This window comes from Mustela nivalis, assembly GCF_964662115.1.
Source record: "Mustela nivalis genome assembly, chromosome: 2".
Classification (NCBI taxonomy): Eukaryota; Metazoa; Chordata; class Mammalia; order Carnivora; family Mustelidae; genus Mustela; species Mustela nivalis.
Window position 1 is genome coordinate 28242226 of NC_139021.1, and position 144179 is coordinate 28386404.

Here is a 144179-nt window from a genome sequence, read left to right on the forward strand (position 1 = left end):
CATTTTGGCATTTCTTACTAGGTACACTGTTGTTCTACCATTACAATGTTTCAATGTACCAGTTACTTACAAGCTCTTAAGGAACAGGTATCATATATTCTTTCTGTCTTGTATTTCATATACTAAATAGAAGCTCATTAAATGTTTTAAGACACATAATTACATATACTTAATAAATAAAACTCCACGTTTGTCCCTAGTGTACAAAACAATTCTAGTTGCCATTTAAACCCATTTCAGATGCACAATGATAAAAAGAAAAAGATGATAAATGTAATAAGATACTGAACAAGAAATCACCAGGGTTTTATATCCCCTGGTCTTGATTCAACAAATCCAAACAAGAAGGACATGTACATGTTTTCTTAAGTTTCTTAGCAAAGAGGGAGTGTAATTTCTTCTGCTCTAGACCAAGACAAAGAGAGAAGAAAAAATTCCCCTGAAAATGTTATAAAAATCATATGATAAAGGAATAAGTTATCTTCCATGGATGCAGAGTGCACAACTTCATGGGATAACTTCATGGGAAGCAGCTTCATAAGCAGTGGTGACATTTATGTAGGGCATTCATTTACAGAGCTTTCACATGATTTCATTTCATTTGCTTAATAGTATGGAGCAGATATTATTTGAGGAAACCAAATGCAGAGCAATGAACTAGCTATCACTAGTAAGTGATAAAGCAAAAAATTGAACTCAGATCTTCACAACTTAAGCACAACCCCAACCTGTTAGGCAAGAAACAATACCAAATTATCTGGAATGATTCTAAACAGTATTGGGCTTTATCTTTGATGTCCACATTTACTTGGAGAAATACTGAGGCACTAGTTTAGAAAAATGTGCAATTTTTGGTTAACAAATATATATTAGATATTTAACATGTTCCAGGTTTGATGCAAGCTGTAAGAGAGAGGATGATGCAAAATGAGTAATACAGGTCTTGTCACTATGAAACCCAGAGTTTAGTAAGAGAGAGATACAATTCAAATATGAGTTGTAACAGTGTATGAGCTTTTTGTAAAATAAAAGTACAAAGGAAAGAGCAACTAACTGCACCCAGAAATGAAGAATCCCTCCCAGAAGAGGAGATATTTATGTTGAGTCTGGAAGAATAAATAAAATCTTGCTAGATAGGGAGCATTTCCGACAAAGGGAATTGTGTGTGAAATATTTGGATGTGGGGAAAAAAGAAGAAAAAGAAATGTAGGTTCAGAGAATGTCAGCTGCTTGTTGTGGCTGTAGAATGGAGTATATGACTGAGAGACAGGAAATGCTGAATAAATCTGGAAAGAATAGATTGTGGCTATCTAGTCCTAAACCGTTTACACTATGCTAAGGAATTTGGACTTAGATGCAATAAGGAGCTGCTGCATTTTAACCAAGAAAGAGACCTAATCAGGTATGTAAGAGCGCAGTAATTCTGGTGGCAAGCTGGAGGCAGGAGTGGCTGAAAGAGTGGCGGGGGGAGCTAGAGGGGGATATGGTAGGAGGATGTGGTCATGTTCCAGCTCGTGCTGAAGAAGGCTTGAGGTACAGTGGTGACAATGGATCTAAACAGTAGATTTAGAAATGTTTGACTGGAGGTATCTCTTTTGTAAACTCCCTAGATGGCACCGTCACTATCTCCTCTCCAGTGTCCTGCCCCTTTGTTCACTACTGATTATAATGTATTTGATTAGATGTCAGTTTCTGTCTCAGCTCTTTCTTCAAGGACAGGAAATACATCTTACTTTTCATGTATCCACAGCAGCAAATATCTGGAACTAATAAGTTAACTAATAATTTAGGAAGTTGTTGGTGTTTATGGATACACTCAGAAAATTGTTGAGAAATTGCTTGTGTACAATGCTTACTTTTATGCATCAATTTGTTTAGACTAACAGTATCCAGTACTAGTTACTGAACAGAACTCCCCTAGCCCTGCTGTACAGGTGTTCTGTAGATGCCGCAAACTTCTACAGTCAGTTGACGTAAAGTAAAGGAGATTATCTCAATAATGAGCACATGAAATGGGCTTCACCCAATCAATTAAAAGATCATAAAGGCCTTAAGAACAAAACTCTAATTTCCCTGAGGAAAAAGAAATTCTGCCTCAAGACTGCAAGCATCAGGCTGTGCCTAAGAGCTTCGCACCTGTCAGCCTGCTCTACAAATTTCTGACTTGCCAACACTCCCCTCCCAACCACATAAGTCAATGTGTGGGTGTGTGTGTGGGGATGTATGCTAATGATTAAATATTTTGGTTGAGGGAGAGGATGGGCAGTTAGAAGAGAACAGAACCAGTATTTCAAATCTACCTAAATGCCACCTATTAAGATAATTTGTACAAGGAAAAGGCCAGTTCAGGTAGAAGTAATAACTTCCCTGCAAGACTTGTTGAACGTCAGATATATGGAAAGTTCCGGCAGCCTATGTAGAGGAGGCAGATGGAAATATGAGTCTTAGGCTCATAAGAGAAATTATTACTGTCAAAATATATTATTCAACCAGAATAAATATAGTTCCTAGCTGCTTGAAAAGCACATATAACAAACATTAATAGCGAGGTTGAAATTTATACACTGTAACTCAGGACATAGAAAAGAAATACCTAACTCTAGTTGTTGTCTGAATATATATCTTGCCTTTTAACCTATTCTATTCAAAATGTAAAGCTTACCTAGTAAAATAACTCAGTGTCTTCCCATTTGAAGAAGTTTCTTCCTGGGTAAATACCCTCTCAAGTCAGATTTGAAACTCCCTGTCAGGGCAGTTTCTCCCCTCCACTAGCATGTCCTTGCCTAGGGGCATCTAGATAAAAGCAGAAGTTTGCTTATCACATGGGCAGTCAGGTGGGGTTAGAGTAAGGGTTTCTGGATCCCACAAGCTGCCTTATAGTTTGTCACTGACCTTCACTAAGAGTCCTTTTCCTGCTAGTTACTGGATACTCCATGCTTTTGTGTACTTATAGTAAGTGAGCCAAATCTTCCTGGGACAAACTTGAAGCTAAGTACATCTGGAACCAAATCTCCAATAAGTCACTTAGTAGCTTCATGTCTTTGAGAAAGAGGCTTAACTTGACTGATTTTACCTTATTCATCTGTAAAATAGAGTTCTTTCCTACATTACAAAGTAAAAGGAGTTAGAAAGCAATTGCTCATAGAAGGTCCCCTTCCCACTACGGCCATTTAAGCAATAGCCACAGCCAGTTATAAGTTTATGTGCATTGCACAGTGCTTTAATTTTCAGAATCCCAGGTAACAATGAAGTTTCTAATCGTTATTTTCCTCAGCTGAGTTTCATACAAATATTAAGGTTTAGGCACTTATTCTTTTTTTTTTTTAATTTTTTATTTCTTTTCAGCATAACAGTAGTCATTGTTTTTGCACCACACCCAGGGCTCCATGCAATCCGTGTCCTCTCTAATACCCACCACCTGGTTCCCCCAACCTCCTACCCCCCACCATTTCAAAACCCTCAGATTGTTTTTCAGAGTCCATAGTCTCTCATGGTTCACCTCCCCTTCCAACTTCCCTCAACTCCCTTCTCCTCTCCATCTCCCCTTGTCCTCCATGCTATTTGTTATGCTCCACAAATAAGTGAAACCATATGATAATTGACTCTCTCTGCTTGACTTATTTCACTCAGATTAATCTCTTCCAGACACTTATTTTACCTGTTGTTTTATTTATGATTCCTGTAATGCCTTGATGAAGAGAAGAAAAAACTATACAAAGAGAAAATTAAGTCTCCTAGGATACAAAATTTTGTCCACAGTCCCATAGGCCTAAGCCAAAAGACCATACTTTAAGAGGACAAACACTTTAAGAGTGAGAAGAAACAGTAAGTAATATAAGATGTTTCATCGAGGGGCTTCACCTGAGTGATCCTATCGGCAGAGGATGACCTCAATGGTGCTTATCCTCCAAGTAAACCCAGTGAAGTTCAACCGTTTAATGACAAAACTCTCTTGGTCTTTGTCTCATTGCTTGTCCACAGATTCAGCAAGATTCTTTGTATGGCATCCAGGAACCAGCAAGCCGTGCAAGAGTCATCCGTGACACGTCATGAATTCACAGCAATAACATCTTCAGGGCAGCCCATTGGTGCTCTCAGTGTGTTTGTAAGTCCAGAGCAGGGTATCTATCTGCTGATGGTAGCTGAACACCTGAAGTTCCAAAGCTCCTACAAGGGAAAGCAAGGAAACACCCCAGAACACAACAGGAGACTTTCTTAGGGAGCATGATTCCTGCATATAAAAAAATAAACAAATAACAGAAAAATTGGCAGAACTCTGGTGATTGGATGGTACCCCCATTTGTGTCTTGCTCAGCACATGCCGTAGCACCAGTGTCCATAGCTGAAAAAGCATGCTAACGTCATCTTTTTCTAGCAGAAGTTTAAGAATGGGACCGGGTGCTGCGCTTAAAAGAACCAAAACCCACCGTGAGACACAATTCCAGTTTCTACTGTGTTGACAGGAAGCACTGCTTGAGTTTTTCTTGCTCTTACTCTATTCATATTATCTAGCCTAGAACCTCCTAAATGCAATTTGGGACCTCCCACCCAAGCTTCTTGAAGGGAGAATCTTCCATAGCAATGAATAAATTTTTTTCCATATGTGAAAATGACCAAGTATCTCCCACCAGAAAAACAATTCTGGTTGTGTTTTCAAAAATAGTTTAGGGGAATCTGGGTGGCTCAGTCTGTTAGGTCTCCAACTCTTGGTTTTGGATCTGTTCATGAGCTCGTAGGTTGTGGGATTGAGCCCCATGTTGGATTCTGTGCTTAGCGGAGAGTCTGTTCCAGATTCTTGGTCTATCTCTCTCTCTCCTCATTCCTCTGCCCTTCCCCCCAACTCAGTCTCTCTCTCAAATAAATAAAATCTTAAAAAAAAAAAAAAAGTTTATTCTTTTTCTCTTATTCTCTTCTGCTCTACTGCATGCTCTGAGTCACCTTATCTCCCCTCAAGCCACCAGAATTATCAGTTCTTTACGGCTGTACCCGGCAGGTTGCCGCAAACAAGGCAAAGAGCAGAGAGTCAGCTCTCTGATTTAGGTAATTGTTAAATTTGAATGCTTATATGATTTTCATTGGTTGCAGGTTATAACAATAAGAAATAAGAAAAACAAAAAAAAATCCTATTTTAACGTAAAAAGAGACATGAACAAAACATTAAAATTAATAATATAACCACTAAGTTATTAATTTCAATCTTCTGTAGCCAATAATACAATGATAATTTTGCTTTTCTACTTGGCAGGGAAGTAATTAAAATTCTCTGAATTGAATGCAGTGAAATATGTACACTCATATTCTTGGGAGTAAGAACTGTTACAACCCTTTTGGAGGTTAATTTAGTATCATCACCATTATTATTTAGCATCATTTTTAGTATCATTAAGAGCCTAATGTAGTCTAGTTCTTTAGTATCATTAAAGATCTCAGTAATTTTACTTTCAGAAATTTATTCTAACAACCAAAGATACATACAAAAATTTATTTACATTATTTATAAGAGAAAAAAATGTAGAAACAAATACCCCCAAATAGGACTATGGTTAAGTAAATTATAATATATTCATATGATGGTCACTACTAAAATAATCAGGCTCAGTTGTTTGAGTGGCTGCCTTCGGTTCGGGTCATGGTCCTGGAGACCTGGGATCAAGTCCCACGTTGGGCTGTCTGCTAGCGGGAGTCTGCTTCTCTCTCTGACCTCTCTCCTCTCATTCTCTTTCTCTCTCTCAAATAAATAAACAAAATCTTTAAAAAAGATAAATAAATACATAAGAAAATGATCATAATACACTCAATAAAATATAGGCTATAAAACTATATAAAGTGTTTATTCTCTTTTGGGAAATAAATTCCTTCTTGGAAAGCCATTTGGCAACATCTTGTGAAAAGTTATATTTATATGCATATGTATAATCTCTATATATGCACATATAAATGTAATGAAATATAAAATATATGTACCTATGCATATATATCTTTTAACTCAGTAAATCAATTTCTGCTCAACTATTCTAAGGAATTAATCCTAATGGATCAAAGATCTTTATCATATAATTATTAATGACTTAATGCTAAAAATATTAGAAAAGCAAGATGAATACTTAAGCAAATGATGCTAGGAAGCAGCTACTAAAGGGTCAAAATTGAATATGCAATAATGTAAGAAACATTTGTAATTTGAAAAAAATAGGCTGAAAAAATGTTTAAAGATTATAATTACAACTGAAAGAAAAACATGTATGCAGAGGAAGCATGGCAGGTTATAAATAATCAAAACAACAAAAGTGGCAATGTTTGGGTTAAACCACCATTGGGTTTTCTCTTCTATTTTTCTTTAGTTTGTCAAAATGTTTCTAATAAATATAATAATATGCTTTTTAATAGCATGGAGAAAGGGAAATAACAGGAAGTTTAACTGAAACACAAAAGCTTGGCTTAGGACAACTAAGAAATGAGAACCCAGGAGTAAAGGAAAGCTGGGAATGGAATCTCTTGCTTCTGGGGGGAGGAAATGAATCTGAGACTGAGCTGGTAAGGAGTGGACTGGACAGAGGAAGACTCTGATGCCTCCAGAACTTGGGATCCTGAAAGAGTATTGCAGTTGGCCTTGAGATGTGGTGGTTTCTCAGAGAAGACTGTTGGGAATGGGTAGTGGGGAGGGGACTAATGTTACTAATTTCAACACATGCCAATCTGATTGCAGCTGGGAAATTTAACTAATGTCCAGTCTTTACAGAGTGCACATCCGAGGTCTACTAACAGCAGGAAAAGAGCTATCCCCTAGAGTATATGCCAGATAAGAGATTGACAAGAGGTCCCAAAAGACATCTGTGAGCCAGAAAAGATAAAGAAGAAGAAGGAGGAGGAGGAGGAGGAGAAAAAGAAAAAGAAGAAGAAGAAGAAGGCAAGAGACAATGTCATAGAAGCCAAAATTGGAAAATTTGAGCAGCAGATGCTAGATAAAATACCAATATTATACCATAAAACACCTATTCTCAGATTATCAGGAGAACTGAATCTGCTAATCCTTGGGCTATTGTGATCATGCTTAGTTTAGATGGAGCAAATGAAATCATAGCATGGCAGTCTGGCCACCAACCCAGACACAGTCAAGAGTGAAAACCTGAACAAGGCATAAAAAAAGGTGAAGACATTACCAAGGAGTTTCAGGAACCAGGGAAGATCTCTCCCTTACAGCTCTGCAGCAGGTCATGGAGATGGTGGGACAGCACCAGGCCTGATTTCTGAAGGGCTCCCTGAAGGCAGCAGGTTCAGCAGCAGAGTGGTGATCTCACAGATCCAACAGACCCTGCCAACCCGTGGTGAGGAAGTTGTGCTTGATGCAGAGCCAGCCCAGGAGCACCCTGATGGTGGGCAGCAGCTCTTCTGCAGAAAGGACCTCCAATTTTTTTGAGTGGCCTGTAAATTGTTGCAAGACTTGCCAATGGAAACATTCTGCCCCACATAGGAGCCCGCAAGAAACTGTCTTTCAGGAAAGCTGCTCATCTTGTTCTCTGTGCCAAATGCTTTGCTGGAGGTAGAGCTCAGCTCAGATGAAAGCATCAGAATACTGTGACTGGACACAGGAACCAAGTGCAAGCCATGTTTTGGGGACTTCTGGCCCAATGGAGTTGGCAGCGTAGCAGAAATAGTTGTTTGTAAGAGATCTGAGGCTACTGGGTGGTCTACATGTATCCAACTTATCTTTGGGATGGGTAACTCTATTTGGATCGAACCCACTTTCCTGCATTGCCCCTGGATTCAGGGAGCTACTCTTCTTCATCAGTTATATCTAGGGGGTGTAGCTCAGTGGTAGAGCATTTGACAGCATCAATTGTATCTAAAGAAGATTCATTAGTTGTTTCTGAGCAGACCCGTGAGTTCAAGGATGTATGTTCACCTTCTTCAGTCTCACCTGAATCACAGCAAGAAAGAAAACTGGCTTCCAAGTTGTACCCTTTACTGGTAACGTAAGAGCACATGGCTTACATGCTGTGGTGAGGTCCAACAGAGGGAGCTGAAACATCTTGTTGCTCCTCCCTAGTCCTTGGCACATGGCTTCTGTCACTATGGATGACCATGTCTGGAGTCAGGTTCTCTTTCTAGAGCTCAGCCTGGATTCAGGTATTTACATGTTGAAAAGGGTCAAGGTGAAGGTGCCTGCTGGCCTGTGCTGCCTTGAGCCTGTTTTTCTCAGGCTGTGCTGTACATAGAACAGTCTCTGTACAGTTCTCTGTCTCTGTACAGAGAACCACATGTGGAAAATGAGGAGGTCTGGAAGACACAAAGAACTTCTCTCAGGCGCTCTCCCTCTGTGGAGGATCGGCTTGGGTCAGATGGGCACGAGAAAAGAGACAGAGGTTCCCCAGAACTAACTGGCCCAGGTCTATTACCTTGGCCCCTTTGAATTTCCTCTGAGGCTTCACAGGCTCTGAAGGTAGAGGAAGCTATCCAGCAGCCTTCTATTTTCCTGACACAGTCTCTGGCTGGGAGACAGGTTCTTTCCCTGGCACCTTTTCAGATAGCTGTACCTTTTCTCTGCATGATCGTGGAGTCTTTTGAGGTTCCAAGATGACCCCTTAAACAGCACTTCTGATGGGAGGTTGCACTGGTAGAATTCTGTGAGTGGCTTTGACATCCTTGTACTTACTCCCTGTGAGAGTTCCCAACTGGTTAAAGCACATTCTCATGTGTGAGTCCACTGACGGAGCTCAGTTATAACTCCTTGGTGACCAGAGCTAGGAACTCATTGGGAGAGCAGAACAAGTCTCCCAGGTAACAGCAATGGCAGGGCATTCGTGCCAGGCCATCTCTTCCTCTCACGTGGAGTCTACTTTCTTGCAACCAATCAAGTGGATTGCATTGTAAGGCCAATCCGTAGAACTCTGTAACCTCAGCTCATTGTGCTTCTGAAGGAACATGGAAAGAAAAAAGAAAAGCAAATTAAAGCAAGCTAGAGGTAACAATTTAATCATCTCAAAGCAATAAAACATGTTTTAAATGATGCTCTATGATGCTGAAGACCATGCTGAAACGTATAGACTGACACAGCTAGAAGCATTAAAAATGTAAAAATTATTTTTGTTTGTAAAATCATTGACATTCGTATGCTTTTATCCAGCAACCCTTTTCATGGGAATTTTTCCACAGGAAATACATTTAACAAAAGTAAACACCTACATTAATAAGAGATCCATTCCAAATAGAGCTCTAATAGAAGAAAGGAAGAAAGAAGGCCAGAAAGAAGAAAGAAGGATGGAAATTAAAATCGACCTAAAAAGTTTCTGGTCAATGAACCGCTCATATATATCTAAATGATAGATAAGATTAAGTCCATTAAAATTAATAATTAGGTAGACTGATAGAAATAATAGTTACTTGGGAAAGTGGAATACAAACAATATTTACACTGAAAAATTACATCTTCAAAAACTAAAATATAATATTGTGAGAATTAAAAGAGATTGGCATGATAATGTCTGAGGATTTTTCCCCCCAAAATCCTTGACACTGCTATTATCAATCATTCTAATATAAATTCCTAGTTACTATAATTTATAAATCTCCATTTTTTGTAGGACTAGCATAAAATAAGGGAAACATAATAAGCACATCCTATAAAACTTTGATTCATCACCTAGAATAAATAGCCCTGAAAAGTCAAGTACTTAAAACTCATTAAATGCATATGGTATCCATATAGTATCTGTATGGAGAGCTAGACTAGCACACAAAGTACTTACGGTCTGTTGCTACCATGTGAAAAGTTGAGAGAAAGAGGGATGGGGACACAGTAAGAGAGGGGACTTGGGCAGGAGGGAGAGGAAGCAGTCAGAACATCGAAGTGGAAGGCGGCAGTTACCAGAGCCTTCAAAATTTCCAAGGCAGCCTTGAGATCAACGTAAGGCCTTTCCTGGAAAGGTAAACAGCTGGTTCCCCTGGCTTTTCTTAGCCAGAGCATGCTGACTTCAGGGAGGGAGAACCTACTAAACAAACATCTGGGCACCTGGGTGGCTCAGTTGGTTAAGTGTCTACCTTTGGCTCTTATCATGATCCTGGGGTCTTCGAATCAAGCCGTAATTGGGCTCCTTTCTGAACAGAGAGACTGCTTCTTCCTCTGCCTCTGCCTGCCTTTCTACCTGCTTGTACTTGCTCTCGCTCTCTCTTTCTCTCTCTCTCTCTGTCAAATAAATAAATAAAATCTTTATTAAAAAATTTTTTAAAAAACCATCAGAAGAAGAGGGATCTAGGTCAGATGACATGCCACACTCATATATACATATGATTTTTCTAAAGGGAATTTAACTCCCTATCAAGACAGAGAGTCAGAACCCAGAACATCCAAGCTATGAGGAGAAAAAAATTTAAGCTTCCAAATTTGTTAAAAATTTTGGAAGATGCAGATTCCATTTGAAAGCCAGATAAGAAGAGGAACTGGCTGAAGTCATTTTCACCAGCCTCTTCTCCCTTCTCCTAACTTCTAACCACACCTGTTGACTTGAAACGACAATATCTCCTGCAACCCTTCCTGGAAAGCTATATATTTCCAAGAGGACAGGCCTAGAGTCATTCAGGTTTTGACTAAACTTACAAATAGGCATAAGACATCTCCCAAATCCCCAAGTTTGACATCTCTAATACAAGAACAGGCATAAATCTATGAAGTTAAATGCAATGATTTCCTCATAGTTAAACATTTCCAGACTGCACAATTCCTAGGAATGGTCCATTCTCTCTGAATGAACATAAATGAGCTAGCTCCTAGTCCTACTTCACTCCAATATGAATGATTAGGCCCACGTAATCACTGGCTTCCAAGACCTCTTTCTTCCTTTGAGGACATTTCAACACATTTCCCAGCTGACTTCCTGACCTCAATACAGCTATGGCTGATGAAACCCTGGACCAGCCACAAATAATTCTTCAAAGCTTGATGTCCCCCAGACTCAAGTCCCAAAAGCCCAGAAGCTATGTATAAAAGGAATAACATTAAATTTCTTCCTTGAGATGGATCCAAAGGAGACTTCTTCTGCACTCTGCATCTGAACTCCCAAGTGAACTCTAAGTCCTTGAGTTTACTGCTGCTCAGCCTGTTGAGTCCCCATACTTGAATGCCACATGCAAGGCTCTTAAAGCCTTTGGAATCTCTCCCTTTGTTGAGGCACGGGAGTTGACTGCATAATTGGCATCAGGGGGATACACTGCGGCCCCAAGGCTGACTCAGACTGCTTCCTCAGGCAGGTAACCTAGGACTAGATATGACTCTGACAGATCTAGAAACTCCATAGCCTGAAGCTATGCAGGGAGATAGTCCTGAGTAAAATGCCCTTTTATGACCTAAGAGTTACGCGTTCATTCCACATGAAAAGGATGTTCAAAAAGAGGCCTTCTTTGGGGGCCCCTGGGTGGCTCAGTCAGTTAAACACCTGACTCTTGATTTCAGCTCAGGTCATGATCTCATAATCATAAGATGAAGTCCCATATAGGGTTCAGTGCTCAGCCTGGAGTCGGCTTGAGATTTTCTCTCTCCCTCTCCCTCTGCCCCCAACTCACTCTCTCTATACAAATAAATAAATCTTTTTTAAAAAAATAGAAAGAGGGCGCCTGGGTGGCTCAGTGGGTTAAGCCGCTGCCTTCGGCTCAGGTCATGATCTCAGGGTCCTGGGATCGAGTCCCGCATGGGGCTCTCTGCTCAGCAGGGAGCCTGCTTCCTCCTCTCTCTCTCTGCCCGCTTCTCTGCCTACTTGTGATCTCTGTCTGTCAAATAAAAAAAAAAAAAAGGTTTTAAAAAAATAGAAAGAGGCTTTCCTTCATAAAAACAGCACCATAGCTGTTTGTTATCTTTTCCCAGCCCAATCTACTCATTAAAAAACTGGTACCATAGAGCCCTGTACAGTCATAGGAATCAGGAAATCCTTGAAACAGAAGTCTCAGGAAAAAAAAGAAAATCCTGATAGAAGAGATTGAATCTAAGCATTTCTTCTCCCCACTTGGTTTTTCCCTCTACAACCTGAAGTAATAGAGATTTCACCTTCCAAAGAAAAAGTGTGATCCATAGCCTTTATGGAATTATACCAGATTAGTTACTGACTGTGGATTGGATTTTGTGTTTTTTACTTAAACTCCATCCTAAACATTAAGTAAACTGTTGGGAACCTTCATTTAATTGCAAAATACCATGAACAAAGACTTAATCCACTGACAAATTAAGTAACTTGGATGAGATGGAAAAATTCTTACTAAAGCACAAACTATCAAAATTGACTCAAGAAAAAATTTTAAAAATCTGCATAAATCTATGACAGGCAAAGATACTGAGTTAATAATTTTAAAATTTGCCAGATAATATAACCCTTGCTGATGTGGCTTCATTGGTTCATTCTATCAAACATTCAAAGAGAATAAATTCTTCACAAAGTCCTCTAAAATAAGAAGAGAATACTTCCCAACTCACTCTTTGAAGTCAATATTACCCTGACACCAAAACCAAAGACATTACAAGAAAACTACAGACCAGTATTTCTTATACAGACATAAATCTCCTCAACAAAATATTAACAAACTGAACCTAAAACATTAAAAAAAAATTCTATCCAATAACTCAGTGGGATTGATCCCAAGAATGTAAGGTTGCTTTAACATTTGAAAATAAACTAATGTAATACAGCCCATCAATATAATGAAGTAAAAGAAAATATATAATCAACTCTGTAATGCAGAAAAAGCATTTGACAAATGCAATATCCTTTCATGATAAAAACACTCAGCAAGTTAGGAAGAAAAAGAAACTTCTTCAACCTCATAAAGGACATCAATAATACAGAAAACACATTTGACAGGATGCAATATCCTTTCATGATAAAAACACTCAGCAAATTAGGGATAGAAGGAAACTTCCTCAATCTGATAAAGGGCATCTACAAAAATCCACAGCTAACATCATACTTAATAGTGAGAGACTGAATATTTTCCCTTTAAGAACAGCAATAAGACAAGAATGTTCATTTTTGCTACTTCTATTCAAAACTGTACTAGAGGTTCTAGCCAGGGCAGTTGGACAAGAAAAAAAAAAAAAAAAAAAAAAAGGCACCCAGATTGAAAAGGCAACTTAAAACTATCTCTATTTATAGATGACATGATCATGTATATAGAAAACTCTAAGGTACCTACAAGAATTTTTAGAATGAATAAATAAATCTAAAAAGATTGCAAGATATAAGATAATACACAAAAATCAATTGTTACTTCTATATGCCATCAATAAACAATCAAAAATTGAAGTTAAGAAAACAATTCCGTTTACATTGGTGTCACAAAGAATAATATACTTGGGAACAAATTTGTTAAAAGAAGTGTAAAATGCATACTCAAAAACTATAAAACATTACTGAGGAAAACTGAAGACCTAAATAAATAGAAAGAAATGCATATTTATGAATCAGAAGGCTTAATATTGTAAGATGACAATACTCCCCAAATTTATCTATAGGCTCAATGTAATTCCTGTCAAAATCCCAGCTAACTTTCTTATGAAAATTCACAAGGCTATCCTAAAATAAATGTGAAAATACAAGTTACTTAAAATAAGTAAAACAATCTAGAAAAATAAGAACAAAGTTAAAGCACACTTCCCTATTTCAAACTTACATCGAAGCTATAGTAATTGAGACAATGTGGTAACAAAGACAGACATATGGATCAATGAAACATCAGAGTTCAAAAATAAATCTTAAATCCACGGTCAGGTGATCTTCAACAGATGTACTAGGACAATTCAATAGGTAAGAACAGTCTTTTCAACAAGTAGTGCTAGAACACTGGATAGCCACATATGCAAAAGAATGAAGCTGGACCCCTTCCTTACATCAGACATAAAGATGAACTGAAAAATGGATCACAGACTGACTCTAAGATCTAAAACTATACAACTCTACAAAGAAAACAGAAATATTTTTGACCTTGGATTAAGCAAAATCTCAGACATAACCAAAAAGCAAGACAACATCCTCGACCACAGTTCACCTCTTTTGAGGAATGCTTTCATGAACTTAAAGGTTAATTTTACTTTTTCTAGGCTAAAAGGGATTGTTTATCATCACCTAAAAACAAAGGTTAAAACAATGAGAAATTCCCCTGCAATAGCTACACTCCATTCTCAGATGGCTGTCAATGTGACTTTAGAAAGTATTAGCCTACATGTGGCTAAGTGATGGCTTCCAGAATCTTCAGAGAAACAAGTGTTCTACACACTTTGGTTTTACCATTTCCTAGCACTTTCCAGAAATTACTTGCTACTGTGAAATAGAACAATAGGTTCTAGAAGAATCAGAGTTCTGTTTTAGTTTGTTTCTAAGCAGTTAAATACATGGGGGAAAAAAACAACTCAGAACAGGTTATTTATACAGTTGGTTTTTAAGCACTAAATAGAACAGTAAGCCTCTTCCATAAATACAAGTGTCCTGTGTTTAAAACAAAGAAATGGAAACCGTTCTTTGTTTTTAATTTGTCCATATGTAACATAGATAGATGTTTCCTGACACTCAAAACAAAATAATTGAAAGCAAAGCAATAAAGCTTTTCACAAAAATTATTTTCATGCTCTCAACAAAGAGAAGAAAATATGGAACTTACAATTTCTGACCAAAAAGGAAAAGACAATACATTAAACCACACGAAAATCAAGCACATCAATTCGAAAAATATATAAATATTAAATGCAGTAAAAATTCTATTAGTTAAGGATATTTGCAACATTCATAACACTTAATGACCAATATCAAGAATATTATTTTGAAACCTATGAATCAGAAAGGAAAAAGACAACCTTATCAGTCACTTCAAAATTAAGGTTACTCAAATGTACAATAAACATTTGCAAAGAAGCTCAGTTTCAACAGTAATCACAGATTTGCAAATTACAGTCACAATGAAGTACATAATATATCCTCCAGATTGGCAAAAGTTTTTAAGTCTGACAACATCAAGTATTTACAAGGATATGGGATAAGGGACTTTCATATATGGCTGATATAAGTACTTTGAAAATAGTTTGGTCCAATGTAATAAAGTTAAACATTCATATAGTTTACAACCAAACACCTCCATTTTTAGATGTAAATAATGGGAAATCTTTTGCACCTGTGTACCAGCTGACATAAAAAAATTATTACTAGCAGTAGTACCCTTGATAGATAAAAACAAACAGCAAAAACTAGACATAACCTAATGGTATAATGACAGTAAATTGGATAAATTATAATGTACCCATACAGCATTAAAATAAATGAAATGCACTTCACATATTCATGTGGACATATCATATAAACAAAGCATTGAACAAAAGCAGGAAGCCATAGAAAAAGATCCAAAAAATAATGGTACTTCTACTAAGGCCCCAAATAGGCAAAACTAACCAATATATTGCCTCTGGATACATACTCAGATAATAAAACCATTTTTTTTTAAAAGGAAGTAATTATCATAAAAGCTAAGATTGTTTTTGAACAGGATGGCTGTTGGAAGGAGGTCTGAAGTGCACATGGTGGGGGAAGAGAGAGCTTGTAAAGGTATTTCCGGCATTAATAATGTTGTCTATTTCTTCAACTGAGTTACGTGAGATATATACATATATTTGTGTGTATATATATTTATTACATATTATATACATATTTGTATACAAATTTCACAATTGAAAAAGTCTTTAACGCATTACATAAAAAAGATAGACCGCTAAATATAACACATATTTTTTATTTTTATATCTTTAAGGGATAGCTAGATTGACACTTGTGGCTAACTTGAATAATAAATGTCATTAAACATTAACTGACTTTGTTTTCTATTAAATAGACAGACTGAATTCAATCAAGATGTTCAAAATGATCAAATTATCCGTGTGGAGTACAAACTAGGAAAAAAAAAGAAAAAGAAAATGAAAGGATGCCTGGGTGGCTCAGTTGGTTAAGCCTCTGCCTTCAGCTCAGGTCATGATCCCGGGGTCCTGGGATCAAGACCCACATCAGGTTCCTTGCTCTGCAGGAAGCCTGCTTCTCCCTGGGCCTGACACTCCCCCTGCTTGTGCTCTCTGCCTCTCTCTCTCTCTCTCTCTCTCTCTGTCTCTCCGACAAATAAATAAAATCCTAAAGAAGAAAAAAAAGAAAACAAAAAAGTAACAAACTGAAATCAACTCTCAAATACTCTTTCAAAATACAAATGATTCCTAGGTTGTTGCGATGAATATGGAGTGGTCAATGACCTGAGCAGTTAGGAGGGTATGAAGTGAAAGACCCCTTTTCATTTAAATCTGATATGCCCTACAAATAATTAGACCACAAATCCTCTTGGAATACAAAACTGCCTAGTACTAGTTGAGGTGTGTTAAAACAAATTCTTTTTTATTTTCTCCCATGTTGGGCCATGAAATTCAAACTGCAATTATAGATTAGCTCTTAGGTATAAACGATAATTTTTTGTCTATTATGAACCATACTTCCTATCAAAAGCACCATGGCTTTATGACAGAGCCCTTACAAAAGAGTTTAATAATTACCAATTTTATACCTAACTCTATGAGTGAGGTGCCATCTCTTAACATCTATGTTCTAGGAGAAGACTGTTGGAAATAACAAGTACCTATAGCTATATTACAGGGAAACCATATATGATAACAAACTGCAGAAATTCTCAAAAATATTTGTAAAACCAAATATCTCAAGACAAGATTTCAGGAATGCAAAGTGGTTCCATTACTTCTGTGAGCCAATGTTTTCTGCTCTACAGCCCTTATTCTAAGAACATGGACAGATTGGAAAATATACAGGAAAGTCTTTAAGATGATTAGAAATCTAGATAGCATCATCTTGTCAAACAGAAAACCTGCATGGCCTATGGATACTTATCCCAAAGAATAAAGACTACAAGGAAACTACCTAGATGTCTTCAAATATTTAAAGGATTATGATAAGGAGACATACCCCATTTTCTATATGGCTCCAAAAGGAAGTCAATATATTATTAAGTGGATGTTAAAAAGACAAGTTTCATTTCACCCCAGAAGTTGTCTGGGGTTTTACTCTCTGGAGAGGTGTCTGCACTTCAGGTTGCCAGGCACATACCCTTGCATTCACCCTAGCCCTTATCCTAACCCTAACCCTAACCAGAAATCTGAGAAAGGGGGTTCCTGAACATACAATAAGAAGAACTGATTAGCAGCCTAGTTGTTCTAGAGAAGACCAAACATTTAAGAATGGGTAATATTTTTGGAAAAGGGTATAAAGATAGCGATAAAAACAGAAGGGACAACTGAATATCTTAAAAAAAAAAAAAAAAGGACAGGTTTCAATTCAAGAAAAAAATGAAAAGAAGAACTTTTTAAATTATAGCCCTCCAAGAATAAATGGGCTTTCTGATGAGATGGTAATCCAGCCATGGAAGGGGTTCAGTCAAAAACTGATAGACTGGGACGCCTGGGTGGCTCAGTTGGTTGGACGACTGCCTTCGGCTCAGGTCATGATCTTGGAGTCCCGGGATCGAGTCCACATCGGGCTCCCAGCTCCATGAGGAGTCTGCTTCTCTCTCTGACGTTCTCCTCACTCATGCTCTCTCTCACTGTCTCTCTCTCAAATAAATAAATAAATAATCTTAAAAAAAAAAAAACTGATAGACCATCAGGCACACTGTAGATGAGTTTTGCTTTTCGTGGTAAGTTGACGTACATGATTGCAAACATCCTTTTGAAAATCAAAGATTCTCTAGTTTCCTCCCATGATGATTCACTAACCTATTCTCAAACGTTGCTTACCAAAATGCTATGTTTATATAAAAACGAAAGTCATGCCATCTGAACATTGATTTTGGAAATACATGCTTTCCTTCATTTGCTTGTTTTGGTTGCACTCAATGGTATAACCATTATTACTATATTTGAACAGGATAAACCTGGAACACAAGTTGTGCCTTTCAAACGAGCTGCCAAGGTTTAAAAATAGCCCAGATGAACAAAGGAAATTGCAATTTCAATTCAAAGAAGAACTGACACTAGCAAGAACCAGAGTGATGATGGAAAAGTGTGTATAATCTCATCTGAAGGCAAATACTTCAGTCAAAGAGAGCTGTAAGGACAGACTTCTTCTTTCTTTACAGTGTGAAATCTGAACTTTCCTGTCAGTGACAAGGTTAGAGCCATACACCACCCACTCAGAAAATGAATCAGACACAAAGAGCCAGATTCTCCCAGAACTTTAAAGCTCTTCTGAAAGCTGCCTTAACTCTTTCAGAATACTGGAAAACAATAAAAAAAGGAAAGTGTCTAAAAATACCTGTGTAGCTGCTAAAAGATAATATATTTAATGCTATTACTAATGTTGAGGTAGTAGAAAACATCCCAACGATCCACAAATAAGGAATAATTAAATAAAATATAGTTTGCTGGGGCACCTGGGCGGCTCAGTGGGTTAGGGGTCTAACTTCGGCTCAGGTCATGATCTCAGATTCCTGGGATCAAGCTCTACGTCTGGATCCCCGCTCAGCAGGGAGTCTGCTTGGCACTCTCCCTCTCCCCCTCCCCTGCATGTGCTCTCTCTCTTAAATAAATAAATAAATCCTTTAAAAATAAAACAAAATGGTTTATCCAAGTAATGCGTTACTACAGTATTCCATAATCATTATTATGCGTCATAATTATAAACTTTAAAATATCAATTATAGGTTCTAGATAGACAATAAAACATTGAAAAACTATACATGACAAACTAATATAAGATGTTGGCTCTGCCCCCACATTTGACCCTAGAGAAGCTGCACAAATAAGAGGGAGATCAGTGTATCTCAGAACATAAAACTATGCAGATGACATGATCTTATGTAGTATATCTTTTTTTTTAAGATTTTATTTATTTATTTATTTATATGACAAAGAGAAACAGCAAAGGAGGGAGAGAGAACACCAGTAGAGGGAGGGAGAAGCAGAGGAAGAGGGAGAAGCAGGCTCTCCACTAAGCAGGGAGCCCAATGTGGGCCTTGATCCCAGGACCATGACCTGAGCCAAAGGCAGATGCTTAATGACTGAAACACCCAGGTGCCCCTTATGTAGTAAATCTTACAAGAATACTAAAATACTGTTACAACTAATAAATGAATTCAGTATAGTTCAAGATACAAAATCAACATACAAAATTCAGTTGCATGTCTACATACTACCAGAAAGCTGTTCAAAAGAGACACTAAGAAAACAATCCATTTAGAAGAAAAAAAAAAAAAGAATAAAATACTTAGGAATATTTAACTAAGGAGGTAAAAGATTTGTACATTGAAAAAAAAATAGATGAAAGACACTGAAGATACATATAAGTGGAAAGATACTTCATGACCCTGGATTGGAAGATTTAACATTTTTAAAATGCCAATTCTCTCCAAAGCAATCTACAGATTCAGTGCAATCTCTATCAAAATTCTAATGGAATCTTTCGAGCAATAGAAAGAAAATCCTAGAATTCATATAGGCTCACAAAAGACCTCAAATAGCAAAAGGAATCTTGAGCAAAAAGAACAAAACATCACACTTTCTGCCTTTAAACTATACCGCAAAGCTATATAGAATCAAAACAGTATGGTACTGGCATAAAAACAGACCTATAGGCTAATGGAACAGAATAGAGATCCCAGAAATAAACTCAGACATACATGGTTAACTAATTTTTGACAAAGGAACCAAGAATATACAATGGGTAAAAGATAGTTTCTTCAATAAATAGTGCTGATAAATGGACATTCACATGCAAAAGAATAAAATTGAATTCTTATCTTACACCATATACAAAAATCAACTCAAAAAGGGTTAAAGACTTAAATGCAAGACAGGAAGCCATAAAACTCCTAGAGAAAAACATAGAGAATAAGCTCCTTGATATGAGTGTTGGCAATGATTTTCTGTACTCGGCACCAAAAGCGCAGGCAACAAAAGCAAAAATGAACCGGTGGGACTATATCGAACTAAACAGTTTCTGTGCAGTAAAAGAAACAACCAATAAAATGAAAGGAAAACCTATGAAATGGGGGAAAATATTTATAAACCATGTATCTGTAGATGGACTAATATCCAAAATATGTAAGAAACTCATAGAACTCAATATCAAAAAAAAAAGCCCAATTTAAAAATGTACAAAGGACCCCAAATCAACATTTTTCCAAAGAAGACATCAATTGACTAACAACTACATGAAAAGCTCAATATCACTAACTATCAAGGGTGCAGATCAAAACCACAATGAGATATCACTTCACACCTGTTAGGATAGTTATTACCAAAAAGACAAGAAACAAGTGTTGGCAAGGATGTGGAGAAAAGAGAATGCTTATTGGTGAGAATGTAAACTGGTACAGCCATTATAGATATTAGTACAGAGGTTCCTTGAAAAGAGAACTACCATATGATCCAGCAATCTTGTCCTGGCTATCTGAAAGATACAGGTCTCAAAGAGACATCTGCACACCCATGTTCACTGTAGCATTATTCCCAATAATTAAGATATGATACAACCTCAGGGCCCATCAACAAATGGATAAAGAAAATATGGTGTATATATATATATATATATGTATATATATATATATACATATATATATACACACACACACATACATACAGTGGGATATTGTTCAACTTTAAATAGAAGGAAATTCTGCCATTTGTGACAGCATGGATGAAACTGGAGGACATTATGCAAAGTGAAATAATCCAGACACAGAAAGACAAATATTGTATGACCTCACTTACATATGGTATCTCAAAAAAGAAAAGTCAAATTCATAATAATATAGAGCAGAAGAGTGGTAACTAGAAGCTGGGGGAGAGGGACAGTGGAAAAAAGGAGATACTGACTGAAACATACAAACTTCCAGTCATAAAACTAATAAGTCCAGAGACCTACTATGCAATGTGGTAATTAAATAATAATTGATTGTATAATTGAAATTTACTAAGAGTAAATCTCAAGTATTCTAAACACACACACACAAAAGTAACTATAAAAGATAATGGATATGTTAATTAGCTTGATTGCAGATATTTCACAATGTATATGTATATCAAAATACTATACTGTATACCTTAAATACACACAATTTATATTAGCCAAAAGTAAATAAATAAATAAGAGTGTTTAAAGAACACAAAACTGGGGTACCTGCGTGGCTCAGATGGTTACGTGTCTACCTTCGGTTCAGGTCGTGATTCCAGGATCTTGATCAAGCCCTGCCTCTGGCTCCCTGCTCAGCAGGGAGCCTGCTTCTCCCTCTCCCTTTGCCTCTCCCCCTGGCTCATGTTTTCTCTCCCTCTCTCTTTCTCTGTCTCAAATAAATAACTATTTTAAAAAGAGAGAGAGAAAGCTCTAATGAAACAGACTTTGATAGGTCCCCATCAGGTGGGAGTAATGAGGGAACTGAATTAGGACAGACTAGAGTAGTTGGGCCCCAAACTATGATCAAGAGAATAGACTAAGAAGAACTTCCTTCCGTGGCCTTTGATCTTGCCTCAAGGGGGCCCTGGATCACTTTCTACCTAATTAGTCCAGACAGTAAAACAACAGGAGGACCAGCCAGAGCCAGTCAGAGCTAAACAGAGGTTTCCACACTCAGGAATGGAGTTAGGAAGGAGGACCAGAAAAAAATAGCTGGAGGTAGATGAGCCAATACCTAATTATTGGTTTACTTCTCCTCTTTCTATGCCAGTATTCAAGACAGTAGATCTCAAAATGTAATTTCTGATCAGTGGCATCAGCATCAACTGGTAGCTTGTGAGAAATGCAAACACTCCTCTCTGCTCCAGATCACTGTATCAAAAAGTCTGGGTCGCCCAGTATCCTGTGCTTTAACAAGCATGCCTGACTACTCTGATGCATGCTAACATTCTAGAACCAGTGCTGCTCTTGGGGATTTAACTCAAGAGAAGCAACTATCAGAGGAGGGTATTGCCCTGGAAGAGAGGGAGAATGGATCACTCAGAGGCATGGCCATGGAAAGAGGTCCCTCTCTTACTCCCTCTCCCCAGACTCTACTCCCTAAATCAAGCACAAGTTCTACAGAAGGAAGACACCAAGCTCAACACTCTTGTAGCAGAAGTAGCAAATTAATGGAATGGTCAAAATAAAAATTGTAAGCAAAAGTTTAAAAATAAAATGTATTTTATTTTAAGTATAAAGAAAGAAAGGAAGGGAAGCCTCGAAGAAACAAGTGAAATATTATAAACATCAACCATCAACAGAGTCATGAGGAGGCAGAATCAGGAGATTCTGAATATGAAAAATGTAATAGCTGAGATACAAACCTCTAAAAAGGAGTTGAAGAGCAGAAATAATAGTATTATAAAGAAATCACCTTAAAAATATAGGATAAGGTGAATGAGGTTTATATGAGACCATTTATATAAAATAACAGCATAGATAAACAAAACAGCACAATGGATCTTTCCAGAATGTGTATATGAATACATCACAATGGACACAGATTAAAGAACAAATGACTAATGGAACAAATGAAATTGGAATGTGGATGAAAATGAAGGAGAAAAATAAAATGAGAATGGCCTTGCGCAGACCATGATGTACTCAGCTATGACAGAGTATAATAAACTCAAATCTCTGCCCCTGAGGACCAAGATTAAGATTCTTTTTTTTTTAAGAATTCCATTTAAAATAACTAAGAGGATACACAAAATAATAATAGTTGTAATAGTACAGAACAAATTTATGGGTATGTTTTTCATAATTTAAAAACACTGTAATTTTTTTATAATAATAAGTTAAGAAAAAGGATGAATGCTTTCCTCCAGGAAGTAGTTTATACACTGAGATAACTGGACATTAATCAACTCATACATTTGTAATATTGAACTGATTTTTTTCCAGTTATGAGTCACATGAAAAACAGTGCTTTTAACAATGCAATACCATTTTACATCAATCCTCCAGATAACAATACAGACTTTCCAGTCAGTAAATGTCATCAGAAAAAAACAGAAAGTTCATCTTCATTTAAATTATCTAAGCTTCTGAAACTTGGGTGTCAGTAGCTTTATTTTATTCATCAAAATTTCCTTTTCTGGTGTTCAACCAGGTTAATGATGAATAACCTTTATATTGTAAGATCAAATTGGCTGACATTTCTCTCTGGATACGCATGAAAATTAGAACTGCCTCAATCTGTACCTAGATATTTAGCAACCACAGTTGTCCACTTTTCATGTAACAGTAGCTCAGTTCAAATGAATGTTAATCGTTAGCATTCTCTAACTCGTGAAAATGACACTCGGGTGAATTAGAAAACATCTGGTTTTGTCCCAGATCTTAACTCCTTTGGACCTCATTTTTCTCATCTGTCAAGAGAACGGAACTAGAAGTCCTGATAAGGCTCTTACATCTTGATGATGCTGTGTGGTGAAGACAGAAAGAAATAATAAATTCAACTAAGTCCCCACTCCCGCCCTGACCCTAACTCTGAATCCATCAGGAATAGTCTGCTTCCTCCATGGAGGGAGGATGCAGAGGATAGAGTTAGGCACAGGTGTAACTCGGGATTTTTTGAAATTATAGACCACATCAACAGAATTTCAAGCAGATGGTGTCTATGGTCTTAAGTCCTATGTGAACTGAACAGAGAGATGAAGTTTAGCTCTCCTTTTTTTATTGTTTCCAATTTTTTCTTTTATCTTACTTCCTGGGTAAATTCCCATATGTTTTTCAATTTATAGAAGCTGCAGACTGAGAGACCACTACTTCTCAGGCTTGCCTTCATTACCACTTTGAACTCTTCTTTTCAGAAATGTACACAAGTAAAAAACAAAAAAAAACAAAACTGCATTTTGAAATAAAGGAGACCACTACTTCTTATGTCCCTCAATACTTCTGTTAAATTTCTCAGAACAGGGGTGCCTGGGTGGCTCTTTGGGTTAAAGCCTCACCTTCAGGTCAGGTCATGGTCTCAGGGTCCTGGGATCAAGCGCCGCATCGGGCTCTCTGTTCAGCAGAGAGTCTGCCTTCCCCCTCTCTCTGCCTGGCTCTGTCTACTTGTGATCTCTCCGGTCAAATAAATAAATAAAATCTTAAAAATAAAATACAAGTTACTCATTTAAAAAAAAAAAATTTCTTAGAACATTTGGCCCAGAGACCTGTTGGATGAATGATAAGGCCAATATGGTCATCTGTGATTAAAGTAAAATCTAACTTTAAGAGATGGAACTCTGCCTGTCTGAAAAATGATATTAATTTCTGATTTTCCATACTGATTTAGGATTTCTTTGAATTTAATCAACTACTGTATATCTTCCAAGAATGGAAAAATACAGTCAAGAGCAGAGATGCTTTTAAAAGCAAAGATACATTTAAGAGCTTATTATTTCTTTACAAATCAAACTATAACAGTTTCCCACTTTTTGCACAACTAGTTCACTTCAAATCAGTATTAAGTAAGATGGCACAATCAAGCAGACACTTCTTATGCTTGAATGGTTACCCAGCTAAGCAATCTAGCAAAAAGAAAACACACCTTGGATACACCTTTGCATACAGGCCCGATGAAGTGAAAGGTTAATAATTATAGAGGCTTGCATGTAGCAAATGCTCCGTGAACTCTGCATATCTAGAGAACATGAGAAAGAACAACTATCAAGGAACTTAGGATCTAAAGAATTAAGACATGTTTACTTCCAAAAATGTTTCTGGAGTGCCCATTAAATACCAAGAGCTCCCATAGTACAGGAAACTGGATTTTTTTTTTTCTTTTAATCAATACAACAGGGACCCTATACTCAAGTCAATAAGCGAAATGGAGAGTTTTGTGAAATGCAGTGGAAGTTGAGAACAGTGGTAGCTCACCCTGACTTTAAAGATCACATGGACCATGTCTTAGAAGTCAATGAGAATTAGAATGGGCATAAAAGGACGAGATACAGAGATTCTAAGAAAGTGGAATCTCTGCAACAAAGCAAGGAAAAACAAGAGTTGTCAAAAACAGGAGATAAGAAATAATAGAAACACCAAAGTCCAAAGCTTTAAAAACTGTAACACATTATTCTAATATTGTTTGTTTGTTTCCTTAATGTAGAATGGATAAAATGTTTGTATCCTTTAAGGAAAAAACAAATTAAAGGGGCCCTGGGTGGTTCAGCGGGTTAAGCCTCTGCCTTTGGGCTCAGCTCATGATCTCAGGGTCCTGGGATCCAGCCCTGCATAGGCTCTTTGCTCAGCGGGGTGCCTGCTTCTCTGCCTACTTGTGATCTCTGTCTGTCCAATAAATTAATTAAATCTTTAAAAAATTTTTTGAAGAAGCTTTAGGTAATGTGCCAACCTGACTAAACCATTAAGTTTAGTGTTTGGGATATTATCTTGCTGGGCTGCCCCAACAAAGTCCCACAGACTGGACGGCTTGAATAACAGACATTTGTTCTCTCACAGTTTTGGAGGCCAGAGGTCCAAGATAAAGATGTCTGCAGAGCCACTTTTGTCCGAGGGTCCACTTGGTCATAGATGGACATCACCCTGTGTCTTTGCATGGTCTTCCCTCTGTGTGTATCTGTGTTCTAATGCCCTCTTCTTATGAGGACACCAGCCATATCCAATTAGGGCTCACCCTAATGACTGCATTCTAATTTAGTTACCTTCTTAAAGACCCTATGTCCAGATATGATCACATTCTGAGGTTCTGGGGGTTAGGATCCTAACACATTCATGGGGAAAGGGGCACCTGACTCAGCACATATGTCTGTATGTTTACACTGAGTTTGAAAGTAGAATATTTGAAAAGAAATAGCCTTAAATCACTGTAACTGTAGGATAAGAGTATGGGTAAGTGGACACATGCAGAGGTTTAGAGTTGAGACGGTAACTGAAATTATGAAAGTGAAAAAGGCCACAGAAAGAAAAATCGATAGAGAAAACAACAGCCAGCCAAGAAAAATGTACTCTGGATTTCTTTGTGTTCTTCATTAAGTTTCTAGAAGCAATTTAAATGCAAATTGTAAAGTGTTGAAGTTAGAAAAACTTTTTTGGGCCACGTTCCTCTTTATTCCACTGAGGAAGATAAAAGCCTAAAAGTTGAGTGACTTTTCCTTGAATGGTTAATTTAAGAGTCACTATTCTAGTTATCATGCTTTAAAGAAACATGAATTTTCCTTAAGGACTTTGAATTTTGTTTGGGCTTGACATATGCAAGTTCTATATATATGGCTATAGATGAATTCTGAATATACTATTTAGACCTGTGCTGTCCAATTTGGTAGCCACTAGCTACATGTACCTATTTTAATTTAAGTTAGTAAAATTCAATGAGATTAAAAAATTGAAAATTCAGCCTATATTACATTAGCCACATTTCAAATATACATGTGATTAGTGGCTACCCTATTGAACAGTACAGATATGAACGAATTTCATCACTGTACAATGTTCAATTGGACAATGTCCATCCAGAATATTCTAGAAATAAGGTAGATACTTTTATAAAATACAACACATTCTAACTCACTTCAATTACAAACACCTCATATATTGTTTGGCAAAACAAAGAAACAAAAACTCCTTTCAAAATTTCCCTTGCCATTTTTCAACTTCATTCAAGTGAGGCTAAACTTGACTTATGAAAGACCAAAACAAAATAATAAAGACACATTAAAATAAATGAGTAACACCTGAGAACAACCTAAAATGGCCCGGCATAAATTCTAATTTATTCCAAAAACTCTCCTTTCCCGAAAACAACACTGTAGATTCTTCCTCCGTTTCTGACACACTGCGGTCAAGTCTATGAATGTCAGGTAATGCTGCATTTCATCTCAATGTTGAATTATCCATGAGTAATTCCTTCACTCATATGCAAATCTTAAACCAAGATGTTAAAGTTATTAAGGCTGTTCCTAAATTCACAAAGAATTACCTCACAATATGAAAACCACAAAAACACACCACCTTATTTTTGAGCAAGAGAATGTTTTGATGAAGTTTATATTTGCACTGCGGAGAATGAATATTATGACACGCAGGAGGGTGACAGTGAGCATTTGACTGAAATTTGCCTTTGTAGCAATTTCAAAAGCCTCAAAGGGTGAATATCCCGAGAAATAACAGAGAAAAATGCAGACTTCAGAATCCCACCTCAAAGCTACAAAACGAGAATCTGTGTGGATGGAGTACCGAATTTGCCTTTTCTTAAAGTATTGTTGGGTAATGCTTCTGTCTACCAAAATTTGAAGGGAATCTGAATGCTAAAATCTATTTGAAGGCTCATATGTTTGGTGAAATATCTGCAGAAATAATTAAATGTTCTGGCCATGGAAGTTTCATATGAGGTATGAAAGGGCCCCTTAGAAAGCAGGTATCATTAAATGTCCTTGTTCTTCATTTTGGAAAAAATAATAATGATTTTAGTTTTAATTATAAGTAGAAAGTCAGAATACCCTACATTCTGCTTCAGAGCTGTATAATCTGCACATCCAATTATGTGATCATTTGGGGTAAAAAAAAAATCTGAAGATCATTTTTAGTCTTATTATCTTATATCCTCTCTTTTACTAATGTGCAATTCTTTAAAGGTCAAACTGGAAGAAGTCTGAGCTAAAAGATATGTCTAAGAAATTAAAGCCATAGGTAAATATTAACCATTAGAAAGGGGATCTAGGGGCGCTTGGGTGGCACAGTTGGTTAAGCCTCCAACTCTTGGTTTTAGCTCAGGTCATGGTCTCAGGGTCGTGAGACGGAGCTCTGTGTTGGACTCTGTGCTCAACCAGGTATCTGCTTAAGACTCTCTCTCCCTCTCTCTGCCCCTTCCCCTCAAATAAAATATTTTTTTAAAGGGCATCTAATTTTTTAAAATATTTATTTATTTATTTGAGAGAGAGAGAGGGAAAGGGAGAGCACAGAGGGGGAGGGAGAAGCAGACTCTGCGCTGAGCTAGGAGCCAGAATGGGGCTCTATCCCAGGAGGCTGAGATCATGACCTGAGCTGAAGGCAGCCAACTGCCTTCTGAGACATCCAACTGAGACAACTTAACCAACTTAGACATCCAGGGGCCCCAGGGCATCTGATTTTGAAACAGTAGTCTATTATTTAAAAAGAAGAAATAGTAAGATTTTTACTTGAGTTAACATGTATAACCCTAAAATTAATCCACTAATTTGCTCTAGTGTTGGATCAAATATCAAACAGAAAGAAAAAGAAGGTGCATCTATTTATGCAATCAATCTTGTCCAGTGACTATTATGCAGATATGCAGAAAATGCACTTGAATTTGGAGAGAGCTGACTCTTGGTTTTTGTTTTGTTTTGTTTTCAGTCTAAAATGTTTTCACAGAAGGGACAATTTTATATACAAAATACATACTACACAACATATATATACACACATACAACTATATACAACTATATGTGTGTGTATATATATATATATATATATATATATATGTAGTTAAAATATAAACTGAAGCATATTAAACATTTTAAGAGTTAGAGAGGCCTGGGTGGCTCAGTCTGTCAAGCCGCTGCCTTCAGTTCAGGTCATGATCCCAAGGTCCTGGGATCAAGTCCCACATTGGGCTCCTTGCTCAGCAGGGAGCCTGCTTCTCTCTCCATCTCTGCCTGCCACTCTGCCTGCTTGTGCTCTCTCTCTCTCTCCCCCTGATAAATAAATAAATAAAATCTTTTTCTTTAATGTAAGAGTTAAGTTGAGCAAGAATGTATTGGAATGTGGCAACACCAAACCAGCAGTGGTTAGGAGAACCCCACCACAGGAGTCTAGCGAAGGACTTACACAGAAAAGATTTGGAGATCCCTGCTCCACGGGAAGCCTGCTTCTCCCTCTCCCACTCCTTCTGCTTGGCACCTGTGTGACTCAGTTGGTTGTGTCTGCCTTTGGCTCTGGTCATGATCCTGGGGTCTTGGGATCAAGTCGTGATTGGGCTCCTTCCTTAGTGGGGAGACTCCTTCTCCCTCTGTCTCTGTCCCTCTGCTGCTGCTCCACCTGCTTGTGCTAGCTCTCGCTCTCTCTCTTTGTCAAACAAACAAAAAAAAAAAATTAAAATCTTTAAAAAAGAGAGAGAGAAGAAAAGATTGGAAGGCAAAGAAAGGAAATTATTTGATTGTTCAGAGTTTAAAGGCTAGTTGGCTATTTGTGATTGGTGGTCATAGCTCTTTGATTTCATAACCCTAAGGCATAGGTCTGGGTTTGCTTACATAGGCTGTCACAGCATTAGAGATGCCACAGCCCGTCTCCTTGTTTAATTTATATATTTAAATACACACACACACACACACACACACACATCATGGCTTATTTTTTCAAAATCACATTCATAACCCCTGAAAGTCGCACATGATCAGTTTTGCTTCATTTTCAATACAATGTCTTTTTTGTTCCAAATGTTGCCTTTTGTATGTCTGCAACCTACAGTGGTTGAGAAGAGAACCCAAAGGGATGTGAAAGATGAAAAGACACTGCAACCTTTCAGAAGTGCTAACTGAGCACTACTAGGTGCCTGGCACTCACCCACGCCCTCCTTATGCACTTCAGCCCATCCCCAAAACTCAGGCAATGCAACAGTCTGTTCTTTCTTGGGTCAGGGAGCAAGCCAGCAAGAAATACCGGGAGAATTTCATGCACACTCTGCCATCGTGCTGGTGTCTAAGTTGTCATCTACTTTCAGGGAGAAAGGGATGGAAATTGCACTTACAAACTACTTTCCCCTGCTAAATCATTTTACTTGGCAAGTGCTCTCAGTACTGCTGACAGAGCCCCAAGACTAGTAAGTAATAAAGAAGCATTCCCCCCCCCTTCTTTTTACAAGTCTGAGCCCTCTTCATCAGTTGATTGCTGTTCAAATAAAGTAAAATGATGTTGTAGTAGTAGACTAAGAGGGCTCATTCTCTTCTTTTTTTGACTCCTGGCAAGAGGATCTATCACCCATTTGAAAGACATTCAGTCCATGAAAACAAGATCTTAACACTTCATCAAAGCCGAGGAAACCTGAGGATGTTTTTGGAAGTCAGCCCATTAGCTTGTGTCTGCAGAGTTTGATGCTTTTCCCCCTTTCTCTTCTGCTTCTTTTGTCCTCAGCTGTCTGAGTTCTTTTATCCTTAGCTAAACAGCAGCCCAGGAGCCTGAGGCGGTGAATGGGATCTGAAACACACCCTTAAATCAACCAGAGGCTGACTCCCTTTCATAGATGGCATATCACAGACTTTGCCTTAATCCTGGTCAGTCTAACTAAACACTATTAAGCACAAACCCAAAGGGCAAATGAGGATTATAGAGAAAACTTATGTTACTATTAGGAGAAAAGCAATCCTCTAATATATGCAACTCTTGGGTTAGATTTTGGTCTCCCTTCTTAGAGCATGAGCTCCTTGGAGGCAAAAATACCATCTCATTCATCTCTCAAACCTTGGTAGACACAGGGTGTGGCACATGGTCACTGTTCAAAAATGGCTCGAGGAATAAATGAGAATTAATTAACGGATGCAAGCTTTTCTCTTCTTTTACCTTAAGAATTCCTTTCTTATTTTGTTTGGTTGTGACCTGAGAGTCATAAATGTCAACCTTCATTCTAGTCTATCCTTCAGCACCTCTCAATTAGACTATTGCAACTGTCCTCTAATTAAGAGCCCAGAGTTTTTCTATCCTCAATACCACACACTGGCACTGAATTTATCTTCTCCGATATTGCTTTAATCAGGTTAATTCTCTGCAGAGAAATCTAGCATAGTTCCTTATCCTCTGGCAAATGAAGTCCAAAACTCCATAACCGGCATTCAAGACACACTACGCATCCAGCCAAGTATCTTGTCTTCCTTCCTGAATTTAACCAATGTTCTTCCAGACAACCTGCAAACATGCCCTGAGATGCCTATGTCACCATATTTGTTCTGCCACAAGAATTTACTCAATGTCTATTACTAACAAAGAATTGTACCAGATGTTAGGGTTCCTGAAAACTCATATTAACTCTAAGTTTTCAACAGTAAAATCATTAGTTAGTACTAAATTAGTTATGAAGGGTCCGTGGACAAAAGGATGAGACCGATACAAAGCGAAGGTAAAGCAAAGCTTTATTTCGCATCAAGCATCAAGAATCAAACCAACCGGCGGCTGTCTCTTACAAAGAGGCGACCCCCTCCCTGTCTTACAGACTAACTTTTAATGGGCAAGGGTCATGTGGTTGAGCCTGGCCACACACAGGTGGCCAATGAGATTGTGACACACAGAGAAAGCTGCACAGTCATGCTAGGTCACACACGGGTGGCCAATTGAATTACAATTCAGCCTATAGTAGTTAATTGAACTAGCCTATCACCTTGGTAAGATTTGGCACCCAAAAGACGGGGCCCACATTCTTTGGGAGTCAGGGAGATAGTATGTGCGCTTTACTGATTGGTTGTCTCCACCTGGCCTGACTCCTCCTTGCATCTGGGCTCTGTTATCTCTCCCTGACTTGACAAGTCCTGGTATATGGGCTCTGTTATCAGGGGCTGGTCGGCCATATTTTACTGGTTTCCCAGACTTGTTTCTAAGTAAGTTCCTCTGGGGAGGGGGCAGGGTCAATCTAAGCTTTCTGCATAAACAACAAAATGGCTGTTCGACTGAGGTGAAATCACTCTGGCTAAATAGGGCCTTACAGTTATATTCACTAATTTGATTTAAAGGGGATCTATTGTGGATCCTGTTACAGACAGAAAATTCCTTACATATTCATTCCCTTATTTCTTTATGTGCATGTCTCTCTTTTTTAACTTAATTTTTTACCTAACATTTGCTATAAGAAATCATTATGAAGTCGATTTTATTTATCGACTAGGAAATTGGAATTGTTTTTATGCTAGAAACTGACTGTGGATCAATACAAATGCAAATCTATAAATCAAAGAAAGTGAAGGCAGGGATAGAGGTGAAATTTCCCCCAAAATTCTGCATAAGGTTATACTATATCTAATTTCGTGACATGGAAATTTTGGGATCTTTTAAACCAAATGTAAAATTACTATCAGGTCAGAAATAAATACCTTTAGAACTCACTCAACAATCAAGAGAATGTTCAATGTTGAATCACTTAGAATTCTAAAATAGAAATATATCAAACAACAAAGAAAAATTTAGTATCTTTGCATATAACAATTATTGTTTCCTGTTTTCTTTGTGAAATAAAATGAGTATATACCTCAGGAATAATTAAAAGCCCTATATCGCAATTGTAATCATGAGCAGTAGTAGGGTAGTTATAATAAGGAAGTACTAGTGATACCAATTATTTTCCTGCCAACCAACTTTATTGTCAAATCTGTGGTTTTCACAGCTTTTTGTAGAGTATAGGAAAACTCTGGCTATAAGAATTCATTTTCAAACTGTAAACACTGCTGAACAAAACACTTCTGGAAATTAAAAATATTCTTTATTTGTAAGTTTTAAAAATGTAAGGGATGTTCACCTATGCAATTCTTTTATTTAATATTTATTTGATATCTACTATACCCAGGCATTAGGCTACAGTATGGTTTCCAGTTTCAAATATCTCACTACCTAGTGTGATAATTAAAACTGATGAGGGGCACCTGGGTGGCTCAGTGGGTTAAGCCTCTGCCTTCGGCCCAGGTCATGATCTCAGGGTCTTGGGATTGAGTCCCGCATCAGGCTCTCTGCTCAGCAGGGAGCCTACTTCCTCCTCTCTCTCTCTCTGCCTGCCTCTCTGCCTACTCGTGATCTCTGTTTGTCAAATAAATAAATAAAATCTTTAAAAAAAAAAAAACTGATGAGACAGTATCTATAGTCATATTTGAACAATGTCTATGCATCAGAGAACTATGATTAAAACCACCAACTTTAGGGGCGCCTGGGTGGCTCAGTGGGTTAAGCTGCTGTCTTCGGCTCAGGTCATTATCTCAGGGTCCTGAGATCAAGTCCCACGTCGGGCTCTCTCCTCGGCAGGGAAATATGTAGGGAGGGAGCCTGCTTCCCTCTCTCTCTCTCTCTCTCTCTCTGCCTGGCTCTCTGCCTGCTTGTGATCTCTGTTAAATAAATAAATAAAATCTTAAAAAAAAAAAAAACCGAGTTTATACTCAGCTGGATAGGGTTTAAATATAGATTTTTGGTCTTACTCTCTGTGTGACCTAGCAGGTCACTTAACCTCTCTGGTCAATGAAGTTTCTTCATGTGAAAAATAAGAAATTTAGAACAACTATCTTGTAAGGTTGATTTGATCACGAAACATTCCCCGGCACAAGGTAACTGTAAAATAATTGTTGTTTTTGTTGCTACTGTTAGTAGTGGAAGTGGTATTGTTTCCGTTGTGCTGGGCTCTGAAGAATGTATGGAATTTTACCTAACCAACAAGAGAGGGACGTGTGTGTTAGGTAAAGGAAACAGCAAGTAAAAAGAGATTTGAAAAACGTATATATTAAAAAATGAGAAAGTAATTCTGTATTCTCATACTGAGTACCTGTTAGGACACTGGATGAAGAAGAAATGAAAAGCAAGTTAAGACAAGGCTGTGAAGATTACAATAGTCATATTCTCCATCCAATACAGATTGGGATTATCAGTTGTTAGACTAAGGAGACACTGGTGCCTAGAAAAGATGGTAAACACAAATACAAGCAGCAGAAACTTTATGGGGGGGGAGCATGTATCAATTCTACTCAACAAGGCGTGAGTTGGCATCTCATATATTTTGAAAACTCACTCTCTGTCTCTCTCTCTCTCTCTCACACACACACACACACACACACACAGAGATAGAGAGAGAATGAGAGAGAATATCTATTCTCTTACCAAATGGGAGCCTCTAAACTAAGGAGTATTTTTACTGAATGTGTGGGGTTTGTTTCCTTTTTTGAAATAATAAAAATCTGTACCAGTCTCATCATTTTTTTTTTTAAGAATTGTCATTACTGTTGACAAGAGGCAAAAAATGAAAACAAAATCATTTCTGTCTGGTTGATGGAGCTCTGTAGACAGAAGCACCAGTACATATTCATGTGAATAATTAACATCTCAAATAAAAAACATTGTGCCAATAAACGTCATTTTCAAAACAAAGCTATTCTATATCAATGTTCTAAAAAATGCAAAAGTCAAAAGGGAGATGTTGAAATCCTTAAGTGATTCTGTTTTCTTTTCTTCCTCCAACTTTATTGAGATATAATTGATATATAACACTGTGTAAGTTTAAAGTATACGAAGTATTAATTTGATACACTCATATATCACAAAATGATTACCACCACAGCATTAGCTAACACCTCCATCACATCACATAATTACCATTTCTTTTGTGTAATGAAAACATTTAAGATTTATCTCTTAGTGACTTGTAAGTATATAATACAGTATTATTAACAATAATCACCATGCCATACATCAGACCCTGAGAACCTTATTCATCTTTTAACTAGAAGTCTGTACCCTTGGACTAGCATCTCCCCATTTCTCCTATCCCTAGCTCCTTTTAACCACCATTTTATTCTACTCTCTGTTTCTATGAGTTCAGCTTTCTTAGATTCCACATATGAGATCATAAAAGTGCTTGTCTTTCTCTGTCTGACTTATTTCACTTAGCATAATCCCCTCAAGATCCATCCATGCTGTCACAAATGACAAATTTCCTTCTTTTGCATGGCTGAATAATATTCCATTAAACACACACACACACACACACACACACACACACACACCCCACACCTTTCTTTATCTATTTATCCATTGATGGACACTCAGGTTGTTCCCACATCTTGGCTATTGTGAATAATGCTGCAGTGAACATAGGAGTGCTATTACCTTTTGAGGTATTGATTTCATTTCCTTCAGATATATTACAAGAAGTTTGATCACTAGATTTTATGATAGTTCTATTTTTAACTTTTCAAGGAACCTCTAGAGTATTTTCCATGGTATCTGTACCAATTTACATCCCTACTAACAGTGCATAAGGGTTTGTCTATTTTCAAAACTGACATATCACCTGAAATGGCCAAACAAGTTCTACTCAAAGAGCCAAATGAATTGACGATATGAGGTCTCTTAGTTAAGATTCGAGTAACCAGAAAAAAAACAGAAAACCTCCCAGGTGTGCGAAGTTCCAATAGAAAGAAGAAGAATATCCACCTAGTCAGAACCATTACTTACTGATAGTTCAACCAGATCTCCCTAATATACAAATAAAGTCAGATTTGAGCTTAACTTCTAAGTGGGTTTGATGAGTTTAGGCAAATCATCTCATATTTTAGGGTTTTGTTTCTCAATTTCAGACCACCTACAACTCAACTACCTAGAATGCTTATTAAAAATGAAGATGTATGGGATCCACCCCAGACCTACTGAATATCTGCAGAGTAGCCCCATAAATCTTTTTTTAATAAACTTTTCCTGGATAATTCTTATGAACAGCAAATTTGAGAACCAGCATATTTAGTTTTCCATTCAGTTTTCTAAAAGATAAAGGATTTTATGTTTGAAGTAGTTATTGAGCATCTAATAAGCACCTTATTCTGTGTCAAGTGATTAAAAGGATATCAGGTCCAATTCTTGCCCTTTAGAAACTTATAGAAGTGAGAGAGTGAAAATGTCAGAGAGAGATCAGCAATATCACACCAAGTGCCTACTATGGACCAGGGACCTCGTGCAATATTCACAATGACCCTGAAAAAATGAGGTTTTTAAGGGGAGCCCAACCCATGCATACTCTTTGTACTAGAGGTGAGAAGGTAAATCCATAAGGCAGAATGAGATCTGAGAAACATGAGCAATGTCAACAGTCCCGTAAGAGTCACTCACACAAACTCCCATCATCGGCACAAATGGCTATATGTGAGAAATGTACCTTCCCAGGACTCTTACCTCCCCAAGAAGCACCAAGAAAGTGGGAATTACTGCAGGCTTCATCACACCAAACTTCTAAGATACAACTGGGACTTCATTCAGATGGAAGAAACTTGCAAATAACTTATACAAGAACATGACACTGGAAAACTACAAGAATTTGGTCTCAACGTTTTCTGATTTTAATAAATCTAAGCTCCAAAATAGAGAAGAAGAGCCCTAGGAACCCACTTTTCTCCTACTCTAAGAAATCTCTGGCTCTGGGGCGCCTGGGTGGCTCAGTGGGTTAAAGCCTCTGCCTTCGGCTCAGGTCATGATCCCAGAGTCCTGGGATCGAGCCCCGCATCAGGCTCTCTGCTCGGCAGGGGCCTGCTTCCTTCCCTTCCCCTCTCTCTACCTGCCTCTCTGCCTACGTGTGATCTCTGTCTGTCAAATAAATAAATAAAATCTTTAAAAAAAAAAAAAAAAGAAAGAAAGAAAGAAATCTCAGGCTCTCCTGACTTCTACCTGGGCCAGGTGAAGGATCCTTCCAATGTACTCCCATATTTCAATTAATTACATGTGCCTATGGGTATAAGTGTATATATTGATAGATAGATAGGTAATATCTAACATCATCAATGTAGATATACCCTAACACATAGTAGATACAGGCTTGCTGAATTTACATGTAAACATCACAAATGTATGGTTTATCTATTACATAGTTATATATATTTATTTGATTGAGACAGACAGAAAAAGTAACCTATAGATAATAACTGGAAATGGACTTTGATGTATGGGTAGGATTTTAAAAGGCTGAGATGGAAAAGGAGAGAATTCCATACATTCAGAAAAATATAAGAAATTAAGAATTGGCCTAGAAGCAAAAAAAGCAAGAGACACTCAATCTGGCAGGTGCAGAGGACTATATATCCACAGGAAAATAAGGTTTGACTGTGTGCTATGTTTTTCCAGAATTCATACTCACACAGGCAATGGTAGCTGTTGAGGTGAGCTTTTATGAAAATAAATCTGATAGCCAGGTGTAGGATAGACTGCAGAACCAGCCATAGTCATCCCATATGACTATCACAACAGCCCAGCTGAGAAGTAATGTTCTGGTGGCGAGAGGATTGGAGAAAGAGAGCATGGGCAAGAAAAACACGGCAGCAGTAGATTCTACATGATTTGGTAGTTGTTGGATAGAGGAAACAAAGGGCCAAAGTTGACTGAAGTGTAAACCTTGCACCCTGGAAGAACAGTAGCCAAAAGAGTGAGGGTCCACAGATTCAAGAAAGATAAAATTTCAAACTTAATTGACAGCATTGAAAGAAAGGTCGAGACTAGAGAAGAATTGGAAGACATACTAACAGGGATAATTAAGTTGTTGGCATGGATGAGATCTCAAAAGGAGAAAGAAAAGAAAGGTTGAAGGACAGAACTTCAGTGAATACTTACATTTAAGGGAACAGGGGGAAAAAATCTCAATGATGGAGATTTCTTTAATATGCAGACAAGTGCTATGCATCATCTTGTGAGATCTCTCTAATATAGTTCCTGTCAGACTGTTTCTCTTCTTTTTTGCTTACTGGCTATTCCCATTACTAGACTATAAGCATTTTAAGGGTTAGGTTATGAGCTATATCATCTGTCAATCATCAGCATCAGTTCTTAAAATTAGCACATCATAGGTTCCTAAAGGATAGAGATATTAATGGACGGACGGATGGATGGATGGATGGTTGGTTGGAAAGATGAGGGATGGATGTATAGTGAAGGAGACAGAGTGGAGGGTGAAAGAGAGAGGATCAAATCAGAACAGTGTTGTAAAAGGAAAGGAAAGAAACTTTTAAAACCTACAATGGCCCTCCTCATCTCTAAACTGTAATAAATCTAAATCAAAGGGCTCAAAGGTTAACTATCTCCAAAGTACCTCATGAGATCATTGTTTTTGTGTGATTCTTCCAGTTACTTCAAAACATATCCAGAATTTCAGAATCCAATCACTTGTCACATCTGATATTTCAGTTTAAGATATCATCATCTCTCACCCGTATTATTGAAAATTTCTCCTAAGCGATTTCCCTGCTTCCATCCTAGGCTCCCTGTAGCCTATTTCTCAAAACAGCAGGCAGACAATCCTTTGTAAGTAGAAGTCAGATTTTGCCATTTCTCTGCTTGAATACTCTGGCGATTTTCCATCTCACTCCAAGTGAAGCCCAACTCTTTAAAAGTGGCACACGGGGACACCTGGGTGGCTCAGCTGGTTAAGTGGCTGCCTTCGGCTCAGGTCATGATCCCAGCGTCCTGGGATCAAGTCCCACATCGGGCTCCCTGCTCAGCGGGGAGCCTGCTTCTCCCTCTGCCTCTGCCTACCTCTCTGTCTGCTTGTGCTCAATCTCGCTCCTCTCTCTCTCTGACAAATAAATAAATAAAATCTTTAAAAAAAATAAATTAAAATAAAAGTGGCACACGAGGCCCCCAAACGATCTGCTCACTCTCTTCAACCATCAACCCCACAGTGCTACCTCTCCAACCTCATCTCCTTTGACTTTCCCCACTACGATCTGCACTCCAGCCACACTGGTCTCTTTACCAGTTCTCCAACATCCTAAGCATGTATCTGCTTATCTGCTTTAGGGCCTCTGCACCTGGAGTTCCCTCAGCCTGGAATACTAACTCCCCAGATGTCCACATGGCTCACTCGTCCATGTTCTTTGCTCGACTAGCCATATCTTCTGAGAACTTCTCAGTGAGGCCTTCCCTGTCTACACTATGTCAAATGTTAACCCACCCAGCACTCCCTCTGCCTCTTCCCTGTTATTTTCTCCATAACACATGTCACTATCTGATGTATTTTATATGTGTGCATCCCAATCCCCACATCTGCAAACCCTACTCATCCTTCAAAGCCCGGCAGGACTTGACTATTCCTTCATGTCCTCCCCTCCAATGGCAGCTCCCAACTTCTCTCCTTTTTCTAAAATCCACCAGACTTGATATTTACCATATCACTTACAACTGACATTTGATTATTCCATATTGTTACATTGAGTGACAATGCTTTCTTTTTCACCTGTTAACCTCTTGAAAGCAAGTGCCATCACATGATTCTTTTATATATTCTCTCTTAGCACTCAACATCGTGCTAAACACAGAACATGGTTTGGTTTCAATAAATATTTTAAGGAATGAACAGGCAACATCCATAATACTAGTAATCATGTGCACAATTAGAACCACATAGCTGGACAGTAACTAGTAAACAGTGTTGAAATTACCACCCCAGCCTTTGAATGTACACCATTTAAAACCAAGGTCTATTTAACTCCATTGTCCACATTCTACTACTCCTTAATCACTACCCCAAAATTACCAAGTTCTATTCATCAAGCACCTACTGTGAGCCAGGCCCACTGGCAGATGCTTAAAGCATGTTATCTCGGTTCACCCTCTGAACAACACATAGGGTAGATAGCAATCTTGTTTTGCCAGTGAGAAAACTAGCTCAGAGAGTTAGTACCTTGACTAACGACCTATACCTAGTAAGTGACAGTATCAGGGTGTGAACTAGTCCATCCAGATAAAGCAATCATATTAATTATGCATGTGCTGCTTTGCAATTCGGAAGTAGAACAGTTGGAATGAACAATTATACCCTGAATTCTGGGTTTTGCTGGAGCTAATAAAGCTTTTATCAGTGAGTTTTAATGATCCCAGAAATTACTTCATCTTATAGCCTATTCCTCTCTCTTTACCTCCTGTCCAGTCCTGGTATTTCGCTTCTCCAGCAGGAGAAAACGGAATCAACAGGAGGATGACAGTCACAAAGGGGATCTTCATAACCTCATTTGTTTTAGTCAGGTTCCATTTCAAACTGGAATAAGCGTTTTTCCTTCTCTTGTTTATGTGTTTGTGAGTACAGTGTATGTGTGTGAGAGAGAGAGAAACCAAAAACAGAGACAGAGAGGGGCACCTGGGCGGCTCAGTTGGTTAAGCATCTGCCTTGGGGTTGGGTCACAATCCCAGGGTTGAGCCCCAGATTGGGCTCCCCGAGCAGGGAGCCTGCTTCTCTCTCTGCCTGATACTCCCCCTGTTTGTGTTCTCTAATAAATAAATGAAATTCTTAAAACAACAACAACAGAAAGATGCAAGGAAAGAGAGAGAGGGTGACAGGGAAGAAGAGTTGACTTTTCTTCAATACCTTCATTCCCAGTCTGGAAAAATATGACAGCTAGAGCTTGCAAACCCCCTGGCACACCAACAGTGCTCCAGGAGCACCCCCAAGAGGTATTGCTAATATCTAAGAAGCTCTCTGAAGCCTGCCTTTGAGTTATTAAGGGATTGGGGTACAGAATTCAAATTCTGCGCCTCAGAAACTGGAACCCTAGTCTTCAAAAGAAGCCTCTGAGATTAGAAAAATGAATTTTAAAAAATGAAAGGAAGATTTACTGCCGAGAACAATGACTCCCAAGAAAGAGAAACACAGAGAGCCTAAATCACACCTCTCAAATGTGAAGCTCAAATGCATGGCTGTTATTCAGACGAAAGACTTCTCCTTTGAATGGATTAGTAAAATGGTAGCTCTTTTCTCAAGTGCTGCCCCCAGTCAAGTTGTGTTGTAGGGTTGCAGGGTTTTTTTTTTTTTTTTTTTTTGGTTTGGGGATGGGGCAGTGATCATTATCAAACCACCCTTTGATAGTATCACAGAGAAGTAATCCAGCTTATCCATTTACACAGAGCTCCAAAGGTCTTTGTGCTTCTTCGTTCTCTCTGCTTCGGCTCTGCTCATCTGCACACACTGCACTCTCCCCCCCACCACACAACCTGCCAGTGTGAGGATGGGACTGAAACATGAGGCTTTCTGAGCCTCAGTAATCTCTGAAGCTTTATCCTCAGCTCAAGGAGAAAGCAGTTGTACAAGACCTCTTGAATTAGAGAAAATAATTTCTGCTTTCTTATTCAAAAGACAAGTACATGTGACTGGTTTTCAACTCTGATTTCCTTAGAAACAGCCATGTAATTCTTGAGGATCTATTATTTAAAATTTTAAGTAGAAACACAAATACAGTGAGGGGCAGACAGATCAAAAACGAAAAGCCAAGAAAAGACAACAGCTTGTAAGAAGTGGGGGGGGGGGGTGGATGGGGACGAGAGAAACATTAAAACTAGTTTCTTCTGTTAGAAGCCATGATGCAATTTTTATGTTGTTCACTCCTGCCATCTAGTGGCTATCGTACAGCAATGCTGAAGTCAGAATTCTTGGAGATCACAAACAGGAGTTTTGAAATGCGATGTCAGTCACCCAACATTTTTACCCCATCAGCAAGTTCCCTCTCTGGTCTAGCTAGGCAGGATTGCGAATATTCCACGTGTGTTAATGTCCACAGCATTTCAACAGAAAGCCAAGGCTCCAAATATGGAATGACTTTTAAGAAGTTCCAGGGTTCTTCCACTCCCGCATTGAGCAAGTTTCCAGAAAATTATCTTGAAATTCTAGCATTTCAACAAGTTCCTTTTCCTAAATATTGAATTGTTGGGACCTCCAAAACCAGGATACCCCAATAATGGGTCTGTGATTAAAGGAGCAAGGCTGATAAAAAGCGAAAGTCAAGCAAAGCTTTTATTTGGCGCCAAGTATCAAGAATCAGACTGACAGTCAAACATACCTGTCAGGGCGGCCCCTTACAGAGAGGACGACCCCTCCCTGCTTTCCAGACTAACTTTTATAGAGCACAGGCCATGTGATTGGGCCTGGCCACACAAAGGTGGCCAATGAAATTGTAACACACAGAGAAAGCAATACAGTCATTGTAGGTGACCAATTGAATTACAATTTACCCTAGTAGACATTTGATTTAGCCTATCACACCTTGGTTAGGATTGACGCCAAAAGGCTGGGGGGGGGGGGCATACTCCTTGGTAACTAGGAGACAGTTTGCGTCCCCACTGATTGGATACCTCCACCTGGCCTGACCCACCCTTGTACTTGGACTTTGTTACCTGGGACTGGTTTCCAGGACTTGTTTTTAAGTAAGTTTCCCTGGGGGGCTGGGGGCAGGAGATCAATTTAAGTTTTATAACAAAATGGCAGTTCAACTGGGGTGGGGCCACTCTGGCTGAATAGGCCCTTACAGAATGAACCAATATAATTTTATTTCTTGGAAGATACTATTAAGCCCAAGAGTTAAGTATACTAATCAAATGTAACTGTAGTCTCTGGGTACTGATTCAATAATCACAAGCAGTCACCTGCCTTTTTTTTTTTTTTTTAAGATTTTATTTATTTGTTTGACAGAGAGTAAGAGATCACAAGTAGGCAGATAGGCAGGCAGAGAGAGAAGGGGAAGCAGGCTCCCCGCCAAGCAGGGAGCTCAATGCAGGGCTCCATCCCAGGACCCCGGGATCATGACCCGAGCTGAAGGCAGAGGCTTTAACCCACTGAGCCACCCAGGCGCCCCCTCACCTGCTGTTTTTATGCTTGATGTAAAGAGACTCCGTTACACTTGATTAAAAAAATTTCTTTATGTTACAGTTTTAAAGAATTTGCTTCAAAACTTTTTCTCAGAGACCAGAGTTTCCCATCATATAGGAGAAAAAATAATGTGCCCTCTACCCCTGTAGGTTCTTGGCTGAGAACCCACTGTGATAAAAGGCAGATTAACAGAACAAATACAAACAGAAGTTTAATAACAGATATTCCTCCTGTATACATAACAGAGATCCAGGAAACCTGAGTAACGCCCCAGGGAAGGGACCCCAGGCCACACCTTAAAGAACACTTCCAGGTAAAACCAATATGCTGGGGAGAGAAAGGGCAGTTATTTAAAATTATCGAGAAAAGCACGGCAAACAAGGTAAGGTTGTCATGCACATGTTAAGTGTTGGGGTTGATTCCACGTTAAAACATGTTAACCCCCTGGGCCTGCCTGAGCCTACTTAGCCATAGTGACTCCATGTTGCCTAGGTAGACATATTGTTGTCTAGAAAAGTTATTGCTCTCAGTTCCAGGTAACTGTTACTAAAACACATACCTAAAACAAGGCCATTGGTAACCGTTACTAAAACACACAGGTAGGAGACATCCAATCAGCCAAAGCCACATATGCAGATGTCTGCGATTGTGCCCTATAAAAACTAGCCTGTAAGACCAAGGGGCGTCGCTCTCTTCGGAGGCGGCCCTGGCCAGTCAGTGGCCGGTCAGCCTAACTTCTAATGCTTGGCATAGAATAAGGCTTTGAGTAACTTTGTCTCCGTCTCGTTCCTTTGATAACGGACCCAACATTAAGCCCTTGCCTTTTCCTTTGATAAGAGTCTCTGGAGATTTAGTCATCCTTCTCCTCTGAGAATAGAGGAGAGACATCCTTACAAATGAAGATTTCCTTTATAAATGTAAATGTCCCTTACAAAAGGGCAATATCTGCTCAGTTTTCCAAGTGCTTCACCCAGTCTGCATCCGGTTCAAACTAACCAGCGCCAAATAATCTGTATGCCCAAAAGGCATCTCTTGAGGTGGTCTGTTTTGCTCCCCTTCCCGGTTATCTGTGAACATCAGGGCGCTATAGGTGGTCCAAGTCTGTAGACTCGGCAGCTGTGTTGGTGGCTTTTGGTAGGGCCGTGAAGACAGCTGTGAAGCTTGCAGGGCTGGGAGGTAAGAAAGCTTTACCTGAGTTGGAAGTTTGCAGGGAGGGGCCAATCTCCGCAAACAAGGTGTCAGGTACTGGTTCTACATTTTTAAAGGGAGGAAATCACAAGGGAAGCTTGATCTGAGAAGTAATGAGCTGCTGGCATGACTGGCTTGCTCTCTGGAAGAGAGCTTTGAGAAAGGCATAAAACATTCCCAGGTCTAGGCATCTGGATGACAAGCACCGAGATGGAAAATGGCAGGCTGAAACAGAAGCCCGAGGCATGTTTTTAAAAAGAGAATTTGGAGAGGAGGGGTGGGGAATGTTTGACCTCGACCTTTGAAAAACACAATTCAATTTCTGAACAATATAACTCGGAGATACAAACAAGCCTTGTATTTCCCAGTGAGGGAAAATTATGATGGATCTGTTGTTCTGGACTCTCCAGGTGGGCGGGAGAAGAGGCCGTTTTTTTTTAGGAAGACAGACTTGAGCAATGGAATGTAGGAAGGGCCCAGAGCGGCCACGAGTCTGACTAGGAACAGTCCCATCAGGCGAAATACCCATAAACCAATGAGCTACTTACAGCTACGCACAGTTCCCATAAAAGGGAGAATACCATACATTACCGTACCTCACCTTCCCCCTTGCCAAAACAGCCCCCACTCACTGCCTCGGGGCAGACGTTGTCTCCTCTGCTGTCCTGCCCAGCACTCCCTAGTGGTGTAAACCTCCATCTCTTTTGTTCTGCCTCAGGTGAATTCCTTCACCTCCTTCCACACTGGCTTCCCCCCAGTCGTCACCCTTGGGCGCCCCCTATCTGATCAAGAGGCACCGCAGTAGGCAGAACAATGTGGTATATGGAACGACACATTTGGGAGCATGTTAGTTACTCACCGGATCTCTTACACGGCCCTATGTTCATCACTGTTGGTCTGGGCGCCTTGACACTCGGTCCCTTTCAGGCCTGCCTTACGTCCCACCCTCACACTCTGAATTCATGATGTCCAGCCACCCTGGCCTTCTCTGTGTTCTTCGTGCTCTTCTCATTCTTACCTCAGGACCTTTGTGCCAGTGGTTTCCGCCTGCCTGCACAAATTCTCCCCCATCATTTTATCAATCTGATCTCAAATTACAGATCACTTCCTAAAATGTTTTCCCTGCTAACCTAGCTAACGTTGTACCTGGCCCAACACCTTTCTTTCTTTCTATCAAGTAAACTCCCCCCCCCCCACAAAGGTAATATCACTATTTATTATGATTTTGCTTATTTTTGTTTGTCAGTGATCTCTCTTCCCCTCTAGGATATAAGCTCCTTAAAGAACAAGGTCTTGATATGTCTTGTTTATTGCTTAAGTTCACCAGGGCCCCGACAGGAAGCAGATGAGTTGTTGGGGAAAGTTTATTAAGAGACAGTTTACCAAAGGACCACTATGACTTCTGTGCAGCCATAGGGGCTGGTGGGGGGTTGGGGGAGGCATGCTGCTGGACTCCTAGGGCTAAGGGCACACTGGAAGCATCACTGGGGCCCAGGGAATGGAGAGGACTGACAACAGAAGCAAGGGCCTGTCATGGAGAGGCACAGCCAGCCCACAGTCTCCCTTTAGAAGAGAGCCTGGAAAATACATGTCTTAACTTCCTTCCCTCCATCCATCCCTCAGACTGCAGATGCTTTCTGGAACTGAACCCAAAAGGAATCCAGCAACCCCTACAGATCAGTGTCTCTGGGGGCACAGAGCAGAGAGGAGAAGGCTGGAGACCAGATCTGCAGGGACAAACAGAAGACACCCAGCAGGTGGCCATACCTGGGTGCTAATAACAGAGCCTGACTGAGTAGACACAATCAATACGTGTGCCATCAATGGAGAGCACAAGGACTAGGAATTCAAAACCGAATGGTGTTCAGTTTCAGAAAAAGCAAGCTGTGCTTTCTCTGAGGACAGCCTTGAGCCAGCAGAAGACTAAAGAGACCCACTGCCTGAGAAGGCAGGAAGAAGCCAGACTAACTAGTACACCAGGGACAAATGTTTGGTTGAGCAGTGCATGAAAGAAACAATGGCAGCCTATCCAAGATATTGGATTGTGAGTCATCAAAATTGGAAGAGGTAAAAGCACAAACATAAGAGTAAAATAGACCGTTCATAAATACTTCATAGGCATCTATGGGAGGTTCCCAGCTCACAAACAGCTCCACATACACTCTCTTATTCAAGCCTTAAAGACTCTATCAGATAGACAACTATGTCCTCATTTTATAGATGAGGAAAATCCACCTAGCAAAGTTCAGTGTCTTGTCCGAGGTCATACAGTGGGCCAGAATACATACTCAAATACAGAGAAGCAAAAAGGAAATTTGGGGGTTAAAAAAAAAAACTCCTTTAAAAGACAAGAGCAATGAGGCTGGGGGAGCTTGAGGAAAGCTCTGATCTGATCAAGAGTTTTAACCAGTTTCTACCCTACTTAATTGCAGTGATTGCCTACATTTGTGGAAGTCTTTACATCAAGTATATTAGTCTATGAAGCAAAAATGGTATAAAACAAAAAAACAATAAAAAATCTGGGTAATCTGTCTGAATAATACAAAGCCTACAGAGATGACACCTAAATGATCAAGCTGCCTCTAAAACTATTGGTTTCCTTTCTGCAACCTAAATCTTGGCTTGGAAAGAGAAGGTAAGGTACAAAAAAATTCATTTTAAGTGACAGCAATCCCCATGAAATAGTGAACAAACAGGGCTGTTACGTCTCCAATAGTAAATCTTTCCAGATAGTGGAATTCTGAACTAGCAGAGGCCAAACAATGAAACAAAACCTCATTTTTTAACTGTTTGTATTTATTCAGCTGGTAATAGATTTAATCTCTTTCCTGGTTAGTTTGCCATAAAGTCAGAATGTTATTTTTCATACACGAGTTGTAGAAGAAAGGAAGAATATTCTCACTAGCAGTAAAGGGTGGTGTAGCCTTGACAGATGACTTTTAGCACTCTTTCCTGACACTCAGCGGATGTAAGGAAGCCCAGGAAGAGTTCTAGAAAACCTGAGCAAGAAAGCAAACAAGGGGTATGGTATTCTTGGGAGATTTTGAAAGCACTGGCAATGAGCCATGTTCTTAGCCACAACAATTAAACTACGATCTTCCGAGTATTCTCAGTCCGTCCCCAACTTCTTGCATTAATTAGTCTTCCAACACCAGGCACCAGTTTGAGTACACCAGCTTGTGGGTATATGAGAGATACTCAAATGTTGAGCCATCGGTGAAAGGCATCGATGGGGCTTATACTGAGCTGTAATGAAAAAAAAATCCCCAAATAGCTTTATTAAGACACACTTTCTTAAAATTCTGGAAGTAAATCTTTCAGGACATTGTTTAAAATCTACTTTTGAAAGGATCCCCATGAGCAAAGCAACCGCTGATATGCATTATTCAATGTGCTCGAGTGCAATTAATCTGAAATCCTTGCTCCCTTGCTCTCTGAGCAATGGGATAAAACAACTGGAAAATTAACCCTCACACTTTATTATTCACGAGCTGCATTCTGTAGTTCTTATTCATAGATAAGTTTTCTTCTGAGACCAAAAACAATTAAGTGCACAGAAACCTAATTCTGCACAGTATGCGACAGAATGAAATAATCTACCCCAGAAATGAGTAAAACCCTAATGCTGGTTTGTCTGTTCGCCATCTTTGCAACACAGACGGAACCTCTGTACCTCAGCCTCCCGGTCTACTCAATGAGAAAGACTTGATTTACCGCAACATTCTATACCTCAAGCAGGACTTGCGGACTGAACTACGGGCCCAGGAGATTGACACGGACCTTCCAGGTGCCCATACTAGAAATACTGTTGCTCCCCTGTCCTGGGGTGCACATCAACCTGGTATGACAGCTCTAGGCATAGCTTTAGATCTGAGCGGGATTTGGGATTAAATGCCTCTGCCAATTACCAGCTGTGGGACTTAAACAATTTGTTTCTGGAACTAGAGTGTATTATGCTAAGCAAAATAAATCAGAGAAAGACAAATACCATATGATTTCACTCATCTATGGAATTTAAGAAATAAAACAAATGAGCATAAGCGGGGGGAGAGTGAAGGAGGCAACCAGAAAACAGACTTTTAACTACAGAGAACAAACGGAGAGATACGGGAAGGGTTGGAGGGGAGGTAGACAGAGGCATGGACTCAGTGGGTGATGTTATTAAGGAGCACTTGTGATGAGCACTGGGTCTTGTATGAAACTGATAATCACTAAGTTCTACACCCAACACGAATGTTACATTGGATGTTAACTAACTGGAATTTAAATAAAAACTTGAAAGTACCCAAAAACCTCACTTATTAATCATCCCCGGGCCTCAATTTCTTCAACTGTAAAAAGAATATAATAATAGTTCTTGGCTTACTGGGTGAGAGAGGAGAGAATGAGCGAATGTGGTAAAAAGTGTAGTTCAGAGCCTGGCACATAGCAGGTCCCCAAAGCACATCAACTGGATATCTCTCCCAGCACACTCAGAAGGGTAAGCCAAGCTTACCGCACCTTCTGCGTGACTTCTCCACGACCACAAACAACCCTGTCCCGCCACCACTCGGAATGCTCTGCTCTCTCTTCTCCACTCACCACTTGCTCTCCCCTAAGTCACTATTTTTTTTTCCTAAAGATTTTATTTGTTTATTCAACAGGTAAAGATCACAAGTAGGCAGAGAGGCAGGCAGAGAGAGAGGAAGGGAAGCAGGAAGCAGGTTCCCTGCTGAGTAGAGAGCCCCCGACGCGGGCTAGATTCCAGGACCCTGGGATCATGACCTGAGCCAAAGGCAGAGGCTTTAATCCACTGAGCCGCCCAGGCGCCCCACCCCTAAGTCACTATTTATCCACTACCTCCTCCACAAGTTTTCAGGTACAGGCTGCAAAGGCACCTGGAAGACTCACCTTCCTCTACCCTTGTGCTTCCTCTAGGATTTAGATAAAAGAATGGGAACAAAGGGGAGTACCTGGGTGGCTCAGTCAGTTAAGCACTTGACTTCTGATTTCAGCTCCCATCATGATCTCAGGGTGCTAAGATTGAGCCCCAAATCAGGCTCCCTGCTGAGCAAGGCGTCACTTGAGATTCTCTCCCTCTCTTCGGCCCCTCCCACCACCTCGTTCACACATATGCCCTCTCTCTCTCTCAAATAAGTAAATAAATCTTAAAAGGGGGGGGGGCAAAGGAATAAACAAGTGAGACTCAAGCAAGAAAGTGGAAGGAAGCCTAAAACTTCAATGAAAACTGAAGCCGTCACATGGAGGAGAACACCATGGTTCTCAGTTCCTGAAGTTTCCCCTGATCACGCCAGCGTCTGTCATTCAACATGTCCCAGCTGTGCTTTGCCACTGCGTTGCTTCTGTGTTTATTTGTTTATTTATTTGTTTTTGCCTCTCATTAAACTATGAAGCTTTTTAAGCCAGTGTACCCTATTCCGAACATCTATGTCCTAAAATAATTGATATGCTGCTGCTATGTTCTGCCAGAGAAACTCTCTCTCACTTCCTATACCACAATAATTATCAAATTTTGACTATTAAGTCACCCAAGCTCCTGTCTTCTATCTTCCCAGGGTCCTTTCCTCCAGTATGTACCATCGGTGCAACCCTGAGCCAGGGAACCCTGCACCTCCTGTCTCTGCTTTACCTACCCCCAGGGCCATATTCAGCCTCAGGCCAGACCCTGCCCTCCCCCACTTCCATTCTTCTCCCAAGCTTTACTGATCCAAGTCAGGAGAATGGGCCAGACCAGTTCTGAGAATTTAGGAGTAGAAGATACCACAGAAGAGATACCAACTTCAAATTAAAAGTGGACATTGGAGTTCCCAAAATGTATCTGCTGTTCCCCATCTCTGCAGACAATTCCTCACTGGCCTTTTCCTCTGTAGGCTCCCTCGTATCATCAATCTCAGGTACCTGTCTGCCTCTCAACATTACCCTGCTGTTCGTGGACACATCTCCCTATTCCCACGGTGTCGTCACTGAGAGCAGCGGCAATTTACTACACTCTTCCCACTCTAAACAAAGCACCGAGTCTATGTTTATAGACCCCAAAAGTTATTAATGCTAAACAAAGACACAGTGATTTTATTGGGGTGTTTTCCATCTTTGTTGAGATATAATAACATATAGCATTGTGTAAGTTTAAGGTGTTCAGTGTGATGATTTGATACATGTGGCTATTGTGAAAGGATGTCAATCAAGCTAGATAACACCTCCATTACCTACCATAATTACCATTATTTTGTGTGTGTGGTTAGAACATTCAATATTTATTGTCTTAGAAACATGTATTAGATCCTCACAACTCTTTCATCTTATAACTGTAAGTCTGTACCCTTTGATTAACATCTCCCCATTCCCCACCCCCTTGCCCCCTGGCAACCACGATTCTACTCTCTGTTCTATGAGTTTGGTTTTTTTTGGATTTCAAACATAAATGAGGCCATACAATATTTGTCTCTCTCTGTCTTTTTATTTCACTTAGCATATTGTCCTTGAGGTCTACGTAAGGCATCATGAATGGCAAGCTTTCCTTCTTTTTTCATGGCTGAATAATATTCCACTGTGTGTACGTGTGTACCACATCTTCTTTATCCGTTTATCCATCAGTGGAGATTTGGGTTGTTTCCATATCTTGGCTATTATGAATAATGATGTAATGAACATGGGTGTGCAGATACATCTTCGAGATCCTGAGTTCATTTCCTTTGAATATATACCTAGAAGTGGGAATGCTGGATCATATGATAGTTCTCTTTTTAATTTCTTGAGGAACTTCCATATTTGTTTTCCATAGTGGCTATAACAATTTACCTTCTCACCAATAGTACACAAGTGTTCCCTTTTCTCCACATCTTCAAGAATACATGTTGTCTCTTGCCTATTTGATGATAGCCATTCTAACAAATATAAGGTGATATGTAATTGTAATTTTGATTTGCATTTTCCTAGTGACGAAGGATGTCTTTACATGTACTGGTTGACCATTTTTTTTTAAGGCAAAATAGTTCTATTTATTTATTTGATTATTTTTCATATGGTAAAATCATAATAAGAAATTATCAAAAATTCTTGAGAGGTATAGAAGTTGAAAGGAAAAAGTATAGAGTATAATTTGCATTTTAACAAATCATTAAAACATAAATCATAAAAGTCAAAATATTCTTATAAAATTAATAATACAGTCTGCATATTTAAAGAACTATATCTTATTTCACAAGAGATTAAATTCTTTTTTTATAATTTTAAAAATAAGATTGACTCCAGCAAACTGTCATTATTTAAGTAAAAACATTACCATATGCATACATAACCTACATGATTACTTGCTTATCAATAATAACAGTGAAAATAGTAACCCCTTTGTTAATAGTCCATAGTTTATGTAGTCCTTGCAGGCCTATGGCATCTTGAAGAAAGTTTCATTTAATTAAAAAAAATGAATATCTTCTAGGGACTAACTTTAGAAAGAAAGATTTTTTTTTTTTTTTAGTTTTTTTTGTTTTGTTTTGTTTTTAATTTTTTATTTTTTATAAACATATATTTTTATCCCCAGGGCTACAGGTCTGTGAATTGCCAGGTTTACACACTTCACAGCACTCACCAAAGCACATACCCTCCCCAATGTCCATAACCCCACCCCCCTTCTCCCAACCCCCCTCCCCCCAGCAACCCTCAGTTCGTTTTGTGAGATTAAGAGTCACTTAAAAGGAAACAGTTAACAAAATCAAAAGACAACTGACAGAATGGGAGAAGATATTTGCAAACGACATATCAGATAAAGGACTAGTGTCCAAAATCTATAAAGAACTTAGCAAACTCAACACCCAAAGAACAAATAATCCAGTCAAGAAATGGGCAGAGGACATGAACAGACATTTCTGCAAAGAAGACATCCAGATGGCCAACAGACACATGAAAAAGTGCTCCATATCACTCGGCATCAAGGAAATACAAATCAAAACCACAATGAGATATCACCTCATACCAGTCAGAATGGCTAAAATCAACAAGTCAGGAAATGACAGATGCTGGCGAGGATGCGGAGAAAGGGGAACCCTCCTACCCTGTTGGTGGGAATGCAAGCTGGTGCAACCATTCTGGAAGACAGCATGGAGGTTCCTCAAAATGTTGAAAATAGAACTTCCCTATGACCCAGCAATTGCACTACTGGGTATTTACCCTAAAGATACAAACGTAGTGATCCAAAGGGGCACGTGCACCCAAATGTTTATAGCAGCAATGTCCACAATAGCCAAACTATGGAAAGAACCTAGATGTCCATCAACAGATGAATGGATCAAGAAGATGTGGTATATATACACAATGGAATACTGTGCAGCCATCAAAAGAAATGAAATCTTGCCATTTGCGACAACATGGATGGAACTAGAGAGTATCATGCTTAGCGAAATAAGTCAAGCAGAGAAAGACAACTACCATATGATCTCCTTGATATGAGGAAGTGGTGATGCAACATGGGGGCTTAAGTGGGTAGGAGAAGAATCAATGGTTGACCATTTTTATGTCTTCTTTGAAGGGATGTCTATTCAGACCTTCTGCCCACTTTTTAATTGGGTTGTCTGAGTTTTTTCTGCTACTGAGTCACACTAGTTCTTTATATATCTTAGATACTAACCCCCTGTCAGATGTATGACTTACAAATATTTTCTTCCATTCCACAGATCACCTTTTTCACCTTTTCATTTTATTGATTTCTTCTTCTGCTGTGCAAGACTTTTTAATTTCATATAGTCCCACTTAACTTATTTTTGCTTTAGTTGTTTGCATTTGGTGTTAAATCTAAAAAACCACTGCCAAGACCAATGTCAAGGATATTACCCCCGTGTTTTCTTCAAGGAGTTTTACAGTTTGGGGGTCTTAGATTTAAGTTTTTAATCCACTTGACTTGATTTTTATATATGGTATAAGATAAAGGTTCAGTTTCATTCTTTTGCACATGGATATCAAGTTTTCCCAACACCATTTATTAAAGAGACTATTCCTTCCCCATTGTACATTCTTGGTGCCTTTGTTGAAATTAGTTGACTGTATACATGTAGGTTTATTTCTGGACTCTCTATTCTTTTCTATTGATTATTAACTCTACTTACTTTTTTTTGCCTTACCTCTATTTTGATTCAAAACAACTCTGCATCCAGTACTGACAGGGCACCTCCTAGCCATACTCACCGATGTTCCTTTCCAATCCATTCTTCACACTGTTGCAAGATTAAAACATCCTCCCCTTGCCACCATCCACACACACGGGCTTGAAGCCCTTTAATCATTCCCCACTGATTTCTGGACAAGGATCAAAACCATTCACAGATCCAGCCAAGCTTTGTATGATCTGTCCCATCCCCTACATTCCATCTCATCTGGACCCTCCTGCTCTCAGGTGCTCCTCCCACAGTCATGTCTTAGTTCCTTACTCGGGTCATACTCCCTCCTGTGACGGTGTTTGCACTCTATTACCTCCTCCTGAAGTGCTCTTCCTCCCAAAATGTTACTTCCTTAGAAACCCTTATCTAATCTTCCATATTAAAATGGATCATAGTGTTATTATACTCTGTCATATATTCTTCCCCTTTTTACAGCAATTTTCACATTTGCCCGTCTGACCAATTAATTGACATTCATTTCCTCAAGAGTGTAAGCACCTTGAGGGCAGGGATCCCATCTGCCTTGTTCATCAAGGTAACTTCAACCTTTGTCTCAAAAGACACTTAGTACACATTAGTTGACTTGTGGATGAAAAAGGAGTCTCTTTACATTGTCTCCCTTCTGGCTTTGAGAAGAAAAAGAACCTAGACATATCTCCTTCTCCACTGCTTATGACTAAGTAGAAAACAAATTAAATATTCACGTTTCTGTTGTAACACTTACTTCATTTTGATTAAACATGGACTCTCAATGAAGTTACATTGTAACCTGTCTAAAGAGATCTGAGGTGACCTCCAGTTTCCCAGCATAAGCTATAACCGTGCCAAACCGAGAAGATAGAGTGTGTTACACCATAGCCAGTAAATGGGCTTCTAGCCTGAGCACTAGATGTCATTAAAGGCAGTTTAGCGGGATGGTAAGGTTGCCAAATCCTGGGTCTGCCACTTATAGCTGTGTGACCACAGTAAGTTACTTAACCTCTCCGGGCCTTAGGTTCTTCATAAGATGGGATTAGCAATAGAATCTACTTCATAGGGTGGCTGTGATGACTGAAAGAACTAATATACATAAAACTCTTGGGACATACCAAGCATATAGTGGTAAAGATTATTATTTAACAATTTTAGGCCAATGCTATGCTCTAGAACTATGCTAAGCACTATATGTGTATTAGTCCAGATGCATTTATTCCACCAGCAGGCTGAGTGGACCAAAATGAAAATTTTTAAGAGCCTTCTGAGTTCTGTCATTTCGGTGATTTTAAGCAGATTAACTATGCCAAATATAAATCACACTCTGCTACAGCCTCTCTGCTATAGCATCTAATAATTCTGCTTCCTTATAGTTGTCCTATTTCTCAAAGCACCCCTTGTGTATTATCTCGTTTGATGCTCATACTTTTTAAGAAGAAATCCACATAATTGCTCTGATTCTCAGTCTCTTCAGTTGCAAAATAAAGTAATTAGGCTAGACAATCTTTAATGTTTCCTCTGGATATTTCTCTCTCTTTCTCTATTCTTTCATCACATATGTACATGATATATAATGTTTATAAGGTGAGATGATTTTATATATATATATATGTGTGTGTGTGTATGTATACATATACATATATACACACATATTTTGTATATGTATATGTATATAGGTATATGTATACATATATACACAAATATATAAAATTCTTCAACTAAATATTCTCCCCTCCTTTAAATCATCATTTATGGACTGGCACCTTCAGAAGACTGCTTCCCAAGCAGGACCACCAATTCCTACTAATCAGCAGAACAAGAATTTACCTGCTCCCATACAGATCTGTTGTCTGTCCCTTCTTTGGTAATGTTGAGGATTTCAAGCCCAAATCATTCCTATTCTTTGAGTCTGTAAAACTAATACTGAGATCCCCACTTCCTATTTGAAAAGATCAAAGACAACAGCATTAGGCACAACACTGTAAAAATAAGCCCTTGAGAAAGAAAAACCCTGACCTGAAGTTTTAAGAGTTACCACAAGAGGGCAGGGCTGATTCAATCCTGGACAACGCTCTTGCCTTCCGCCCCTTCTTTGTTTCTCCTTCTCTTATTCTTTTTATTTAATGTGTTAAAAAGGATATACAGATGTAGTTATGGTAAGAATAAAAATTGATAAAAACTTTTCCCCAAAATAGCATGGTTCTTTTTCCAAAAACCATAAAAATACTCATATGCTTCAACACATAGTTCATTTTATTGAAATGTGTCCATAAAGCATAAGTCCTTATAACATTTTCTACAGTATCTTTTAAAAAATCTAAATGTAGGGACACCTGGGTGGCTCAGTTGGTTAAGCAGCTGCCTTCGGCTCAGGTCATGATCCCAGCGTCCTGGGATCGAGTCCCACATCGGGCTCCTTGCTCCGCAGGGAGCCTGCTTCTCCCTCTGACTCTGCCTTCCACTCTGTCTGCCTGTGCTCGCTCTCGCTCTCTCTCTGACAAATAAATAAATGAAATCTTAAAAAAAAAAAAAACCCTTTAAAAAAAAAATCTAAATGTATAACACTGTGAATTTAAATAAATAACAAATATCAAACTGGTGGAATCTACTGCAGCTCTTTTAAATGAGTATTTAGAAAATTGGACAGCTAAGTATTAAAATACTTATATTACGTGGAAAAGTAAAGAATATTAAATTTCTTCTAGACTGTATGTATGTGGATGGTATAGAAGAAAAAAATCACAAGTGCGTATTCAGTGGGACCAGAATAAAGTGTAGAAAAATGAAAACCATTCTTTTTTTAAGGAAGGTAGAATAGGTAATTTGTTATTTGCAATATTATTGTTACAGTGTTATACATGCCATGAATTGTAATGCCTTTACCTAGAACAGAATCAGTGGTTAGTATTCCATATTTTTAGAGCTTTCTTCAAGACATTCTAGTCTGAATTGCCAAGTACGGCAGATACTGCTGGTTTCTAACCAACCGCCATTCTTATAACCAAATGCATGGTTTGGTCACAAAGAACCCTGTTAAGTAGGCCTGTTTTCCCCCTGAAACTTTGCAACCAGAACAACCATCTCAGTTCTGGAAAGTGAGATATAAGCAGAGGTCACTGATTGAGGCTTCTGGGAAAGCTCTTTGAAAAGTGATGGGCTCAGCTGGTATACAGCTTTTGTCCTTGTCTTTACCCACAGCCTTTCCCATGTTCTAGTCTAAGATGCAGATACCATGCCTACAGGCGGGGCAGCCATTTTGCAGGATACCCAGGAGGATAAAGGAGACGTACAGAGGGTGGCAGGGCAGGAAGAAGAGGGAACATGGTCCCTATTGGTGTCATGGAGCTGTCATGTCACACGATTTAAATAAACTCTGGATTTCTTGTTGTATAAGCAAACTGAACCTATCTGGGAAGTCACTACAGTCAAGTGTGCTATGTTGGAACCAAACAAAATCTTAACTGGTACAACATGAAAGGAAACAACAGAAATATAAAGTTATCCGAGTAATATGAAAAGAACCACTATCAGCTTCAAGGGCAGCCATGGGCATGTGGGAAGGATCAGAAGATGAATTCTTTGAGGCATCCCTCAAGGAGCCTTCTTAACAAAGTACGATTACCAGAAGACCTCATCAATGTCATTATATGAACTCTGGCTGCAGACTTGAACACTTCTGAACTCTCAGAGAAGCTCTCTGACTCAAATCTGACTTGGTACCCATCTTTCCATTTTGGAAAGTGTATGCTACTTTAAAAAAAACCACCCCTAAATGTATATTTGCACAAACACTCAAGCTACATGTAAAATGATGCTTCTTACAGCACTGTGTCAGTAACAGGAAAAGCAACATATAAATGTCCAATAAGGGAGTAAATAAATTATGGTATTAAATACCTACACTTTAGGATACTCTACAACTTTTTGTAAGTTCAGATCTGTAAATACTGCTAAAGTTCATTGTGTTTTGTTTGTTTGGTTGGTTGGTTGGTTGGTTGGTTGGTTTGTGGGGTTTTTTGTTTTGTTTTGTTTTTGTTTTTTGGAGATTTTATTTATTTATTTGACAGAGAGATCACACAAGTAGGCAGAGAGGCAGGCAGAGAGAGAGAGAGAAGCAGGCTCCCTGCCAGAGAGCCTAATGCAGGGCTCGATCCCAGGACCCTGGGATCATGACCTGAGCTGAAAGCAGAGACTTTAACCCACTGAGCCACCCAGGTGCCCCTAAAGTTCATTGTTAATTTTAAAAAACAAGTAGCCAAAATATGATCCCATGTATTGAAAATGAAAATAAGTGTATTGGATATTTATGTCAAAATGCATAAACAGAGGACTGGAAGGGTGCACCCCAAATTATTCACCACTCACAGGGATTACCCCTGAGGAAGGAATGCCCTGTCGTCAGCATTTGTGTTGTTTGAATGTGTACAATTACCACTTGCGTGATATAAATATTTTGCAAAGCTACTTTGGCAAGCGAAGTTGTTTTGGCAGAGTGTTTTCACCACACTTTGTTAAATTTAAACACATTGTTCTTAAGAAATATTATACCCATTTTTATATAAAATTTAGTTTTAAACATAATGTTTTTAACAAACATGTTTGAAAAGGGGAAAACATATTTATACCTGAAATGTTAAGAATGTAAAAAGTTGTTGGAATTTAAATAAAATCCATTGGAGCCGACAGTCCTTGCCGCTGGAGTCCTCAGTCTCCGAGTAAAGATTCCAGCATAGACACTTGGTCTGCCACACCTTCCCCAAACCTGCACATCCAACTCTTTGTATCTCTGAATGAGGACACGGGATTGGGTTCTGTGCAAACTGCAATACACAGACTGGGAAATGACTCCAGCCTTCGAGACAGAAAGAAATCTTGCTAGCAGAGGCCTCCAACACAACAGCTGACAGCCAGCAGCAGCCAGAGTAATGAGACACTGGCCCATCCCCGTGAGGCCTGTGTCCATCAGCCAGCCCTCCTCATCACCTTCCTTCCTGCTTCAACGATGAAGGAAATAAGTGCAAGTGTTGAGCTGACCTAGAGTGTGTGCCTGGGTCATCAGTGATCTCTCTGGGCCTGACCTGCCCTTTGAATTCCGAACACAGGTGTTTTACATTCAAATGGGACTCAGAGTAAAGCAACAATGCAAATGTTTTGAGGTGTTACTCATTATTTAGAGATAGAGGAACAGGGGAAGGGACAGGCTCTGAGATCGAATAGATGCAAATTCAAATCCAGACTCAACTGCTTAATGCCTGTGTGTACTGGAGCAAGTGAACTTAATCCCTTTGTTCCTAAATCTGTAAAGTGTGCTTTGGTGGGCTGAAAAATATTCCCGGCACAAAGAGATACCAGGGTCCTAATCCCTGGAGCTATAATTTTTACGTTGTGTGGCAAAGTCTCTGCAGATATGATTAAGGTAAGGGTTTTGAGATGGGGAGATGAGCCAGGTGGGCCCCACAGGCAAGCACATATAACCTTACAAGAGGGAAGCCGAGGGAGATTTGACATTGAGGAGAAAGAGGGACGGTGACCACAGAGGCAGAGCTTGGAGTGAGGCAGTCACAAGTCAAGGAAGGCCAGCAGCTGCCGACGCTGGAAGAGGCGAGGAATGGATTCCCCCTTAGAGCCTCACTAGCTCTCCTGACACTTGCTTTCAGCCCAGTGGCACTGACTTTTGGACTTCAGACCTCCAGAACTTTGACAGGTTCTACTGTTTCAAGCCATTGAGTTTGTGGTCATTTGATACAGTAGCCAGAGGAAACTAATGCAACAGAAACATAACAGCTATCTTGTAGAGCGGCTATGAGAATTCATGATTTTCTGCACAAAGTTTACAGCATAGTGACAATCACATAACAATCAGCAAATGGTACTATTATTGTTATCAATATGATTATTTAAATATTTTTAAAATAAAATTTTTTTAAAATTATATTTATTTAAATATTTTTAAAATAAATAATTTCAATTAGGAATTTGCCCATTCCCTGCCTAACCCTACATATACTCAGACCGTATCTGGAAAACTTTATCAACCATAGCGTAATCCGCAAGGGAGGCCAGAACAGTAGGAAGCACAAAACAAAGCTGTGGTCATTCATTCATCCTTCCAACCAACATTTATGAAGACCTACCCTATTGCAGGCACAAGACCAGGCATTGAAATGCAATACAAATGTGATACAATCCCTATCTTCAAGAAGCTCATAGTTCATGAGGATAATCGCTGTAGAAACTATAACATTACGTGTTAAGCATTCTAATAAAAGGATTTCCATGGGGCCGTGGACCTCCTAACTCTCCCCAGAATTCCCAGAAGATGCACAAGTGGGATCTTAAAGAATGATAAGGAGCTGACTGGGGATAATCTGGATAAAACATTAAGGCAGGGGAATCATTTGGGAAAGACACAAAAACAAACAGCGTTCAAACAGCAAATGCTTCTGTATGACTCACGTCTAGGGTTAGGGGAGGAGAAGGGAGAAGAGCAGCAGGACACGAAACTGAAAAGAGAGTTAAGGATAAGACAGAGAAAGAGGATCCCGATTCACCCTCATCCAAGAGGCCTTATTCTTCCCAGGTTGGGTGGTACCATTTCTTTGGAGAGTACCCATCTGGCTTCAGTCACTGGGCAAATGTCAGCACTGAACACACAGCAGCAGAGGAAGAAGGTGGGATGAACCCAGGGGAGCTGCTGGTCCTCACTTCTTAGCCACCTCGGTCACCTGATTCTGCCCCTCTTCCCACTGTTCAAACTAATCGATTTATCATGAAAAAACCGGGTTCACCTTACACTGGTTTCATTCCACATAAATTGAGCCATGCGACTCCTTTCTAATTTAACTGGCAATGTGAACCATCTATTTTTAGTCTCCCAGAAATTGGTTAAAATTTTTGGTTTGCTGATATCCCTACTCCAGGTCTCTGTACTTGTAAGACTGCATCACCTTTTGTACTTTCTATCGACATTTCAGTGGGTTTTTTAGGAGGAGAGATGAAACCTTGTGTTCAGGGTACCAGCTGAATCATAAGCCAAGCTCGGACTGATCCTGTGGGCAGCGGAGTCGACTCAGGTATATTAATAAATATAACCGTATGTGTGTCTCTGGTTTTGTGTGAAGAAAAAGTTAAGGACAGGAGACATGAGGAAACATGGCATGCTAATTACTTTCAAAGGACTGACAAGCATTTATTCAATTCAGTAAATATTAGTTGAGCGCTACCAAAGGCTAGGAAAGATGCTTGGTGTTTTCCTTTTCTTTAAAAAAAAAAAAAAGATTTTATTTATTCATTTGAAAGAGAGAGACAAGAGCATGAGTGGAGGGGAGAGACAGAGGGGGAGGGAGAAGCAGACTCCCTGCAGAGCAGGGAGGCTGACACAGGGCTCCATCCCAGGCCCTGGAGATCATGACCTGAGCTAAAGACAGACTCTTAACCATCTGAGCCCCCTAGGTGCCCTGAAGCTTGGTGTTTTCATACAGGAAATGAAAGGCAGCTCTTGTTCACTGGAAGCCAAATAAGCTTACAGTGACCTTATGCGAAGGTATCCAGGAAGCTGTCTAGCAGAAGTGACATGTGAGTCTGGCCAGAAGAATGTAAACAGAGTCCTGATGGAGATAAGATGATACCAACATATTTCAAGTTGGGAAATAATATGACCAAACTTCTTCACGTGTCATGACAGACATATTTTGGAGAATGTATTGAAGGTGGGGGCGAGGTGTGATTTGATGCTATTGAGAAACTCTTGGAGTAATCTGAGTGATAACTCAAGGCCTAGGCGCTACTCCCCTACTTAGTGTTCCAACAAGGGATGACATGCATGTGAAATACTTATTGTGCTGAGAACAAAGCAGCTACTTAGTGACGATGGGAGTGTACAAACCTTGCTCTCTTTGGTTCTCTTAACAATCTCGCAAACTCTTATTAAAAATGTATTACGGTGAGGAAACCAAGGCTCAGGATATTTAAGTGACATTTCAGCTCCAAATTGGTCTAACTCCCACACTGGGGCACTTTGAAACATCAGCCCTATATAGCTCACCGTCGGAATAATTCTGGGATCCAGAAATCCACTTGGCAGAGATACAGATGGAATTTAGACACATGAGTACAAACACCTCCAAAACCTTCGATCCTGTGTTTCCATTGTTCTCCAGAATAGAAGCAAACCTACAGAACCTGAAAACAATCCAGAACCCATCTGACAGCAGGGAGTGAGAGAAGTGATGTGGGCACTGCAGGTTCCTGAGATTACTTGATTTCTGTTTCCATTAATGGACAGCATCTCCCACATTATTTAGGATAATTAACTATAAGTCTCAAAGGGATGCGCCCATTCCCCCTCTATTGCCTCTCTGATGGAGCTAAGGACGCAGTTAGGAGAAATGACAAAATATCTCTACGAAGATAAGTTCCTTGATTTGAGCTCCAACTATAAATCCATATTTATTTTTTTTCTTCTACCCTCTCATACCTTGCTTAATGTCCCTGTCTTAGTATGATTTTTAAGGATAAAGAACTCTGGAGGAATTTGTATTAACCAGTTACCCCAAGAACCAGCAAACACAAGCTCATGATATTTACTTAAAATTCTCAGTTCTGTAGATATGTCAAGGTCTTTATAAACAAAACTGACTTTTTCAGGGTCAGTAAATTAGCATCATGTCCAGAATAATCACTTCCACAAGAGGAATGACATGTCCTTATTTTCCATCCCCATTCGTTGGTGGCAGGAGCCATGCCAAGTAATTTGCAAAATAAATTCTGAAAATCACACGGAAATACATCTAGGATATCTTTGTAATGAAATAAAAACTTATCTGTGTCATGAATGGTGAAACAGTAGAGGATCTATGAAATTCATACTCAAGGGAAACTAAAAACTTGTCAAGAAACTATCTTCTTCTTTGATGAATTTTGTTTCCAAGCATTTCACAAGAGAACACTGGTGTGATCAGTAAGACCATCCAGGTGGATTCATATCAGAGAACTTATATATAGCAAACTGATTAGGAAATAACAATGGAATAACAATGGACTTTGAATGCCTCAGTGGCCAAAACTTTTCTTGATGGTGAAAAGAAGAAACTAGATTTTTAATCCACTAGAGGTCTACCCTGCAATTCCACTCCTAGTGATAAATCCAAAAAAACTGAAAGCAGATACTCGAACAGATATTTGTATACCCATGTTCACAGCAGCATTGTTTACAGCAGCCAAAATGTAGAAACACTCCAAATGTCCATTAGTGGATGAATAGATTACAAAATGTGGTATACACACGTAATAGGATATTATTCGGCCATAAAAAAAGAATGTAATTTTTATATATGCTACAACATAAATGTACCTTAAAAATATCATGTTTAGTGAAATAAACCAGACACAGAAAGACAAATATTGCATGATTTCACTTATACGAGGTGCCTAGCTAAAACTGGCAAATTCATAGAGAAAGAAAGTACAACGGATGTTAACAAGGGCTGGGGGGTGGGGAAGAAGTTGCTGTATAATGGGTGCAGAGTTTTTATTCAGGAAGATGCAAATGTTTTGGATATAGATGGTAATGATAATTACAAAACATTATGAATATATTTAATGTCACTGAACTATCCACTTATAAATAGTTAAAGTGATAAATATTATGCTATATAGATTATACTATAATGTGTTTTAAAAAAAGAAATGTTATCAATATCAGCATAAAAAGATTGAGTTAATTTAGGACTATAAATTATAACAAAATGAGGTATTACAAGAGTTTTCAAAAGTTTTAAAATTAATGGACCCTTGAAGAATCTTCTGAATGCTATGGAACTCCTCTCTAAGGAAAAAAAAAAAAAAACAGTCTTGTGTATCATTTGGGGGACAGGGGTTATGACACAGAGTCATGGGAGACCAACAAGAATCTAAGGCCCCCTGTTGAGGATGTCAGATGCCTTTCACAGAAGGAAGGGAAATCTCGCTGGTATGGGATCTCCAACTTCAGCTCCGGGTCTAGAAAAACTCTGAAATCACAGATGGACTAATAGAACAAAAAGACACCATTACCGGTCCAAAAGCTCATGGACTCGAGAGTACAATTTCAGCATTGCCTAAACTAAATGCCTTTCTCACAACTTCAGATCACGAATGCTGAATGGTAATAAAATCCGCACAAAGAATAAAGAATTAAACAGTATGACCTCACTCATTAAAATATAGAACCATGTTAATAAGCTATTGCATTCATCTTTTGGGTTTTTGTTTTGTTTTGTTTTGTTTTTAAGGAAAACTTAATAACATCCTTTCTGAATGAAAAGAGGTTTTTGTATCCGGTTGTAATTTGAAAAGGAACAACTAAAATTATACATTTCAGAGAAATAAACACCCTTTCATTACTGGTCACAAGGTTCTATTTTTACACTACTAGTTAAGGCTTACTATTCTCTCTGAAATTTCTTGTATTGGCAGCACTTTTATGCATTTCGTAAAAATTGGTACTTTATAATCCTGGGATGTGAAGTGTAACAAATTCAGAAAGTTTTAAATAACAATTTTCTTTGTTTCTAGCTCTCAATTTATTAGGTATTCAGTTTCTATGTTGACTTATTCTCAACAAATTCAAATAATAAAAACATTCAAGTATAGACTATTGCTATCCCATTTCTAGTAAGTGTACAAGTCAGCACCTGCCAATGAAAAGAACACGAAGGAGAATAAGGAAAAGCCATGCGAATTGTGTATTTACACTTTCAAGATAAATATTGGATCCCTTTGAGATTTTTGTGAATATAGAGCACCGCAAAGTTAAACGACACATGTGATTAAGTCTAGCCTAGCAAGAGTCTTTGACCATTCCCAAATCTAAATATAATTCAGTGTTTTATTCTAAGTTCATACTCATCCTACCATATAATCTAACAAATTCAGCCTGACAGAGTTTTCCATAACGACATCTGCCCCCTGAGGCACGACATCCCATTTTCATTGCCCTACTGATCTCATTTCCTTTTATCTGTATTTAATACTTTCTCTCCTGAATTAAGACAAAGGCCATAGGAAAGAGGGACTAAGAAACACTTTTAAGGCTTTCCACCACACTCTGTTTAGAATTCAGTCAGTGTATAGTCAACCAAGACTTACTCCATTTGCACAAGGTTAAGCGTAATGTTTTTTACCATGGTGATAACTAGAAATAAATGTGATTATTTAAAGATTTGCTTAAACCTTTCAATATTTATATCTTTTTTATAAGCCACAATTGTACTATGGTCTATACATCTTTGGATAATTTGATAAGCGGGACAATTGAGCAGCATTCTCCAAAAGGTAGCATGCCGCTTTTTATGCCACTGATGTACAAGATGATTTTACGTGGGCGATTGTTAGATTTTTATAATAGCTATATTTTTATTTTTATGTTTTTCTCATATCTATTGCAAATAACGTTGCATCTCCATTCATAGCAGAAACAGAACATTTCCTTTTTGAATAGTTTTATTTAAATTAAGAATGGATCTATGTGAAAAATCTATTAAGTAAATAAGATTATAGGTCACAGCAAAAATTGGGGAAAGGACACAAAATAGGAATATACACTGTATAGAGACATAAAGAAAGGAATAATCGGTTGTGCTTGAGCCCCAAATGAATTCCCTTAGAGGGAATTCCCTAAAAGGACTAAGAAAGGCGAAAAGCCTTTCAGACAAAGGCAGCTATGTAAAAAGACTCTGACATGAGCTCTACACTTGGTATATTTGGAGCGCTGGTGGGCTCAAGTGGCTGGTAGGGATGAATGAAAGCCTGTGAGTCAGAGAGGCTTCAAGGTAACATCACAAAAGACTTACTTTGCTGTACTAAAATTAATATGCACTTTAAAATTAATGTAGACAACAGGAAGCCACTGAAGGATTTTAAGTGAGAAGTAACAGGCTGATTTGTGTTGTAAAAGAGAATTCTGGAATAACTTAGAACTCAGAGGAAGACAAGGAGACCATAAGAGAGAGAACAGTTAGACTGCATTGTGGAGGCAGAAAGGAAAAGACCAGGAGACCACACTCAAACTACATACTGGATTTGTAAGATAAACAAGTCACGGGAATGGAAAATACAGCAAAGGGAAGATAGTCAATAATACTGTAATCACACTGTATGGTGACAGATGGTAACTACTTGCCATGGTAAGCACGGTATAATGTATACTATGTGTACACCTGAAACTAATGCAACATATTTCAACTATACTTCAATGAAAAAAAAAAAACCCTACATGCAAAATATTTCTGAATGACAAGGGTCACATAAACATCTTTAAAAGCAAGTGGGGGAGTAAAAGGAAAGCCTTGTACTACCATCCCAGAAAAGGTTCATATGATTAATACATAAAGAGCTCCTCCAACTCAATAGAAATATTATTTCAATTTTATTACATTATCATGAAAAAAGTCATGAGAACAGTTAATTAACATAAAACGTGAGTTTTAATTCACATAAAAAACAGAAAAGCATAACAAATGTATAAAAACACTGCAAGCTATTGATGATCACGAACAAAGGACTTTAAGAGAATGATCTACAGCATTTTGCCCATCCAGATTGTTAAAAACTGATAATATTTAGAGCGTGTATAAAAGAACACTTTCATATAATGTTAGTGGAATGATAAATTGATGCAGGGAATGTACCATCAATAGGTAAATGGCTTGTCTTACTCAAAGTAATTTATAATCTTAAAGTTATATTCACAAAAGCGCCAAAAGAAGAGCAAAAATGGGGATATTAATATGTTCAGGATCTAACCCAACCAACAGTGTGTACCACATTTATGAAAAACACTCCTCACTACCTTCCCTGCTCCACAAAAAAATAAATAAGTTCATTAATTGGTCTACTGTAGTGGAGGTGATCAGGGAAAACAGAGGAGAAATCTGAGATATTTAAGAGAGGAAAGATAGATTATAGTGATGTGGTATGTGGGAGGTAATGAGGAAAGAATATATGCTCCATTTTTTGCAGTTCAGTGGTATCATTCCCTCAGATGAGAATTACAAAATAATGTTTGAGAATAAAGATGATTAGTTCATCTTGGGACCTGACAGTTTTGAGGAATCAATGGTCTGCTCAAGTGAAAATATCCAGTAGACTGTTGAATATTTGAGTCTCAGGAGAGAATCCGGGCTGATGATCTATTTTTCAGAGTCAACAGGAGATGGTGAAAATCTGGCTTTGGTGAAGGGAATTTATGTATCGTGAAGAGGGAAGAACGAAGACAGGAGCTTTGAGAATACCAGTGAGTAAAGGGAGAGCAGAGGAAGGAAGCACACTGCTGTGGCTTGAATATTTGCGTCTCCCCCAAGTTCATACATTGAATTCTAACCCCCAAAGGTGATGGTGTTAGGAAGTGAGTTTTTTAAGAGGAGACTGGTCATGAGGGTGGAGCCCCCTGCAATGGAACTAACACTATTAGAAGAAACCCCATAGAGATTCCCTAGCCTCTTCCACCATTTGAGGACAAAGCAAGAAGGTAAATGCTATGGACCAGGAAGAAGGCTCTTAACAGAGTACAACTATACCAACACCCTAATCTTGGACCTCTAGCCTCCAGGATTGTGAAAAATAATTTTCAATATTTATAAGCCACCGAGTCTAAGATATTTTACTGTAGTAGCCCAAACAGACCAAAACACACAGCATGGAGATTTTGAGGGGTGACTTCATGGACCCACACCCAGGCTCAGGCAGAAGGCATGTCCTTCCCTCAGCCAACTAGCCTGGACACCCAGGCCTCCGTTCTGCCGCCAAGTAGAAGCCTAAGTCTGTGCCTACCAGCCCCTCATCATTGCTAGAAGAACAGTGTAAGTGAAGGTGAGCCAATGTATCTTCTTTGTCTGAGTTGGGGAATGCATCATTAGTTCTAGAGGAAGAAAGAACACTGTTCCGAAGGAAAAGTCTTAGAGTTAGTGGCCACATGGGTTCTCAGCCCACAGACACCTTCTCGCCTGGATCCAGACACAAAGAAGCTGGCAGGAGAATAATCATCTCTCTTTTCTCATACATTATTGAGCAATCTATGCCCTTTTGCATATACACACAAAAATAATCATATTAGTCCAATTGGATTAGTTCAATGCATATCATTTGTAAGCCTCCTGAGAAAAGATGGAGAATACTTCCCTTTGTTTTCAGAAAATCTGATTGAAGCAGATCATACATATGTTTACAAAGGATAAAGAGCCAGATTAATTTAAGTATGTAAAGCTACAGGGAGCATTAGTCACAGACATCATTCATTAACAAAAGCCATCTGAAAAAACTAGAATAAAAAATCATCAATGGCTAGTTGAAATTCACTAAAATACACTCCAATCCATAGTCTTTACTTAGCAAATCTCAAGGTAAATTTATTTACAAAATCAAATCCTATTCTACTGCTTTTTCACAAAAAATCTCAGGGTAGATTTAGCTATAAAAATCAAAGTCCAGTGTAAGGAAAAAAAAAATACAATTAAACATATTGAAAATGAAGCAAAAGTTTAGAAATAGGAAGTAGAATGAGTAACAAATGAAATCAAATATTCTGAACATCCTTTATCTATTCTTTTTTTCCCCCAGTCTTAAAAGTAAAAACCAAATTTTTATGGATCCCCAATTCAGTATTTGCTGTTAAATAATACCTAAAAATTAAAAAGGTTAGCATTCAAATCACTGTGTCTCATCTAGTTCTTTTGATAAATTCTAGTAAAACTGGAACTATGGAATCTTGAATTTGCTTGGTCTTTGGGCAGGACTGTGAAATCTTTTAATACACAGTGATGTTTGTTGTAATGTTCTTTATTATAATGGTACTCAACATGTGCTTCCATTCTTCATGAAAAATAAAATTATTCTTTACCTAGGAACATACTGAAATTCCATGACTAATTAATTATACATTTTTTCTCAGAACAGAGATACAGAATATTTTTAACCCTGCTGAACCCCAAAAACCCTGCAATATTGCTAAATTTCAAGAGGGGAAGACAATGGATTTTCACCTATGCGAGATGACATTTAAAATCTGTGTGTCCTCTCGGCCTTCCAAATACATGTGGCTCACAACATGTAAGAAAGGAATCAGAAAAGAAATAAAGAGTAAGGGGAAAAAATTGAGGCGGGATGACAGGCTCATTAAAATGTGCAGAAAGCATCTCTGACTCCCTCGAGAAAGCTGTTATCGTCAAATAATCACATTGACGAACATGGAAAGAGTGGACTCCGGCAGGGGCCTTATATTGGACCCAAGAAGTTGGTGATTATATCCTGGAAATGTGACCCCCGTGAAAGCCTGGCTGCTTTGTTGCTTAATAGAGTTCACAGAAAATGCGTGTCTCCAAAATGAGATTTCTTCCCCATTCACTGTGCAGCCTGGAGTCTTGACAGGATAAGCAGGGGGCCCTTTCTCCTAATCAAGGGGGGGGCGTGGACCCCTGGGGGCAGAAGATTGTAAGCAATCAAGCTCAATGTTTCAGGGAAGAGCTCTTGCCTTCTGCTCAGTTGTCAAGTGCTCATAAAGGAAGGGTTAAGGAAGCTGCTAGAATTTGGCAGACATAAGGGATAATAGGTTAGATGGACCCATTTTTCTTAGCAATTATCCCATTTCCATCTCTGAGGCTAGGAGAAATATTCCCTTGTTGCCGAAGCAGCCTATCTACGTTTACTGTTTAGCTCTAATTAGAATCTTCGTTAGTGTTTCGATTTTCTCACCCTGTGGTTCAAAAATCTTAGGTATACTTTAATCTGAAGGCACTAAATGGAACATTTTCCCTCGATGCAGCTGGACTGTGGGACAATGGAAAGGACAATGTCGGGGGGAAGGTCGTGAAATGAAACAGTACAGTCAGGGCCACAGGTGAGGGAGGCCTTAGGGAAACTTCAACTCTGGGTTTGTAAATAGGGACGCACTCCCAAATCATAATGATTTCTGGTTTAAATACGACTTGTATTTTTTTAATGAAAAGGCAAATAGCAGAAAAATGTATACTTTGTGATTCCTTTAATATTTGCAAATGTATATAGTAGTATGTTTTCTTGACATATGAATTTAAATGCATTAAAAAGAACAGAAAATTATACTCTGACAACTATTTCTAGGGTGTCAGTGGGATTAGAGGCAGGAGTGAAAAGAGACTCTTTAATCATGAATACAGTTCTTCGATGTTTGGAATATTCCCACAGGAATGCATTCATGTGTTACCTGCGTAGATTAATAAGTACTTTGCAAAAGATGGGGGGGCGGTAAATGTGGTTGGTCTATGTTTGGATCCAGGCACGGATATGGAATAAAACTTTATCACAGATTCAAGGATTTCCAGACACGACTATAACCGAGGGATATTCTAAAATGAATATTCATACCTGGGAGATTCTGTCCCCCTTGAAACATTCTTTGAGGTTAGATTAGAGATCACTAAGTGCTTGAAGGTCGCAGGTCTTAGATGGGTGTTTATCAAAATAATCGTGTCTTGGGACACCTGGGTGGCTCAGTGGGTTAAAGCCTCTGCCTCGGCTTAGGTCATGATCCCAGGTTCCTGGGATCGAGCCCCATGTCGGGCTCTCTGCTTCCTCCTCTCTCTCTCTCTGCCTGCCTCCCTGCCTACTTGTGATCTCTGTCTGTCAAATAAATAAATAAAATATTAAAAAATAAAAATAAAAAAAAATAATCGTGTCTTCCCTGAAATCCTCAAAATGCTCCTGACATCATATTACAAGAGCTCTTCAAATGGTTCTTAACTCTCTAAATAACACGCCAACACCGCCAGACATGCTGACTGTGTTACCACCAGAATTGGTGTGACTTCCCTGTTGTGGGTTCACACCCTGTACATGAGAGACTTTAAAAAAAAAGTAAATTGAAATGTCATGGGTTTTGGAGTTTTTTTGTGTTTTTTTTTTTTTTTTTTTTTTTTAATACTGAAACATTTACAAGCCTAGGGACTGGCACAATATGCTGTAGTTCAGGACATATCCTGGGAATTCAGGAACAGCTCACTTCCTAACATAAGACTAAAAACTGCCTAACAAATCTCATATAACACTTGGAGATGCAAGCTAAGAAGCCAAGTGAAAATATTTTTGATTGTGGGTTTTCAGCCTGAGCATTAAGCTCTGGTTTTAGTGCACCCTGGAGTCGGTAACTTCCTCCATATGTCTCTGTTAGAGGTACGCGTGCTTCAGTGCAGTGACGAGGGGTTGGGTGGCAAATGAGTCAAGAAATGTTCAAAAGGAAAGCCAGGCACTCAGTCATTCACATCCTCCTCTCTCTAGTTTCAAGGGGCAGGTTCATCCCCTGCCACATGCAGTTTCTAGAACAGAGGGCCAAATTGGCCCAAATGTCTAAAATCCTTTTAGTTGAATCCATTATACAAATATCTGACAATTATGAACTAAGTCTCATTTAACATGCTTGGACGCTCTCACTTAAAAGGCAATAATTACTGAAAAGAGTGAGTTGTATAAACCTGTTTCCCAGCACGTGGGTTGACAAGACACCCCACTGGTTATAAAGCAACCATCAGGCAGAGCTTTTTATATTTAATGTTGAACAAATTATCCTTCATAAATGGCAGATTGAGGATTCTCACTGTCAATCTTGCTTTCCATTCGGCTACATTTTCATTTCACAGAACATCTTGAATCTAGCTGAGGGAGGTCCCTAAAAATACAGAGCAAAAATAAATCCAAAAGGAAGAAGTCTAATAAGAACCTCTCTGCTAAGTCAGTAACAGTTAGGTATCTCCTTGGTGAACACTCCCTCAAAGGGTGACTTTAAAAACCCTAAGGTCAGTGTGTGCCTCTGCGTCCACCGCCAGAGTACCAATAGGAATGGGGTTGGGAAGACTTGTGTTTGCGCCATATCAAGTGCCTTACATTGCAAGAAATATACAGAATATAAAGCTGCAAGGCACTGTTAAAGGTCATCTAATTTGACCCACTGTGGAAATTTCCATTCAAATGGAAATTCAAACTCCCTGAGATTACTTTTCATGATGGGTCATTCAAGGTCTCCTGAAAGGAATCCTTTGCATTGCTGGGCAGCCTCTCCCCCCAAGTTCTTGATCATGAGCCTCAACCTACAGACTTTCTTTTTCTTTTTCTTTCATATCAAATATATAATGTATTATTTGTTTCAGGGGTACAGGTCTGTAATTCATCAGTCTTATATAATACTCAGTGCTCATTACAACACATAATGTACTAATGTCCATCACCCAGTTACGCCATCCCTCTACCGCACTCCCTTACAGCAATCCTCAGTTTATTTCCTAAGATTAAGAGTCTTCTATGGTTTGTTTCCCTCTCTGGTTTCCTCTTTATTTCTACCCGTTTGCTCCTCCAAAGAAACATACTCTACTCCATCTGATTTTGCACCACAAACCTTCTCTGCTAAAATATAAAATTGTATGCTCTCCCTTAAAAATGTTTTAAATCATGACATCATTTTATGAGGAATCAGATACAAAGCAATTTTAAAAGATTCTTCCATTTTATATGAGGATGTTATTGAACATTCTGCTAGAAAGTTTGTTTTATTATAATCAGGACTACAGAGCAAACATGCAAAGATAAATTTTTATTTTTCCCTATTTATCAAGTCTATAAATGATGTAGTTTACTTTAATCATGTGGAAAAATGCATTCAAGTTATATTGCATGTAGTTTGCAAAAAAATGAATCTTGAACTGAGATTAAATTTTAAGTATCTGTTTCAATATCAAGAATATTGTTTACAGGGGAGCCTGGGTTGCTCAGTGGGTTAAAGCCTCTGCCTTCCACTCACGTCATGATCCCAGGATCCTGGGATCAAGCCCCACATTGGACTCTCTGCTCGGCAAGGATCCTGCTTCCCTTCCTCTCTCTCTGCCTGCCTCTTTGCCTACTTGTGATCTCTGTCTGTCAAATAAATAAAATCTTAAAAAAAAAAAAAAGTATTGTTTGCTAGGCTCTAGAGATGAAGAATATGTAGAAGATGAAGACTGTGGAATGATGAAGACTTTGTAAAGCCGTTTCCAGCCCCACAGATGCTGATTCAGTTGTTCAGGAATGAGAATCGATATCTAATGAAATCTACTCAAAGTATTTTATTGTAGCCTCCTCTGACACCACAGTCATTGGTGTTAGTCACTCTGAATGGACTGTAGGTTAAAACTCTCACCCACAAGACATCTGAAATACCTACACCTGACAAAGAACATATAACAAAAACATGCAAAGAGCAAATACAGAATTTTTTTTAAAGAAGGAAACCCCAGTAAAAACATGCAAGATCTTGGACAGGCACTTCATAAAAGAGAATATCCAAATGGCCAATTAAAAAAAAGTCTTTGTTTTTATTAGGAATGCAAATTAAACACATTGTCATACCAGACACAAGACACCCACCCGAATGGCTAACATGAACAAGCCCAACAATATCAAGTCTTGTCTAGGATGAGTATTATGCCTCCATCAGAAAGGATGAATACCCAACTTTTGTATCAACATTGATGGGACTGGAAGAGATTATACTGAGTGAAGTAAGTTAAGCAGAGAGTCAATTATCATATGGTTTCACTTATTTGTGGAGCATAAGAAATAACATGGAGGACATGGGGAGATGGAGAGGAGAAGGGAGTTGGGGGAAATTGGAGGGGGAGACGAATCATGAGAAACTTTGGACTCTGAAAAACAATCTGAGGGTTTTGAAGGAGCAGGGGATGGGAGGTTGGGTGAGCCTGGTGGTGGGTATTATGGAGGGCACAAATTGCATGGAGTACTGGGTATGGTGCATAAATAATGAATTCTGGTATACTGAAAAGAAATTAAAAAATTAAAAAAATTTTAAAGAAGGAATTAAAAAAAAAAAAGCAACTGGAACTCTCCTGTGCTGACGATGGCAATGTAACTAGATACAAATTCTTTGGCACGTAGTTTGGCAGCATCAGGTAAAGCTGAATATATCTATACCCAGGGGCAGTTCCTCTTCTAGGTACACTATTTTCAAAAGAAATATGTACATACCTGCACCATAAGATATGTAGAAGAATATTATTGTAATATTCATACTAGTCAAAAAATGGAAACAAGTCCTTCAGCAGTAGAAAGGATAAATAAACTAAAATATATTCACATAAAGGGATACTATATAACAACAGGACTGAACAACTATTGCTACCTCCCAAAATATGAATGAATCTCATCAATGTTGAGAAGTAAGGTACAAAAAGAAAACAATCGGTATGATTCAATTTTATGAAATTCAAAAACAGGCAAAATGTATCAACAGTGTTAGAAGTCAGGATAAGTTACCTCTGGAGGTAGATAGTGACTGGAAGGGAGAATAAAGTGGCTTCTGAGATGTTAGGGGTGTTTTATTTGGGGGCTGGTTACTTGGGTGTGTTCACTTTTTGTAAATTCACACTAATGATCTTATACTTTCTGAATATAGTCATAGTTCAAAAACTTTTAAAAGTAACTCAACATCAAAAATAATAGGAGCAGCTGGATGGCTCAGTTGGTTGAGGATCCAAATCTTGGTTTCGGCTCAGGTCATGATCTCAGGATCCTGGGATCAAGTCCCACGACGGGCTCGGCACTCAGCGTGGAGTCTGCTTCAGAGTCTCTCTCCCTCCTCATCTGCCCCTCCCCTGCTTGCACACGCACCCTCTCTCTCTCTCTCTCTCTCAAATAAATAAATAAATATCTAAAAATAAGTAATATCCTACAAGGGCAGCATTTTACAATTTGCAAGCTGTTTTCATACCTGTTGTCCCATTCAATTCTCTCTTTAATTAACTGACTAACTCATTTATTCACCAAAATTTATTATATCTCATATGTGCAAGGGGCTGTGTGAGGTGGTGCAAGGAATACAAGGGCTAGTAAGACTTGGTTATTGGCCTCTAATAACTTACAAAACTAAAAATTTGAAGAGAAATATGCTGTAAGGCAAAACTAGCAACAATAATTCATCATCTCCGGCATACTAGGCATTGTGCATTACCTATCTTCTCACATTTAACAGCTTCAAGAAAATACTTTAACATTATATTTATTTTTCTCTGTAAATATTTAGCATTGTATGAAGGAAAATAGAGATTTTCTGGGAAAAGAAAAGAAATTTGCTTCCACAGTCCATGTCTAGAGGGGCAAATGTAAAGTATAAGCATGCTGACCTGCTCTGTTCAATGATATCATTGACCAGTCCAGAGGACCAGAGGATGAAGTAAACTGACTCATGGGCACAGAAATTCAACTACAAATTCCATGCCAATATTTGTTTCGGTTGATTATTTCACATGGCAACACTTCAGAATGACTGCGTCCTAGTTTAGACTTATCTCCTGAAACCTAAGAAACTTAAACATTTCAAATAAAGTGCCAGTCTGAAAGAAATATAAGCAAAGTGGTAAGAGTGGACTGGGAAGATACGATGGCCTAAGTATTTCCAAGAAAATTTTAATTCTTCCATTTAACAGAACGAGGGCTTTACAAATGAATAAATCTCCCACGAGCTAATATCTAGGAATATATGTGACACTTCTTGTCAGTTACATAGCATGATCAATAGCACTTTTGAGAGCATGTGTATATATTTTGAGAGCATGTGTTTATATTTTATGGGACTAATCCTGTACAACCTATGGAATCTTACAGATGCCCAATTCAGTAGCTTTTGCTTGACATTTAAGTGGGTTTTTAAAAATTTGTTCCATGGTAACACTTCATTGATTCTATCCAGTTACTTCATCCATGACCCGCTGAGTGGGCTCAGTTCAGGACACTGGACCCAAGCTGCGTCTTCCTAGTCTGCTTTACTCCTACTACAGTTGATTTATTGATCCTTGCCTCATATACTCTTCAGTTGCTTCACAATCTGGAAAGGAGAACTTATCTCCTCTTCAAATGACTCTCAAATCCTAATGCAAAGGCATTTCATTGTTTCTGAGTTGGATGTGTAACAAAAATGGTGGGAAATAAAGCATAACTAATGGATAGAGGAAATGATGGGGAAGACAGAATTGAAGAGGGAGTTGGAAGATGGATTGTGAAGGAGATTTTAAATCATGAAAAGGAAAGTTTTCTTTATCTTGTCAGCAATTAGAAGCTACAGGAATACTCCAGCAAGGTAATAAGAAATCATATTTTTTTAACATATTAGCTCTAGCAGTAGAATGATGGTTACAATATACTGTTACAATAAACAGCTACAATATACTGTTTATGATGACCTACAATCAATGAGTTATTGGCAGGCTATACAGCAAAACATCTAAGCGTAAGAAAGACATGGGTTTAAATTCCTACTCTGCAGTTAGCCATGTAACCTTGACCCAGTAACTGAACATCTTTCAATTTAAGTTTAATCACCCTCTACATGGACAGTACCTAGCTCATAGTGTTGATTTGAATGTTAATTAAATGAGAAATTAGCATAAAGTAAGCAATGAATAGTGATGCTTTTCATTAGTCCTCTAAGATTTGAGATCCTCGCTGTCACATCCAATGTACAACATCTAGGGTAATCATTAGTACAGCAGTGTGCCTCAACCCATGCTGTCCAGCAAAACGAATCAAGAAACTTTGGAAAGTGTATATGCTGAGGCCACACCACACAGGATTCTGATTCATTCAGAGGGCCCAATCACCCGCATATACTCTAGGTTCCACAAGTAATTCTCATGCACAGCCACAATTAAGAATACTTAATTAGTATATCATAGATTAAACACCACTTTCAGATTCATTAGAATACATGTCTTGCTTATAGATCATAAATAACATAGTACTTAACTTGGAGTTTATAAACCTCTGTGCCTCAGTTTCCATCGTCATAATATGAAGTCACATTCTTGTATAGAGCCAGGCCCTTACCTAAAGATAATAATGAATAATGCATGCATCTAAGACCAGGAAAGCCAAGGTATATTCAAAGGAAGGGATACAGACAAAGCAATAAGAAATAGCAACCACATTGCTTAGTCCATAATTCAAACACACAAATAAGTCAGAGATCAGACATTGCAGTAAGTCAGAAACCAGGAAGAAATGGAAAAATCAATGCATGCAAGGAAGGTCAGGGCAAACAGCAAGTGAATGCAGAGATAAGAAGGTATAGAGGAACTGAAGGCAGAAAGAAGGTCAAAGCCCAGGCGGGTCAGCAGGAATCAGGTGACCTACAAGTTAGATGAGAAGAAAAGATGCCAGGTACCAGCAAATGGAGAGTCTGATTTTAAGGCAACCTCCAGTCCCTGGCAGGAAGCCTTTTATACTTTCTGCTGCAGTAAAACCAATCTAGGACAGCAGATGGAAGTAAGTAAATGCACAAAAACAGAGGAGGTGATGCTCCTAGGGGAGCCGGAATAGCACAAGATCTCTGGTGAATAATTCTAGACAACTACAAAGATGAAAACCACTCACAAACAATATTTGCATTTTATATATAATAATATTTACTTATATATAATATATAATTATAATAAAATATATAATAAATACAAAGATAATTTCTAATATATAATATAATAAATTAAATATAATTTATTTTAAGTATTATTAAAACATAATTTTCTTTTCATTCTATTCTAAATTTCTATTATTAAAGCTAATTTTCTATTCAAGAAACTGTGACAAATGATTGAAAAATATGAAAAAGAGTAATATGATTTAAAAAGAAAAAAAAACACAGAATGAAACACATTCATTCATTCATTCATTCAGCTGATTATCAATTACTGAACGCCTTCAATTGCCAAGTCCTGTGCTAGGCACTATATCAGGACAAAAACAGAATCTCCAAGGATCTTATTGTCTAGCAGGAGTAACAAAGATGGAATTATTACAGTATGATCCATGAAGTCCTATGATACAGTTAACATTAGGGTGCCAAGAAAGACATCCCAAGAAGAAGCTTTGAAAAGTTCATAGGAATTCATTAGAGAGAATGTAATCTACTATGAACAAGTAGCACATGCAAGGACAAGCTGGCAAGAGAAGACAAGGCATGTCTGAAGATTCAGAAGTAACTCAGTATGGCTAGAGCATATGTTGTGAGGTTGAGAAGGTTGCGGCTGGAGAGAGACTGGAGACCTCTAATGAAACGTCATTGTGAAATACTTGGATTTTATCCAAAATATAATTCTCTCTGACTTCTAATAATTTTATGTAATATATCAAGCATCTGCAACAGAAAATGCAACATGAACTAGAAAACCAAATAATGCATATGAATTCAGACATGGAATTATCCATGCATTGTCAGATAAAAATTCCGGTTAAGAATGAGCTGGTTCAGACCACTTCTAAAAATACATGGGAGTCCCTTTTTAGGGGGATAGCTCCAAATGTTTACATTAAAATTTATTCTGTATCTTCCAGGATTTAGTATTTAAAAAATCATCTTAAAGTCTATGAAGATTATGTCAAAGGCTATAGACAAATCTAACTGTAGTACATATTAATTTTTTTTAAATAAATATGAACCTTAAAACATCTCTGAAAATGAAGAAAGGGTAGAATAAAGAGTTATCACATCACAGGGCACCTGGGTGGGTGGCTCAGTGGGTTAAGCCTCTGCCTTCAGCTCAGGTCATGATCTCAGGGTCCGAGGATCAAGCCCCACATCAGGCTCTCTGCTCAGCAGGGAGTCTGCTTCCCCCTCTCTCTCTGCCTGCTGCTCTGCCTACTCGTGATCTCTCTCTCTCTCTGTCCAATAAATAAATAAATATTCTTTTTTAAAAAATAAAAAGAATAAAGAGTTATCACATCAAACAAGAAGGAGGTGTTGATCTAACTACAAATTGGTTAGAGAGTCCTGCTTTTGGTAGCTGGACATTCTTAACCATTTGAGGACATGATATCAGTGAAGGGAGCAGTCACAGGGAAGTTCCAGAGAATTAAAAAAGTTTTTTTTTTTTAGGAATTTTACATGTTTTCCTACCCAAATATCCACCAAATCAATTTTTTTCCTAGTCTTAGCATGCTGGGAATAATACATCACTGAGTGGTTTCACAACATTACAAATTTAAGATCTTCAACTTCCACTGGGATCTCTGCTCCAACCAGCACAGCTTAGCCCACTTCCTTTCTCATTTTCTCCAGTGCCTATGCCAAACACATCTTTGCCTAAGTTTTCTTACTCACTTGCAACAAACCCCCTTGTTACTACTTACTGTAGGTAGGAACTGAGTAAGAGAGGTTACACACACAGTTGATTAATGATTGTGAGCTCAGTGGACAGCCATAGAAAACACCCACATTTAAAATGTAACTGGATGATGGTTTTAGAGAGGACTGAAAAGAAGACAAAAATTAAATTAAGAGGTGACCCGAGGTTTTAGCATTACAAAACTCAAACCGAATTAAAGGCCACTGAGAGGTCAAATATGTTAAGGGCCAAAGAGTCCACTGAGTGTGGCAATATGATGATCATGGCAAGTAATGACTTTATTTCAAATAATTTCAACAGGGTGACAAGAACTGAAACCAGGCTGTAGTTGGCTGAACAGCAAATGAGTGCTAAAGAGGAAAAAGCAAGTGCATACTACTTTTTGAAGAAAGTTGTTTGTGGCATTGGGAGATGCCATGACTTATTTAAAGGGCTGGAGCATGAAAGGAAGTCTTCGTTATGGCTAAGGTGATGGTGGTGATCGTGGTGGAGGAGGTAACAGAAGAGGTGGTACAGATGACAGATATGAAGGTGGTCATGGCAGTGGAGGTCTTGGAGGTGATAAAGGTGGTAGTGGTGGCAGAGATAGTGACGGTGACAGAGAAGATGCTGGTGGGAGGTGGTGGTTTAAGTGATGAGGCAGGCAGGGATGATGGTGGTAGTGGTGAGAGTAGAAATGGAAATAACAGCTTTAAATAAAGAGAATACCTGAGCATGTTTATCCACTAAGGTGAAAGAACCAGTAAGAGTAAGAGAATAAAGAAAAAAAAAAAAAAAGAATGGAATAGGTCCCAAAGGAAAATAGACAAGGAGGTTAGAGCACAAGTGGAAGAACCCAACTGCAACACCATCTTCCATAGTTAAGACTCCCATAATGAACCACCTGCAGGTCTCCAAAATGTGTCATGGACTTGTACTTTGCTCTGCCTTTGTTCTGGAGCTATTCCCTTAGCCTAGAACATCCTTTCTACCTCTTGCCTTCTCTATATTCTTTTATTTTAAAAAATTTAAAAAAATAAAGTCATCCAGGAAGACTTTTCTAATCCACTCCCCCAGGTTCATAGGATGCCTATTCTCTGGGATGCCATAATATTCCACTCATGGTCCATCACAAGACTTCTCACACCATGTTGGGATCATTCTAATCTCCAATGGAATATAAGATCCATCAAAGCAAACATTGTGTTTTATTAGACGTTCATTTATGAATTCAACAAAATTAACATACCACTACTACTTCTAATAAAAATCTATTGAGCTCTGACCAAAGGCCAAGCAATAGAAAACAAATTTCAACTCACCAACTTTCGTGAATGAGGTTTTATTAGAACACAGTCATACCCATCCATTTTTATGTTGTCTATGTCTGCTTTTCTCTCTACACTAGCAAACTGAGTAGCTGAAACAGAGAATATATAGTCTACAGATCCTAAAAGGTTCATTATCTGACCCTTTACAGAAAGTTTGGCAATCCCTGGTTTAACCAATAGAGATATCAACCCTGTTTCATAGGAATCTATACTTCAGTGGGAGACACAGGCAATTGTCACACAACGTGATATGTATTTTGATAGTAGAAATTAAAATTGCTATTGGAGCACATAGATGTTTTAATCTAAAATTGGAGGAATCAAGGTTTTTGATCTAGCATCTAATACTGGCTGCCATACTAGTAGATGCTCTCTAAGTGAACTAATTTTTTTGAAGGGAAAAATTCATTGAGGACCTGAAATACTAGAGCAAGATGCTAAAAGATGTAATTAAGACACTCTTCCAAAGGACTACTCATGTTTCTCCTACAGGGGACTAAACCTCAATTATCACATTGTAAAGCCTAATTTACCCCAATTTTTCAGACTTGTATCCTGTTCCAAAGAGGTAAGACTCCAGCTGGGGTTCTTCAAGCAATAAAATAGAAAATCTGATTCTGGTACCTAGTCTGAGAGGCTGACTGTAACACTTGCTGATGGCTGGGAGACCTATGTAGTCTTTAGATTGTTCTTTCAGCTTCTTTCCCCAAGACTTTATTGTGCTTTTTTAATGTTAAGGCCTAGCTAAGAGGCTTCAATATCCTCTTGTTTCTCTTTAGTTTACATATATACATACACTCACAGTCTTAGGTTATACTCAATACTGTTTCTCAAATAATACATACCTCTGTCTCTATATATAAACACATACAATATATATAAATATACACAGCCCACACATCCTTCATACATAAAATGAAATTTCATATCTCTAAAAAATATGTGTGGAACTCAAATCTAATACATCCATACTTACATATAAATTTATCCTACATCAGAAAGGTCAGTGACAATTAATCACAGAGGCTGCACTGGGTTGAGAAAGTTTGGGAGGAAACTTCTGAGCACACAACAAGTAGGTGATGGGTATTAAAGAGGGCACATATTGCATGGAGCACTGGGTGTTATATGCAAACAATGAACCATGGAACACTACGTCAAAAACTAATGATGAACTATACAGTGACTAACATAATAAAAAAATAAATTAAAAAAAAGAAGTAAAGAACTATAATTATTTAGTGACTTTGGTCTTGGATACCAGAGATGAAACTTATTTGCCACCCCTGACCCTTAAGGATGTTACATTCACAAATTTCTTAAATATACTCTTGCCCCCAAGCTTACCACATGTGAATGGACAGTGGACCGGCTCTCCCTAGAACTGAGGCAGGTGGAAAGTTCTTGATGGGGATGACCTTGATGGAGAAGATAAGAATAATAATAACTTACTTCTGCAAAGCACTTTACGGATTTCAAAGTATCCTCACTGGTGTTATCTCATTGAATCACTGCAATTTTCTTTATTTATAGATTACAAAGCCCAAGTCAGTAGGGCTCAGCAGGGTCATGTGGAAATTTTGGCAAACACTTAACACAGAAGGTTTGACTCCCAGCTGTGATACTTTCAGGGACATAAGGCAGCATCCCAGGTAATTGGGGGTAGCACACCACTCTGAGGTAAATGAGTAGGTGTTACCCCACATTATTTTACTCATTCATGCAGTCGACAACCGTTAAGTTCTTACTATATGACACAATCACAAAGATTATAAGAGTGGTTTGAAAAGTTATGACAAGATGTTCTGAAGAAAAATGCTATGTACCGGCAAGAACTTACTACAACATTGCAAGTATTAAAACAAATAGTCAATGTCATAAACATATATATATATATCAATTTCCAGAGCCAGGCACAATGCTAAGTGCCAGAGACACAAATAAGAACAACAACAAAAAAATCCCTGATGTAGGGTGCCTGGGTAGCTCAGGCAGTTAAGTGTCTGCCTTTAGCTCAGGTCATGATCCCAGCACCCTGGGATCAAGTCCTACATTAGGCTCCCTGACCAGCAGAGAGCCTCCCTGCTCAGCGGGACCCTCCTGCCCTCTGCCCCCCACCCCCACCACTTGCACACACACTCTCTCTTAAATAAATAAATATATTTTTAAAAAATCTCTAATGCTAAGGAGCTTACAGGCATTTTTTTCCCCTTAGTTCCCTACATTAATTCTCTACCATTCTAATAATTTTATTTCCACACAAATCACCTAGGTAATGTGCTAATCCTGACAATTTTATTTATTTGGTGTCAAGTGGGCTCCAGAAACCTGAATTTTTAATAAGCCCCCAAATATCCCTGATGCAAGTACTACTCCCTGAACTTCATTATGAAAGTCATTACTAACACTTTCAAAGCGCCACACAGGCTGCAGAAAATGTACGAACCTGGTTTCTCGTCTGCTGGTCTCCAGAAGAATGAATACTTGGGGTGTTTGTCCATCCAGACCTCCGTGGTCAGCGCCAGTTTGAAGTATTCTGTACGCTGAAACATGAATTCCATAAACCCCATCAAGTCAGTGATGATGTTCTATGTCTATATCCCGTATCTATGCAGGTGTGTATAAGCATATTGTGCAAAATACGCTGGTGCTTTAACATTGTTCAATAGCTTTGAGCACCCTTTCTAACTATAGCTGAATGACAGTAAGATGCCCTAATTACACCCTTTGCTCCTATATGCATCACCAACAAACTGGGGGGCTGCCCGAATCCCTTCAGACCTGTATCTTAGACACTTGTTCACTTACTACCTATTTTCCCTTTATAAATTACCTTGATAGCCTACTGTCCTGACTTACCTTGCATGAAATCATTGAAGACATTCATTTTAATTTGATATGAACCTTCCCCTTTGCGTGAAATCATGGCACTGCCCAAGAGTGACTATATTTTTAGTGAACAATTACATCATGTGGCTATATATGAGGTAATACTGTAAAGCTGTTAAAATAATTGTGGAGCAGAATAAAACACAACCTTATGAATGATATTCTGTGGAAAAATTAAGTTGCAAAACAGGAAATCCCACTTTAACATAAAATATGTACACATATACCATACATATGTTTACATATAAAATACATTTATTCTTTGAGGGGCATCTGGGTGGCTCAGTCTGTTAAGCATCTGCTGTGGCTCAGCATCCTGTTAAGTCATGATCTCAAGAGTCCTGGGATTGAGCCCCACATCAGGCTCCCTGCTTGATGGGGAGGCTGCTTTTCCCTCTCCCTCTGACTCTCCTTCTCTCTCTGCCTCTCCTCCATCCTGCCTCCCCCAACTTGTGCACATGTGCTGTCTCAAATAAATAAAATCATTAAAAACATTAAAGTAAAAACTAAAATACATATCTTCCTTGAAAATGTAGGAATATTTGTCATAATGGCTACCTCAGATAATAGGATAATAAGTAATTATTATTTTTCTGGGTTTTTTACATTTATGTATTTTTAAAATTTTCTATAATGTGGTACTTTGTGATCAGAAAAAGGTATTATTTAACAAGACAGTGTATTCAGTATGTTTCTATTTTATTTTAAAAGTTATATGGGGATAACATGCACACAAATATTACTAGTATTTATCTTTGAGTGAGAGATTACAAATGATTGTTTTCTTCTTGGTGCCTTTCTTCTTTTTTAATTTTCTATAACAACATGTATGATTTTACTTTTGAAAGTAAAACAGACCTACAAAGAAAATCTAGAGCTGGATTAATAGAAATTATTCTCTAAAGGTAGAACATTAAGTCATTGTAAAACCTGGGTATTTGGGAGCATTAAGTACCTTTTCTTATCACAGACGGCACCTTGAAAAACACTATACCTGAACTCAATCATCTCTAGCCTCATTATTTCTTCGTCTAAAAGAACTTTTATCCAAGAACAACTCCATTTGGCACAGTACAGCAACAGTAACCAGAGTAATAAATAAAAAGTACTGTGAAAACAATGAAAGGTAAATTTTCTAACACCCCATAAAAGTTTTAAAATAAGCAAAAAATAGACTTGTCAGGAGAATTTCGATAAGAAAATATAAATTGAGTGATGGTTTTATGTATATATCGTCAAATAGAAATATGAAGCCATCATCATTTAAGTTCAGCTCTGAAGTTGGGGTTATTTGGACAAATAATACACTAATGAAAACCCATTTCTGCAGAGGAGCGGGTAGTCTCCTCATCACAACAGTTCCTGAAATGAATTTGAGGCACACATTTGGGGCTTAATAAAAGGAATAATAGCGTGGTCATGAACACTTTCATTTTAAAATGGTAGACGTGACTCTAGCCTCAAAATGAGAAAAAAGATTCCCTACCCCTTTGACAGGACACTGTTGCTATGGTGACAGTCCCCTAGCCTATGGCCGAGCAGCTCTGGGTGGCTTTAGCTTGAGTGGACAAGCTAAGACATATTGAAATCATCGTGCTCACACAGCAACCTGACCAAGAAAGCCCTTTACATAGAAACAAATTACTCCCGCCCTTTTCTTCTTTTAACCCCATGGCTTGGAGGCAGTCTCTGTGTTGAAGACTCTCAAATGTTTCTCTCCAGCCTGGACCTCTTCCTTGAGCTCAGACTTCCATGCCACAGCTCCATGCGGATGCCTGATCATGATTTGACATTTCATATGCCCAAAACAGAACCCAATCATTTCTCCCATCTCCGTCACGACCGCCATCACAATCACAACCTGCCCCACCTCCCCTATCCACTCAGCTATTCGGATCAAAAACCTTGGCATCATTACCGCATTGCCTATTTCAACTTCTTTTAAACATTTGTCCGTGCTTGTCTGTTACCACACCTTTTATCTGACCCTGCCCATTAGAGTATCAGTTCTTTCAGGGCAAGAATGCAATCTGTTTTGTTCACCCCTATATTCCCAGCATCTAAAATAGTGTCTGATATAGAGTAGGTACTCAATGACTCTGCCTATTCCTATGATACCACTTTCTTATTTTAGAATTTCCAACAGTATTTTTTAGGATGTGCTTTGACTATGGACAATGTACATGGGGAGGTGGTGGTGGCATTTGTTTCTTCATTTACAAATGGGGGAAGCTAAATAAGCAGTAATTTTCCCATTTATGCTAAAATTTCATGACTCTGTGATCAAAGTTTACTTGACATAAAATATTCATTTCCTATTCAATTCACCATGGGATTTCCATTTAGCTTTTTCTTTACTGACATATACAATAATGTATACATAATCATAGTTCTCAAAACAATTTTGTTTTCATTATTTCCTTTGATACCTAAACTCTTGGAGCCTTACATTTATTATTTCTGTTTTTTTTTTAATTTGTTTTATAAATAACTATAAACTCAGAGGGGGTATATGAATTTACCAAATTCACCATCCATCTTATTTCACTTAACCGATCTGTATTGGTTAATACTTTACATGTTTTTATAGTCATGGTGTATATGTAGGAGTTATAATAAATGATCTTTATCCAAATTTTTTTCAATAAATATTAATCATCATATAATTCAAGAGAGTGTAACATAGTTTCCAAGTCTTCCAACAGTTTGGATTAGACTCCAGCCCTGCCCTTTCTATAAGAAAAGAGAAAGCTTCTAGCATGTTTTAGTTGAGTGGAGAAGCCAGGACCAGCTCGACTCCCTGTCATCCTGCAGTAGCATCTAACACTCTTCCTGTTCGACTTATTCCTTTGAGGAAAGACATTGCCTCCAGAAAGCCCCTGCAGTTAAACAGGAATAAAGAATAATCAGAAATACTTGGGTTCAAATCCCCACTCTATCACTGTCACTGTCAACAAGTCATGGGCCTCCTTTTCTGCATCTGTAAAGTGTACTAACCGCTTCTTAAGAAAAGTGTAAAATTAAATTAAATGATGTAAGTTGGTGCCAGGTATACAGTACACACTCAGAAAATGAGAACTCCTCCTCATCTCGGTTACTTGGAGAAATAACCTATCAATCTAATCACACTTTCACAAATAAGCCTTAAGGAAATGGAAAGAGGAAAAGGAAAACCAAGATCGGCCTAGAATACAGTATTGGGTAAATGTTATGAACAACTAAATTAACTATAGACAGGTACTAGCTATACATATTTTGATAAAAACAGTGAAAAACTAGACTTCAAATAGTCTTATCACAAGAAAATTACACTTTAGCTCCGGGGAGGGGGGGGGGGGAGGCTTACATTTTTCTGTCAATATTTTAAGTAAATTTATTTTCCTATAACTTGGGAGTTTCTTATAGGACCATGTAGCTTCTGGGAACCCATTGAATCCTCCTACCTATGAGCTAGTTATTTAATATCCTCAATTCTAGAGAAATGAAAGGAGAATTTTCTCTAGTCTAATTCAAATCTAGGATCTGGGAAGAAAAGACTGGTAAGGAAGAAGATTTTTTTTTCCTTTTTTTTTTTTAGTAGCCATGAAGAATGCCCTGGCTTGCATACTTAGGAGTTTTGAGGAGGACTTCTGCGCCAGACAAAAGAAACAGAGAACTCAAAAACTGAAAAGCATGATTATTGTAACATCTCAAAAGCTGCATTAGATTATCTTTTAAGATCTTCTTGATCTCCAAGACTCTATAGACAACTCCGTTTAAACGTTCCTTCTAAAATGAATTCTACACAGTTTCTACAATTATCTTGTATTCTTGCAGTATATCCAGGACAGCTTGAGTTAAGTAGTTGGTGGTTTGATAACTATCTGGAGATATTTCTTGTGTTCTTAAATAAGATGGATGGTGAATATCTAGAGTTATTTCTTGTGTTTTTGCCTTCAGAAGGTCAACTTAGAGAAGATGCATTATGGAGGATATATACTGACAATGAGGAGAAACTAAGTTCTTATGGACAATTTTGTTCCATGACAGCCAGTACTGGGCCTATTCTGACGAAATCCATTCCTGACAGGACTTTCCTTTCTCTTCTTCCCATCTTGCAGTCCACTTGAGAATTCCCACTCAGAAACTCCACATCAGTACCATATCCACCCCCGCTTCTCCACTTTCCCTCTCCTTTCCCCACCCTCGAGCCTTCTATTTTACCTCATGTGCATATACACACACACTCCCTATGATCTGAAGGCTTCAGAATAAAAATCTAATAACATTTCCTTCCAAATAAGTGGGAATCCCTGTTTTAAAATCTCATGCAAGGGCATGAGACCAGTTATCTTTAACCCGATAGTCCTGTTTTTCTGTGGCAATTTCCAGGCACTTCCCTTTTTAGCTTCAAAACAATCTTAGAAAGAACTAAGAGGGATTCAATGGGAAGAACGCAGGAATGTCTGATGCAGAGGACCTGGAAACCTGGATTGTGAGGAGAAGGAAGAGGAAAAAAACAAATTTCTAGGACCCTGTCCCAAAAGACCATAAACCAAGAAAGTGAAGAAAATGCTGGTACAGATAGCAATTTTGAGGAGAAGCCACAGGGACAAATTTATCTCTGTTGAAGGTCAAAGGAGGCTTACATCACTGATAGGACCTTGAATGGAGGCAAATAGGGTGGGATCACAAGGTACAAACTACCATCTAGTAAAGTCAAGATTGGGTAAAAGAAAAATTTGTTGCGCTGAGGTTCCATTATGCTGTGAATCTTTATTTTTCAAGCAAGAGGGTCTTTCCAAGACTTAGAAAATATAAGAGAGAAGAAATCTTCAAGTCTGAGCCTTATGATCAGACAGAAATAGAAGATAAACCAAAGGAAAATGAGCTGAAACAACAGAATAAAAAATGTTTCATGCATTTCACATTAGCCAAGTAACGTGAGACTGCGTTTCAACTGTACAGAGTTCTCTCACACATATTTAGAAGTCTGTTATACTTTACGCTGACTGTATATGCTAACCTCTAGGGACTATGGTGAGTAAGGGAGCCAGAGAAAGGAGAAGGCAGTCAGGGTAAGGACCACTGGCATGCTACTCTCCAGAAGCACTCTTCTGCGAAGAAGCTCCCTTTAGGGGTAAAAATGAAGACTGATCTAAGAGTAAGCAAATAACATATCCAGAAACTCACCAAGAAGGGCCCTTAGCCAAACTGTGGCGGTGCCCTTTGACCCTCACCTATGGTAAGCGCAAAATGATAAATCGGTTTCAACTTGAGACTTCAGTAAAGCTGCATGTTCTGGATGGAGCTCCATGGGGCTCTGGCAATTCTGAGCAAAGTATCCTCCCGCCAATTTCTTCAAACTACCTTCCCAGAAAAGCAGGTCGAGGGGCTGATGAATTAGTTTTGCATTTGTACTAATAAATCAGAACGGTTTTCTTCCGGGTCTTAAGGCTTCCTTCAGCCTCTCCTAAAGTCAGTACAAATTGTATGTATATTGCGCTTGTTATTAAAGATGTCTGGAGTGGTTTTTTGTTTGTTTATTTGTTTTGTTTTGTTTTTTTGTTTGTTTGTTTTTAACCCAGTCGCTATTACCTCTTGAGAGTTAGAAAATGAATGGCCACGTTTATTCCCAGAAGCAGGAAATTGAAGAGACACCTTGTTTAGGAGAGGCGTCCAAGGTCCCTGGCGAAGTCGGAAAGAGCCGCGGCTTCAGGAAAGTCTCCTCCCCAGCTTTGAGCAGTGTCTCCTTAGCCTTCCCCAGACGACAGGCTGTGGTCGCGAGAGGAATTCTCCCGGGCGAGACTGTCCTAAAGGGGCGCTCGGGTCCACGCTGCGGCGTTCAGTGGTTTGCGTCTCCACCCGGGGCCAGGACCCTGTTCACTGCGCTGGGCGAGGAGCGCGAGGCGGAGGCCGGCCCCAGGCTCGCCGCTGCTCCCGGATCCCGGCGGGCGCGAGAAGGGGGTTGTGCCCCGGACCCTCCGGCCCGCAGCCCTTCCCTTCAACCCGCGGGACCCCGGAGCCTCCGAAGGGCGCCGCCCGCCGCCCCGAGTGGCTCGGGAAAGAGCGGCGACACCATCCGCTCGCCTCGGGAGACCCGCACAGAGCCCGCGCGCCGCGAACCCCGGAGGCAGGCCCCCCGCGCGCGGCCCTCACGGCGCCCACGTCGCGGCGCCCCACCTCCCGGCGCCGACCCTTTCGGTCCCCGCCCTTCCCCTCACGACGTCCGCGGCTCCTGCGGCGGCCGAACCCGCTGCTGAGGCCCAGGCACCGCGCGTCCCGAGAGCGCGGGCGGCCCAGGCACCACGTGTCCCGCCCGGGCTGGCGCGGGCGGAGCGGGCCGGGCCCGGCTCCCGGAGCCTGAGCGCGCGCCGGCGGCTCCACCGGGTCGCTTGCGCACCCGACCCCGGGCCAGCCGGGCCCCGGCCTCCCGCGCGCGCGTGGATGCCTCCTCCTGGACGGCACGATGGGCCCCTTCTGGGAGAGAGAAGGTAAGACCGGGCGTCGGCGCGGGTTCCAGTGTCACTGATCGTGAGCGACTAGTCCTCTTGGGTCCGAGGAGAGCGGAGAAGGATACTCCAGACCAGCGTGGGTGAGGTGGGGTTATCTGGGCGCCCGGGGACCCACAGAAGGAGATCGTGGAAAATGGGGACTCTCAGCAGAGGGATGGAGGTGACAGTGTCCCAGCTTCATTGGTCATTGAGGTGGTGGAGCTAGACTCCTCATCACAGCAGGCAAGGTTGACCAGGCCATAGGATTTGGATCTCCTCTTTACTAGTCGTACTAGAGTGGAGCTTGGAAGCGGTGCCTTTCAATAAGGAAGATTCAGTGAAGAATTAGTGTTATCCAAAAAGAAAGTCTCGGTAGATCTCTCAAAAGACACGGATGGCCCAAAGTCCCCAGACGACACTTTTCAAGTTTCTGCTCCCTTGGGGATTTTTCATGCAGATTATTCGAGGTGAGGAGGGAGGATGAATTTTCTTCAGTATGTTGTTGAAGGACTCCTCCGATGCGCTCAACATGTCCTCATGCAGGAAGACATCAACAGGTTCAAATTAAATGAGTAAATTGTAGAGAAAGAGATCGGTAAGCTTAACATGGTGCATAGGAAGAGATAACTAAAGCTTTAAATGGAAGGAGTCACTTGGGGAAAACGGCTTTCCAGTTTTTTTCTTTTTTATCCTGTTCTGAAATGTGAAGCAAGGAGTGATCTCTGAGAAAGCAGGAAATTTCACTGCTAGGTTCCTTGCAGGTCCTCTGGCCCTGACCCCAGACCCTGGGCAGCAGAAGCAATGACCTGCTTGTGTCTCAAACTCCCTTCTCAGAAAAGGGCCAAATGTGAACCCCAAGGTTCAGAATCTTCAACTTGAAGTTTCTGCTGCAGCACTGCCTACTCAGATGCATTGCCAGGCACATTTTAGGGATGTTTGCTTCCTCTTCCCTAAAGGATGTTCTTGGGAGCAAAGGAGTCAAGTAATCCCAATGCCAGGTTTTCTCTACCTGTACATTTGGAAGAATGGTAGCCCGTCCCCTTGAGAGATGGGTCCAAGTCAGATCATATTTTTATTTGCTTCAGATTTTAGAGGAGCAGTATCTTTTCATAATGCAGCTTTTGGTTAGTTGTTTGGTAGTGACACTATTTTAGTGCAGAATACATTTAAATATATTCAATCTTTGTTGATCTCCACATATTTAAATCATGATTTCTTAACTTTGTTGGCATTTAATAATCTTTAAAATAATATCATGATTGAGAACAGTAATCACAAGTGTTCTTAAATGCTGGTCCTCTAAAAAAAATCAGAGTCCAAATCTTCATTTTTGTAGATGAGCTACTGAGTCTATAGAGAGTAAGTGAGTTGTCTAAGGACATAAACTAACCAGTAGCAAACTTAGAATCAGCCACCTCCTAACACCCAGTCCTGTGGTTTCCCTATATTTTACTAAAAATATGTAAGAGATAATCATAAATAAGTAATTTTACAGACTAGTGATTGACAGGTTTTAGAGATGGGGTGAAGAGGTCTGTGATTACAAATAGGTGTATGAAGGAGATCCTTGGGATAATGGAATAGCTGTGTATCTTGATATGAATAGTGTAGTTATATGAATCTGCAAATGTGATAAAATATCAGCTGTGTACACACATTGGACTAACATCAGCCTCCTAGATTTCATTTTATACTGTGGTTATGTAAAATACAGTCACTGGGGGAAACTGGGTGAAGGATATATGGACTTCTATACTGTCTAAGCAACTTCCTGTGAATCTGCAATTATCTCAAAATAAAAATTCTTTTTAAAAAACAATTTTGTAAGTACTTCAAAACTCAATCTTGACTATTTTGCTGACTCTGAGTTGTACACAAAATACCCTTTTTTTCTGTATGTGCTATTTTATGTATGTGATACAAACTAATGCTTGCATATTTGCTCATTTGATATTTTTTAAAGATTTAATTTATTCATTTGACACACACAGAGAGAGAGAGAGAGAGAGAGAGAGATCACAAGTAGGCAGAGCAGCAGGAAGTGGGGTGGGGCGGGGAGCAGGCTCCCCACTAAGCAGAGAGCCCAATGTGGAGCTTGATCCCAGGACCCTGAGATCATGACCTGAGCCGAAGGCAGAGGCTTAACCCACTGAGCCACTCAGGCGCCCCCGTTCATTTGATATTTAAAAAAAAACATGTACACTCCTAATGTATATCTGCTCATGCTAGGATATCCGTATATCCTAGAAATGCTAAATAGCATCTTAGCAAGAGATGCAATTTAACATAATTTATTTAAAATTTCAGAAAATAGGCAGAAAGTGTCTCCTTTAAGAAGTTATTGTGCTAAAATAACAGGTGTTTTTCCTTCTTTTTTTCCTAGAAAAAAAGAAATGCTGTGGTCTTGGCTCTACAGTTGGTCTTTCCTTTTCTTAGCCGAATGTTTTCCGTGCTTCAGGCGATTAAATGGTTAGATATCACCAAGTGGAAGTGGTGGGAAAACATAGGCTTCCTTTAGAAAGAAACTGATAGTCATAATGATTTTTTTTTCTTTATGAGAATTCAGGAATGTAAATTAATTAAAATATCTGAAAAGTTTTTTGTGGATTTTTAAGAGCTACCTTATCAGTTCCAAGATGAGGTTTTCTTTATGGGGTTGGCCGCCAATGGCAGAAGCCCTGGAACACATTCCAAAGGAAGTGGAAAACTAAAGCTTTGGTGGTCTTGTAGCCCCAGATCCTTGTAGATCATGAAAAAGGAAAGGAAGATTCTTGTTTACACACTTCTGACCAAAGAAATATTATTCTCTGGGGTGCCTGGGTGGCTCACTTGGTTGAGTGACCGATTCTTGATTTCAGCTCAGGTCATGATCTCTGGTTGTGAGATCGAACCCTGCATAGGTCTCAGAGGGGAGTCTGCTTGAGATTCTCTCTCTGCCTTCCCTTTGCCCCTCCCCCCTTGCAAGCTTGCTCATGCTCTCTCTCTCAAATAAATAAATAAATCATAAAAAAAAAGAAAGAAAGAAATACCATTCTCCATGGGAGGAGGATCTATTTCAGAACCTCAGTTATTCTGGTACACTTCAAAATTTCTACCATTTCTAAATACAAATTGTACTACTATTAACTTAATTTACCAAAATTTATGTTGAGACACTTTTTTTTTAACTTAACCTTCATCTAGGGAATAATATCCATGAAATACCAGGTTTTATGTGTTAGTTATATTTCTTCCAGTATGTACAATTAAATGTATAAATTTAAAAGAGACCTATCCATAAACCACTTAAAGTGTACTACCAGTGGTACACTCAGGACACAGGCACACTATACAATAGCAAAACTTTACGAGGCCCCCCAGGGAGTGGTGAGGGAAGCAAGCCTAGCTCCACAGAGCGGCTCGTGAGCAATGGTATGATGGAGAGAGAACTAGGTTGCTTCTACATCCTAGGAGCCATTTCAAAAATGTCCTATTATCCCTTCTAGAAAAAAAATTTTTTTCATTAAACTTTTTAAATTATATACTATTCCTAAAAGTACTCTCATTCTTTATTGGAGTGAAACATCTCAGCAAGTATATTTAGCTCTGTAGAAACTAGAAGCAATATTTGGTTTTACTTTCTACAATTTATAGCAATGACTGTACAAGTTGTCTCTCGGGCTTAATCACCAAGTAATATGAACATGGGCTTTTTCAGTCTCTCTTCTCAGAGTAGGTTAATTTCATTTACTTGAACTATAAGGCATTTGGTTTGGTATAGAACCCTTTGAAAAACATCATGGATAAGAAAATATTTACATTCTTCAAGTGAATTTTAAAAACTATATGACAAAAGAAGGGTAGATAGTATGGAAGGACCAAACCAGCATTCCTAAAAATGCTTTCAAGGAACTTTAACTCCTTGGGCTTCTACTGGTTCCAAAATGAACTTTTACAACCATCAAACTTAAGTGAGAATATCCACTCATCACAGAAGAAGACAGGAGTACTTGACTGGCTGAGTTGGGGGAACAGGCAGCTCTTGATTTCCGGGTTGTGGTTGAAGCCCCATGTTGAATGTAGAGATTACTTAAAACTAAAATCTAAAAAAAAAAAAAAAAGAAAGAAAGAAAGAAAGAAAGAAAGAAAGAAAGAAAGAAAGAAAGAAAGAAAGAAAGAAAGAAAAGCAGAACATTTACTGTAACAACATGTGGCTTACAAAGGCATTCTTCAGGGCTATGATTCTTTTTTATTTAAATAATCTTCTTGCAAATATTAAAAGGATTGGTTGCTTTGTTTTTAACTTTGTTTCTCAAGAAATACTAGCATGCCTCATGGACAGTTGGAAATTATCTTCCTAGACCTTACCTACCACAAAATCCATATTTGAACGTTCAGTCTTTGACTATGACTGAATTGATAAAAGGAGAAATTAACTAAGTCACAATCTAAATCCACCAGTTATTTCTGACCCTTTGTTTCAAGAAAAGCTAAGTTATTTACACAGTCAGATCAGATTATTTTCAATACATGGTAATTAAAGAAAAAAATCTTTTCTTGAGGTGTCTGGCTGGTTCAGTAGGTAGAGCACATGACTCTTGATCTCAGGGATGTAGGTTCAAGCCCCATGTTGGGTGTAGAGATTACTTAAAAATAAAATCTTTAAAAATATTTTTTCTTTATTTTATTATCAATATAAATAGAAAAGCAAGAAGTTAGATTGGGACAGAATCATGTATAGGTCTATCACTAAGCCACCTCATTTTAGAATTACAGTCTGCCACAGCATGAAGAGAAAAAGAAGATAAGATGTTTTTCTTAAGGAGGATGATACTGTTGTAGGAACAGTCACTGCCAGGTGACAGATGATTTCATCCTCTTCATTCTTCATCCTCTAAATTATTTAAGAGTTTGAAAGCCAATCAAAGATAATGTAGGATGTTTGGGCTGCTGAGTCAGCAAAGTATTCAACATGTTGGTGCATGAAGAATACAACTATGTATAGATACATATTGTTGACTCTGTATTCCATCTGATTTATCATTTTGCCTCAGCAAAGTGGCAATTGTGTAATGAATAGTTTAGAAAGAAAATGTAAGTGAATGAATAAATACATTAGGTTAAAAACACCTATTTGTCACAGTGTAATGTGCTGTTCACCCTAAAGTAATTTCGTATTCTATGCTGAGTGCATAGGAAAATTCCAATATAAAGTTAGCCCACCAAGAGCACATTTATAGAGTGCTTATATAATTTAATGTCCATACTGGGGCAAATAGAGAATGCAAACTCCGTAAAACAGATTTTTTTTTTCCTGTTGTATTCCCAGGGCCTAAAGCAATGTTTGGCAATAATAGGTTTTTAATAAATATTTTCAAACAAATAAGTGAATAAAAGAATACATGTATATATCACATAAGCATATTAAAATTTATGAAAAAATATTAGCATTAAATTCAAAATTCAGCCATAGGTTATTTTGTGAATTGCTAAATTGTGGTTAAGGCGAATTCTTCTAGTATAAGGGCAGTCCATTTCATCATTGGGAAGATCTAATTATCCTTATATTGAGATCAAATTTGAACTCAACTAACTGGAATGTCTTTATTGTCACCCAACCAGAAATTATTAATAGTGATGTCATGTGAAACCTTGCCAAATTCCTCACTGACATCCGTATGTTTTGCCACATGTCCCAAGTTGGCAGCCTATGGGCCAGATTCAGTCTGCAGGTATTTTTTGTTTTGTCTTAAAAGCCAGGGGTGTATTCACTAGTAAAAGTTTGCAGTTTGAATTTTTTTTTTAATCAAGAGGATTTGCAAAGAAATCCCATATTTCTGATTTCCCTAGAAAATAAATAATAAAGTTAGAGCTGAGTAGTGGTAGCTGAGCACAATCTCTTTTCTTCACAGCGCCCATTACCATTCTACCTGATAGTACACTGGGTCATTTAGCTTGTTTATGTTAATTACTTTAACTAAGAAAGCCTCTAAATTTGTGACCTCTGTCCTAACTATTCTCAGGTTTACTAGTCTTAATCCCATCAGAAAAAAAAAAAAGAAGAAGAGGAAGAAGAAACTAGGTTTGCCCCAGTTTCGAGCCCAAGCTGATTTCTAAGTAATGCATTTGCTATCTGAAGAGCTCGCAGACCATCTTTTTATTAATTTGTGCCAGAATGTTGCCTGATGTCTCACTTAGTCTCACCAATGTTTTAGAGACTCTTTAATTTTTGAAACTCAGAATTATATGCTTTTTTTCTAGATTTGTACCCTTTGGGCATCTCCAAGATTCTTGAAAGACATTAACAGTATTATCATAATCCTATTTGTAAAAAGTGAGATTATAAAGCCTGGGACATAATTTGTCTGTCAAACGAATTAAATATCTTCAGAGAAACTAGTAACATCACTTGGCCTGAGATTTACTCTCTTTTGCCAAGTTTTATTCTATCCTTTTTAGTTTGGAGATCATTTTGCATGATAGAGAAGTAAAAGAGTAGCTACAAAGTTACATCTTCTCTTAATCACCCATTAATAATAAATGAACTGCAACAAGTAGTGATTTTATGCTTTTTTTCCTCCAAACATAATTGCAATGAATATTGTTTTCATTCTTAATATTTTTGAAGGTCAGATTTCAAAATTAAATTGTGGTCTTTCTGTTACTATGAACCATAGTTTTGCTGCATCAAAGGTTCCTGGGATCAGAACTGTGTGTTTTTCATTTTTTTGCATTAATAATACTACTTATTATTATAATATTTAACTCAGATTTTCAATTGATTGAACATCACTCTTTTGTGTGATACATGGTGATAATGTGAAGGAGAGATTACAAAATAATGTATATTTAAAAATACATATAAAAATGCCCTAAAAAGCCCTCTTAGTTGAATTTGTAAGATGAATACAGAAGGGGAAGAAAGTGAAGAGTTATCTATTTGTCTAAAACTATGGAATAAAATATTAACTTAATCTCAGAAGTGCACATATTTTCTTCTTCCCTGGAGAAAACTGTAAACCTTTGGTGACCCAACCAAAGACAGTTACCTGAGTTTAAAACCATAAAAATCCATTTAAGTTCAACTTACTAATAGTGAGCATTACTTTCCCAAGGGTATAGCTGACATCTTTTGTAGTACAAATGAAGAATGAGGTAGAAGGTAATATTAACGTGTCCTCCCCTTTCTTCCTTGGTTTAACCTGTGCCCAGGGAAACTCAATTCATAATTTCTTCAATTTCACACCATTAATACGCATTAAGTTAACTCTAAAAGGTAAAGTATAATAGTGTGAGTGAGTTGGAGCCATTAAACCTAATGACACTTAAATGCATTCATCATAGTGATGCATGTCTTTAGAAGGGCCATTATGTTTTTCCATAAGATAGAAGGGGTTTGAAAGGATAAACTTTATATTATCTAGCTGAACATTATTTTGTATTCATTTGATTCTTAAAATATTTTAAAATGGAAGATGGCTACTATAAAGTTATTTCATATATTTTAACCTAAGGGCAACATTTCCTGTGGGTCCCAAGAATAAGGCAGAGAACTTTGGGTCCTTTGTCCATGGTGCTGAAACCAGTTTTTCCCTCGGTGGCCCCACTACAGGGTCAGATAGAGCCAAGCAAAAGGACTGATGTTTGTCCCAATTAATGACTTATAAGAATTCAAATAAGGGTTAGAAATGATTGTAGTTTTCAACTTTATAATCAGCATAGTAAGAAAAATTGTACCATAGGTTTGTGTATTTGAATAATGTGCAACATGGAGGCTGAAATAGCAAACATTTGTTTTTAACTCATTTGAAGTACAGCTTGGGAATTTTCACAATTTTGCTCCTACACACTGTTATTTATTAAGATATACCAACATCAGTAATATTTAACAGTTATCAATTTCTATTTGTTTTCTCAACACTTTTCATTTTAGCTTTTCTTAGGCCCATAATAATGCTTTCTCTTTGATTTGCTTTATATTCCTCCAGTACAATGAAAAACAGCATTAAAAATTATTTGAAATTAAACTTCTTACTTTAAATATACCATGTTAACACATGAATAAGTTACGTTGTTAGGTTTTGTTGCCTCTTCATGGCTTTAACTTTCTCATAGCATTTTTTATCCCATTATGCAATGCCTTGATCTATATTTCACTGCCCTGAGGAATTTTTTTTTTCTTTTAATACTACTTGCTTTTATCTGCCAAAGAAAATTTTGCACATCAAGGAGAAGAAAGAGGTTAAAAAAAAAAATCGAAGGCACATCTTTTCCTACCTTAGTGGATATTTACAAAAAGTGAAAAATTTCTTTTCTCAATGTCCCCAGTATATCTTCAAGGAGATGAAGTACTATTTATGTTACTACAGATTTCCAACTGTTCAGATTTGCTAGTACACAAGAGAGGTTCCATCTCTGGGACTTATTTTTTTTCCTTCTCAAGATATTTAAACTGGAATCTTTGTCAGACGGCATTGGTGTTCCCTGAACAAGCAGGAATATAAAGTACAGCTTTAGCATTCTACTTAGAGCAAAGGGAGGTGACCAGAAGCACCACCTGCCAATCTCTGGTTTACCTTTAGGGGTAGCCACAGCCATTTTAACTCTGAGGTTCATTTAAACAAGTCTCTAACCATTGGCTTCATACCCGAAGCCTATATTTGCCTGAGCCAGTGGTTTTTTTGTTTGTTTGTTTTGGTTTTTTAAGTACTTCCCCTTCTCAATAGGTAACTTTGCTTTTGATGATGAGAGAGGACTCTTTATTTTGTGAAGGGGTTATATTTTTATCAGGGATTTGTTGTAAAAATTAAGGAAGATGTGGTTAACTAAACCGCATTTTATAAAATGTTACTGATTTTTTTTTTTTTTTTCAGAAGAGCCTAGTTTTGGAGGTGGAAGGCATCTGGAGGAAATTTGAGTTTCCAGATGAGCATTTAAACAGCAAAGACTTTATATTGCTTGATTTATAATTACTGCAAAAAAAATTACAAATCAATTTGTCATTTTGGTAGAGGGAAGCACTCCTTTTATCAAACCATATAAAGCCATACTTCTGTGTTATAAACTGTGAGTATCTCTGATCTGGTTGACAAGGAAAGAAGTGCTAACTACAGTGGCATTTGGCCATTCCCACACTTGCCAACTAGATAGCTGTTGAGTGAGTAATTGAGTTTCAGTGAGTTTCTATCCAGAATTTATTCCAGACTCGATAATTTTATACTGCAGACTTTGCTTTAGAACATAACTGAAAAATAATGCTCTTGTTCTAGAAGTGTTTTAATTAAATTAATTTGAGTGGGATTTGTTAGTTGCTTAGAGATTGTTCAAATTGAATGCTTCTAGTAGCCTATGAGAGTTTAGGCCTGCTCTCCTGGGTGGGAACTGTCACAGATTAGGACTGAAATGTTCCATCAGCCATTAAGTAGAAGTGCTGTATTATTTGTTGCTAAACTATCTAGTATGTAGATTTTCAAAATAACGGCCATGACTTTAATAGTCTAGTTTACAACTTGATGGAGACTCTTTCAGGTGAGTCTAAATGTAGCTGCTTTCTTAGGGGGTCCAGTCCATGTTGGATGCCAGTTAAGCCCCCACCTCAACAAAGCGGAAAAGGGTTGCTGCCTGCTGCTCTATGACAGCTTTCTCTCCATTAAGGTGTATACTGTTTTTGCAGAAGTTCCGAAAGCTATCCCAAAGTGATGGTGGTTATTGTTACTATCTGAGTGATCTCATTGCTAACTAATCACAGAGAGCTGTCCTTAATCCCCCACACTCATCTGGTGTCCCCAAACTCATCTTATTTGAGGTCACATGAAGGAAAGAGCAAAGCAATTGTGAAAGAACAGTGCCCTTGTTGTGGATGGAAACTAAGAGCAAGGTTTTCTAACCTCAGCTTCACATTACAATCACATGATGGGTCCTGGGCATCAATATTTTTTTAGTTTCCCAAGTAATTCTTAGATTTAGTCAAGGTTGAGAACCACTGCCTAAGGAAGAACCATTTCCCTGCATAATTGTTAAAAGGCCTTTGCCACTGCTCTCTTCTCTACTTCAGACAACAATATCAGATAGGAGAGTGGTTTATTTACTTGTAGGAAAAGTAGGGAGGTATCAAGGCTAATCCAGCAATCTTGAGTTGTAGGGAATGATGAAATGAAATTCATAGGGGTGCAAACATATTTTGCTTTAGGGGTGCCTGGGTGACTGAGTTAGCTAAGTGTCTGCCTTCAGTCAGGTCATGGTCTTAGGGTCCTGAGATGAAGCCCTGTGGCAGGCTCCCTCTCCCTCTGTCCCTCCCCCCCCCCCACTTATGCTTTTTCTCTCTCTCTTTTGCTCTCACTCTATCTCAAACAAATAAATAAAATTTTTAAAATACATATTTAGCATTAAGATGTAAAGCCAGATGTTTTATCTAAATGCTGATGTATATGGAGTCATGTATGGAAAAGTAAAATGTAAAAGGGTGTTCCATTTTACTTTTCTATATCTCAACATATTTATAACTAAATATAAAAAGTAGTGTGTTTGAGTTATTCAGCAGTGTTTATCACACTTCTCGTGTCCCTGAGACATGTCTCATCCTGAAGTTTGGGCAACACTCAAAACAGTTTCCTCAACTAGAAAAAGTGGCTAGATTACTACTTTACTTAGAGGATTACTGGCACAATGCATGTCCAGATGTCTAGCATTATGTCTGATGCACAGTGGAGGCTGGACCTAAGTTAGTTTTCCCCTTCCTTCTTCAGCCAATTAATTTTAACATTAAAACAGTCCATGTTAACCTTCAGACAATGGGTATGAACAAGCTATTATGTCCCATTATATTATGTTTATTCCTCTTTTGTTTTTTTAAATGGATTAATTCAGAGCTTTGCCTGGAATATGATGTGTATGTCTTTGTAATTCATTTCAAAATATTTAAGGAATTCAAAGTAACTAAGAAATCATGCATAATATGCAAGGTTTATTAATTTGCTTAAATGTTAAGAGAAATGACTAAAAAAATCCTTATTTTTAAATACTGCAGAAATCATTTAAAATTGAGTTGTCTCATATTGTTAATGGTAAACTTGTCAGGGATTAATTTCTATATATTATTTTTACTTTTTTTTTTTTAAGGAATTTATTTATTCACTTGACAGACAGAGATCACAAGTAGGCAGAGAGGCAAGCAAAGGGGGGGGGGCAGGCTCCCCGCTGAGCAGAGAGCCAGATGTGAGGCTCGATCCCAGGACCCTGAGACCATGATCTGAGCTGAAAGCAGAGGCTTAACCCACTGCGCCACCCAGGCACCCCATATATATTATTTTTAAAGCGTCTTCAATTCTTTTAGTTTTGTGAATGTTGTCATTTATTGACAGTTCTTTCAGAAGCTTCCAACTCAAATCTGAACGCATGCTAATGCATACCACTTGCCTCTTTCTAGCCAAATACATATTTTTGCTTTTTTCTTTATCTCCCTTAACAGAGAGAGAGAGAGAGAATGAGAGAGAGAAAGAGAGAGAGACTTTTCTACAATGTATGCTCTAGAATCTTAGCCAGTTTACATGTTGATAACTGACTCCTGCCAAAGCAATCCACTGAATGCCAAACTGACACATTCTTAATTATACAAAAAATCCCATTCCCTGTTGGGTGCCATGTCCAACCTCAATTTATTAAGAAAATATTTAAGTCATTTTTAATCTGACAACCTTTGGACATCAAGCTATAAATCTCAATACACAAATTACTTATGCTTTATCTATTTCAGTTGAATTCTTGCTAATTTATAGTTTGTGTGTGAAGACCCTGATGCTGGGCCATGAACTTGGAGTTAGACAATTCCCGCTGATACTAAGACCCACATTTTGAGTTGCTCAACCACAGTTTATTAAATGTACAGCAACCTTAAAATTACTTGTGTTTGTTGTGTTCTTTCTAATAACGATAATCAACTACATGATAATTTATTAATGTCAGCAAATGTTTTTCTGAGAAAGTAACTTAGAATCTATATCAAGTATATGCAGAATTGAGGTGTAGTAAAAAATGAATAAAATTCACTAATGAAAAAATGAATAAAATTCATTCTTATTTATTTGTTTTCTTTTTTATATTTCATTTATTGCTGAGATTAGGTAGATGGTTCAGAGAAAATATAATCTAATACTAAAGAAAAAGATTTTCATACCTATGCTTACATTACATAGTATATTTTAGCACCCTCTTTATTCGTTCATTTTGACTTTATAAATGAGTTTTTCAAAAGGTTTACACTAATAACTCCCTTTTAAATCAAGGGGAGGAGGAACATTCTACACTCACTTTTATAATAAAATATTTATAAAGTACCCACAGCATCTTCAATGCATATTAATTAACTCTTAGGCCTAATCAAGAAGAATGAGTCCAATTTATATAAGGAAAATAAATAAGTGACATGAGTCCTTCCAAAATAAATGAGATTGTTTTGTTTTCATATTTCAGAAAATAATATTTCTGAAACACGTGGAACAAAACCAGTTTAAAACTTTTCAAATGTTGGTATTACTCTAAGTATTTTAGGGCAAAGTGCTCTTGGCCTAATTGATGTGGCCAAAAATTAAATTCCAGTGGAACTGGAACGCACTAGAGTATTACTTTAAGAAATTTCTAGGAAGGCCATCTGCTTCTTCTTGAACCTCCTCCCAGCCTCCACTGAAAGACACCCTTGAGGTTTAGGCTGAGTGTACTTCTCAGAGGACACATCATAGAGAATTCTCCATGTGTGTATATTCCTTCTATCTATAATGCTATGAATAATGAATAAGAAGCTTATGAAATATGCAATCACATAACCTTCCTCTCTTTAAAAAAAAAAAATACTATGCCGTACCCATAATGAGGAGAAAACCCAAGAAACCTGAGATAAAATTTGTCGTGAACTTATATGACTTCACCATAAAGAATGGTTTTCTGCATATAAATTTGAATCCTCTCTATCAAAAAGAATTATTATGGGGGAAAAAATCAACATTACATATTTGAAGTCAGGAATTTCACACCTAATTACTATACTGTGAATCGAAAAAAGCAAGTAGCTCCATCTAGAAGATTTATAATTTGAGAGGTGTTCTCTCAGTCGGTCCTTTAAAAAGAACCTGTAGATGCTTTTATCCCTTAGAATACAAAGAGGAGCAATTCTGTATTGAGATTCCCTTTGATATCTACATAAACTAAACCAGTCTCTCTCTTTCTCTGTGTCTCTCCCCACATCTCTCTCCCTGTCTTTCCTTTCATTAGAGAAAAATAGAATCAAAGAAAATTACGTTATATCCAGAATGATATTATATATGAGAAAGGGAGGGAAGGAAAGCGGAAGGGAGAAGAAAAGAAAGGAAGGAATCAGGGTTGTTTGGTAAAAACTGATATCCTGACAGAGATACGGCAAAAGTTTTTTAATTTAAAATATTATTTGAAGGTATATTTAGGAGCACCTGGGTGGCTCAGTCAGTTAAGCACTGGACTCTTGATTTTGGATTAGGTCATGATCTCAGGTCCTGGATTCCAGCCCCAAGTCAGGGCCCCCACTCAGAAGGGGGAGTCTGCTTGTCGCCCTCTTCCTCTGCACCCTCACACTCTTTCTCAAGTAAATCTTTAAAAAAAGATATATTTAAACACTGATGATAGAAGTGAACTACCATTTATATACTCATTCAGTAGTACTCACAAGATAAAAAGATAATTGCACAATAGGCTCTTTTAAAACAGTATTATAGGAAAAACATCATAAGGATCAAGAGGCATTTAGAAATTAAATGAGCCAGGGTACATGAAAATGATTAAGATATATAAGATTAAGATATATAAGATAATATGTTTAAAGTTGTATTTTTCTGGGATTTTCTTTTTGTAAATACAAAAAGTCTGAATTTTAAAATTTTCTTAAAATTGTTACCTTTTTCATGTTCAGTTTTGATGTTTTTATTGGTATACTGTCTCTCTCTCTCTCTCTCTCTCTATATATATGTATAGATATGTAATAGACAATAACAGAATCTAATCTCTATATCATGGAATTTAATGTATTTATTAGAGTTCTGTTCAAAATCCTATTATCACTAATCTTTCCTTCATTTGGCTAAAGCCAATTATTCCTCTACATTTATACTGAAAATAAAGGTACCTGTGATGAATAGTCCATCATTAATAAGGGCTTGAACAGCGTAAGCATGCATGAATTTCCCATGTTTTACATACGTAACTAGGATCCAGGCTCAGTCAGTAGTACTTACAAAAAGAGAGTTGTAATCAAGGCATAAGCACTGATTTAAGCTAACAAATGCATGTCCTTCACATGGAAACTTGAAAAATCAATGGATTTGCTCTTCTCTGTTATAAATAACATAGCTTCCGACTGCCTTGCATTTTCTTGGACAGACTGGGGAAGAGGAGTGGGATGAGGAAAGAATAACCCCAGAGGAACTTTGCATTAGTAGAATCTCTAAATCTCTAACTTGCGCTCCAGAAATTAAAAATAGTGTTTGAATAAAACCTCACATGGTATTAAATCAGAAATGACAACAAGAGGTTTTCCACTTGAAATTCAACACACTGATATGTTTTATATAATAATACTCTGTAAATGTAATTGATTGAATCAGATTTTATAGGCATTTATGCCAGGGCCAATAATTATCTTCCATTTCAGAGATCGCTTACTTCACAGAGTAGTTAAATAAGTCGGGGAAATAAGCCTACATTTCTCCTACCTGGTAAAAATTTTGCTGTTTTCAGTGTCTCTCCTTTCATAGGCACTCAAATATTTGACATGTGATGAATCTCAGTCCATTTGTACTTAAAGTCTAATGTAATTGAATTGAATACACATATTTATAATTTCCTCACAAAATACACATAAGCAAAATGAAGGGGAATTTCAAGTTATAAATTACTGAGCTTGAGCTATCAGCATAATCTTTTTCACTGTGACTCTTTTGAAGGACTCTCCTATTTGAAAATAAAACCACATTTATCATTCAGTGTTGCCCTGACTCAGTCATCTTGAGAACCCCTAAAATGTATTCAACTTTGCCATCAATGGTCTGAAAAAGAGGATGCTATTTCGCTGCTTAAAATGATACCTTGAAGAATATGTTTTTTGGCTTCACTTTTCTTGTCAAAAATTATGGAGTAATAAGCCCTTAAAATCACCTCTTACCCCCTATTCTTCTCACACATGTCCGTGCATACAAAAGGAACACGATCACACTGTCTGCTGGGTTGAAGTTGGAAAGAAAGCATGCAGGGTGAATAATAGCAACAACAATAATAATAAAATTCAAATTATCTTTGAAAATTCTTTAAATTGTTCGTCAGTTCATTATTCATCCAATTTCCTTCTAGCATCACTTTTTGTTAGTTCAATACCAGGGGGCTTTGTTGGCTTATAATTAGAACCCTTGTACATGTATTCGTATCTCTAAACCATTAGAAACACACGTGGCTCAGTGAGATGTGAGAAGGAGAAAACTAACAGATTCACATCTCCCATTTTTTAAAAAAAAAAAGTTCTTTTACAGTTTGATACCATTTTTATAAAGCCCCAAAACAAGCAATATTAAACAACATATTGCTTATATTTTTAGGCCTAAGTTGACTCCCAAGCCCAAGCTGGAAAATGCTTCACTATTAAAAATCTCTCTCTCTCTCTCTCTCTCTCTCTCTCTCAACTTGAATAGTTGACTTTGATTTATGTAAATGAGAATATGACAAGACTTGATTGTTTTGCCAAAAAGTCCATTAGCCTTCTGGAATTACAAGGCTCATGGTGTCCGGCCAGCTCTCATTAAGAGTTGCCCAGGAAGCAGCAACACACACACACACAATGAACTTGAGCCTTGGCATTAAAAAGAGACGAATTTGAATTTCTACCAGGTACATTAGTTTGAACAAGTTACTTCAACACTTAGAACTTCGGTTTCCTTAATTATCAGATGTAGGTCATAATACCCACCTCAAGCCACTGGTAAGGGTTAAATGAGAGAATTTTCATTAAGCCTACTACAGTGTCTACCAATAAATGGTATCTATTGATATTATCAGTGATTAGGATGGTTCTTTAAGGTTGGGGGTTTTTTTGTTTGTTTTTAACTATTACTTTTTTTTTTTTTTAAACAAACCACCAGAGGGTAGTAGAGAACAAATAGTTTGTATACATTGTTCAGGTGCTGTCTCTATGAAATTGCCATGTTCTTGTCCTCATAATACATCTGCCTGCCTGTCCTGTCATTTCAAAGGTCAACACTATGTAAATGATGATACATAGAATTATTAGCAAACTAGGTATACATTTTCTCTCACATAACCATAATTTCTAAAATGTTTGCTTGATCAAATTTTACATATGACGAGGAATAGGCTGTAGTAAGTATAAGATGCTTCATTCCTGAACTATTTTAAAGGAGATAGAGAAATATACTTCTTGCTTTGAAGTGTTTTATTCATACTTGGTATTTTATATAGCTGGAAAGGTTTTGGGTACTATTAAAACATGAATTACTGCATCTTCTTTGTGGTATTACTGAAGAATACCAAATTAATGGTAGCAAAGTTTTAGTGCTTTTCTTGTTTATTTAAGGAGTACAGGTCATTATAAAAACAATTTCAATATATACCCTTGACATATATCTAAGGGGTTTTAAGCTGCTACGTTTTTTCACTGTTGCATATAACAATTGATTGTATATGAAAGTCAGCATATCATCATGATATATGATATGTTGATATACCCATATGATATCATGATGAGATGCCAATTCCTGGTAAGAATGAGGTTGGGCATTTAAATTTAAATTAGAAGGCAGGCTAAAACCAGATCATTGAGATTGAGAAGGTGGGACACGAGAGAACAGTATATGGAACTAATGTATTTTCCAAAGTTGCAAGTTCTCAGGAAAAGCAGATATAGATAATAATATATTAATGGGTTTGTCCTGACGCTAGAGCTCTAGTATAATTTTAAGTCTATATTTTTCAGACTTTGAAGAGCGCAGTGGTTCTCCATCAAGGAGAGTTTTGTCCCCCAGGGGACATTTGGCAGTGTCTGGAGAAATTTCTGATTTGTCAGGACCAGGGTGAGGGCAGGTGTGGGGGTTGTGCTGCTGGCATCTGGTGAGTGGCGGCTAGAGACGCATGACGCAGGGCACAGGACAGCCCCCCACAACAAAGAATTACCCAGCCCAATATGTTAATAGTGCTGATGCTCAGAAACCCTGGAGTAAAGCCGTGAACTTTCAAAGACTATGCTGTGTTGTTGGCTATTTTCCATTTCTATTCCGTGTCCACATTGGTCGTTTAGAGAAGAGCTCTGGGCCCCGAAGCACAGCAGTTGCCTTGGAGCTCATCTTCCCTTTTTAAAGCAGCAGATTTTCTAGAGCTTCCATTTAAAGAATGTGCCATATTCACTCAGTGTCTGATGGGGATTAAATGTGCTTTTGGAAACTTCGCAAGAAATGTACAAGCTCTCAGTAGAGAGAATTTGTAGAAAACAAAAACAGAAGAGCGGGTTTCTAGTTTTTCTTCCCCCAAATGGCCTCAGTGGTTTCAAAAATGGGAAGTGTGATTAACACTGCTTTGTATTTTAAGTCGAAGCATTTGGAAGCATGGGTATAATGCCTTCAGGACATGAAATCTTCAGTTACATGATCACTTATTTAGAAATGTGATGAAGTGTGAAGAAATTGTACCAGCAGGAGGAATCATTTAAAATTCTAAAAACCTGAAAAACGGTTTCATAGAACATGTATATGGTTACAGATCTGCTGGCATGTGTAGTAGAGACTTTGCGTTTAACTGTCACAAATCCACTAACTTTTCCTGACTTATTAATAGTTCAGAGAGCCAAAAGAGAACAAGAAGGTAATTTATTTACATTAATTAGCTGATTTGGAGAGGACATTGAGCTTTTCACTTTCAATCTATAATGACACCTAAATTGCCTATATCAAATCCAGCTAAAAAATAAAACATAAATTTCAAAAACCAAGAAAGCAAATGTGTCATACTAATTTAAAGAGTTTAAAACTTGACAGTCATGGTCAATGGTATTAGAAAACTATCCAAATTAACTGTTTAATCCAATTTATCCAAATAGGTAGATCTGTTCTATGCAATATTATAGTGTTGGATATGTGGCCAAAACCAGAAAAATTCCAATAATTTTTATGTTGATTGCATGTTGATATGACAGTATTTTGGATATGTTGGGTTGAATAAAATGTATTTTTAAGTTAACCAATTTCTTTTTATTTCCTTAATGTTGCGTGTAGAGAATTTAAAAGTATGTGTATAGCTCATTTTTTTATTGGACAGCACTGGCCTAGACCCTTCAGGTTTTAATTAAATAGTTACTTTCATGATCAAGCAAGCATTTTAGAAATTATGGTTATGTGAGAGAAAATGTATACCTAGTTTGCTAATCATTCTATGTATCATCATTTACATAGTGTTGACCTCCCATTTCCTCATTTCTACCCTGCAGCAACCTCCTGCTTCTCCCAAAGAGGTTCTTCCACACAACCCTTGAATACCTTCTCTCCTCTGTTTTTCCTCTCACAATGTGCCCATTGTCTGGGGTGTCTCCCCTCCTCAATTTACCTTAGCCTTCACCTCAGTCTTCAAGATCTAACTGAAAATATTACATTTTTAGTAATTTTTTTTACAGCTGTGAGTGGTCTCATTCCTAAATTTCTTCAACACTTACTCTGTACTGGCCTTTCCTGAAGTGTGTTACTTCTTACACTGGGACTGCCAGAGTAGTGTTTTCTGAGGAGAAAAGTTACCATGGTCACATGGGTTAGGGAAATAGTGAATTCAATAGTCAAATTATTCTCTTTCCTGCAGGATTTCTTCGGGACCCTTATAGTTTAATCTGGACTACGAACTTTAAAGAGACACTTGATATATAGCATTTTTCAGTCCTTTTTTTCTCTCTTTTTTTTTTAAGGTTTATTTATTATGAGAGAGAGAGAGAGCAGGGGAAGGGGCAGGAGGAAAGGAGCCCTGTACTGCTCAGCGGGATTTTACAACCCGAGATCATGACCAAGAATCAGACGCTTAACAGACTGACCCTCCTGGTCCATTTTGACAATGAAGTGGCTTTTTTCCTCCACGCATTTCACAGAACTGAGTTTCTAGAAACACATCTTGAGAAATAATGCATATACCATTGATCAGCACATACCTTTCTGTACTTTGTTTCTCTTGATTTCAGCCATTATATAAACTCTATACCTTTACCTGAGTTCTCAAATTTTTATTTATTGTTTCCTAACATACATTGTATATGATTTTCCAAAGTCAGAAATCATTTTGGTCAACACTATGCAAAATGTTGCATTACCTGCTGATTTAGTTTAATACATTAAATGGAAATGTATTCCTGTTTGTGATGTGTTAGTCCTGTTTGTGGTGAGAGCAATATTACGTGGACATTACAGTAAAGCCAAATGCTATAGTTCTTACTTTCAAATTTCAACTCTAATTAGTGGGAGGAGTATAGGACAATCTGCAACCTACTCAATAGGGAAAACCATCAGCAGCACTAAACAGAGCCACTAAGTACCTCGGCTCTTTCTTTGAGGACAAAAGGGGTAAGTTACTGGAAAATATAAACTGGAGGTCAAGTAGAAGATGTGAAAATGAGAGTGAAAGAGAGACCTTTAAAAGTGTGCTAGGAAGAAGGAAAGACAAAGTTTAATAATAAAGTAGCACCAGAATTATTTTAATTACATGGCAGTGAAAAAAAAAAACTATCAAATATTCATTTGGCCACATATTAACTCTAATTTATTTTTTCAAAAATATGCACTCAGTGACCAAACTCAAAAGGGTAATTGATTTATTACTATTACATGTACATGCAAATGAAAATGACAATATTTAAGCCAGTCATAAGGGTTAAACGTGATAGATGGTACCTAGGAAATGTCATGTTAGGTTTGACCCGGAGACAGTCCTACTCATTTCATCCTTTATTATTCTATCACAGTCAGTCTTTTCTCTGCCTTATTCCCTTATTTTTATTCATATATTTTTCTAAACATGACTCCCCCAAAAAAATATATGTGAAGGGGACAGAGAAGAGATTGTCTTAGGTCTTTCTATATTTCTGGTGCCTGGTGCAATTCACTTAATATTTGCAGAGTCCCTGACATTGGCATTAAACGTTGTGTTGAAGAAGAGGATCGCTGTTTTCTTGATTTCCACCTCAAAAGTCAAGAGCATATGTGAAGATCCAAGTTTCCCTTAACACATGAGAAATATTTTCCATGACTTTTTCTATATTGTAAAATATTTTAAAAGATTTTATTTATTTATTTGACAGACAGAGATCACATGTAGGCAGAAAGAGAGAGAGGAGGAAGCAGGCTCCCCGCTGAGCAGAGAGCCTGATGCGGGGCTTGATGCCAGGACCCTGGGATCATGACCCGTACTGAAGGCAGAGGCTTCAACCCACTGAGCCACCCAAGCACCCCTATATTGTAAAATATTTTAATCAACTGATCAACAAGTGTGTATTTATAATCTGTTTACTGTGTTTGGGGCCAGATGCTTTGGGAAGGTAAAAAGTAAATTACCTGCTTTCTTTGAATTGAGGGTTGAGAAAAAAAGGAGAAACAGGTAGTAGGAAACAAATGGAGAGTGAGAGTGAAGTTCTAGGGGACATACACTTCAGTTCAGAAAAGGGAAACTGAAAGTAGGCCTTGAAACCGAGGAACTCGGTCTGCAAAGTGAAGGCAACTTTGAAGGCTGTTAAAGCCAGAAGCGTGTTTTACATTATGTTCTGGTAGACATCAGAGAGCCCATGAGGAGTTTTGAGGAGACAGTCCACAAGAGGGGTTCTCTTGACTCACACAGCCCAGTCTGGGAAACAGATTAGAGCAGGGAGAGATAGCAGAAGGAAGACCACGTCAGAGACCGTTGGGTTTAGCCAAAGTTGGAAGGGCGCATGTCTCTTTAGGTTAGGGGCCATGGAATAAGGCCAGAAGTAGCTTTGAGAGAACAGGTAGGACTCAGTGACTGACTGAAACAGAAAATTAAAACATGTGGGTGAGATGGTCAAAATGACCCCAAAGTTTTAAGCACAGATTAAAAAAAAAAAATAGTTAATGTTTTTGAGAATTTGCTCTGTGCCAGTGTTTTGTGTCCTTTGCATGGATTTTCCTGAGTTGCATTATACATCTATTGATGTAAGTACTAATATTTCCCCTGTTTTATTAGGGAGGGAACAAATTCATAGAGGAAATAGAACTTGAACAGAAATTTTAATCCAGGCAGCCTAGATTCAAATCCCATACTCTTCACATCTGTACTAGTCTCAGTTTCATGTTCAAAGAAGAGACGGTGATATAGATAAGTTTGGGATGAGGAGTTAATTTGAAGAGAGTAAGAAATAATGACTTATATTTGAAATAAAGTTTGGACTTAGGACAGTATTTGCAAGTACATGCGTCCAGGAAAGATTTGGAAATGAAAGCCCTCAGCTTTCAGATCTAGATTTGACAAGTATATGTCACAGAGATTTCAAAAGTTCTCTAGAGAAGAAAATACACCAGGGATATCAAAGACTGCATTTTTGCATAGATATTATTTCTCATAGGTAATGAATTTGATAAGCATGCATATTGGCTATTTCATTTTCTATGACCCTAGACCAGTGCTCTACAAACTTCTTTCATCACATACGTCTAAGACACCATTTTTGAGCATACGCCCTTTTGTATGTAACTTTTTCTCCTTTGTTTTCACTTGATAATGAAGCTAATGATGAGTTCACACTGGGAGAAGACACAACTCTATTCTTTCCTTGTCTGCTTCTCCTTGCACTTTGAAGAGGAACTTCAATTTGCCATTCTTCTGCAGACTACTTATTTATTTATTTATTTATTTATTTACTTATTTATGATTTATTTTTTATTTATTTTCGGCATAACAGTATTCATTATTTTTTCACCACACCCAGTGCTCCATGCAATCTGTGCCCGCAGACTACTTTTTAAACCCATTTGTTCTGAGTTAAAACTAATCTGTATTATCCAGGACCATGTTAACTGCACTTGGTTACAACTTTAGACAGTAGATCTCTCGTTCGTATTGCATTTTTTACATAGGTGGAATCAAACATCTGACTTGGGAACTAAATTAGGGCACTGGTTTCATTCCACATATTAAATATTGTAATTTCTTTCTTTCTGGTTTTTTTTTTTTTAAGATCTTATTTATTTATTTGACACAGAGAAAGAGATCACAAGTTAGGCAGACAGGCAGGCAGAGGGAGTGGGGGAAGCAGGCTCCCTGATGAGCAGAGAGCCCAATGCAGGCCCAGGACCCTGAGATCATGACCTGAGTTTAACCCACTGAGCCACCCAGGAATCCTGATATCGTAATTTCTTATTTGCAAATTGCCACACTGACACTTCCACACGCATAATTTTTCCAGCTGTCCTCCACTGACCATGGAACTTCTCTGCACCTTGGAGATCACTGATTTTGTCTTAACTTCTCAAGGGTCAGAAGGTGCTTCCTCCATAGGCCTCTACTAGAGGCTGCTGCGTGGACAGGTATGAGAGCCGTGTAACTGCACACTCCTGTCTAAAACGCACCTGGGTTGGTCCTTCCCAAGTTAGAGGCCTTGGAGTTTTAGTCTCTTCATGCAACATTCACTTTTTTTTTTTTTTTAACATTTTAGTTTCCCTTTCTCCTTTTAATCACTTTAGCTTCAGGCTTCTCCTGTTTCATCTTATGTTTTTTGAGATATGATGTCAAGAATTTAATAATTACTTTCAGAGTAAGCTGCCATAGATTTGTATGATAAGGATCTATAGTCTCTGTATGTTTCTAGAATTTCCTTTGAGAATACCCAGAAATTCATGTCTTTTCAGTTCCACTCACTGTGAAATGAGTACCTCCCTTTTATTTTATCAGAAGATAAGTAATGGGGGCCTGGGTGGCTCAGTGGGTTAAGCCTCTGCTTAGGTCATGATCTCAGGGTCCTGGAATTGAGCCCCATATCTAGCTCTCTGCTCAGCAGGGAGCCTGTCTGTCAAATAAATTAATTAATATCTTTAAAAAAGAAAAGTAATAGCAGAGTCAGAACTTCTCAATAAACGTTTGCTCAGAGAGAAATAATTTGGAGGTTAGAGTCAAATGAGAATGTCAAAAATATTTACTAATCCTTATCAGGTGAGTAGAAAATAATATAAATTAATATGTCTTATTTTATTTTTATTTAGGTTACTGTTTTATTTTATCTTATTTTTATTTCATTTTTTCTTATTTTTAGTTATTTATCTTAGATAATTATTTTATTTTAAATTTCTATCTTATTTTTTATTTCTATTTTTTCTTGTTGATCATTTTATTGTTCTCATTAGTCTTGGATTAAAGGTTTTCCTATGCTTGGGCAGATAATCTCACAGATAGGATGACCATGCTGCACTTGGAAATGTATTCTCATTTGAGCTGTAGAAAAAAACTTAGCATTGAAAAATGGTAAGTGTGAATATTCAGATATCAGACAATAAGTGGGAACCTCAATTGGATTTTTTTAAATAAGACACAATCCTGACATAGTTAAGAACACAGTCCAGAAAGTGTCTGATATACTCATCTTTCCAATATATATAAATGAGGAAACAGATACTAAAATAACTTGTAACTTCTACCATCGTTCTGATAAAAGCCATTTATTGTAACTATCAATGGAAAGAAAAAGTTAACAAATTCATAAGTAACCGTGGACCAACTTTTTTCCTAGCCTAACAAGAAAAAGAGCTTTTACTTTTTGATTTGCAAACAAAAAATACAGTTTTGGTTTTACTTTAAACTCAAAATCAGTGTGGAAAGATATCTACCTATTTCTTATTGAGATAAATGAAGCCAAATGGATTAGCTACAAGATGGCTCAGAATTAGGTCTATTTTCGTCATTTCATCAGAACTATTTGGCTAATTGGCTACTTGATTCATAAACACTCAAGTTGATTTAGGAGCAAAATTAACTTCTTTGTCCTTTCCATGTAGCATTTGTATTTTCGCATGACAGATGTACTTAGGATCTTAGCAGTGTAATTTTTTTAAACCAACTTGTGAAACAGTTTTATAAGAACACCCACCTCTGTTTCCAGAACAAATTAATAATAGTAAATATGTATTTCTCCCTTCTCCTACTGTCACTGGATTGCCCCTATTTATAGGGAACTGCAAAAGGGCTATAAGATTTGGAAGAGAGGAGAAGAAAAATTAAATGAAGAACAGTAAAAGAGAACAATCGAGTGGCACCTAGTTTGGGAGGAGTTTAAATGTGGCAGGCAGAAGTCAAGAGCCCTGTGAACCTGGCAGTGGAGCTATGGTTGGTAAAAATCTATTGTTCTCTGTGTACAAAAGAAAAAATTCAAATTGGGCTACCGTGAAATACAGGGCTGCTTTTGTCAACAGCATTCTGGGTTCCTGATTGAAAAGGGACAACGTAAGAAAGGACGTACGCACTGAAACGCTACAAAGAGCTATCAGCTTTGAAAAGTCCCTACCGTGTTACACTGGACAACTTCAGTTTGACAGTCGTGAATAGAAACTTTACAGGTGCTGGGGCAAAAACAAGAGGCAGCAGATCGTCAGGTTGTTTGTTATTGCCTACACAATAGCTGAACTGGAAATTCCCTTGGTTAATTTTCTCTCATTGCCCAACTGCAAGTCCATCGCGGAGCAGACCTGGGGCAAGACTGGCCTGCTGAAAGTAAACATAAGGCTCACCCACCTCATCGGAAAAGCCGTCAGACGCGATCTGATGATAACTGTTCAGCAAACCCAGCACTTTTCCAACCTTATTAATGGGTCAGAAAACACAAAGACTAATGCCTATGAGAGGAAGTATATGTTCTATATATATGGGTAAGACTCCTTTGCCAAATGTTAAATTATGGAACTTAAAAGAGGCCAAGCAGATGAATACAGAAGATTTGAGGGGTAATTCTTAACACAGTCTCAGAACTTGGGATAGATATAAAAATAAATGTATTAGTGTAACAGGGATGCTATTAGCTCTAATTTTAAGTGAAGAGAGAAATTTCTGATCTGCTCAAGCAGGAAGTAGCTTTCCTAGTTTCAATGCCTTGTCTTTACCACTTAGAGAGCTAGCAGCTGTGAACACACTGAAAACACCGACTTTGTTGATATTTTTGCCACACTTCTCTTTATAGCTGCCATCAAATATCCCCTGTTTGTCTTTGTGAATTAAAGGTTTCAGCGGAATTTGTGGAAGACTAACAATACTAAAGAAATCAGATGAGATGCACTAGTTACAACATAAAAAAAAAAAAAAAAACAAGCAGGCAAAGCCCCAATTTCCTGCATTCGTGCCTCAGTTTATTTTTTTAAAGATTTATTTATTTTGAGAGAGAAAGACAGCTCACGCATGAGTAGGGGGAGGGGCAGAGGATGAACATCTCAAGCAGACTCTCGGCAAAGTGCGGAGCCTGATGCGGGGCTCAATCTCATGACCCATGAGCTTATGAGCTGAGCTGAAACCTAGTTGGATGTTTTACCAAGTGAGCCACCTACACTCCCCAGTCCCTCTCTTTAAAAGCATGGTCATTGGGGGGCGCCTGGGTGGCTCAGTGGGTTGAAGCCTCTGCCTTCTGCTCAAGTCATGATCTCAGGGTTCTGGGATCGAGCCCTGCATCAGGCTCTCTGTTCAGCGGGGAGCCTGCTTCGCCCTCTCTCTCTCTGCCTGCCTCTCTGCCTACCTGTAATCTCTATCTGTCAAATGAATAAATAAAATCTTAAAAAAAAAAAAAACATGGTCATAGAGAAGGTTGCAAGTCCATTCCTACAGTGAGAATCCAGGGCTACCTGAAGATATTGACTAGTCTAAAATTTGTCCTACATTTTCTACTTATTATTGAGATAGTAGATCTACTCTCCAAATAGTGCTGTCTTCCAGAGGGGCAGTGTGATTGGCTCTTTATCATATCACTTCTTGAGATGTGCTGCCTTACCCATGACCATCAAGAAAGGGATCTTACATGGTGCACTCAGTGAGTTACTAATGAATGCAGTAAGAAACCCAAAAGTATCATCTTTCAGTAGGACCAGACTAAATGGGAGATAACATGATTAAAAATTTTAGAGAAAGTGTCCTCAATTATACTCACGTAATTCAAAATTGTGTGTCTCGCATTTTGGGGGGGTTCCATAAAGAAGTTGCATCTCAGTATTTAAAATTATTGGATATAAAACTCTGACCCAGAAACAAGCAAGCCTTGAATACACAAAGAACTCGAAGTGTTTATTAATCCCACTGAAGGGCTACTCCAACTAAATCATGCGGTTGCTTCCCAGTTGGCTAGAGAATGGGATTGCTCAAAGGTTTCAGGTTGAAAAGCCTCCCACAGCTCTCTAGGCCAGAAATTTGGCAGTGACAGTGAAAAACGACAAAGACAAATTCCCAAATATTTATCATATGATTTGTATTCTGCAGTCATTTCCAGTTTCAGCAGCAACAGTAGAGAGGAAAGGATGAAGTCAGGTTACAGGAATAAAATGCTTGAGAAAGGGCTTGAATGTGCAGAAATGCGCATTTCTGCAGAAGGCCCGGCGTCAGGACTGTGTCACTACAGATCTGCTGTCAGCCTTTCCTTACTAAAGCTCACCAGAACAAACAAATTACCTTTTAGGAAAAGACCCTCAGAAAACCTCAGTTTTGAAAGAGAACCGTATTCTCCTAATTAAAAAAAGAAGAAGCAGCAGAATTTTCTACTCAAACTCCCTCTGTAAATCACCATTATCTCTGGATCTAGCTATAAATTATGGAGAAGGGACTGGTTTGTAGTCAAGTGTAATAATAGAGCTACTCTGGCAAAATAGAATGAAGAAGTGAGTACATTTCTTATCATTAAGGGGTTGTAGTGTGCCTGTTTAGTTTTTAGTGTTTATAGAAACAGTGCTCTGCCGAAAAGGAATTCAAGGGATTCAGCCAAGGGAAGAAAGCCTTGCCTTCTTGATTTTCCCTTGACCACACTTCTTCATTATGGAGAAAAAAAAAAACGCATAAGTCCTGTATTAATAAATAACATTCTTTAGTTATGTTTATGTTTGCACTTTTCATTTTATCTTCAAATATAGTTTAAAGGTAGAAGTCAAGGTTTTAATATTTTTTAAAATATTTTTTATTTATGTATTCGAGAAAGCAGAATCTGCGGAGGGAAGCAGAGGGAGAAGAACAAGAGGACTTTGTGCTGAGCATAGACCCCAACTCAGGGCTCGATCTCAGGACCCTGAGATCATGATCTGAGCTGAAACCAAGAGTCAGAGTTGTTTTTTTTTTTTTTTTTTTAAGATTTTATTTATTTATTTGAAAGACGGAGATCACAAGTAGGCAGAGAGGCAGGCAGAGAGAGAGAGAGAGGGAAGCAGGCTTCCTGCGGAGCAGGGAGCCCGATGCGGGGCTCGATCCCAGGACCCTGAGATCATGACCCGAGCCAAAGGCAGCAGCCCAAACCACTGAGCCACCCAGGCGCCCCAAGAGTCAGAGTTTTAACCAGCTGAGCCACCCAGGTGTCTCTTGATGTTTTTAATATGAAGTAGGTCATGTCACTATCCTGTAAGTGTTAAAGTGATTATATTTTATGTTATTATTTAGAAATTGCCCAAAAGGATGCAGTGTGGCTTAAGTTGGGTGGAGTTCATTATTCTGCCTTTATTTTCCATGGCCTTAGAACATGTCCAAACACTGCTGAGGGCACAGAGTAAAATTAAAAGATCACACCTATTCCTACTACCAAGCTTACTACTTAAATGTCCCCTAATATTTACCTAAGTTCTTTGTACCTACCAAGGAAAGTCTCAGTTAATATTTGTTGAATAAATAAAATCAGTTACTTATAAATAGTCTGGAATTCACAGGATAAGATTTGTGGCCATGAAAGTATAATTCTGCAAGGCAGTTCTTAGGTAAGCATTACAGAAACTGCCTAATTATTATTTGTTTCATCTTCATTGTAATATTTTCAAAATATATCATTTCATATATCTGTTATTGCAAAACTAAAATCCAAAAATGAAAACCAGAAAATTCTTAGGTCTGTATTTATTCCCCGTTTTCAACATTTCGTAGTCCTTTCACGGAGGTGTTTCTGAATTTAGAACTCAATGCAGGAACTACAGCCTTAACATAGGCAGAAAAAGAACAGTAATTGATATGTAGAAATTACAGGTGCTTACTATGATAAATGCAAGCATATTGGTTTTAACAAACTCACACTTCTATATTTAGCATCTCAAGCATTAGGAAATTGGCTGCTCTCAAGTGTATTTAAAAAGGGTTGGTAGTGGGGCACCTGGGTGGCTAGTCCGTTGAGAGCCTGCCTTCGGCTCAGGTCATGATCTCAGGGTCCTGGCATTAAATAAACAAAATCTTCAAAATAAAAGAGGGGTTGGCAGTGTGGAGTGTTCTAATATTGTCTTGCCCCCGTAACTATTTATTATAAATATTCCAAGCTTCAAAATAGATCTGCTGAAGTCGTATATACAATTGAAAAATTTAAACATTTTCCTGAGTTTATTATAACAAAAAAATGCAGCAGTTGAAACCATATGAGTATTTAAAACTGTAAATGCCAGTGTCTTTTTAAAAATTAAATTCTCATCTAGAATTGTTTTCTATTTTAATACAAAAAGTCAAGTAAGTGGTAGGGGAAAACAGGAGGAAAACTATAACAAGGAGTCATGGGAATACTTCAAACAGCATTCTTTGAATTCTCACTCAAGAGAAGTGAGTCCATTAGAATAATGAAGCTAAGATTAATATTTTATAATAAATAGGATGAAACGTATGTATTTTCTCAGGCAGAAGCTTTTCAAGATACACCAATTTGGAAGTCATTTTTTTACTTGATCACTAAAAAATTCTTTTGAATTGCTCTTCAGTTCGTGTGATTAGCCCAAAAGCTAACACAGTTTCTGTGTTCATCTTATCCTTAATATCACTTTATACCTATATATATCCCTAATATATATCCCCTATATATCCCTAATACTATATACCCCTACAGTTACAGCAGAAAGAATTTTCAAAGCCAGAAATCATTGTCTTCATCATTATTTCACACTTAGGACTGGAGTAAATTCATGACCCTTGCAAGTCATATTTTCGAATTAGTCTGGCTGGAGGGTAGTAGGAGCCAGATGGTGGTGGTGGGAGGTGGAGGTTGGAGATTAGGAACTGTTCTGCGTAGAAGAAACAACATTTGTGAAAGTCAAAGGTAGAATACAAGAATTAGATCATGAAAGACCTTATAAACCATATGTTAGTGTATGACTGTTATCATCAGGGCAATGGTGAACATTGAAGGGCTTGTACTGGGGCCCGGAAATGCAGGGTCGGGTGGAGGGTGGTCAGATTTGCACTTTAAAGAGATCACTATGACTACTGTTTAAAAATGTACTGAATGGGAACAAGTCTGTAGGCCTGATTAGAAATCCAGGCAGGGGGAACCTGGGTGGCTGAGTGGGTTAAAGCCTCTGCCTTCGGCTCAGGTCATGATCCCAGGGTCTTGGGATCAAGCCCTGTTTTGGGCTCTCTACTTAGCTCTCTACTCTGTTTCCCGCCTCCCCCCCCCCCTCTACTTGTGATCTCTGTCAATTAAATTAAAAAAAAAAATCTTAAAAAAGAAAGGAAGGAAGGAAGGAAGGAAGAAATCCAGGCAGGAAGAGAAATGAAAATGTTTTAGAGATAATTAAAAGGCAGAACGGATATGATTTAGGTTCCAATTAGTTGTAAAGGTGAAGGAGAGAGATGCTCTCTGAGTGTCACCCAGCTTCCCAGATCTGTAAAATGATTGCATTTATTAAATTAGAGAACACAGAAAGAAGATTGGCTTTTTGAAGAACTATGATAGACTCAGTTTGGAATACAGTGAATTTGTGTACCCTATGGGATATGAAAGTCAAGATATCTGGATGGATTAGGGCATAGTCATAGAATAGAGATGATGTGAATTTGTAAAATTTATGGAAGATCTGCCTATACATAGTAATTGAAGCAATTAGAAAGAAAGATATTACCTAGGGAGGGAAGGTAGGATGAAGACATGAGAGGGTCAAGGCTAGAAACCGAGGAACACAAGCCATTTAAGGAATGACCAGAAAGGATACAGTGAAAGGGGAAAAAGCAGGAGTACTGAGGTATGGAAGGAAAACAATGTTCAGAAGTGTGGGAGTGTTTATCTCAAAGGTCGATGAGAGGTCAAGATTGAGATAAAAACTAACCATTAGATCAAACCATAGCGAGGTAATTTTTGACTTGGGGCCTGAACTCTACATAGAATGGTGGGTACACGTACGTGAGTGGATTGGTTTGGGTTAAGGGGCAGGGAGAGTATGAAGCATGTGAACATAGATTCTTTTTCAGAAGTTTGATGAATGGGGAGAAGCAACTAGGTAGTACTCGAGAGATATGAGTTTAAGAGAGCCATTTATGTAGTTGTGAAAGGACTCAGCATGTTCAAATGATGATGTGAATTCGCTGATAGAAAAGTTAAAGTTAACAAGCAAAAAGGGAGAAATAGCTAATAATCACAGAGAACACTTATTGGGTGCTTAGTATACCCTAAACAGTCTTCCAGGTTCTTCATGTATATTAACTCTTCTGATGTTAATAACCCTGTGAGGTAAGTACTGTGATTATTCCAGTTTACAGATAAGGAAATAGAAACCTGGAGTCTTAGAAGGACTGACAGATGAGATAACTTGAAGCGGTGGAAAGGGTGGGATCCAAAGCCCAAGTGAAGGAATTACCCTTGTAAGAAGAGGGAGAACTTCCGTTCTAAAGGACCAGAAATAGAGAGGATGGGGTGAAAGCAGACAAATTTGTAGATTTGGAGGCAAGAGATTGAGTGGGGTGTTTTTTGTTTTTTAAGGGTTTTATTTATTTATTTAACAGAGACAGGGAGAGAGGGAACATAAGCAGGGGCAGGGGAGAGGGAGAAGCAGGCTTCCTGCTGAGCAGGGAGCTGGATGAGGGGCTCAAACCCAGGACCCTGGGATCATGACCCAAGCCAAAGGCAGATGCTTAACAACTGAGCCACCCAGGTGTCCCGAGAGACTGAGTTTTCTTAATAGCTTTTATTTTATCTGTCAATCAGGAGATAAGGGCATGACATAGCATGAGAGTGGAGGTTATAGGCTGGTAGATTTGAAGTGTGGGGGTTTCAAGGAGACTCTGTGGAGAATAGGAAAGCATGCTGACCCAGGGGCATACAGCGATTGCCAGGCAGCACCGAGGTCCCACTGGACCCAGCTGGAGAGCAAGGGCTAGCTGTGTCATCCATCCGCAGGTGTGTGGGGTTTACCTGAAGGTCGGCTCAGGGCTCGGCTTCAGGGCGAGGTTCAGAGTATCTGAAAAAGGTCCAGAAATCTTGGCCTTGTGTCCACCATGAACTTAAAAGATCTTGAAGGCAAACCATGCAGGTAGAGGGTATGGAGAAGGGCAGAAAAGAAGTGAGGGGTGTAGATCCATCATTTTATAGGCACTTACTTCCACCTTCTTCAGAACTGGAGTTTAATTAGGAATGGATTGTGTCCAAAATTAGAAGATCTATATTTTTTTTCCTTTGAAAGAGTGTATAGAAACCCTATACCTTCTGCTTAATTTTTCTATAAACTTAAAACTACTCAGAAAATATGGAGTCTAAAATTTTAATAAATATGTCTGGAAATACAGACAGTAGGGACTCTCTGAATGTGACTTACAAAATGGCTCACTTTGATTGTCTATTTTGGTGGCTCAGGAGATAAAAGAAAATCATTCTGAACAAACCATTATCGATCACACTACAAAGCACATACTTATTATCCCATACCCACTGGATAGTGAGTCTAGTCATTGGTATTCAGTTACGTGTAGCCTTAAATTTTGAAAATTTTCTGAAAATGATGAAAGTTTGAATAAAGACGCTGCTAACGTTTTTTATGAAGACAGACTGTTGCAAACCAAACAGACTTCACCTGTCAGGAGAAAAATTCACTAATGAACCAATAGGTGGCAGTATAACATGGTGTTCTTGAAATTTTAAATATTCCTGCTAATTAAAATATTGATTGAAGCACCAGGTATGTGCTTGATGCTATACTAGGTAATCAGAACTCTGAGACAAGTCCATTTCTTCCAGAAGGTTAGAGTCAAACAGTAAAGATTCAAGGGAAAACCTAAAGCTTCTTCTCTCTGTATCAATTCAGCATAGACCAGTTTGTAGGGCAGTAGGTCTCTCAGAGTAAAAAGAAGGGGTGGGGGGTGGCAGGGAGAAGGTCAAGGAAAGGGAGGGAAGGGGAAGGAAGAAAGAAGACAGAAAAGACAGGAGAGGAAAAGAGAAAGGAACTCTAAAGGAGCCAAAATTATAAAAGGACCAATTCATCCCTTGAAATTCATTTCAAAACTCATCCCTGGAAGCCTCAGACCCGGACTAACTTGGACACTGGCAAACCCTCAGGGAATTCATTTGTCAGGATGTTAACACAACGAGTAGTGTAACAGCCAATGGCCCTGCCCATGTCTCTATTGGACTGTGAGATACTTGAGGACAGGAAAGACCATTCATCTTTTAATACTCTGGAAACAGTGCCTGAGCCAGTGCCTGGCTCAGAATAGGAATGAAATAAATACTAATCACGCTATTTATCATGCCTTCTACCTTTTTAATCTTACTTTGGGAACAAAAGTCCTGTCAATATCTTTTCCCATGAAAAATTCAGTTTCTTTCTATCTCATAAGTCACCTGGGGAAAAACTTGATGTTTCTCTTTAATAAAAGCTAAAATAAAAATCTTCGAGATATGGAGAATATGAAAAAAGCAAACAGGAGGTAGAAATGGTGGTTGATCCTGAGGAAGAAAGGGCATCTATTAAGCTCTACCATGTGCCTAACATAAATGATAGGCTTCGCATATATTCTTATCTAATCCTTACAACAGTATTATGAAATAATTACTGTTATTAAGTCCATTTTATAGGTGAGAAAATGAGGATCAGAGAAGTTGATTTTCCCAAAGACATTAACTGGTTTCAACATAACCTTCCAGCCAACCAACCTTTCCTCCTCCCTCTCTCCCTCCCTTCCTTTCATTTTTTTCTTTTTCCTTCTTCTTTTAATTAACATGCACTTATCATATACTGAGTCCTAGAGGGATTAAACTATTTGTCTAAGACTACCAGTTACAACGAGGCAAAAAAGGACTCACCAGCCCTATGGGATATGAGAAGCCATGTTCTTTATTAAACTTCATTTTTTCTTTCTTTTTTTTTTTTTTAGTATAGTTGTCTTTGCAGACTTCCGGAAACTCCTTTCACTTTCCTGTGGCCCCTTGAATCGGCATCCCCTTATAGCAGGTTACTAGCTGGGCTTCTATTTGAAAGGAACACAGATGTTTTTCTATCAGCCTCTGAGTTGAGGTCATTTCTCAACCCTTGAATTTGCTCTTCTCTAGCATACCACTGGCAGCTCTTCCTGAAATATTTGGCTGGGCCAGTAAACACTAGGGCCAGGAACCTGGGAAGCTACCTTGAGCTTCTGAGGTTCTGGATGCAGCCCCAGCTGTTTGTCAACAATAGTAAGGAGGACCAAGAGCCTCATATCCTTGCCCAATCTGAGGAAAACAGAGGTAACTTCTGGGAAAACAGTGGGCATGGGGGCTTACCACAGCCATCCAGAAACAGCCAGATGTGATAGCATCACGAGGTCCCAAGTGAGAATTTTATTCTTATTTTAAAAGTCCTGTTTTTGATGCACCATAGATAAGCCTGAAAACAAACACCCAAAGATGCTAACAGAAGGAGTATGGATAATTGATGTTAGGACAATGAGATTATGAGTAATATTTTTTTTTCGAAATTTTGTTGGCATGGTTTTTGTAGAAGAAAATATTAAAAAGAAAATATTAAATCTATCTTTTTAGAAAAGTACTTATTTTCTTCTTTGATGGAATAGTGCTCTAGAAATAGCTAAAGAAGACACAGGCAGATGAAAAAACATCAGCTAGGTTCCTAAATTCTGGATATATTTTGCTACAGATTTTTCTGCAGTGTATTGGAAATTTAGCAGGGGCTAAATTTACTCATTAGGTCACAGGATTTCAGGTGATGAGGGAAGAGGGTTCACAGCAATGACCTAGGAGGTGGAAATAAAGCAACCCCTCCCCCCACCCCACTCCCAAATTCCCCTGGGGTTTGGTGCTTCTTGGTTTCCCCTGGACTTCTGCAGCTGCTGTGATAGAAGTTGGCCGCTAGGGGCACTCTGCTCCATCTTGCAATACTACCGGCACCCTTTGAGTAGACAATCTCAAAAATCCTTCCTCCTCCCATCTTTTAGCAGAAATAAAGGCAAAATTACAAAAATAAATGAGTAGTAATAAGAAGAACACTTAGTTGAAAGTTGAGCGGAAAACAAGCACAAAATCATGGAAATAAATGATATAATGGAGAACAGATTCTTTTATCTTAGTGTAACTCAAATCTAGCCACAGATCTCGTTTCTGGGAACACAGATTATAAATTTCTTTTCTAAACCAAGACTGATGTGGATGCTGAATGAATCCTTCAGAGCCTCTAACCTGGCTACCTGCTCTGCCCCTGCTTCATATGAAAAGAGTTTCAGCCTCATCTTCTCCGTAGGGAGTTCTCCCACTGGGCTCAGGCAGCTTTTAATTACCCTGTGCTTCTCATGCTTCTGGTCTCTTGTTCTCCTAAGAATGGAGGGTGAACTTTTCTCAGCTCAGAATTCAGCCTCCGGATTTAGGCCTTCCTATGCCTACCATAGAGATAACTTTCTTTGCCCTTTCTACAAGTCTGTAAGACCCACACATTTGCTGTCTTGTCTAGTCATTTGAAGCTTTTTATTAGGTAAATGTCACGACTCAGTTTCTCCTATCCAGATGACAACCTTTACTCTCATACTTTCCAGTGCATCTTAGTTTCAGTCCTTCTAATCTACTGTCCCAATAAGTATATACGTACTTGTTCAAACACATGTTCCCAGTTTGTTCTTTGGCTAGTATCTCCCTCTATTCTCAAAAATGGGCAAAAGGCCACAGGGAGCAGATGGCATTTGGGGAGGATTACCTCATGTTTGCTACCCCATTGGGTAGGTGGAAGACTATATCCGCATCATCCTTTAAAGTCCCCAACCCTCAGCCTCTCCCTGTTTACCTGGACTTTCCCTTAATTCCTGTTCATCTGAAGGATGCCTCTCACTGAAGACTCATTTGCAGAGCAGAGATAACTGACACACTGTGAACCCACTGGTAGTTCTGGCAGGTTACCCACTGCCCTCTCTGTGCCCTACTCTCCGGGCCCCCTCCTCAGGGAGTGATCTTGAAGAATTCTACTCATTACAGTTTTACAGCATCCAAATCCCTTAACCATATAGTGACAATAACACACATACAGTAAGAGGAGCATTGATCACTCACACACGCTTCTAAGGGAAAATGGGCAGCTCTTCCCCCGGTAAGAAAAATATGGGTCTCCACCCCACCACAAAAAAATCCCAGGATGCTCCAGAATGCAGTTTCTTCTCCTCATGACGTGTTGTGAAGCACGTCAGCTGCTTCTTGTTGCTGTGCAGATCACCCAACATCGGGTCACTGAGACAGAAGGCAGCGCTAGCTCCCACAGCTGATAGGATTAGGAGATGGTGCTTTGTCAGCCTTGACTGAGTCGAGAGAAGCCCTCAGCATACGCAGGTGAGCCGTGAGAGAGAGCGGATGTCGGGGGCTGTGATGGGTCTCGGTTGTATGGTGCAGACGTTTTCTCCTTGCAGTGCATTTGTATGTATTATCTTTTCTGTTAAGTTTGCATGGGGGGGGGGGAGGTTCCTATAGATAAAAATCTGTTCTTTATCACATCTGATTTCAGGGATTGGCCACATGCCCCTCACAGGATTTTTGTGAGGCTCAAATGAGATTATATATGTGAAAGAGCTCTGAAAATATAAAGTTTTATGTAAATGAAAGATGTAATTTATTTAATTATAAATTTTACATAAACAAAGAATTAAATAATATATCTCCTATTTGGGGGCGTAATTACCCATACACACTCTTTCCCCCCCAATCTATAACATTCTATCTCCTATTCTTTCCGAGACCTGGGCAGGGATACTATTTATAATCTTGAAGGGCTCTAGCCTTCTAAAGCAGTCAGTATTCTCTAAAAACCAGCATTACATTCATTTCTAAAGGAAAAACTGCAAAATTACAAAACAAAACAAAATAAGTAACTAGAAACAGAAATGATGCATTAGAGTATTTTAAAGCAAATGAAAGATGAATATAATACACTATATTAGATTATATCTCTTTGATGGTGTAACACAAACGTTATAAGACATTATTCTTAATGACTTGAGAAACACTTGAATGAAACTAAAGACGGCATAGATATTATCATTTGTACAACTTGCCTTATAGAACAGCAGAAAAACAGGCTTAGGTTCCAAAAGTACAGAGCTAAGAGACGTTAGAACACTAAATCATCAGCCTTTCCCTCAGCAGCGTTGCTATGGTGACAGCAGGGCCACCACACAGCCTCTCACTGCCTGCACTTCTGCAGTAAAAGCTTTCACTGAACACATGTTGGATTTTTTAGGCACACACCCCATCATCAAATACAAAGACATATTGGAAGCAGCTTTAGGAGTCATTTGCAAAACAGAAGTTTGGTCTCTTTTCTTTATGCTGTACTGATGAGACCCTATGGGCTTCGAGAATTCAGTCAATCATGCATTTGTTCATTTGACTATTGTGTACTGAGTGCCTACTGTATGACAGGACCTGTACTAGGCACTGCCTGTGATTCCTGGTAGAGACAGATAAATGGGGAATTCTGATAGAAGAGCATATCAATTCTCCTGGGGTACATTAAAAACAGGTATCCTGGAAATATGCAAGGACAGACCTTGAGGGATCAGGGGAGATTTCCTGGAAGAAGCTGTCTCTAAAGTGAAATTTATGTATCTTTAGGAGTCTAGTAGGAGATTAAGGAGAGTGAGGTGGAAGAAATGCTCTAGACAAAGGGACTAGCATGTGAACAGTCTAAAGGAAAAAGAAAACATGACACCTCCAGAGAACTGAAAGTTCTACTGTTTGAGTTAGTTATCCATGTGTGTGGGGAGGCAGAGTAGCCAAGGGGTGGAGGTGGGGGATGGGTGCACAAGGAGTGGCAACAAATGAGATCAGAGAAGTAAACAAGACTAGATTCTGAAATGCCTCTGTGCTACGTTCAGGATTTTGAGTACTACTTGGGAGAACAACCGAAAAGTCATTAATGAGCCTTAATAAAGAAACACGACTTTATTTGGCTGTTCTGAGAGGCCTTGTGGAAAAATTTAAAAACTGGCAAGAAAGGAAGAAGAGACAAGGTTGGAAGCAAAGCAACTCCTGTTAGACCACTACTGCAATAATCTGGGATGTTTGTGGTTTAGATTTTAAATGAAGACCGTAGAGTTAAACAGTGGACAGAAGTATTCAGATTCAAGGTATTATTACTAGAGTAGCATGGGGATGACTTGTGGTTTTTGCTACGTGGGGGTCACATGAGAGATGAAAAAGTCAAGAATAAGGTTCTGATTGGGACAGCTCAGTGCACGGTGTTTCTATTCTTAGGCCCCTAGACTCAATTCTCAGTTCTCAGTAGAGAATTCAGAAACACCGTTTGCCCTTAACAGTCTATTCCTGTGCCATAGTATATGTCCTTGGGCTCATAATTTTGGAAATAGTCGATTGTAGGAATCATCCTGGATCATCACTTTTCCTGAAGTCTTTATCTAAGACAGTGCAGGTATAGAAAGTATGAATTAATCACTCCTCCCTCCAAATAAAGAATTCTAAGATGACCAAGCTCATTGTTTAAGAAGTCTAAGTAGATTGAAAAGACATGAAGATGTATGGGATAAAATTTCCTTAGGGATATGGGAAAAGGGCATATTGATTTCACTATTTTCAGGCTCGCTCTCGACTCACGTTGCTTATTCCTGGATTTGAAATTGGAAAGACTCAGAAAAATGCTGTTTGGAGGGCAGTCAAATGGGGATGGTGGTGGCTCAAATACAATTTTCAAGGATTACAGTCCCCTCGTGTACAACACTGGGGGTAAGATCAGACTGTTTCCCATCCACATTGCTGCTTAGAATTTCCTCCAATTCTGAATGAAGGGCATCTAAGTTATCATGTAAGTTGAGTTCCATCACTAGAAATATTAACTATAGCAGGTGTCCTAAGTAAGGCCCATGACCCAGCTGATGATCTCTATTTTAACTCCTCAGTTGAACAAATCTGTCTGCCTCACAGATGCTTTTTCTGCCTGTCAGATAGGAGGCCTCAGCAAATACTGAAGGGTGACCTGGACCTGACTTCACGACCCCCTTGTAAAGTTCTGTTCCATAAACTGGGTACAGCTGTTAGCTTGCCCCTTCTAATCCTCACAGCTACCCTTGAGGTAGATATTATTGTCAACCCACAATTTAAGGAGCATAAACTTTGAAGTTCAGAGAGGTCAACTTTACCATAAACGCACTCAGCTGGGAGGGAGTCCAGTGCTGCCTCGCACCCGGGTTTCTGAGTTCAAACGTAGTGGCCCTCCCCTAGCAGTGTGCCCGGGGCCCATTCCCAGCCGCTGCGGGGCAGAGATGGAGAAAAGGCTGCTCTGAAGCTTAAAACAGTCTGGCTCCCCCAAGTCCTTGGGAAGCGGCCTCACGGTTCTTTCCCTGGCCCTTCTGTTGCAAATCCCCCGAGGAGAATCGGCCTCTGAGATCCCTGAACGAGATGCTGTGTCAGTCCTGCAGCACTGGCTTGGCTGGGGTCCGGGAGCAGGGGGACCCGCCCCATCTCTCTCGGGCGAGGTAATTGTGGGGAGCTGTATGTTGACAGGGAGGGGCCGCGAGGGGAAAACTTTCTCCATTTTGGCCCTCGGTGATGTCGCAGTTTTTCTCCGCTCTGCTATCAGACGTGTACCCTCTTCAAACCGGACCCCAGGTGCCGAAGAGAAGGGGGTCGGGCACTTCCCGGCTGGAGATGCTCGCGGCCCTGGCCAGCCCCCTGGGGTCGGGCTCCGCAGAGAGGGAGGGGCGCGCGGCGCTGGGGGGAAGCGCCCGCGGCGAGATCGGGCGGTCGGGGTGTCCGACGAGTCACCCGGGGGTCCGGCAGGTGAGGGAGGTGGCGGGGAGGCGGCGGCGCCCGGGGAGCGGCGGCGGGCAGCGGCCGCGGCACCACGTGTCCGGCCGGGGCGGGGCGCCGGGGCGCGCCCTCGGAGCCGAGAGAGCCGCGGCGGTGGCGGTGGCGGTGGCCGTGGCCGTGGCGGCGGCGTGTCGGCCCCGCAGCAGCCGCCGCCCGCAACCCGCGCCGGCTCAGCGCAGTGTCCTCGCTCCCGTGCCCGCAGGTGCCTCCTCCTGGACGGCGGCAGCGGCGGCGCGGGGACCCGGTGGGCAGCAGAGCGATGGGACCCCTTCGAGAGACCAAGGTGAGGAGGGCACGTCGTGCGGGCGCGGGGGAGAGCGTCCGCGGGCGCGGGAGAGCAGGGGAAGTGGGCGCCGCGGGGCAGCGGGCGAGCCAGGTGAGGGCTTGGAGGGGTGGCGTTCAGAGTCGCGGGGGATGGGGACATGGAGGTAGTGGGGACGTTGGGAGGGCAGAGGAGCGTTTGCTCAGATGATGAGACCCAGGAGATGGGAAGATGGCACTAGAGGAAAAGATCTGAGGGGTGGACATGAGGATTAAAGGATTGACTTTGGAGGGTTAATCCCGCCTCCTGAAATTGGGGATTTGGGATCTGGCTCTCAGAGGATGTCCGGAGTGTGATGTGAATAAAAAGGATTGGGTGTTCTGGTGAGTGAGAAATAGGTCCCTTGCATGTCAGCGACCCAGCATTGGTTCAGGGTCTGCGGTGTGCGGAGAGTGGCTGACGTGAGACCTGCTGGGGGACTGATGTGCAGAACAAATCCCGAGGCTGGGTGCGGTTTTCGCCCCGGATGGGGTGGACGCCTGAGCGACCTCAGGAGTTCCCCGAGGCGGAGGCTTTCCCTTCAACTCCTGCACTCTGCAGATCTCCCAGAGGTGTTTACTTTGGCAGCGACCCTTCCTGGTAAGCGTCGTGGAAATGGGCAGGAGGTCATGTTTCCTAATAGTATTTGTTACCCAATGGAAAGGCCTTTTTCAGCTGCAGAGGTTGGAGGGAGCGGTGAGTTTTTTTGCAAAGAGCTCCTCCTAGGAATCCATTTTAATAAGGCAGGGTGGTGGTGACCCTGAAACACAATTTAAGATTCCTTCTGCTTCTAGATGATATGCCTTGTTGCCTAAGGCTTTAGCCTCAGTTTCCTCATCTGTAAATAGGGATTTAAGTTGGGGTCCTCTCTATGGCCCGGGTTGTAAAGGTCAGATGGGATAATGGTTAGGAAAACTCTTTGAAAATTGGAAAACCTTGCCAAAATATTACTTTTTATGCATTTTTAAAACCAAGATATCACCCTCTGTGTTTAATGCTGTGTTTTTTTAAGGAGAGAGAGAAAACTCTTTCTCCTGGGTGTCCTGTAAGGAAAACAAAAGCCAAACATGGTGTAAAAGGTGGAGCCATCTTACTGGGTATTGGATTTTTGTTTGCTTTTCTGTTGGCAACAAGCCTTGTGTACCAGGATATTAATGAATAATTAAGATCCTGGCCGGAAGAGGAGGGATTTGAAACATAAGTCCGCATGATCTATCAGGAAAGAATTGTTCCAGGTATAGGGGTCTACTTAGTGAGCAGATAGGAAAGCAGAAATCAGATTGTCACAGCTAATTCAGGGAGAGCAAAATGGAAGTCTAGAGGAAATCAAGGAATAAGTCAGAGAGTGCTTTGAGTAATAAAGAGCCTTTGAGAGAAGCAGAAGCTTGAATGTGATAGAAAAAGCCAGAATGGGAAGGTGAGTTAGGCATAGCATAGGTGAATGGAATGGCTTCTCTGCTAATGGAAAGTGTTCGTGTGTGTGTGTGTGTGTGTGTGTGTGTGTGTCCACACTCAAGTATGTGCTCTTCAATAGATTGGAAGGATTAGACAGAGTTTCGGTGTTCACTTAAGCAACCGAGATAAGGACTGCTCTGTGAAAATTCAATATTCAGAAATGTGATTTCTTAGACACTGAGCCCAGAAGGGACAAACAGAGGTTAAGAGGGGGAAACAAGTTTCCTTTTGTTTTCTTTTTAATGTCCAATTTTGAGAAGGAGCAGAGAGTACAGCATCATGAGAAGGAGATTTCCCGAAGCCGAATTCCCCGTTTGATTCTGCGGCCCCATCTGCCCCAGCAACAGCACAAAGTGTCCCCAGCCTCTGAGTCTCCCTTCTCTGAGGAAGAGAGCAGAGAGTTCAATGCCAGCAGCTCTGGGCGCTCGGCGAGGACCATAAGCAGCAACAGCTTCTGCTCAGGTATAGTACCCAAGGAAGCCCTCCAGTCATGGAGTGTGAGCTCTGCTGGTGCACTGTGAATGGAGCGGGGTGTGCCCCTTAGAGCCTGGGTCTACACTTCTGTTACTAGGATGAGTTGTGATAGGTTGCACCTTTTTGGCACTTTTGACCTTCACATACAGCAGTTTCATATGGTTCGACCCTGATGGACATTTGCACCTGTTTTTCTATGTTATTCTAGTTTATAATTTACCACATGAAATCTGACTTTGGTTTCAATGACTGTTTAGAAAACGACTCCTTAATAAATCTGGGAAATGAATTAGCTTGCATTTTTATAATAGCAACCTTAATAAGGCTGTGTACTTCTGATTATAGAATTCCCAAAAACAAAACAACTCCTAATGAATGAGGTCAGGATCAAGGAGGTTTATATCCCAGGGCCAGCCTGACCTTGTAGTTTAGAGGAAAAGAGCACAGGCTTTGTAATCTGCCAGACCTGATGGAATCTCTGACCTTTTCACCATTTACAAGCTGAATGACCTTGGGCAAGTGGCTTAACCTCCTTCGGCCTCAGTTGTTACATCCATAAAATGGGACGGTAACATCAACCTTGTACAGTTGCTGTAATGTTGAATGAGACCGAAAGGAACTCCTAATACAGTGCCTGGCTTATAGAGGTGCTTAATCCATGATGGTTCTTAAAAAGATAAACTGGCGATGTCAGTTTGGGTGCATGGTTAAGGAAGTTTCCTTAAAGTTGTTGAGCACATCTGGCAAAAGCACAAATCTCTTCATAGCTTCTGAAGGTGCCACCATTATCAATGACAGAGCCCATTACAACCCATTAAAGCACATGACTTGGAATGACTTGTATATTCTTTGAGAAGTATTAGAAAATTGGGTAAAATTTAAAAGAATAACTGTCTTCTGAATGTTTCATAGTGGATAATTTTTAGGGTTTATTTAGGGAACATTTAATTAGAAGGCTCACACATGTATGCAAAGGGACATGTGGATGAAGATGCTGTGATTAATTCCCAAATTTAGCAAGATACAGTATTCTAATATTTTTAGTATCAATGTCTTTTTTGAGGTTTCTTTAAAGTCCAGCTTTGGACTCCTTGCATAATTTCATGAAATAATTCTGTCCCATGCATAAATTGTACATTAGGAATACTATGCTGCCAACATTTTTTTCTCTGTAAAGTCTCAGATTTTCTGCTTGATTCTGAAAAAATTCTATCAAAATGCCTTAAAGCTTGTTTCTTGCCATTGGTATTACATGAATCTAGTTTAAAATGGAGACCCACGGATGGTTTGCTTGATACTCTTGCAAGAAGAAAACACAAAGATACCTAGAACCTGGAACTATGTTTGCAGAAGGCAGTGCTGTTTGCTTAGACTCCATTTTGGAGCTCAGGATTCACTCTGTTTGAGTGTGGATGTACCCAGAGGATGTCATTTCAAACTGACACACTTTGTTTACATAGCTCCATTCCACATTTTTTCCTGATATTTTCTCCGCATAATCATTTTCTCTATGACTGCCTTCAGGGTGAGTAGTGTTAGGAAGAAAAAAAAAAAAAAAAAAGATGGTCAAAACAAAACAAAAAAACCTCCACATATATTTTAGAAAATATATTAGGCAAACCAATAAGATTATTAACTTTGGTTATGACTCACTCTGCCCAAGACCCATTCTCAGATGATCTCTCCTCCCCAGAGACCTGCCTCCCACTAAGGCCATAATGCTGTACATGAAAATCGAAAGTAGATATTGATCCTTCTGCCATTAACTAGCTGTGAATTGAGTGGCAGAAGCGCCTAATTATGAGCATCTGTAAACCTGTCTTTCTGCCTTGAGCCTCACATCCGGTCTCGAGATGGATGGATGACTCTGTTCCTAGGCGTCATCTTTCTATGTTGGTGCTTCCCCAAGGTTTGGGTCAGTGCCTTTCCTTCTTTGCTTTCCTTTCCTATGGAGCCCCCACAGGCCCCAAGACAGCTTTGAGTGCTGCGCTGACGAAAATTGACAGGAGCCCCCTTTGGGGGCGTGTTAATGATGCTTTAGGAGGTCAGTCGGTGGATGGGAAATAAATGGGTTTGGTACTATGGGGAGCATTAAAGCTGCAGGCAGTGAGGTAGAGAATGTACAACATGTCCAACCAGCAGGGGGAAATAGCTTGTTTTAATCCAGCCACTTTAACACTGAGGCCGGAATATGTATTGGCTTCATGGTGGCGTTTAAGTTAGAGAACAAGGTACAGGCAAACGTTAAAAATGCCATCCTCTGCTAGGATTAAACTAAGATAATTTAGAGATCTCCTGTAGCTTCATAGCCTCACAGTGATCATTCGGCATTAGCTTGTGCTCTTTATAAATCATCACGTTCACTAATGCGAAAGAGAACGTGCAGAGTTAGGGGGAGTCTTACCATCAGGTAGTGAAATTATGGAGGAACACGACGCAATTTAATTTGAAAAGTACATTTTCAGAACTGCAAACTAGAGACTCTGTCCCCAAATTTGTATCAAAGGCATTAATTATGAAGAACATCGTATGTTCTAAGATCTTCAGTTTTTAAAAGAAGGATGTGGTGAGTTTACATGAAATTAAATTTACCTAATATAAAGAATTATCCTTCATTTTGAGAGTCTGGCTTTCCTAATTCCTTAGATAGTATATTGTATTTTTGTTTTATAATGTCATAACAAAAGTCATGATGGTGGGTGGTGGTTAAAGTTGAGCAAAACAAATGACAACTCCACATTGGTGTGTTCTCCACATTGTGTTTTTCTTTTAATTTTACTGATCTGTGAAATGAAAAGACCGGGAACCGTGTATTTTCAAAGTGACGTGTCCATTTTTGCCTACTCTCTCCATCCCCTCCCCCACTCCACTGCCTTCCCCTTATCTTCCCCTGGGAGTCTTGACAAGGAACATTTAATGACTTGATATTCTATATGCTAATTTGTATGTTGTATCTCTCTCATTTCAGAGAAGGGAGTTGTGTGTGACCTTTTGCAATTCATTTGGGGTGTATCCCCAAAGAGCGTTTTTTTTAATAGCTTCTTATTAGCAGACTTTTCTTTGCAGATATGCCTGTTTTGTGCACTTCCTCGGCACATACGTTTTGTACTCCGACATCATTCTCCTGATAAAGCAGTCTATCCTTTACAGTGTGTATTTAGTCTTCGTCACTGTGACCCTAATTGGGCATAGTTAAGTTTGTATGGTCTTGGAGGCCAGGCCCTATTTAGTGTGCATGGCAAGTAAAATATTATATATTCTTGGTAAATATTAACTAAAGTTAAAAAAAAAAAAAGAAGAAGCATACGTAAGGAAGTACATTTAATAGTAAGTCAATAGAAACAAAACATGCTTTCATGTCCCCTCTTTTATTCTTTTTTTGAACAATTTATTTATTTATTTATTTATTTATTTTTAGAGAGGAGGGGAGAGAGAGAGAAAGAGAGAGCGGGGGTGGGGGGTGGGGAGGAGCAGCGGAAGAAGGAGGGAATCTCAAGCAGACTCCCCCGCTGAGAGCTGAGCCCGCCCCCCTCCTCCCACTGTAGGGCTCCATCCCACAACCCTGAGACCTTGACCTGAGCCAAATTCAAAAGGTTGGACACTTCATCCACTTAGCCAGCCAGGGGCCCACCCACTTTACTTTTAAACAGTCCTTGTAACCAGCGGTTGAGAGGATACCATGCCAGCATCTTCCTCCGCCCAACACTCCTGCTCCCTTGTTTTGTGTTGTAACACGTGTTCAAACCCCTATTTGTGATTTGTGTCCTCCGGGTGGCCCACTGAATGAGTTCCCTGTCCATTCTTCTCCCTTCGCTTTGGTGGTAGTGCATTGGGTTTGTCTTCCTACCGTGACTCCAGCCACCCTTGACAAAGCTCAGGACGTGGGTAAGTCAGTCAGTCCCTCCGTCGCACACCTGACACAGCAGCCTGCTGTGCATTCCTCTGTCTTAGTTGAGGTTATAATTACCCCTTGAGGCTGGGAGGCAGATGGATTGCCGGGTTTTACTCTAGTTCTCCTTGGGGTGCCTTGTAAACATGGCAGGTGGAACAAATTATGTGTCGAGAACACTGGTGGTTTTATGGGAGACCAGTGATTTCTCAGTTATTTCCGTGTTGCTAATGTGCACACACAGATACATGGGCAAGTTTGTGACTTAACCCATTAAACAATATACCGGGTCAGTCCCCTAATTGGTCAGATTCTAAGATTCTCTGCAGCTGAATCCTGAGTAAGGTGTTTGTGGAAAGTATTTTGGTTTTTACAGTGGCTGGGAAGAAATTCTTCTTCGAGTGCCAGTGACCTGGAGGTAATCATTGTTGCTGTTTGTGGGAGGAACAATTAAGTCAAATTACAACCTGACTAGTGCCCTGCTGTGACAGGACAAGACCTCCAAAAATCTGCCAGGCCTTGCCAAACAGAACTATTTCTGCTTTGCTTTTGTCCAGTTGAGGAAACTTGGCATCTGGATAGAGTAAACCTTTGAACATAATAATCAGAATGGAGATGAACGGCTTCAACTAAAGTGAGCTGCAGTACAGAATTATTCTATAATTGAATGCCTGCCAACCTGCTGTGAAGAAAAAAAAAAAAAAAGACCCTAAGACTTTAGTATCATTTTAATGAGTAGGGGACCCAGGCACTGTTGTGGAATATGTATTTCAAGTGCTTAGCTGCTTCAGCTGCAGAGTAAGTACCCAGTGATACAGGTTACAAATGAAGGGCACAAGGGAAATAGTTCTTTGAAGGTGTGGTGACTGTAACAAAGAGGGCAAGAGCAAAATTTTTTACCATTTAATAACAGAAACACTTAGCAGCGGGGACAGTAAATGTTAATCACGATGGGATTAGAGCAAGCCTGAGAGCAGATTTATGGTACTTAACATGAGAATCCTAAGATGGTCCTAAAATAATGGGAATTGTTTCTCAGTTTCAGAGAATGGTGTTTGTCTACTTGTGAATCCTCAGGAAAACTTGTTTAAAATGCAGATACCTTGGCCCTGCCCTTACCTATCATCACGGGATGGGAGGACCCAGGAATCTGTATTTTATAGGCTTTCCAGATGACTCTTGTGTCTCATGAAGTTGGAGCCTTAGTCTTTTGTGGTCTGTGTGGGTTTGGGAATTTTGGAAGAGGGATGTGAACGGTAATCCCCCAGTTGCTTCACGAGATGAGGAAAGATCAAAGATGATAGAAGCGATGGCCAGCCAAGCTGTTTAAACTCAGGGCACGGCACAAGGAAATTGCCTCCACATTCCCTGGAAATGATAGCTTCTCAACTCTGTATTTACAATTGCCATGTCATTAGTCTTAGCATTAATATTCTTGACACCTACATTATTGGTGTAACTTGTGTCCAAGTGGTAGACAAGTAAAGGGGAAGGAGAAAGCATTCTCTTCCTTTATTTTCGTGTATAATCCTCTCTCTCTGGATTTACCATCCCTAGCACACTTCTCTTCCGCATTTACTTTCTTTGGCATTAAGGTGATTTAGGGTACACTGAAAGCCGATATATTGGGTCCACTCTTGGTAAGTACCCAATGGTCTCACTGAAAGAGAAAAAAGAAGGAACCGTAGCCTAGGAGCAATAGGACAGCAGCCACTTTTTTGCAAGCTTCCACAAAAACGGAGTATCCAGTAAGCATTTATTAAATGCCTGCTGAGGATCAGAATTGTGCTAAAGCCATCATAATGAATAAAACACAGAGGTCGAAAAATCAATTACTGCCTTAAGCCTGGTGCCAAAAAATAAGTGGGATAACATATCTTTAGATGCAATTCCCACACGACTATCTTGACTCACCTGTTTTGTTTCCCTGTCCTTTTTATCTATGCGCACTACACACACTTCTTCCTCATAATTGGAATCTATTGCTCCATTTATTTATTTATTTTTAAAGATTTTATTTATTTATTTGACAGAGATCACAAGTAGGCAGAGAGATAGGCAGAGAGAGAGGCGGGGGGAAGCAGGCTCCCTGCTTCCCGACACGGGTCTCGATCCCAGGACCCTGAGATCATGACCCGAGCCAAAGTCAGAGTCTTAACCCACTGAACCACCCAGGCGCCCTGTTGCTTCATTTATTATCAACATTGGCCTTTCACATTTCACAGACCCAAGCAGTCAAAGAAGTGACATAAATTAGCGTGGCGCAGTGGATAAACATGAGCCTTGGCATCACAGACCTGAGTTCAGAGCATGAAATGAGACTAGCCAGGCCAGGCCACGTCAGGAAAGGTTTTAGATGTTGTGCTAACCCAGTTGGTGAGATCGAGGATCTATGCAGAAACTAGACTAGTAATATAGAGAGTGAGGCCACATGCATAAAGGACAATAGAGAGGACTCTAGACCAGACAGCATGTGCTCTTTCTAACAGTATTCATAATTTTAAAAATTCAGGTTTTTGATGAACTCTGCCAGCTAAGTACCATAAATAGCTGAGTGTGGCTCATGGGCTGCCATCTGGCAATTCCTGAAGATCTTGCAAAGTCATGGAAGGATTTTCAGCAAGAAAGAGTTGTGATTGAGAATTGAGAAAAATCTTTCTGGATACGTTTCGGTCAGTGGATGGAAGGAGGCAGGAATGATGGCAAGATGCCTGCCTGGTTTGAAGGCCATCGTGGCTGTCTCGTTAAGGACCATAAAATGATATGGGAGAGGATTTGGGGACTAGAACTTATGGGTCTTCATCACCAATTGCAACTGGAAGAGTTAGATCTAAATTTGCACTGGAAATTTAGGAAAATTAGAAAATTTTCCTAAGGAAAAGTTAGATCTAAATTTCCACTGGATGAACATAAACAGAGTAGCAGGACTGGGGAGAAGGACACTGAGTCAGGTTGAGGAGCCAGATTAAGCCGTGTTGCATTTAAGATAAAAGGAAAGGTCTGAAGCTCCAAAGAGAAGTCAGGGATGTTGGTAGCTGAAGTCCAGGGAATTGATAATATTACCCGAGGGCGGTGCCTGGAGAAAGATTAGAGGCCCACGGCTAGACCTCTGAGATAAAACAAGAGTAGACAGAAAAAGGAAACCAAAGCACCAAGAAAGAGTTCAGAGAGGAAGGAGGAGAGTCAGGAATGATCGAGTCTCTAACCCTAAGGGAAGAGATTCAAGAAGAAAGTAGCCAACAGCTTCTGATGTCACAGCAAGATTAAGGAAGGGGTGCACTAAAAAGTATAAAACCACTAGGTTAGGCAGAAACAATCCCACAAAATTGTAGGGATGGCTGAGATGTGAAATGGAGGTGACAAATGGAGTGTAGACAACTTTACAAAACAGACTTAACTGGGGTGGGAAAGAGGAAATGGGAAGGGTGAATACCTACCATTTACTTCGGCGTGGATGGAACTAGAGGGTCTTACGCTTAAGTGAAATAAGCCAATCACAGAAAGACAATTATCATATGGTTTCACCCATATGTAGAATATAAGAAATGGAGCAGAGGATCAAATGGGAAGAGAGGAAAAACTGGGAAGAAATCAGAGAAGGAGCCAAACCATAAGAGACCCTTGACTTCGGGAAATAAACTGAGGGTTGTGGACAGGGAGGTGGGTGGGGAGATGAAGAAAGTGGGGGACGGGCATTAAGGAGGGGTAAGTGGCATAATGAGCCCTGGGCATTATACACAACTAATAAATCTTTGAATACTACACCAAAATGAAAAAATAGTGTTGCATGTATAGCAAAGATAGGACATTTATCAAATGACCGGTTATTTTGGTAAAGTTTTTAGGCTGAGGGGAAATAGACAAGAAAGAAAAAAGAGGCATACACAGACACACACATAGGGGGCAGGGAGAGAGAGAAAGAGATTAGCAGAGAGTAGAAAAGTGTTAACTTTGTAACATGACTCCGGTGGACCCAGAAAGACATGTATAGGAAGAAAAAAAAGGCTGGATGTGAATATAGGTAAATGTCAGAGCTGGGGACTTAGCTGAAGAATACATTTCACAGTTAGATTAGGTGCCCCTTGATGCTTCCTCTGTCACACCACATGACCAACCTGGTTTTTAAATTTGATATTTAGTTACCTGAATCCCCAGTAGACTATAAGCTTCATGAAGGCAGGAACAGTAGAGTTCCCTGCCCTATACCAGACACACAGCAGTCGCTTAATACGTATTCACTGAAATTTGGTAGAAGGCACAATTATGAGAACAGGAGAAGTATTTTCACTCATAAAATTTATTGAGAGCGTGTACTGTCTTCGTAGTTGGGAGAATGAAAAACTAGAACAGTACCCGATACTCAACTTAATGGGCTTATTAAGTGAAAGAAACATTCCTATCCTTGAGAATTCAGCATCTCTAAATGTCAAAAGGAGTAATCTCTCTAATAGAACCATGACTCCAGTGCTGTGGGTAGCTAGGAGAGAGATCTTTTGCTAGGAAAATCAGAAAATGCTCCACTCACGAATTGGCACTTGCAAGCCATGAGAAAAACCAGCAGCCCAGTTTGGAGTGAAGAAGGAAGCCAGCACAAAGCCACACACCCACATTTCCCAGGACTACAACTGGACATGAACCACCACCCCACCCTACTGGGATGCTTTTGAGAAAGCTCCAGTCTCCTCCCACTGACCCAGGGGAAGGAAACCTGGTGCACTTCAGGTATGCAAGGCTGCTGAGTATGCCTGCGTTGGCAGGTGGCTTTGCTGGCCCCGGGCACACAACTGCTCCACACCTGCCCTGCCTCTCAGCTTGGCTGTCTCCTGCTTTGGAGACAGAGTGCAGCCCCTCTCCCACCAGAGGGGAGAGACACCTGCCCCGCTGCTCCTCCTGAGGTTGGACAGAGTGCCCTAGGTTCCACTGCCTGGGCTCACATCCTCAGGCTGACTGTCCTTTTTTTTTTCTTTTTTGGTTTTTATTTGAGTATAGCTGACATATGTTCCAGTAGCTTCAGGTGTACAACATAGTAGTTCAGCAACTCTGCTACTATGCTCTGCTCACAAGTATAGCCACCCTCTGTCACTACGCAGAGTGACAACAATACCATGGAGTATATGCCCTGTGCAGGACCTTTGATCCCTGTGACTTGTTCATTTTATAACCGGAAGCCTATAACTCCCACTCCCCCTTCACCTACTTTTCTCATCCTCCCCCATGTCCTCCCTTTTGGCAACTACCAGTTTGTTCTGTGTTTGTGGGTCTGAATGACTGCTCTCTCTTTTTAGGGAACCCAAAGCAAGCTTTCCAGTGCAGACCAGTGCTCAGCTGTGGGCTCATCTGGCCTGCACCCCCATCCTTGCAGAACCTCATCCTTCAGGCTTTTCCTGGCTCAGTGTGACTTTTCCTGGGGCCCCTCCCCTTTTCTGGCTGGCTCAGGCTTTCTTCTGTCTTCTTTGGTGTGGGTGCTCTTAGAGTTCCTTTTCCTCGCTGACACTAACCTAACCCTCGGAACTCTTGAGTCTGTGGACCCTAACCCACCCTTCTATTTATTCTGAGGTGTTTGTGAGGATTATATTTTTAAGACTAATTATTGTACTTTTTAAACTCAGAAGTAATAAAAATGTGCAAGCATATTGAGTGGATGTAATCGCATCTATAGGATTTATTTTGTTTTGCTTTTTGTCAAAGCAGGATCATGCTATAATGGTCTGTGATCCTTTCTGTTTATTTGTTAAGTGAATATTTTTTGAACACCTATTATGGGCAGGGCACTGTCCCAAGAGCTGATCTAGAGTGAGGGACAATCATGACAGAACTCTTGCCCTCCAGGACCGGGTGTCCAGGCAGTACCTGTCCGTGTCATTGCTTGTTGGCACAGCAAAGTCCCCTCACTCATTGTGATGATGGCACGTATTTCACCCTGGAGAAGGCCATTATGTCTTCGGCCATTCTTCCTCAGATGGATGTTTGGTCCGTGGGCTTAACTTTCAAAATTCAGAATCTTATTGTATGAGTATCACTGGAAATAGGCTGGTATATGAGCATATTTCTCTGTCTGTCTCTTTGTTCCCTTTTTTAAACAAAGTAAATACTATGATATTACCTAAGACATTTTTTTTTTCAAATAGAAAAAACCCAAATGCAGCCATTGCAGGAACTGAGTATTGTTTTTTCCTTAACTTTCATCCATTTGTATCCCTTACTCCTTCCTATCACTCTGTTCAAATTCTCCATGTGAGAAAAATAGAACAGAAAGGGAGAATATTGACATTGCTACAAGACAGCTAACTGTAGTTCAGGTGTCCTTAGAGTGGTTTGCAGCGCCCTGGTTATAATGTTTTCAAGAGATTACAAGATGGCTTCTTGATCTGTGTCTCTGCCTCTCACTCCTCTTTTCCTCCTGATCCTTCCAGTTCTCTTTCTGTCTCCCTGTCTCCCTCCCTCCCACCTTCTTCCACCAAGGAACCCAAATAAATAAATAAACAACAGAATCTTTAAGAAGGCGTGGTTTAGAAACTGCAGATAAACTCATATTGCTAAGGAGAGAGAAGGGCAGAGGTATTCGTATCATGCCTATTTCGGAAAGATCGTAACCCCACAAAGGACAGAGCAAGAGAAACGGAAGCTTGCAGGACAAGAGTTCCTCCCCACAGCCCCTGCCAGACACACCTGTCTTGGGGCAGTGACACAGCCACCCTGTTCCCTAGTTTCCATACCAACTCCTCCCTCACCAGAACTCCTCCAGAGAGTCTTTCCTCACACCACATTAACTAATGGGACCAAGATGTTTTCCTTTCCAAATTCCTTCCCCTCTGGTTGCTAATACAAATACAACAACTTGAAGTTTGGTTTAAAAAAACAAAAACAAACAAACAAAACAAGGAGAGGCCCTTGTTTCCAAGATAGCATGAGTCCTGTGAAGAAATGGAGGCTTGCCTCCCTTCACTTCATCCTCCTCTGCTGCTGAGGGCGGCACCAGAGTGACGTGTGGGAGCACTCAAAGCTCCAAAATAGCTCAGAAATCCCGGGAATGTTTACATGTGAGATGATTATTTTGTCTCCAAGAAACCAGGGAGACATTCATTAAATAATTATTCCAGTCTCCATTTTTTTAGATGTAGGTGACAAGCCTTGGTGGAAGGGCTTCATTTGCATTCATTCCTTCCCCAGCTCATCTCCATCAGCTCACACATGCAGTCACTCGAGTATACACACCTTTGAAAGAAAATAAGTTGCCTTTGACCTCTCATCTCCTTGTGCCTGCCATCACGTTTCTCTGCTTCTCTTTCACAGCAAAACTCCCATCATTTGCTCTTGTCAAGGATGTGGGTGCCCAGGCTGGCAGATCTTTCTCTTGTCTGCCCTCATTTTCTTTGACTTCTCGGCAGCACTCAACACAACTGAACTAGCCTCTCCATTAGGAAGGATTTTCCTCCTCAGCTTCTGTGGTTCCAAACCTCTGAGGTTCCTTCTGCCTCTGAGTCACTCCTTGGGCACCATTTCTGGCTCCTCACTCTCCTTGTCCCCATAATGTTACATTGCCCTCTTCTCCAGTTCTCCCCAAGGGCAGCCATCTTTAAGTTGCTCAGCCATAGGCTGGTGATGTTCCCGGCCTGTCCTATTCAGCTGCCTACTCAGCTGCCTACTTGATATCTTCAAGGTCATTGTTAATTTGTGCCTCAAATTTAACATATCAAAAACAGAATTTTTTTTTTTTTTAAGAGAGAAAATATGAGGTGTGGGAAGAGCAGAGAGAGAAGGAGAGAGAAAATCTCAAACAGATTCCACATTCAGCACAGAGCCTGATGCAGGGCTGTGTCTTGCAACCTTAAGGCCATGACTTGAGCTGAAGTCAAGAGTCAGTCATTTAACTGACTGAGCCAGCCACACGCACCTCAAACACAGAATTCTTGGCTTCAGCCCCTACACACTCATAAACCCATTTTTCTCCAACTCAGGAATGACCACCGTGGAATAATGCTTATGCAAAAAAACCTTAAAAACTTCCTTGATCTCTTCCTATTTTTCATAATCATGAGTTAAATGCTTTGGATTATTTTTCCAAAATATATCCCAGATCCATCTACTTTCTTCAGTTTTCCCTGCTACCAGCTTGTCACACCACTGTCATCCCTGATTCCCACCATGGCAGGGGCCTCTGCGACTTACTTGCTTTGGTGAGTTCCTTCCTCAACCACAACATAGAGGCTAAGAAGGAGGTTTTGGAGTTGGGCTGTTTGGATTCTTACCATGGCTCTCCCACTTACTGACTGCAACCCTGGCAGGTGGTATAAATGCTAATACTAGTTTTAGATGCCCTCTGCAAAGCAGGATGATACTACTGCCTGTCTCAAAGGGGGATTACACTTCGTTAATTAAGCCTTGTGTTAAGTGTTTAGAACATGCCTGGTACTTAGTAGGCACTCAGTTAGTATTAGCCAAACATACTATCACTACTACAGTCTGTTCTCCACAAACCAAACTGTTGTCATCTGCTTAATGCACATCATGGCTTCTAGCACACTTAACAAACTTAGGATTCCTGGTCTAAGATCCTGCATGTGCTCAGACGTCTACGTCCCTTCAGCCTCCTTGTTAGTCCTTGTTAGTCCTTGTTAGTTAGCCCTTTCAGCCTTCCTGGACTCCTTTCAGTTTCCCCAGTGCACCAAACTCTTTGTTATTCCCTCTGCCTGAAATTCTTTTCCTTGCCTTTTCCACAGTTAGTTTCTTCTCATTCTTTTGGTCTCAGCTCAGGTTACCTCCTCAGGGCCTTTCATAACAACCGGTCTAATGAAGTGCCTTTCCGCCCCCAACCTAGCTAATCTATATGATATCAACCAGTTTTGTTTCATAAACAGTACGTCACCATCAAATATCTTCTCTACATTATTTCTTGTTTTCCTTGTTTATTACTGTCTCTTTCCACCACCAGAATGTAAACTTCAGGACTAAGCTCTTAGAGAGTCTTGATCATTATAGCATCCCTAGTGTCTAGAGAGCTACTGGCACATAATAGGAAATCAGTAACTATTTGTGGAAGGAATGATTGGTTGGATAGATGGATGGATGGATGGGCTTCTTGCACTTCATTGCTATTGGGTACTGTCACATTGCATAATACTGAAGCAAAATTGGTGTAGAGCCTAATAGACTTGTGAATTCTCACTCCAGAAAGGATGCTAAAATTAGGTAAAGGAATAGAAGTTCAAGTTTTCCTGTTCAAAACCTAGAATGCAAAATTATCTAAATGACAAGCATTATATGATTACTGTGTTGAAGCAAGAATATTGGAAAACTAGAACCAGAAGGAGTTTTCTTGCCTCAAATTTTTGTGGCCTGTTTATTATGGGATGGCTTCTCTCTAACAGCTTCCTTTGTCTGTTTTTAATTTGAGCCTTTCCAGAATTCCTGCTGTTTCCTCTGGAACAAACATAGGTAAAAAATTTTAGAAAGAAACTAGCTTGTAGTGGTGGGAAAAACAAGGACTTGAGAATCAGAAAAACCTGAATTTGCATCTTGAGTCAGTAACTTAATAGCTGTGTGACTATGGAATCCTTAACCTCTCTGAGCCTCAGTTGTCCCACCTATAAAATAAAATATTATTAAAAGTTAGTGTTGGGGCGCCTGGATGGCTCAGTGGGTTAAAGCCTCTGCCTTCAGCTCGGGTCATGATCCCAGGGTCCTGGGATTGAGCTCCGCATCAGGCTCTCTGCTCAGCGGGGAGCCTGCTTCCCCTTCTCTCTCTCTGTCTGTCTCTCTGCCTGCTTGTGATCTCTGTCTGTCGGGTAGATAAATGAAATCTTTAAAAAAAAAATTAGTGTTATGTGAGAGCTACTTAATAAATATTACTTTTCTTATTTTACCTACATCCTTTCAGTGCATTTGAATGGTTTGTGGTAAGAATTTCACAGAGTTCAGATTAACAATGAGTTTAGGCTGTGACATTTTATGTCTTTTTCAGAAAGACATAATGTCTTAAGAAATGTCAGTATCTGGAGCAGGAAGAATACAAACACCTAGACCAGTGTTTAGCACGTAGTAGATAATAAATATTTGTTGAATGGGTGAGTAAGTGGTCTCTAAGTGCTTCGGTCATTCATGAGAATCAACTAGATTTCCCAATAGTTTAAAGTAATGTTTCCTTAAAATAGCAATGATTTTTTCCGCGCAAAGTATGCAACGGAAGATTGAACAGCATCAAACCATAACTGAATGTTTCAAGACATTATGGCACAAAACCACGTTTTCTTCCGCCTGATGTTATTTTTAAGTACATCTTCTGGAATTGTTTAGTTCAGCATTTTGGAAAACAAATGAGCTCTGAGATCTAAATTCAAAAGTGAACCAGAAGTTCTAGAACTGTTGCTTGGACTTTGAAGAAATATT

General features: G+C 39.2%; 1 pseudogene across 1 annotated transcript; it reads right to left on the reverse strand.

Annotated features, from left to right (window-relative positions):
- Positions 1-5963: 5963 nt before the first annotated feature.
- LOC309859275 (nonsense-mediated mRNA decay factor SMG5-like) lies at positions 5964-87864 on the reverse strand (annotated as a pseudogene). The gene is made up of 6 exons (XR_014316657.1): positions 87154-87864; positions 81539-81635; positions 80440-80510; positions 8136-8912; positions 7791-7983; positions 5964-7758 (listed from the first exon to the last, which is right to left on the reverse strand). The product of XR_014316657.1 is annotated as a nonsense-mediated mRNA decay factor SMG5-like (transcript).
- Positions 87865-144179: the final 56315 nt, after the last annotated feature.